The 116,604-nt window shown below is 39.0% G+C and overlaps 12 protein-coding genes and 1 pseudogene across 14 annotated transcripts in view; 7 read left to right on the top strand and 6 right to left on the bottom strand.

The window, feature by feature from the left end:
* Positions 1 to 755: 755 nt before the first annotated feature.
* Positions 756 to 6,935, bottom strand: LOC145485660 (uncharacterized). Its single transcript, XM_081464297.1, has 8 exons — positions 6,848 to 6,935; positions 4,234 to 4,341; positions 3,166 to 3,278; positions 2,454 to 2,676; positions 2,225 to 2,287; positions 2,009 to 2,112; positions 1,312 to 1,376; positions 756 to 1,123 (listed from the first exon to the last, which is right to left on the bottom strand). Exons 1-8 carry the CDS (start codon positions 6,933 to 6,935, stop codon positions 973 to 975), a joined length of 915 nt encoding a protein of 304 aa, XP_081320423.1. The 3' UTR covers positions 756 to 972.
* Positions 6,936 to 15,219: 8,284 nt separating this feature from the next.
* Positions 15,220 to 19,536, top strand: LOC145485225 (fibroblast growth factor 2-like). The gene is made up of 5 exons (XM_081463927.1): positions 15,220 to 15,593; positions 15,706 to 15,748; positions 16,574 to 16,739; positions 17,260 to 17,366; positions 18,798 to 19,536. Exons 1-5 carry the CDS (start codon positions 15,541 to 15,543, stop codon positions 18,984 to 18,986), a joined length of 558 nt encoding a protein of 185 aa, XP_081320053.1. The 5' UTR covers positions 15,220 to 15,540; the 3' UTR covers positions 18,987 to 19,536.
* On the bottom strand, positions 18,768 to 54,234 carry LOC145485239 (uncharacterized). Of its 3 annotated transcripts, none has more exons than XM_081463943.1 (5): positions 54,063 to 54,234; positions 53,789 to 53,926; positions 36,633 to 36,690; positions 35,012 to 35,166; positions 18,768 to 18,899 (listed from the first exon to the last, which is right to left on the bottom strand). In XM_081463943.1, exons 1-3 carry the CDS (start codon positions 54,232 to 54,234, stop codon positions 36,674 to 36,676), a joined length of 327 nt encoding a protein of 108 aa, XP_081320069.1. In that variant the 3' UTR covers positions 18,768 to 18,899; positions 35,012 to 35,166; positions 36,633 to 36,673. The 3 variants fall into 3 exon arrangements, with proteins under 3 accessions (XP_081320069.1, XP_081320070.1, XP_081320068.1); XM_081463944.1 differs by lacking the exon at positions 18,768 to 18,899 and adding an exon at positions 20,792 to 20,820; XM_081463942.1 differs by lacking the exons at positions 18,768 to 18,899; positions 35,012 to 35,166; positions 36,633 to 36,690 and having other exon boundaries at positions 53,108 to 53,926.
* Positions 32,013 to 38,156, top strand: LOC145485136 (uncharacterized). Its single transcript, XM_081463823.1, has 2 exons — positions 32,013 to 33,808; positions 37,304 to 38,156. Exons 1-2 carry the CDS (start codon positions 33,076 to 33,078, stop codon positions 38,143 to 38,145), a joined length of 1,575 nt encoding a protein of 524 aa, XP_081319949.1. The 5' UTR covers positions 32,013 to 33,075; the 3' UTR covers positions 38,146 to 38,156.
* LOC145485178 (membrane progestin receptor gamma-B-like) lies at positions 39,333 to 41,558 on the top strand. The gene has a single exon (XM_081463877.1). The coding sequence runs from the start codon at positions 39,333 to 39,335 to the stop codon at positions 40,341 to 40,343; it is 1,011 nt and encodes a 336-aa protein (XP_081320003.1). The 3' UTR covers positions 40,344 to 41,558.
* LOC145485117 (anoctamin-10-like) lies at positions 42,178 to 52,238 on the top strand. Its single transcript, XM_081463794.1, has 13 exons — positions 42,178 to 42,625; positions 42,765 to 42,809; positions 43,895 to 44,020; positions 44,368 to 44,557; positions 44,808 to 44,986; positions 45,660 to 45,959; positions 47,049 to 47,182; positions 47,707 to 47,849; positions 48,241 to 48,374; positions 48,515 to 48,586; positions 49,558 to 49,682; positions 50,258 to 50,425; positions 51,141 to 52,238. Exons 1-13 carry the CDS (start codon positions 42,455 to 42,457, stop codon positions 51,304 to 51,306), a joined length of 1,953 nt encoding a protein of 650 aa, XP_081319920.1. The 5' UTR covers positions 42,178 to 42,454; the 3' UTR covers positions 51,307 to 52,238.
* Positions 54,235 to 55,594: 1,360 nt separating the features above from the next.
* LOC145485253 (uncharacterized) lies at positions 55,595 to 66,986 on the top strand. The gene is made up of 9 exons (XM_081463955.1): positions 55,595 to 55,827; positions 56,476 to 56,610; positions 56,849 to 56,939; positions 57,863 to 58,185; positions 59,197 to 59,279; positions 63,993 to 64,073; positions 65,145 to 65,222; positions 65,569 to 65,634; positions 66,626 to 66,986. The coding sequence occupies exons 1-9, from the start codon at positions 55,611 to 55,613 to the stop codon at positions 66,833 to 66,835; spliced, it is 1,284 nt and encodes a 427-aa protein (XP_081320081.1). The 5' UTR covers positions 55,595 to 55,610; the 3' UTR covers positions 66,836 to 66,986.
* On the bottom strand, positions 60,412 to 62,819 carry LOC145485204 (uncharacterized; annotated as a pseudogene).
* A 62-nt stretch (positions 66,987 to 67,048) lies between the features above and the next one.
* Positions 67,049 to 75,475, bottom strand: LOC145485155 (splicing regulator SDE2-like). Its single transcript, XM_081463849.1, has 6 exons — positions 75,347 to 75,475; positions 72,013 to 72,248; positions 71,248 to 71,417; positions 71,046 to 71,169; positions 69,963 to 70,428; positions 67,049 to 69,581 (listed from the first exon to the last, which is right to left on the bottom strand). The coding sequence occupies exons 1-6, from the start codon at positions 75,455 to 75,457 to the stop codon at positions 69,360 to 69,362; spliced, it is 1,329 nt and encodes a 442-aa protein (XP_081319975.1). The 5' UTR covers positions 75,458 to 75,475; the 3' UTR covers positions 67,049 to 69,359.
* A 13,003-nt stretch (positions 75,476 to 88,478) lies between these two features.
* On the top strand, positions 88,479 to 90,147 carry LOC145485189 (uncharacterized). The gene has a single exon (XM_081463892.1). It carries the CDS (start codon positions 89,246 to 89,248, stop codon positions 90,140 to 90,142), a length of 897 nt encoding a protein of 298 aa, XP_081320018.1. The 5' UTR covers positions 88,479 to 89,245; the 3' UTR covers positions 90,143 to 90,147.
* A 2,511-nt stretch (positions 90,148 to 92,658) lies between these two features.
* Positions 92,659 to 95,189, bottom strand: LOC145485227 (uncharacterized). Its single transcript, XM_081463929.1, has one exon. The coding sequence runs from the start codon at positions 94,443 to 94,445 to the stop codon at positions 93,894 to 93,896; it is 552 nt and encodes a 183-aa protein (XP_081320055.1). The 5' UTR covers positions 94,446 to 95,189; the 3' UTR covers positions 92,659 to 93,893.
* Positions 95,190 to 96,477: 1,288 nt separating this feature from the next.
* LOC145485224 (uncharacterized) lies at positions 96,478 to 115,351 on the bottom strand. The gene is made up of 2 exons (XM_081463925.1): positions 112,992 to 115,351; positions 96,478 to 99,464 (listed from the first exon to the last, which is right to left on the bottom strand). The coding sequence occupies exon 1, from the start codon at positions 113,575 to 113,577 to the stop codon at positions 113,020 to 113,022; it is 558 nt and encodes a 185-aa protein (XP_081320051.1). The 5' UTR covers positions 113,578 to 115,351; the 3' UTR covers positions 96,478 to 99,464; positions 112,992 to 113,019.
* A 300-nt stretch (positions 115,352 to 115,651) lies between these two features.
* LOC145485111 (uncharacterized) overlaps positions 115,652 to 116,604 on the top strand; it is a 6,273-nt gene continuing 5,320 nt past the window's right edge. The window contains exon 1 of the mRNA XM_081463788.1: positions 115,652 to 116,604. This exon is cut by the window's right edge and continues 1,512 nt beyond it. Within this exon, the coding sequence (XP_081319914.1) occupies positions 116,006 to 116,604 (599 nt within the window). The 5' untranslated portion in view covers positions 115,652 to 116,005.

Below are 116,604 nucleotides of genomic sequence, written 5' to 3'. Positions count from 1 at the left end.
ACAATACTAATGGACCATGAGTTGTCATTAGAATCTGCCAGGAAAAATTGTCAATAGTTTAGAGATTATAATGGTCCTTACCAAAGTTTTCTCTAAGATAACGCTTTATTGTTTACGAACCAGTTGGAAAGGTCTGTCTATGCCTCACGTTTGGAACAGTACAGAGGGAGAAAAAGAAACCAGGTACACTCGACACTCAGTAGTTTTATAACCTTTAATAATTTTAAAATTGAGAAATGCTTTTACAAAAGTAAGCAGACCTTACTCAATAATCTATTTATTAGAGGCGGGCTCTCTTCGAAGCAAAGCAAATCTTGATACTAGTTTATAAGCGAAATTATTCATGATATAACTGAAGAAAGAAGTGACTGATTTATTGTAAGCGTTTTCTTCAAAATGTAAGGAAAGATATCTCTTTTAAAGCTTAGCTAGTGTTGGACTTGAACGAAACTAATTGATGTGACAAATGTATTTCTGAGAAATATTTCAAGCCCATTACGGTTGATGGCTAAGTTAATGTTTCCCTGAGGACTTGAACGGGATTAATCATTATTTAGTTGAATGGCCCCAAAAGCTCTTTTCAAATATATACAAAAACGATTTGTTTTCAGTTTCGTTCATTTGCATTCTCCGTTTTATCTGCTTCTTCTTTGAGTTAGCTTGTTGCTTATGTTGATAGCATTTTGCCAGATTTAGTTAGGTCAGAGCCCTGCCCAAAACATGAAAACAGAATGCCTGATCGCAAGTTACCCTTCTTTCCATCAGACCGTCATGCGCAGGCTAATTGTTCCTTTAATGTGCTGATTGTTCCTAAATGTGCTTTTGAAATTTGTCATCTGTCGAGCAGCTTTACAGCTCTTAAATGTTCTCTTACTATTTCGTTCTCTTTTCTTATCCTTGCTCTGAGATATCTTACAGATTTATCCATCGTCAGTAGTGTCCTCAGCTTTTTTTTCACCGTTGTTTAATTCACTAGCGACACGCGCACGACTCTATAACCGACACCGTCTTTCCGCCCACAGTCTGCTCACTGGTGGATTCTGGGTAACATTGCTTCGGCCTAGTCTTAGTGCGGACTGCGCAATGCCTTGTTCTCGACCCAGACCCATCTCTGTTGTTTATCCTGTGGAAATAAAACAGTTTATGAGAAAGATAACCGATCAATAGCGATAACTTTTTTCATCTCTGGTCTCCACACTTTTCTGTATGGAAATAGTCTCCGTACCTTTCTCCTAAAGTATCGTGCGCGTAAAACAAATTGATATTGATGTGATCGTTCTTAAGAATGTAATAGAAAATAAGTATATTTACCAGTAAAGACATTCTCCTTTGGTGTGACCAGAACATCTTCCAACGCAGCGACCGACATCGATGATCTGAAACAACCAAGGCAAAATTATCTTCAGCACTTTAAATTTGTATTAGCGTCCTCAGTAAACAAATGAAAGAGGAACCTGTTTCAATTATGTGTGTTTCTAAGGGAAGTAAAGTGATTCAACTTTGGTAATACGTTCAGTTTTATTTTGGCCAAAAGGGTGTTGTCTCATAGGCAGATAAAATTTATACTGCATGACTTCAAAACTACCAAGGAGCAACTCGATTTAACAAATTGACGTCAGTTTTTCATGCGTCTGTCCTGTTATTGATCATGAATTTCGTCATAACATTGACGAAATTCATTGTCTATAACAGGACAGACGCATCAAAAACTGACGTCAATTTGTATTTTACAATAACCAATTGTCAAATTGTCTGCCCTCGCTCACTGACACATCGCATAAATTAGAAATTCATGAATCTGTCCGCTTATTAACAGTGAAAATTAGCCAATGAGCGCGCGAGAATTTCTGCGGTTATTGTAAAGAAGGTTATCATATGTTAAATTAATATTTCGGTGAAAGATGTCTAATTTTCTCGTCTAATGCCGTTTACGACTGGACTTTGACAGTAAGTATCCGCTCGCTATAGTGGATTTATTAGCAATAGCATTGAATTAGGTTCTGCTCACCTTTGTCAATGTGGAGTTGTTGTGTTGGAATGCCTCGTTATGAGAGATTCTGTAACACTTTCTTTCACATGCACATGACCGGATTACTTCAACACACTTGGCACCTGAATCACAAAATGTAGAAGTACAACGTGAATTTGCTGCACTGTGGTTTAATTTAGTACACTGAGTAGCACGGGTTTCACTATGTGGGGCAATGTCTTATTAGTTACTCACCATTTGGTCCTATTACTGTGACAGTCTTTAAAGAGGTTGGCTTGCATTCTATTTCACGAGAACCTGCAAACACACGAAACAATTATAAGTTGAGTTTTTAAAGACAGCGAACATGCATGGTCGATCGCAGTGTGTGATTTGTTAAGGGCTGTGCGCGATACAATGAAACTCCACAACACCGCAGTAAAACAGTTGTACTCATAAGATCTAAACCCGCATTACCACTTACCATGTAAGCGACACTTTCCAATGCACTGACCGACATCGACTCTCGTTTCAAACTTGGTTTCATTGAAAAAGACTTGCTGGCTGGAAATTCGCTGACAGTCCCTTTCACGTGGAACGCATGTGCAGCTGACAGCACTTGTGACGTCACGAACACCAGTCAATGTCCTGATCGTGGTAACCTCTGATAGCGAGGCTATGCAAAGGTCGGTACCAGGACAAACTTCCTGACAAGATTAAAGAGAAGGTGATTGGATATCTTAAGTTTATCTGACGAGGACTAAAAGCAAGAGACTATCATAGTCTCTTGCTGAAAGCAATACAAAGACAAATTGCCATAGAAACGGTTAAGTCCGGGGCAGGGGGACAGGGGGAACTTCTGTGTACAAATGACGGGCTCTTCGTCGGGTTAAAACCTGTGTTTTCGTACCTCGTAAGGTGTTTAAATCTAAAGTTGCTTGCCTTAGAGCAATCCCAGTTCCTTTTTAGTGTATGAATCCTGAACTTATAAGACGGAAATTAGTTTGAAGGAAGAACTAGTACCTTCTAGGGTGAAAATGAATTCAAGCCAACCCCACAAAGTGACAATTTTGTACGCTTTCAGGGATTCCTTTCTTAATTTCTGATAACCACCTCTGTCAGGTTCATATAGGAGCCCCCTGGGGGAGGGGGAAACGCTACAGTCCTTTATCGGATTCAAGAGCTTATAAACGTACTTGATCTCCGCGCGAGTGCTCCTCTTCTCTTGTGGCATCAACAAGACTTGTTTTACAATAAGCCACTTGGAATGTTTGTCCAGTTCCTGGAACAGAGTACGTGTATGAACATTCTAATTATGAAAGGAAATACTTGCTAAGACGTTACCGTCAGCAAAACATCTGTGTACTTATGATCATCAAGTGTTTTGATTCCTGAGAGCTCCGGATGCATTTATATATATTGCTTACCAGAAATTACGTTGAAGTTCTATACTGTGAGAGACATGCATACAGCCATTATGATTTCCTTTCTTACAGTTGTCAATCTCGTTATTGCATCTATAAGCCTATCTAATGAGTAATTAGCTGTCATTCTTATGAGATCTAATAAACATCGTCACCCGGACATCAATATCGATCAAGATCGAAGACACAACAACAATAAGTTTTTCCAAACCGCGAGCGTCGTGTCGGGGCACTTAAATTGTTTTTGAAGTCCTTAAGTGAGACCGTTATCAATTTTATTATTCTAAACGCATATCTGTATATTTCGTAAGATCTCTATAGATTTATTTGATAAAGTCATAAATTTGGTGGCAAGTGTTAATTTCATTAAACTAACGTTCAATGCTATCGGCCGAAAATTACCTGTGTTTTCCAAGATAAGATTAAGCCGTTGTTGTTTCTCGTTCAGCCTTGATATTGGTGTTCGACAATGTGGCCTCTTAGTTGTCCCAGTGAAAGGGGAAATGGGTGTATGTTTACCTCTCACAGGGTAAGCGTCAACAAATAACTCTAGCAATATTGAACATCAATTGAAACCCTAGGAATGACGAAAACACTCGGTCACAAGTACAATGTTCCGTTGAGGACAGCATGCCGTATCTTCATTCAGTTAAATGGCCTTTTTTCCTTCAACCGTCTTTCACGTATTCCAATCAACCGAAATAAAACATTCCTCGGGCAATTTAACTCCGTAGCAGTTGCATAAGGATTCCAGGCCTTATCTAGAATATCGTACTACTTGTGTGTCAGGCAGACGTTTAACCGGCTTTGACTGATAAAGAAAACAGTATTTATTTTCACCTGTGTGTACTTTTTCCTTGGTGTCCCTGTGGCATACTCTTTTCACCATTTTTTGTTGCTGAAGCCAAAGACCGATAGCGCTGTCGGGAAGTGCATACTGTTGGCTTTCTGAATATGAAAGAAGGATAACAACGAATCATTGCTTGTTGTAAAGTGCCTTCGTGCTTCTATAATAGGTAAAGGTCGCAGATGGCTAATGCTCTTAATGAGTACAGTCAAACTTCTAACGAAACTTTGCAGAGCTCTTTTCTGGACACCAGCTGACGTTCAATTAGGGGACGTCACCACAACGACCGGCTGCATTACGTGACCAGAAATGCATTGATCGCGCTTTTAAATTTTGGAGCCTAGATCTAGGTAACAGCAACACGCAGTGATTGAGTTTCCTTACCAAAGCATTCCATTAAATAAGTTATTCCTTCGTTATTAAAATCCGCACGCATTGGTGCCTTTAAAAGAACTATAGTGTATATGTCACGATTATTTTCAGTTCCAAAGGAACCTTAAAGGAAACTAAGGCCCCGATCAAACGTCGAACTTCACATGAGACGAACTAAATTGCAATTTGAGTCGATCCAAACAGGCAAAGTTTGACCGTTGGGTCAAACGTCAAACTTAATTCGAATATTTAGATCGACTGCCTCAGACGGATAGAACGTGCTAGATGATCTTAATCATGGTTGCCATAGACATCACTTTTCAAAATTCCCTGACCAAATAAATACAAAATGTCAGGTCTAATAGCAGCTTCTAGCCTTCCCTTACAGCCGTCCTTTCCACTCGTTCCTAAAGACTAATAAGTTTTCAACAAATCTCTCTTCTTCATTCAGGAAAAATACCGTTGAGATCACAGTGACCCCGAATGTTTCCTACAGTCCTCAATGGTATGAAAAATTTCCCTGACTTTCTTCAAAATGTCAATTTTCTCTCAGGACTCGAAATAAAATTCCCTGACTTTTCCCTGGCCTTAAAGAGAATTTTTTTTCTCCTGACCATTTCCTGACCTGTGGCAACCTTGTTTATTCAGCGGGACGAACTCAGTTGAGTCAAACGTCGTACTTATCACGAACTTAATTTGCTCAGTTTAGTTCGTCTCATGTGAAGTTCGACGTTTGACCTGGGCCCAAAGGAAACCACAAAACAGAAGAAGGACTGAGAAATAACCAAAAATAAAATAAACAAGTCTGATAACAACTGAGGTACATTAAGGCAGATTTTGAGCCAAAAATGTGGGAAATTGGTTACTTTTTCCAATGCCCTTTCTCGTAGCAGCTTCTTTAATACGTTCATCCATGCGGTTGAAATTGAAAATCAATAGACGTAGATATTTCGGAATTGCCAGACTGCGACATAAGATCGTGGAATAGTCGATAAAAGTTGCAAATGAAGGAGGTCGTTTGTTGCTTCCAGAGATTAGATTCGTGGTCGTGATTTTCCAATACAACATGTAACACGTAAAATGTTGAGCTCCTACCTATCATAATAGATTGTTTCATATACAGTAAAAAACGCGTGCAAGAGTCTAGTGGTTCAAGAACCTGCTGGCGGAAATTTGACGTTTTGAGTGCCCAAGGTATAAGAATCTGTTTAGCCAAGCAAGATTCAAACAAGTTCTTATATGTGAATTACAGCTAAATTATGATAAACATTTTAACCAAGGAGTGTGGCTTTGAGACTACAAATTTCCGTTACAAGAAACATGCATAATACCGGTCAGTTGAGAATGAATACTGTAACAACCACTGAACACAAGTGTATTTATTTTTCTGGTAATCAACAACTATATCTCCTTCATAGAAATTAAGGAGCTAATTAACAACCTACTTAGACTAAATTGCCAGTAACTACCCCCAAAATAGAAGAACCTATTTTGCCAGACTTCAAAAAATGTAGGTCAGTCTTACACGCGGATTTTTACTGAATAGTGAAGAGCACAGCTGACACAACGTACGCGTGATTTTACGCGAGAACTCGACCACCAAGATGTATAATCTTGTGACTCTATGTTTGAGATATCCTGAAAGGATGTAATAAGGTTACCCGCTTATCTTATCTTACCAGCGAGCCAGTCATTTCTGATCGTATTACCAGGATGACTTTAAATGATAGTGAGATTTTTTTAAGCCGAAAACTGGCTGTGATACGTACTAGGTGGTGGTACTAACGAGGTTGTCGGAGTATAATAAGGGATTGACTGTGTGAGAGGTTATGTACAATGGCTACGTTGTACAAGGGGGTCTTTCGCTTTCAGTATTTTCGTCAAATCTCATTTACTTATTGTGATAACCTAGAAAAGACTAAACCGCTAACACTAATAGTCCCCTACTGCTTCAGACTGGTGGTCTTTACCTCTAGTGTGTGACACTAGCTGGGGTCAAACCTATCTACAAACACGATTATCAATTAAGACATGCTTCTGCGGCCTGAAAAACAGTAGCGGCACTTATTTGATCTGACCAGTATGGTGGTGATGTGAAATCACGGCCTTGTAGTGTACATGCAAAGCCGAAATTGAACCCACAGAGTGGTTCAACGAAAATAGTGAAAAGCTGAAACAAACTACAGCTGTTCCCGATTTGTAAAACAAGAACTGTATGAAATAAAACTAACGAACCTTGTTCAAGTTTGATCGGCTGTTCTTCTGGTTCTCCAAGAACGTTCATGGACGCAAGACACACAAAGACAAAAACTAGAGGAGACATTGTTAGAACCCGGTTGTCTTCTGACATAAATGGAATGTGACGGTTAATGTTTCAATGGTTATATATCTTTGATTTTTGCTACCACGACTGCAGGCTATTGTAATTTTAACGCCAATTTTATGATTCACATTGCATGTCGTTACAATACTGTCTAGTCTGAAAATGAAACAATTCTTGCTAATTTTCCGCCTGTTATATACAAGTTGTGTTTTGTTTTTACGACATTGATGGTAACTTTTAACGCCATTTTTATTATTCAAGTCGCGTGTTTTGACAATACTGTCTAGATTGGAGTGTATAAGACTGTCTAAGATTGGAAAAATGCTTATTTACTATTTTGTAAGCATACAATAGACTTTGCTTAGTTAATTTCCCTTGTACGTTATAATTATAGCCTATTCCAGTCTCCTTCTCAGCATGATATCGCAGGGTGTCCAGATGACAAAGTTAAACAGTTTGTGTGATAAGTAAATAATACAATTTTGCTAATTTTGATATAAATGCTTGGTATTTGCTGGTCCCCAGTTTCTGTAAATGCCGGTTAGTTCAACACTCTATCTCTCTTCAGAATTTATTATCCATTCTTGTTTCGACTCATAACAATGCAAATAACTTTGGGCGACAAGTAAAAAACTAAAAAAACTCAAACTAAAATGTTGTTAATCAGACGTTCGCTCAAAGGAAATATACAACTGATGTTCCCCTTCTCTCGCAAACCGGCATTGTGTTTCAATAATGTTTTACATAGGGTTAACTAAAACTGCTGTAAAACATCGATATTTTAATGCATAAGTAGTCGAACATTTTCAGGCCAGTGTAACTGTTAGCGACTGACTTAATATTTCAGATCTTCGTGGGACTGTTACATGCTTTTTGTTTCCTTTGTTGCCTTTTTACCGTAGTTTTATTCCCTGATTAACGCGTTTCTAGTGTATATGCGTGTAGACAACAAAGAAGGTTTTACACGTGGCTGGCTTTGTGAGTTTAATAATCTAAAATAGGAAATGTCGGCAAGCCATGTGTCAAAGATCTTGCTTTGTTTTGTTATGGATCCACCGCACACTGAAGAGCGGTACTTGAACAGTCAAAAAAACCTCTTTATGAAATTCACAAAAAGCCGGCTGATTTTATATCGCTTACTGTTTTTGATCACCGCAGGAATTAGAGACGGAATTATGCAATCTTCTCACCTGCTTAGACAAACCGAAATTTCGGCTTAACCACAAAAGAACACCTTTGCGAAAGTCCGGCGGAAAAAACCGGGGCACTGAAAGACTTCTAACGTAAAGACTTAAAGGACGTCAAAAGATGCACGACAAAAGAAAGTCAACAAAACGTTACCGACATAATTAGAGTGAACATGAGGGAATAATCAAGAATATTTCTTTCACTTGGTAGAACAATTAATATCGAATTTGTCTGGTGTAAGATATAGAGATGTGGGGGCAATATTTTGCTCGAGTCAGTTTTCAACTCGGAATAATCCACGTGGCAAGCTATTCACTTTAGAGAAGATTAAAAAACCAGCGGGTTGTGACTGTTAGGTCAGCCTTTTTTCAATTTACTCTCTTACTTGCAGTTTCTCGTGATTTTCTATCTAACCCAATCCATGTAAATCGTCAATTCAGCATGCGATGACTTCCTATTTCAGTTATTTTCATGCCCGCGCCAATTCAATCTCTGTATTGCTGATTTGACCGATGAAAGGACTGTGTTATGCGGTCCAATATTGTGCGATGTTCTTGTATAATATCTGTGGTTAACTTAAGAATGCTCTTAAGCACTTCTTTTTAGATATTTGAGTTTCGGTATATCTAAAGAAAAAAAACCCGCGCGCGCAATTATGTCACTGTACTGGCGATAAAATTCCTCATGTATTAAGTATGACTCAAACGCTATATAACTAGAAAACTTTTCAATTAGATTTTTCACCTTATTTGGTAAGGGTTGGCGACAGAAAATCAAATGATGTGTTATTTGGGTTTATTTATAAAATAGTAAAGATAGCATTGTGCGAAAACATGGAACTATTGCGTCAAACAATTCGGCCGAGAAGTAGTTCCTATGAGAAAACCGAGACACACCTTGTGCAGTGCACAAGATGTACATTTTTTTTTAAACCGGATCTTCTCTTCAAAAGTCTTGCCTCTTTCCCGTATAAGGAGCAATTGGAACATTAATTATCATAAATCATACCGCTGTCTGATATTGACCGGAGGCTCACGAGAATTTTACTTTGGATTCCTTTATTCAATTTATTGCACTGACACTTGCCTGTTCGACCTTGAACACCATTATTCGTGTTAAAAACGATTAATTGGACACGATTACTCGTTAATTTGGACACAAATTACTCGTTAATTTGGAGACTGATTACTTTTCAATTTGGACATAGATTGCTCGTTATTTTGGACACAAACTACTCGTTACTTTAGACACTGATTACTTATCAATTTGGACATTAATCACTCGTTGTTTTGAACACGACAGTTACTCCTTAATTTGGGCAAATAAAGACTAAGTTAGACAGTTAATATGTCATCCTGAGAACGTTTGTATGAGAAGACATGATCAGTGTCTGAACAGGTTGGGAATCGATTTGAGCCCATGGCTTTCTTTAAATCGGGCATTTCAGTGATCCACCATGCAGACAAAAAAACATATCCAATGTCACGTTTACTTTAAGTATCATTCAGGTAATCACGCTGTATCACTCATCAGTTTGTTGCTGTAATAACTTTTCAGCAATGTTACCTTTCCGCCTAAACATATAAATACTAAGTAAACCGGTATTGCGTTTTAATGAAGAAGAAACTCGATAGAATAACTCTGGAGTTTTGTTGTGATACCAACTTGGTGTAATCTCGAGTAAACTGTCAGATTCATTTAGGCCGCGTTAGCTAATATGTTTTTTGACTTTCCGATTGGAAAAAAACTGTGAAACGTTTATTGACAATAGTAAATAAGATTAAAAGCAAATGGGGAAGTACGTAAATGTACAAAAACAACAATACGCAATAAACTGAGGGGTTCGCTGATGTAAAAATATTTTGCATCAGATATTGTTTTCCTGGTTGCCTTCCTTCCAACCTTTTACAAGGACTAACAATAGTCTGTTTTTCTTTACAATGTAAACTCTGATTACCAGGGCTTGAAACGGAAAAATGTCCAAAACTTGAAATCCGATAAATAGGTTGTCAAGCCAACTTAATTAATTCTTTCCGGACGAGCACAATAAACTTGCACTTGGTAAAACATTGCTTCAAATGTGTACGTTTCTCATGTTTTCTTGTTTTATAGCAATCAAGGTCTGCTCTCAAAGTCCATTCAATTGTAATGGTCTTACATTATTCTCAACGATTTCACGTTTGTAATGAATATCTATCATATTCCACATTCTGATCTAACGGTATACAAGTATTGTTACTAGATCTTACTAAGCCAGGTCGGAATTCATCACAAGCTAGCTAGACTCCTGGCCGCCTCATAACCGCAAGTTTTGTTTCTCAGGGCAATTTTTTTTCCGCGTTTTCTTTGGCAACCACAATCATGTACAGTAGACAAACATCCTGGCATATGACATCTTCGCTGTCATCGCTAATAGAAAGATTTAATGAACGTAACATCTAAGGTAAACTGGTAAGTGCATAATCCACGAGAGATCAAGAGAGGAACATTCGACAATTTTGGGTTTGACAATTTTGGCTTGTCATCTTTTTAAAAAAGTGTAATCTAACTTTGGCTTGACTTTATAAAGCCACTTTATTATATTGCGAAGGCTTATTACGTACAATCGTAAACAAAACAAAGTCAGTTTTACGTCATACAAGAAATCCCTGACGTATAATTGTTTTTTTTCCTGCAAAGACTGTGAGCAATAAACAACTAGATTTCGTCATTTTGTTCTTTTTCTGGCCAGTTGCTACCTGCTCATTTCTTCAGCTCTTATTTTCTGAACGGAAATTAAGTGAAATCACGCAGTGGTTGGGATGGTGGAAGTTGAAAATCGTGGTGTAATTTAGTATGACCAAAATGTGCAATTATATATTTACTTTGTCATTTTTTAAACAACTTACTAAAATTCAAATTAATATAATTAACGACTAATTAGCAGTTTCGTGCGCGCAATAATTTTCACATAGTGTTCTATATCCTGATCGAATTTGTAAATAACTGAATTACAAGAAAATCCCTATGACCACTACTTAGTTTATCTTTCTCATGTTGTATTATTATCCAGTTATTTCCGAATTAGTCAGCATGCTGTCTTGTTATACATACAAAGCTGATAGCAAAACATGTCGTAATTTAGCGAGCAAGCACGTATACACACCACACAGACGTTTAAAAGAAGGAAAAGGGCGTTAACTATATCTTAAAATAATGTGGGCGTTTGTTAAAAGGTCCATCCCATTACACCAGGGGGTCATGGCTAAAATTGAAGTTTTTTTAAAATGTGCTTTGACGCTCTGAATTTCCAAGGTGATCAGAGAAAGGTAAGCGCTGTCAAGTGGAAAGAATTTCTCATCTGAATCGGATCAAACTCCTTCGATGTTCTCTTCACACGCGCCTTGAGAGAGTGTCCCGTAGGACTGAAGAGGGAAGAGAATTTCCTTTCAGTAGAAAAATACTTGAACAATAATTTACTAGTTGCTTTACACTAAGAGGTTTTTAGTTACCATTTCCGTGCAAGATACACGGCTAGTGAGTTTCGAATATATATATTTATATAGCGTTAAACACCAATTGTTTGATAAAATGCCCTATCCGCATAAATAGCTTAGATTTCTTCTGCTGGTTGTTAATTAAATGAGAAACATACAGAGAAACTTTCCCTTATAACTTGCGGATAACTATAAAATTAAGCGTGTTTGAGTGAGTTCAACTGACCACGTTGCTGATTATGTGTCACTATAACGCTAATTAGTTCTGCGGGAATTTGAATTTTACAAGCCTACACTTGCACATCCCAGACAGTAACACATATCAGGCTCATTTAAGCAGTATTGTGAGTGCGATCCTTAAGAAACTCTTTTCGAGCGAACATTTTTTATTTTGTCTCTTGCACTCTCCTCTCAGTTCAGTTTGCCAGTTTCTTTAGCTCTGAAATGATGCTCCGCCTTTGAGGAAACGGGGCAGTATTACAAAAGGACTGATCACCCTGAGCTAAGGATGAGAGAAATATCTTCCACTTGCAAGTCGTGTATGGATTAACGTAATATTAGTCCACAGATAAAAAACACAGAATTGAAAATTCTTATCATAGCTTTTAGTGATATTGGTACAGAGAGCACAAAATGACTTGAATTATAACACGTGTAACGAGCAAAACTGACAGATGGCAAATTGCATTATTGATGGATACGCACGACTAATTACTAAAACACTCGTTATAAAAGATTTCGACGTAACAGGTTATCGAGAAGGACTTCACTTCGGTTTTATGAAAAGTAAGCCTGATTTATTTATTCAGTTTGTTACCGGCATCAGCTCAACAGTTTTCTCCTTTCTATGTTCGTTTGTATCAGTTTGTCGTTGTTTTGTCAGTTAATGTGGGAGCGTCGCTATCGATTGCTATTCAAAACAGGCTAAGGACTTAATCGGATAACTCAAGGAAAATAAAACAGTATTCAAAGAGAAGATGAATGGTTAATACTCATCAAAAAAACACGATTATCAGTTTGAAGATGTGTGCCAATAATAAAAACATTTAACCCAAGATTTCCCGTTGGTTCTAGGTTTCTAAACCTAGATGAAAACACGTGATGCATGCATCTAAATTAACGCTTTGTTTCAGTGAAAAATCGTACTAAATGTGAAAGAAAATTAAAGCAAAAGTTAACGCTGTAAGCTGTCTATTTTCAATTGATAGCAAGCTTTATTCAGAAACCGTGACGTTGTCAGTTACAAGAATATGTTTACGGCTTTCGCACGTGTGTTTCAGCACCCGCACAAATTGGATTCAGCTTTGAGCCATGTTTGATTCGTTGCCCGCATTGTTCAAAGACGAAAGACCATTTAGAGCGTGTGAACTTAAACAAACCACAGTTATGTTGAATATTTCCTCTGACACGAACCTCCGATTTGTGTATAAATCGTTTTGAGTAAGGCTTATCCGGCCCCATTCAACAAATGACTCGAACAATGGGTGTTAACACAAGTGCCTTGTTTTCTCAGCCACATCGTCTCCACTGAAAAACAGGACTCGGCTCCAATTTGGCGAAGATTGAAAAATCGTACGTAGGATTTTAAGTTTGTTTTGATCTTCAAGCTGAGTTGTTTGTTTTCCCTTACTTCAAGGAAAAAAAACAATACCTAAAAGAATTTGAAGGAAAGAGGTTTTACGGCACCTCCCTATTCTTTGTTTTTTTTTTTATGCGACAGGCCTAACATCATTGTAAGCGATTTTTGTCTCCGGAATTTCCACAAACTCCGAAACAAAATTATGTATCGAAGCATAATCTAAATATAATTATTCATGACTTATCATAGGGCAAATTTCCGGAAGTTTAACTCAAAACCAATATAGTTTTTAAAAAAAAAAAAAAGAAAAAGAACACTGTAATGTGCCTAATAATTACTCGGTTATCTTTGGGATGTGTAGCTACTCAAAAGGTACTCGCTTAAAATAAATTATTGATTTATTGCATACGTACATGTTATAAATAAAGTTAGTACTGTTGCAATTTTTGACGCAACATACTTACAAAGAAACAAACTCATCAACTGCCGACTTATGTTACCTAATAACGTCATAAGATTGAGTCATACACCTATTTCGCGGTCACGAAATATCACTTTCAGGCTGCACGAGCGGACACCAGACGAAATATCTCTCAGTCTAGATATCGACAAAAAACGATCTAAATTTGAATCACTTTTAAATGCGGCACTTGAAATAATTCCGGCCTGAGTTATTTTAAAAAGCTGAAATAGCCATTATCAAAACGGCAATTCGGCTGTAGATACAGGAACCACATTTGGCGACATGACATGTCAAAAATATAGGGACAAAGTATTTGTGTCGTGATGTAATGTACTTATTTATATAATAGCAATTTGTATTCCACAGTCTGTGCCGTTATGTGGTTAATTAGGCTAGGCAAAAAAAAATTGCATTGCTGGTCATGCAATACAAAATACTGAAATCCGCCATACTTTGTTAAGAAACAATTAAAAAGAGTTCCTTTGTCTTTTTTTATCCCTTGGATACAGTGGATTTATACCATCCCCAAGAAACGTTCTACGAGCTGAAGCCAATCATTTTCATCCGACATAAGCAAATATACAAGCACAGCTGAAATACCTCAAACAGAACGGTTATAGACACATTTAAAACTGTGTCGCATTTCTCTGACTAATGCCATTAGTTTTCCTACAGCCACCACGACCTTCGGCCTCCATCAGATACAATGTCTTTGAAAACAGTGTCAACAATTTGGAGAAGAAGAAAAAAAGGATAACGAATTATAATTATTCATCCTTTCGTATTTTTATTCTATTTTGCGAGTGATGATATCAGACCAACACAATCGATATGACTCGGGGAAAAACCCTCCCACGCCTTGTCATTGACTTTTATTTAAAGAAACATTGATTTTAATTACGTTACGATGCAGTTATGCTGATAGACATGCTATAGTTCCTCTTTTTTTTTGTTGTTCAGCTTTTAATCCTTACAATTGTTCACGCGACAGTTCTAGAAATTACAAGAGCAAGTTGTTTGTGTTGGCTGAAGTCTTGCATAATATGTTACGCTCAGATGAACTCAAAAGATTCTAGCGTTGCTTAGTAAGTTAGTGTTTGTCTGACCGGGAAGACGTACTGGCATGGCTTAAATAACCTTTCGCTTCCGAGAAGGAAAGAAAATAAATCTAGAGAACCTTTCTAAATCCTTAAAAGGTCAGTCATAAATTTGGAAGGATATTTATGTGACAACTCTGATTTCAGCCCAGAACCGGTTAGTCAGCACATTCACAAACATTAGTTTGGACTGTTGAAATGGCGACGGTGATGCTTCCTGATAAAAAAAAAATACCCATTGAATAACCGTACATGAATTTGTTCCTTTTGCGTCAGAGCTCTCGCAATCAGTGTGCTCGACTAACCGGAACCAGAAAAGAATATAAGAGCCTTTGATGGATCAGTATTTTACAACCATCTAAATTGCAAACTCTTGTAGAGTGATTGGTGTGGTTGGAAAAAAATAGCCACAGTACTCCTACGCTACCCTCGCTTTCCGCGAACACGACGAGAAAAACTCCACTGGAACGCACCAATTCCGGTAGCACTATTGTTTGTGTTATTACGTGATTCTGTGCCAACTTCGGGGTGGGGTCGGCTTCTTGTTCGCTATTTGTATAAAGAGAAACATCCTTCGGAGAGAAAACTCGGAATGCTCGGCATGCCGACCACTCGACGACGGCTGTCACTAAAATCAGCAGATTCGTGTGTCCGGCGGTAAACAGCGGTATAAAAGCTGGATAACAGAGTGAGACGACTTAATCGTTACACGCACCGGTAAGGTCAACAGCAGCTGAATTCCTCAATTCAAAGAAGTCACAAAGCAGGTAGCCCTGACATCCCGTACAAAATTATCATCAACATGGCGTGGGAACAACTTCGGTCTTGGATTATCTCTGTTTTATGCCTGTCATCGTAAGTAAGCCATTTTATTACAGATTGTAGAAACGGAGTTCTCCTTTGATTTCAAGTTGGAGAGTGACTTTAATCTTCCACGATTTTAAGCGTGTTCTGTTTTTATTCCCAGATGTCTTGCAATGCCCACGAGAAAACCGTCTTCGCATTCTGCAGTAAGTACTTCGATATTTTTTGTACTTTGCTTTCTGAATCACTCGTTCGCTTGTATATTGAAAAGGCTCTTAAAGTCTAAGTTAACAACTAAACATCGTTTGAGCAAAATGTCCCACATGGAAAAAATGTTTCAAATTTGGTTTTATAAAACGTTAAGTATACCACGTTCATTGAACGGTTCTTTAAAAAAAGTTGTTAAACTTTTTTTAAAATTTTTAATTCAAGGCAAAATATTCAGCTAAAAAGTCGTAGATGCGGATTTTTCTCCAAGAATTTGCGTCATTCGACCAATATCAAGAAGATTCGTATCGCTCAGAGCACTGTTATTGCTTCTCAACACTTGGAAGCTGGTCCACAAAAAATATTAGTCTGCCCGTGAGAGAGAAACGACAGCAATTTGCCCGCGAGGAATTTTGCCGGTTAAATCGCAGCTGAGAGATAATCAAATCCTTATGTCAGAGGTCAATAATCATCTTAAATACAATGGTTCTTGTATGTATCGTCCAGCTGTCCTGATATTTGAGACTGTTATTTTTCTTGGCAATTCGCGGTAACTTTGTCAAGCTTGTCAAACGCGACAATCGATCCTGCGCTCGTTGGCGGAAAAACAACTTGAACTCCCACGCAATTTCGCTTAACGCCGCGCGCGAAGCCCACGGAATGTTTATCCTGCGCGGCTTTCGTCTGCAAAGGCGGCGAGCGTTACTGACAGACTAGCAAACAAGCTAAGATCCAGGACAATTTCACCGAAACCACAGCACAAAGCGTTCGATCGCCTTGGTAGGTCCGCACTATAATTGAATGTTGTTTACTTTGCTTTTTAGGACACCCAAGCTCTAGAGAACAGTGGAATTAACCCGCTGGATGTGATGAATAACAACGTCGTTACAATCCACAAGTACAAAAGGTTGTACTCCAAGAACAGCGCCAAGTTTGTGCGAATCCACAACGGTAAAGTGGACGGCTTCGGTGACAAACACGAATTAAGTGGTGAGTGATGTGAACTGGGATTTGTCCTTCCGCCGATCTTTTTGATTTTAATTAATGATCGTAAAGTAACAAAGAAATCTTTCATTCTATTTAATGGCCGCTGAATAGGTGAATAAGGATTACTTTTGCACAAACTTCAAGCGAGATTTTATGAAAAGCGACCGCGAATCACGTCCTATAAAAACTACTGGCGAATTTGGGACGATTTAAAATCTATTTAACACTAATTTAATCATGTTTAATACCTGAGTTACACTGAAATCACCGACATAGTTTACAAGGGCTCTCTTGTAAGAACCTGCTAAAGCACTTTGATCACTTCGCATATAGAGGGAAACATTAAACTTGCGCAAAAACTCTTTTCTCTCGCAGCACGCTTGGTCACGTTTTTGTTTAGAGTGTGCGCGATTGTTATATCGTGTCACAGACAGCGTAATAATTTCCACAAGAGCGTGACAGTCTCATACATTTATTGGATTCGCTATGCTTTGTTGTAACGATATTATGTTTTGTTTTGCAGTTAAGATCAAGCTGGAATCAGTTGGATCTGGGGGTCAAATTATATTGAAGTCATACGATGGAAGTCTCTGCTTATGTCTCGACAAGCATGGGTCAGTCGTTGCAAAAGTAAGTTTTCTACGGTTTATCGCTATGAGGTAGAATTACACCAGCCCTCCGTATATTCCATGTTCTTGACACAAGCAAGAGTTTGTACATGATGTCTTGGGACAGGGTTATAGTGATCGGGGTTGTGCTGTATTGCAAGCCCTCATAGACCCAGTGACGCGCGAACCATGCCTGGGGGTATGCAGAAAACTTGGCACCGGTTTATATGGTGGTTTGGCTCAGTTTTAAAAAGGTTTCGTGCGAGGCAATACAATTGGAAACAGAGTAGAACTATTCCAGTGCATGGCGAAGTATCTGAACCACTTTCTGACCCCAGGGGCGCGGATTTCTCACGGAAATTGCGCGCCTCGGAGTTACCCTATACGGCTTTACGGTACACAGGTACGAGGACATTTTTCTTAGCCGGATAAGATTCGATAACCACGCCATTTCCATCGGATGTACGCCAAAGAAGAATATTCCGTAAGTTCGTGGTTTCTTTAGCAAAACTGTCTACTTTTCATAACTTTTACGCACTGAAGCATGTGTTGAACTACGGAGGAAAAACGTCTTGACCGCAGACGGGTTGTTCAGTTACCTCCCATAAAGCGGATAGATCTGACGAGCCGATATGATATACACACAGACATTCCATTAATTGGTCTTATATGCACTATGCAAACAGGTGGCATGTCACACAGAGTCAAAACCAGACCAGGTGTGACTTGAAACGTTGGAACAACCTGGATGACTTTCTAGATTAAGACATTGGGTGGGTTGGGATATCGAGGGATACCAAGGTGATGGGAAAGGAAGAGGGATCAGAGAAAGATTGATTCACGTACAGATAGAATACTTGATTCGGGGGAGGCATGGGTGCAAACCCAGTCATATCCTCCAGGCTGGCAGATGAGAGGTGTAAGTGAACTTATCAGTGAACCCGGTCTAGTGATTAGTAATTGTGCCGAGACAAAATCACTTAATGCCTTATCGTCTGCCAGGCTACTTAGTTGATAATAAAAACGATACGACATCCATGTTCTAAGAGAGTAGTCATAATGAGATGGCCAGACGGATCATATCGTCTAGTCGAGTACTTAGACAGCAAATGAACAGGGCAGAAGTATCGAGATAACTCCACATAAAATTTTAAACCAATTTATTCAAACCAATCTCAAACTTACAACAATACTGAGCGTTTTCTACAGTCCAAAAGCGATTTCAAGTCGAAGGAGGTGGAGTTATTTTCATAAAATTTTCCCAGCGAAACCAAGACCAAACTAGCATTTTAATATCTTTATTTGTCACGCTTCGAGCTAGGGTCACTGATACTGTAACTGAGGTTCTTTTCCCATGACCAATCTACCCAATACCTCATCCCCCAAACAGGCAACATGCAAGATAATACAGGGCTAAAGAACTGACATGAATAACTCTTGTATTGATCCGCAGTTGTCGACGCAAGGCAAGACAAACCAAGGTTGCGTGTTTTTCCAAGATCTTTCATCCAAGGGATACACGAGATTTCGCTCAAAGCTTAACGCCCAGTGGTACCTGGCGATAACAAGAGATGGCAGAACAAAATCGGCGAGAAAAACACACCCATATCAGAGATCTGTCCAATTTATAGAAATGAACTGACACGATTATTCTCTAGGTTATATCTATATCAAATTCATGAGATTATTTAAATTATTTATTCAAGAATTTATATTTATTGTTTACAAAAAGGACATAATATTGTCAAGACTACATATAGTCAATATTACATTGCTACGATCCGAATGATCGTTATACTAGTTTCATGCGGTGTCACGTGTCATAACGATTTTTTCATCGCCGCGACTTGAGTCTCAGAGAACCTGCAAGGCCAGGGGCCTATAAAGAGAGCCAGAGAAAATTAGGTATAATATAAAATATCTACTTAGCTATCTGATTGAAATTTACAATATAATTTATTTTAGTATGTTGAATTATACAGCGTATTCGATATTCGAAAAATGAAGTTACTTTGATCGAAAGAGAAACTACCAGATATTGTTCCAGACTATTTACTAAACAAGTTAATCACTTTTTTCTCAAAGATGTAAAAGATAAGGAACAAGTTATTAACTCTCCAAAGAAGTTGTAGCCTTTGCCTTTTTATCTGCATCATTTATTTATGAAGAATATGTTCGTCTGTACAACTCGTTATTCAAATCGTTAGTTATATTTATTAGATAATTTTTTGTCCTTGTAATATTTATATTATTTACATACTTATTTTTTAAATTAACTTCCATGGCCAAAGGCCTCTAAATTATAGTTATTTATTATTTATTTATGAAAAGAATGAAAAAGATCATATTTATTAATTTCCGAAGAGTATTTCTATAATAAAATTATTTATTTTTAGCAAGAAGTATTTTGACATTCCAAAGAACAATTCCAACATTTTTCTGGGTGATTTTGTGATAAAACGATTTTCTTGTGAACCAAACTAATCCAGCTTATCTCGCCAATTACATTAAGAGTAAATGTTGCAATGAGCCAATCAGAATGCAACCGGTATCGAGCGCGGGAAGATGTCGTGCAACTACTGCAAAACGGGAAAACGAGTACCTCGTGACACGTTGAGCGCGGGAAAACATGCAATCAGTGCTAAGGGCGGGAAAATATGCAACTTTTGGAAACCGCGGCATGGCTGGTTTTAACTTTACTCCTGACTGTTAAAAAAAACTTGCTTATTGGGAGCATTGCGCGACTTATCCTAAGTCAATCAGGGCTTAGAAAACGCCAACCAATCCAAATACTGTTTTCTTTCGACGGTCACAAAAAGTCGCTTTTAACGCTACTTTTTATTCCAGCAAGTTAGTCCGGCTGAAATGCATTGCTCTTCCTATCACACGCTCGAAATATTGACCCCTTTAGTTAGTTGTGCATTTCTTGCCATACGCTCTGAGAATTAAGTAGCAGATGTAAAAAGAAGTCAAGCTAAACAAATGTTAGAATTTCAAAAAGAGAGTCACAGCTAAAAAGCAGTGCCCTAAAGAAGTCGAATAAATTCGTCCAAAGTATTCCTCTCATTGATTCGATATTCAAGGCACAAGAAATCAAACTAGTAGTCCTCCTACAAGGACTGATAAGCGCACTCATGGAGGCACAAAGTGGTGGAAGTTTTACTGAAGAATAAGTCAACTATCGGTATTAGCCAAGGATCATTACTCACGATGTATAAAGAAGTATGAGAAATCTAACGAGAATGATAAGTTGAAATTTTCAATCTGCCTCTTGAATTTTTCTACATTGGTCTCCCAAGACTCAAAAGCCTACTTAGGGATCAGAAATTTATCTCAATTACAGCACTTGGTAATTAACAAGATCCATAATTCTGCTGCACAGCACTTTACCTCCCGGCCTCCCGGACTTGTCGACCTGGTTCTTTCTGAGTCGACTTCAATATTCTTGCAGCTTACCTGCAACCATCAGTTCACCTCTAGAGAGAAAAAGTGGAATGTCAGGGGAGGGGAGTAAACTTGGCGACGTAGAACCGACTGAAGTAAAGGAAGGAGACTTTTATTTTTTTGTATGTGGACTGGTGGAAACCGATAGGGACTGACCGTCTTTTTCTGTCCAAAGAAAAGATCGTGACTCAAGTGGGTTAGCTCTTTGCTCGTTGCTCTTTCTTTATAAGCGAACCACGAGAAAAACGTATACTTATCTTTTAAATTATTTTGAGTTCAAATATGCACGTTTTTAGTTGTCGCTCGCGACAGCTAGATCGTTTGACTGAGTAATCCTAAGATAATGGCGGATTCCTATAAAATAAACACGAACGGTAGCGCTCGCAAGCTTTTAGCTCAAAAGCGAGACTGAAACACAAACAGCCGGTATGGACTACTTATGATTGATTAACATGTTGACTGGTCAACCAGAAATTCCCTCGCGCTCTCCTTTCTCACGGTTTTAGCATCTATGTGTTCTTACGCTTCCTATACAAGCCAAAACTCTCTTCTCGTCTTCTCTTCTGTTCCTTAACCACCCATGCTTCCCACCGACAAAGATTTTACTCGTTTTAAACTCCTCGCTTTGGCAAAAGTGCTGCCGGCAAAGATTGGACATCTTCTCAGTTCTCTCTCAGGAAACGACGTTTAAACTATTTTGCTTATGACCTGGCTGGGCTCCTGCCCTCCGAACCTCGGTTGTTAAGTAAGTTCTATATGCCTGAGCTTTATGAAGACTTTTTACATATTGTCATCAAGGGATAAAGAGCTATTGTATTTCTTCCGGCTGTCCTCGTAGACTTGCACATAATCTGCTCAGCCGACCGTTCTTTAGCATGGATGCAGGCAACTTGTCGTTTTTCGCCGTTTGTATAGAGGGATTGACTTTGATCTGAGCTGCGCTCATATTTGGAGTTTTTTTTAAACTTTAATTATCACTGAGAACCTTGCACAAGTTTGTATTTGGCTGCCAAAAAATGACTACATCTGCGACACGCTCACTTGGCCCACTTAAAACTGGGTATTGAGGGCCTGTGCTTATTATTCAATTTTGAGCGGAAAACGGAAATTCGCGTTAAATTCCTTCTGGTTGGACATGCTAACATTATAACCGACAGCATGGCCTGTAGGTTATGTGGGTATTACCAGGCCTATGACGGGGTCGCGACAAGCCGCCGTCAAGTCCCGGGAGTTCTTACCTCCATGTAGGTCGGAATCAGCGAGTAACCAATTTAATTTTCTTTTTAACTTGTCCACGAAAGCGAAACAGTATAAAAATTAAGTCAGCTGTGGAATCCCACGAAGCAGGGGAACTTTCCGTGAGTGGCAGACATGCTTGTGTAAATAATATCAAATTGAACTGTTTACATTTGATCGCAGCCCATTTGATCACATCCGTAATCTTCCAAGGAAGCCGGGAAATCTTAATCGATCCAATTAATTTTCCGATCGGCACGAAAAGATACTGCAGGCACGCGACACACGCAGGACTGTCATGCGAGACAGTCGCGCGCGAAAGATCGAGATCATCCCACCCACGCGTAAAGGCTCAGCTAGCCTTTTGACCTGTATACAGTTTTTCTGCCCACGTGTTTATTTTTAACGTTATTTCAACCGATGGCTTAACAAATAAAGTTTAATTCCTGAACAAACAGACCAATTTAGCACTACTATCATCTATCATTCTTGTTTTATTCCTTTGCGGCATAGAATATATATATATGTTATTAATCTAGACAGCCAATTAGCTATGCGAACAATCGATGGCGTTCGATATATTCCATTAATTACACGAGCGACTGTCTTGCAGAGTAAGGGAAGTTAAAACTCTCTAGTTTGACCTGGTTTTTGCGGTAGTTTTGTGTTCTCGTCGGGCGGAGATATAACAAAGGGGACGAAAATGTGCGTGGATGGTGTATTTGGGATGCTCTCGAAAAATCTCTAGAAACACATTCATTTAAATGGAGATCTGTCTAATTTCACCTTTCGACGAATAGAAATTACCTCCTCGGAGGTCCTGTAGGTGTAATGGCCTGGTCTGTGCACAGCATCGGTTCATCCTCCACAACATTATACATGGAAAAAATAAACTCTATAAAAAGATTGCGTAATATGGGAACTCCCATTTTGCGGCCCCGCACGGAAATTTTGGCAAAGTTTCCGTCATCCAGTTACCAGGTTTGCCAGCTGCAAAACTGTGTTATTGTTTTAGTTTTAAAAATAAACCTGTTTACAGGTTTAGATAAAAACATACTAAGTTGCGTTCTGGAGTCAGCCAGCCGCTACAAAGCTAAGAGTCCGGAAGGCTTTCATTTAGCACGCAGCAAATACAATAGGATCCAATCTTATTCTCTAAAGTATTTAAAAATATTTGAGAGAGATTTAACAGTTTATAGTAAACTCCCACCCACCAATCCGAACCACACGGTTTCAAAGCCACTTACGGTCACATTTAGCTTTTACTTCTTCATGTTTGAATATGTGTGTTTGTTGGTCTAGTTGATTTTGCTGGCACTGTTAATACGTTTTTTTTTTTAATGTTATCTTGTAAATTTGAAATCTTATCTGGAGAGAATAAAATTTTAAGGAAAACGACGAGAATTTTGCCCACATTAAGTCAGCATTCTTTAAAAATTACTAAAGCGTGGCATACATAAATTGACTTTCGTGTGTCTAAATAAGTGCCAGAAGGTAGGGCGCCCTAAATCTCTTATGGTATCGAAGCGTGTATTTGTTTGTCTTTTATATTAAGAGTACAAACATTTATATTGTTGCAAACCTATCTCTTTATAACTTTTATCCTCGTAAAAAAATACTTTAATCCTCCTAAAACAAACTTTTATCTTCATGGAAAAAAAAAAAACTTTTGTCCTCGTGCCGCAGTCAGTCAATTGACATTCATCAAAAGATTGCAGAAACGATGCCATGAACCAGGGACACAGACTTGATTGACGTTTGGGATCACTCAGGTTAACTAATTTCCAGCCGCTTGGCGGCTAGTAGTACTCGTGAATCCTGATTCTTCGAAGGAAACGAGAATTGTTCGAGAAATTAGGAGTTCAAGATACCAGGCCCTAAATTATAAAGCAAAAAAAAACAAACAAACAAACAAACCAAAGGGAAACGACTATTGCTTGGCCGGAGTCATCAGACGGCTCGAGAAATCGAGTCGAAGGTGCGAGAAATTGGGATTTCACTTTAGTTGAAAACTCGACACTTGACGCGTTTCCGAGCTCTATGTGGGCTGACCGTGGGCGGCATCCACTTATAGCCCCATTAGTTTGCTGGATGGTGTTGAGGTTTCAGGTTGATCCTAGACCCGATGAATAGATTATGTGACTAAAAATTCTACCTTGTTGGCTTATAGTAAGCAGCCTAATAAACAATCATCGGATGACCAGTACATAACCAGAGCCATGAATTGCAATTTCGTTTTGATTCGCTCTGTAGCTCTACCCTGCGAGCCTCTACTGCTTTCGAGCTTAACTCCACAGTTTCCGGTTTATAATTAATTTAGACCCCTCAATTAATTTGACAATCCGTTTAGTCAAACAAAACTGTGGCTCACTCGAAAAGAAGACAAAAGCATCTACAACTAAAAGAAAAATCATCATGCTGTTTTTATGGAAAGTGAACGGGAAAGTTCGGGATCGTCTCTTGGCATTTTTTGGAGTACCCTCTATTCCAAGAGAGGTTACTCGCGGGTTAAATTCGAGACGGTAATTTGAGGTTAAAGTGACAGGAAGTGAGTGGGCGAGAGAAAGGTCTCCTAACCATCGTATATGAGTATTTGCGTAATAATAATTTGAGAAAATTGCATAGTCACTTAGTTTGTTGAAAGTGATTGCTTAGGGGCGGGTTTTGGCTCGACTTCCGCTGTTGTGTCGTCTCCGGTCTGAGTACGAGTGCTGATTGAGGTCAGGGAGGGCCCAGGAGGCGGTGCAGGAGTGGGCGGAGCTCTCTGTCAGTGGAGTCACGTAGCACCACAGGCCCTCGTGAGGAGTAGTCCAGGGACCTTGTCAGACAGGGCACTTTTCCTTACCCGCCCTTCCGGATTTGAAGGACAACGCGCCATTCCCGGAGTCCATTGGACCCCTTCCTGGAACGCAATGGTGCGAACGTTTCTTGCTTGGAAGCAAACACCGCAAGAATTGCAGTAAATGTATGGGAAAAATTAAACGTTCGATGCCCAATAAGTTGAGATTGATTGACTTTCTGAGTATTTTATGAGACACAAGGAAAAGATACCCAGCGGGTTTTTTTTTTGGTCAAATTTAAAGAGCATAGATTTGCTGTGAGGCGAAGAATTGTACTTTTAATTTTTCATACATATATGTCTCTAAATTTTCCCGCGAATAGGGACTCAGTTTTACAGGCAAATGTATTGAAAAAGGAAAACCTTAATTGTGGCTTTTCTAGCGAGGCTATTTCCCTCAAACGCGATCAATAAATTCTTTTGCCTGATATCTTTAGATTTTAATTCAGAAATACTTCAGAACTCGAATTTTACGTGAATTGTTAGACATTAGATCATCATATTACATTAGATTTTCTCGTACATTTATTGTAATTTCTGCCTTATTTGCCCCTCAAATAACATGGTGTCGAAAAGCTTGAAAAGGTCTATACCATTCGAGAAACGAAAATCATCAGAAAAACCAAATATGTCAGAGTAATAGCAAGCAAGTCCGTAGGACGTAGAAGTATCTCGAGAAGAAGAGAGTCAGGAGGGGAAGCAGGAGTTACTTTGAAAGAACAAATTCTGCGAAGACGTTTTACTCATATTTCTGAAGATCACAGGCTGTAAGGACTGGATCGCACAGCAAAAATGCCTGTTCTAACTTTTACCGAGTCTTGATTAGCTTGCGGTGCAGCAGGACGTGTCGCAAAATCCGGGCAAAATCCCCGGTATATTCCTGTACCGGCGGTTTAGACTGTCTGTGGCGCAGGCAAGCCTTGATAAAACCTGTCTAAGTGACTATGTTATGACACTGTTTGTCTAGGAACGTTCCTGTCCCATGGACCCATCACAAAGGGAATCCCTCCGGTTGCGCCTCAGCCCGATTCTCAGAAGGGAGAGAGAATGCGTGGCCGCGAGCGACCTGAACCATCTGAAAATCTGGCTAGCTGCACTAAGGGACGGACCGTTGAAAAGTGATGGGGGGCGGGGTGGAGAAAAAGCAAAACAAACACTAATGCAAGGGAGGGTGACTGAAAAAAAATCGTGCAAAGGAGAAGTGAAGAAAAAAAATTCCTGCAGAGTGAGTTGCAATCTCGGACTTACAAATTGTACTCGCCTGAAGGGCACTTTATAACGTAGTTTTAAGACCGAGTTTACCAGAGGACCAGGCAGGGATGATAAATGCCATCTCTCCTTTTTGGATGAAACTTTGCCAGATTGAAGGTACTACCCAACAACTCTAAAAGACAAAGTGGGCCGGCTTTGGGATTTTTCCCTTAGGAGTTAGACCACCCCCCCCCCCCCCCTGGTTTTTGGACCAAAATCCCAAAAATGTCACTATAATAAGCATCAAATTTAGACACAACTCCTGCTTACACTATCCATTGAATTTTATTGATATTTAACACGAATATAGATTAGACCTATCTTAGTTCATACCAGGAGTTTCAAGTCATTTGAAGTGACAGGTGCCAATCAAGGATTGTCATTTCCTACCCATGTCACGCAACATTTAGCTATAAGGCAAATTAGCTCAAATTCTGACTCAAATATTGCTTAAATCCAACTTTCTAAATCAAAACTAATTTTACCACAGTTTAGAGTCACCCTTGGCCTGATAAAATTAAGAATAGAATTTTTGGCATCTGTTATTTTTTGGTACCAAAGCCTGTTCAAACAACATGACAAGAGACTAGTTTTAACAAAGAGACAAGGGCGAAATCTAAAAATATTAGACATTATAAAATCAGTTTGTCAAAGTTATTTCTATGTTGATGTCATTAACAAAGTTAAATATTATTTAGGGCAGTGGAAGCTCAATGAATGCAAAACTCATTGCAATATTCCTTAACCCTCGGACGTACAAGGCGGGGGGGGGGTGGGGGCTGAATGCCAACCCCCAATACGGTTTTTTCAAAATTTTGAAAAGACGATTTACTCTAAGGGGCTGAAACTTTCAGTAGCTGTTCATTCATTCTTCACGAATATTTTGATATGTCAATTGTGTTTCCATCATTTTTGACGTTGTCATAGCAACCGCTAGTTTCATGCGGGCTTGGCCATAAATCAACTTTTTTTGACATAATTCTGTAGTGTTTTTTTTTTCCAGTTTTCTTCATCAAATTCCCGGCAGAAACTCACTAGTTTGTATATGTAAAAAGCATTCTGGCTTGATTTTGTATCAATTTCCGTTATTTGTTGACTTTTTAAGAAAAAAGTAAAATCCAAGATGGCGGTCAAATGACATCATTTTGCAACCAACATATATGGTATCATTTTGTAGACCAAGATCAGGGCTATCTAATCAATGTAAATTTTTTTCGCTGGCCCTAAAGAGAGAGAAATCTCAAGGGGTTCCATCCACTTCCCCCTTGTACCACGGTGGGGTTATGAGTTAGCTTGTACGTCCGCGGGTTAAATAACAGTGCAAAACACCTAAATTCTATTCGTAAAATCTAAATATGAGAATGAATGTCCATGATATTAAAATTCTAAAACATTGACTAGTTAGATGAGAGTTTCTCTGGGCATATCTTACTTTTTAGATTACTCTTGAAACCCTGCTCGATTTTCATGGACAGGTCACATGCTTGATATTGCAATTGATTATTGTCAACTATTACTTTACAGTCAGCATACAAACTCATCAATCCTGACAAGTATTATTCGCTGAAATTATTGTTTGCCCTCATATATCAACTCTTGAGCTCACCCAATGAATATCAATTTCATGCGAATCGAGTTAAAAAACATCTTTGACTTTTTTTTACCTTGCTGCATCAGCCGGCAAGTAAATCTTAATTGATATAAAAATAAACATTGTGAATATAACTTCGGCATGGGAACAAGAACCAAAGACCTTGGTCAGCAGTAAATAATATCACCAAGTGACAATTAATAGTTTGTTGGTATTATTATTATTATTATTATTATTATTATTATTATCATTATTAATTATTTTTATGTATATTTATTGCTGTTATTATTTATTATAAATAGTTTGCTTTTATTATTATTTATTAACTATTCTTTTATATAATTACTTGTAAAGCAAACATATTCATTGTTGTGAATATGTCCAGAGAAGTCAGAGAACCCTTTAATTGTAGGTCAGTGCATTTATAATTGCTTTACATAAATCTGTTTGATTGGGAATGAATGACACATGACCTAGTCATTTGATATAGCTTAGACCACTGCACAAGAGATTTTAATCTATATTTATAGATGTGCACACTCCAATGTTGAGAATGGCTTCGATGTTTTGCTCAAATGTAACTTTTTTGAAAGAAAAGCGTGACAATACGTACCGGATGTCACCTTTGTTCTCATTCCATCCTCTCACTTCCCAGCTAAGCTAAGTGTATATACACAAGAAACTTGACTTACCCACTTACTTACCAGCCGTACATAGTGCACAGGCATTAAGATCGTCAGATATGATTTCAGTGATCCACAGGTTGGAAAGGATGTCTGTGACAGATGAATTGCCACAGTGAAGAGCCATGTGCGTTACAGCATAAATAAAGGCGACGACATCAAAAGTGCTAGTGATATCCTACGGCGGGCCCTGGTAAACGTTTCACACCTGCTCAATGAGGAATGGATTTGAAAGACCTTAAGGGCCTACAGACTTATGCGTAGAGCAGCCCTTAAATGTACTGTGCACAAGAGAGACTGCTACTTTTAGATCCAGGAGTTTGACAAGTGTCAGCTCCAACAGCCTCAGTCTAGGCATAGTTAATAGAAGGGGACTATTATAAAACTCAACAAAGTTCTTTGTTGTATGTTTTTGTTCTCTTTTTTGGCCTTGAACTTGCACAAAACACAATTGTTGTATATACTACTGACCGAAGAACTAACCAATAGAAACGTTTTGGTTACGTAATTCATGCATCGTGTATGAGCACAGAAAAGATTGCCCATGGTCATGGACCTTCCAACACAAATCTAGGCATCTTTGTTTGCTCCTTTGATGTTTGCCGGGCTTCATAACCATTCCCCTCAATTAACTATGGTCTAGGACCTCGCAATCTATTGAAGAAGAGTCCCAAGTTATCAAAGCTACGAGAGTGTATTCCTCCTACCCTGAGGAGGGATTCACAAAAACATACCAATATTTTGCAGTCTGCAGAAACACATGGATCAGCGGGTAAACACCTAATGAGGTTAGAGAAAGAAACGGCATAGACAGCGTCAAAATAAACTGGGTTAAAATCCCAAATGTCCTTTAGTGATCATGATCTACATGAGAAATCTCAAAGGGATGGGTCTGACGAACCCGCTTTTCTGAGAAAGTGAAAAGAACATTCCTGGAAGGTGAGGAGACAGGACGAAAATGTAGTGGATGAGTGCAGTAAGATGAGAATCTGCAGGACAGCAGTGGCAGAAAAATGTCCAGCAAAGAAGATTAGCTTGCTGCAGACCAAATAGCCCAGTACTTCTGCTGGTTGTCTGTGATGTACAGAAGTGGCCAACTCACCATACACCAGGCTGATCTGAGTCCTTCTCAAGATTAAGCAGAAGAGATCTTGACCAGGCTTGCAGTAGGAAAACAGCACTACCTCTCAGCTTCTTTACCATCTACCATGTAGAATATGTAACACAGTCTTGTGAGCAGAAAAAAAACAAATTACTTATTTCACAGCGCTATGGAGCTACGGATGTACACTGGAGGTTGCTGAGCAGAAAAGAAAACGATAGCCGAGAGCCACTCAAGCTTCTTGAGTGTCTAGAAAAATTCAAAAAGTTCAACCACGGCCAAACCTTGCTAAACCCAAGGCACTGGTGCCGTGTATATTGTTATGTGTATCCGCTTGGACGATAGGTTTTTCAGATAATTTCAGCTACTAGATCTTCTCAAGGCGCAATTTTTTCTCAGAATTGCAATTTTTTTCACATCCTCTTACTCGCAGATATGCGATTATTTATAATATTTTGTGCTAACATCTTTGAGGTATAAAATTTATCTTCGGTTAATTCAGTATAGGAACTTTCAGAAGAAAAACGCTAGCTGAAGCTCAGTCTTACTTGCATGCCTGATGCAGCAAAATCAACATCTCAAGGGTTTTTTGAACTCAGAATGGGGGCAAACAATAGTTTCAGCGAATAACACTTCTTAGGATTGATGAGTTTGTATGCCGAATGTAAAGTAAGAGTTGACGATAATCAATTGCAAGATCAAGTATTAACGACCTGTAATGATTGAGCAGGGTATCAAGAGTAATCTAAAAAGCAAGATAGGCCGAGAAAAGCTCTCATCTAACTAGTCAATGTTTTAGAATTTAAACATCACGGCCGTTCATTCCCATATTTAGATTGTACGAACAGAATTTAGGTGTTTTGTACTGTTATTTAACCTGCAGACGTACAAGCTAACTCTTACCCCCACCGTGGTACAAGGGGAAAGTGAATGGAATCCCTTGGGTTTTCGTTCTGTTAAGGCACAGCGAAACAAATTTACATTGATTAGATAGCCCTGATCTTGGTCTACAAAATGATACCGTAATCATTGGTTGTGACATCATATGATGTCAAATGACGTCATTTGACCCGCCACCTTGGATCCGCCATCTTGGATTTTACTTTTTTCTTAAAAAGTCAAGAAGTAACAGAAATTAATACAAAATCCAGCCAAAATACTTATGAAATGTACAAATTGGTGAATTTCTGGAATTTTATGAGGAAAACTGGAAAAAACACTACAGAATTATGTCAAAGAAAGTTGATTTTTGGCCAATTACCCACATCAAACTAGCGGTTGCCATGGAAACGTCAAAAATGATGATAGACACACAATTGACATATTAAAATATCCGCCAACGATGAGTGAACAGCTAGTGAAAGTTTCAGTCCCTTAGAATAAATCGTCTTTTCAAAATTTTGAAAAAACCTTATTGGGGGATGGCATTCACCCTCCCTCCCCCCACCTTGTACGTGCGAGGGTTAAGGGATATTGCAAAGAGTTTTGCTTTCATTGAGCTTCCACTGCCCTAAATAATATTTAAAGACTTTGTTAATGACATTAACATAAAAATGACTTTGAAAAACTGATTCTATAATATCTAATATTTTTTAGATTTCGCCCTTGTCTCTTTGTTAAAACTAGTCTTTTGTCACGTTGTTTAAACAGCTTCTGTTACCAAAAAATAACAGATGCCAAAAATTTTATTCTTGATTTCATTAGGCCAAGGGTGACTCTAAACTGTGGTAGAATTAGTTTTGATTTAGAAAGTTGGATTTAAGCAATATTTGAGTCAGAATTTGAGCTAATTTGCCTTATAGCTAAATGTTGCGTGACATGGGTAGGAAATGACAATCCTTGATTGACACCTGTCACTTCAAATGACTTGAAACTCCTGGTATGAACTAAGATAGGTCCTATCTATATTCGTGTTAAATATCAATAAATTCAATGCATTGTGTAAGCAGGAGTTGTGTCTAAATTTGATGCTTATTTTAATGACATTTTTGGGATTTTGGTCCAAAAACCAGGGGGGTGGTCTAACTCCTAAGGGAAAAATCCCAAAGCCGGCCCACTTTGTCTTTTAGAGTTGTTGGGTAGTACCTTCAATCTGGCAAAGTTTCATCCAAAAAGGAGAGATGGCATGTATCACCCCTGCCTGGTCCTCTGGTAAACTCGGTCTTAATTTCTTGGTCCTGGTGTAATCCCCATTGACCTGGTTTTCTCTACAATTAGGAAAACACACATTTTTTTCCTTTCAAGGCTGATACATTTTGATCGTAGCAAACTCATCATGGACACTGCTAACCAAACATCCTTGCAGAAAAACCCTCACGGATAACCATGGCTTAAAAGAGATTAAAAAAATGTGCTATAAACACTTAACAGCCATTCTGTGTGATTCCTTTGCAATTAAGGAAGCACATACCATGTTTTAAAAGCCTTGACACATATCATAGGAGTGATTTATAAATGATGATTGTGGACACAGATGTGCACACCCATGGCAAACCGTAACACTTCCCCTAAGATGGCCACTAAGATCAACGTTGGACAAACGTCGTAAAAGACAATCATGGAGGTGTTAACACAACTGCTACATTTAGTATGCAGGGCTGTTCCAATCTATTTTAGGTTTTTGACAAAGTAAACGACGCATTATCATTGAAGTCCAATCGATACATTAAATTTATGGGCTGTAAATCGTGGAAAACGCACAAAAAACGCTTCAATTTTGCAAACTTTTCTAGGGGGGCATACCCCTAGACCCCCCTAGCAGAATAGTCCCTTAGGCCCCATATCATAGTTACTGGACGGCCACTCACAGAATCCTAGCTAAAACCTTGATTCACTGCATGCAAGAGAAAACGAGTGTCCTTCATTTTCTCTTGCTGCGTGCCAAGAATGAATTTTTTAAAAGCGAAAGGAATAAATAAAATAAAATTGTTATTTCCCTAGACATCAAACAAAAAATGCAACGCAACCCCATCAGTTGGACAATAGCCGCTTATAAACGTTTCTGATACTTGGTTATGTTTTCTCCTGAGTATAATTTTGACAGTACAGCAAAACGACTGTGTGAAAGATAAAAAAAGATATTTGTTTGAAGCCTGCCCAGGAAATCAGATTGTGGCGAGTGAAGATTAAGATTGCGACAGTAGAATATCCACTAGGCCAGGGAAAAGACCCTGGGAACGAGGTTGCTGAAAAAGAGCCACCAAACTGCCGTTATCCATGCAGACTATGCGTCGCCTGACTGTTCCACAGCAATCGTCGCGTGACCAGATGCTAACCAGAATGCACCGCGAATGTAATCTCGTGATACGAGATATACTACCCGAGTTGGAGCAGAATGCAGAAAAACATGAAAGAAGTCAGATTGAAAAAAGCTACCTAAGCCGATGCTGTATTTGTATTGAGAAAACTATTCTTAATGAACGTTGACGTTTAATTTTACCTTCCAAATGAACCGCGCTAGCGCGCTATTTTTAGTGGAAAACATCTTCTCCCGGAAGAACATTCCTCAACATGGCGTACGTTGACTTAGCTGAGGAAGGCTGGTGGAAGGTTTTATCGAGATAACTTCACTTTTGACATTACAAAATGAGTCACGGTGAAGCTGAGGAAGAGTCTCTCGAGTCTCATGTAAAAGGCCTTGAGTTTGAGAGAGAAATTGGGAAAGGTTCTTATGGAAAAGTCTACAAGGCCGTCTGGAATGGGAGCGAGGTTGCAGCCAAAAGGTTCCACTGCGCCTTCTTTGAAAACGGTTTAAGTCAAGTGGCAGATCAATTCATGGAGGAAATTCAGCGAGAATGCGATGTTCTAAAGATGCTGAACCATGCCAACGTTGTTAAGCTGCATGCTGTTTTGTTTCCCAAGGGACTCTCGCCCATAATCATTACAGAACTTTTACACTGTGATTTAGAAAAGTACATTAAAGAATCCACCTCCTCACCGAAAATTCCAAACATGAACCTGGTTTGTATAGCTTTGGATGTGATTCAAGGGCTACAGTACATGCATAGTTTGTCCCCACCTGTGGTCCATCGTGACCTAGCAACCAAGAATATTTTACTTACAACAAATGGCACTGCCAAGATTGCTGATTTGGGCGTTGCTAAAGTGTTTGCCGCAGGTTGCGAAATGTATGCTACTCGTGTGCCAGGTACACCGGCTTATGCAGCTCCAGAAACCTATCCTGTTATGAAGAATTTTAAAGTGGTAGGCAATGCAAAGTATGGTCCCAAAGTTGACATCTTTTCATTTGGTGCTGTTTTACTGGCTATGATCGTTGGTCATGAGCCTGTGATTTGGCCGATAACTCCAATCAGCAAAGGTATTTGCCAGTCATTTGTTTGTGTAATTTATCTGACAGCCAATCTGATATTGTTTCTTTTATTACAGTCAGTAAAAATAAGTAAATGGGCCTTTTGTGGCAACATTTTAATGAGGTCATGCAGGAAAAGCAATTGTCTCCCAAACTAAGGAACTTGCTCACCTTTGTCACAAAGTACTTTTGGTTGGATTTAGCCCAGAAAGAGGCTAGGGGGATGGGCACTGCTGAATCTGACTGCATAAAATGATATGTTGTTTCATGTCATGGGATTTCGAAGCACCTGATGAGAGCATGTGCTCTTGAGGAAAAACCCAGCTACTGGTATATAACATCAAAATATCAAATATTTCTTCATCGTCTACACTATGCTTGACCAGACTATTGAATTCCTTAAGATAATAAGAACATCTTTTAACACAAGATATTAGTAAGGCAGAAGTACTTAAGGCATTAGTAAGGTGCAAATTAAAGCTGCCTCCTTTTACCTATTTTGGAGATCAAAGCAATGCTTGCTCAGGATTAATTGCAGAAGAGGTAAAATATGTCTCAGATGTGTAAATAATTTACACATCTGAGATTTATAATGATTATACATCTCAGACATACAGTTTGTGTCTCAGACATTATTATTATTTACAGGTCAAGATAAATACTGACAGATAATATCGAACTTATTAAGTAATTTAAAGATACATAGGACTATTTTTTGGTATTTAGTTTGTGTATAATTACTTCTCAGATCTATTATACAATCATGTAATACTGACAGTGTTATTGGTCTCCAGAGAGAAATGCAGCCAGGCTTAAGTACTCAGGCATTAGTAAGGTGCAAATTAAAGCTGTATCCTTTAACCTATTTTTGGAAATCAAAGCAATGCCTGCTCAGGAGTAATCATAGAAGAGGTCCAATATTTCTCAGATGTGTAAATAATTTACACATCTGAGATTTAAAATGATTATAGTTCTCAGACATACAGTATGTGTCTCAGACATGTTATTATTATTTACAGATCAAAATAAACACTTATCTGACAGAAAATATCAGACTTATAAGATACATTGAACTATTTTGTGGTAAATAGTTTGTTTATAATTACCTCTTAGATGTATTATACAATCATGTAAAACTGACAGTATTAGTCTCCTGCAAGAAATACAGCTAGAAACTTACTGATGGATCAGTATAATAAGGGAACCACATACCTTAGCTTGTGAAACTGCATGCCCTTTGGTAACATTGAAGCAAAGTGCTGGTGAACAGGACAAAGTATTTGAAATATTTACAATGAATGGTGTGTGCATATTTCGCCAGTCTTCAATGTGAAATTTATTAGCTTAAGCTAGTTGTGTCTGGTGACCTGCAGGGACCAAAAAACAAGAACTACGTTATTTTATGAATGATTAATGTCCTGTCACCCTAATAGATGATGTAGGGGATATCTGGATCTGCTACTAACAGGTCACTGTAAAACTCTAACATAATCTGTCTTGTTTCTTTACTAATCTGTGCAAATTCTAAAGCGATCCTTGTCATTCATTGTCATTTCATTTCATTCACCTTGCTGTTTCAACAGTTTTCAATGGCCATGTCCTGTGTTAGGCCTGAAACTTTCTTAAGCTGAGTTGTTCAGTATCCAAAATGAGACTTAAAATGTTTGCTAATTGGATTTTTTGTCTGGCGTTCTGCAAAAAACCGGTCAGGAATTTGCAGACAATTCATAGACGTACAGATTGTCACCCACAGCATTTTTGTGCTGTTCTTGTCATTAAGGATTAATTTGATTGTAAAATAATTTCAGGGATCAGTCAAGTTCAGGAATTTAAGCTATTTTTTGGCTTGCTTTCTATTTTCTCCTATGTATCTCAAGAAATTAGTATTTTTCATGCTTCTTTTAGGCTTGTACTTGCTGTATGAAAACATTTTGAAATATTTGAGATAAATTCAACAAAATTGATAAATTATACAAACTGAACCTTTTTTGTCAAAAAGACCAGTTTGATTAATCATGTTCTTCTGAAACTTCTGTCCAGACTTATAAATCTCAGTGCTATTGGTGGCATGTAGGGGATCCTGTAATCTTGATCCTGCACTGACCCTCTCCTCATTAGAGGCTCAAAGGTGTTTTGGGGTAGGGAGAATTTCCTGAATGAAGCAAGTGCAGGCATAGGGGAGTCATGAAGGATGGCAATCATTCCAATCAACTGTACTCACCTTGCACAGCAGATCTCTGTTAGTACCGGTAATAGTAATTGGACTGAGTGGAGTACAATTCAGGGAGTAATTGCACAAGTAGTTTCAAAATCAGACCAGCGCAAAGCGCAAGGCCAATTTGAAATTACAAGTACGATTACTCCCTGAATTGTGCAAAATGAGGTTCAGTTGCTAATTAATCGTATCTATAACAAATTTCGGAATTAAAAATGTCTTTTGAGAACTTCTTTTGAGTGAAAACGTCTGTTATGCTTTCAAAAGTTTTGAAAACTGCAGAAAATAATGCAAAGGAAGCCATTAAAGTGCACGTAATTGGACACCCACATGGTCGCGCATTAATTATGTGACAAATAGGCGTGCAGAGAACCAATCACGATCAAGAATTTTGTTATAGATACTATTATGAACATAAAACTTTCATCAACTGTAATATAGTGTAGCCCAAATTTTGCTTGGCAAGGCCAACACTAAACCAAGACCAAGCAATGCAAAGTTTAGAGAACATAGGAGAAATCCCTGAGAGTAAGAAGGCCTACACCTCTCAGCGATAAAGTGAGAAGACGCCTTACAATTCAGACTGACAAACAGCATAAACTGCTGGAAAATACAAACCTGTCATAAACAGCATGTGCTGCCCCCAAAAAGAGCAAAGCTCAAGTTAGCCAATCTGCTAAATGAGCAAGAAAATAATTAATATTAATATTTATTGAAATATTAATAGATATAAAAGGAATATTATTAAGCATTTTCTCCTGTTGTGGTTTGAGAATTCCAGTTTTTTCTCCCATTTTTGACCTCTTTCTTTCTGTTTTTCATTTTTATTTTCCTATTTTCCTCGTGTCATTTGTCACTTAACATCCTGTAATTTAAAATTATGTTTTGGTGACAATCATGCTTTCTACATGAGAGGTACCAAATACTGCACTTAAGATACAGGAGCTTGAGCATTTGTACAGTGTTACTTTTGTCATGTGTTTCCAGAAAGAAAGAGTTTAATATCAGTGTGCAGATTTGTAAACTAACTATCAGTGTCTTGGTAAAAGTAGGATCCATATACAACACTTGAATAAGCTATTACTAACGTAATTTAGTTGGTTGGTTATTGTAAATCTGAGAAATATGGAGGGGGAAATGTAGGCTACCTACAAGTTAGATAATTTAACCTCCTGTCTGGAGAGAGAAGCTCTTCTCCTTCATGGAAACTATAGCTGAGTTAAGCTACTAGGCTTTTTGAACGAGATGTGTTAATAGTCCTGCTTTTTCTTGTTTGTGTCACATTACAGATGGTGAGATGATTAGTGAACATGATCGTCGCAAAACTGACATCCTAGAAATGGGGGATCATTTTCTACAAGGGCTGGTGTTAAGTTGTTTGGAGAATGATAGCAATTACCGTAAATCAGCAAAGGACATTATAACAGAGCTAGAGAAGCAGAAATGGAACCTAGTTCGACACTCTGGGTCTTGTGGAGTGGAGGAAGAGCTAGTGATTGAGAAGGTTGGACGCCAACCATCATATGATTACAAATTCAAGATCCTCTTTATTGGAGATAGGGGAGTCGGAAAGTCTTGTTTGTTTCAACGCTTTCAGAACCCCTTTTATAACATTCTCATGAGCACAATGACAATAGGCTTAGAAATCGACACCGAGTCATTCAAGTGTGGCTCCAAGTTTGTACATTTAGAGGTAATTGACACTGCTGGGCAGGAGCAATTCTTTGCAGTGCAAGCTATGTATTTTCGTGGCGTCCATGGTATTTTTCTTGTGTGTGATGTGACAAATCGTGAAACTTTTCACAACGTTCCCAGGTGGTTGGACCTAGCTCGGCTTTATTGCACCGAAAGCAATGCTCTGATTATTCTGATTGGTAACAAGATAGATCAAGTCAGCAACCGTAAAGTTTCTTATGAGGAAGGCCAGGCACTTGCCAAATGTCATGGCCTGAGCTACATGGAAGCCAGTGCTTTGAATGTGGAAAGAATTGAGGAAATGTACAAGACTATGATTCAACTTTTGATGAGATCTGTTGATCTGGGTCAAATAAAAATCGAGCTTCGTAACACAGAGGAGAAAGTCAAGTTAAAGAAATTGCCAAAGAAATCAAAATGTAACATCTGCAAGTGAAGCAAATGAAGTAAACAAAGATCCACATAAAGGCTATGGAAAATGTCACTTCACTTTTCAATAACACACAGACACAGAAGTTTAAAACCTAACACTACGTTTTTTTCTGCTGTCAGTAATTAAGATGACAATCAGCAAACCTTGAAAAAGAGAAATAAGCAAAATGGATGGAAATCTACCAACCACAACCCACAAAAATAGTGTTTTAACCCACTGAAGTGAACATTTGTTTCTTGAGAGGTCTGCAATGATTGATGGCAGCAAAAAATGTAGTCTATGATTGAGTAGCTCTAATTTTGTATGTTATAAGAGGCCCACTAATACAAACTCCTTCCAGATAATTATGTAACAATCTCCTGTTTGGAGTGATGTGCTAAAAAAGAAGCATGTACATCATGCAGTTATAGTTCACATGCTATGGCTCTATGAAAATTGCTTGAGAAGAAATTGACAGTTGCCATGCATACTTCATGTCATATTTTCATTACTGTTTTGCATATAATGCCATTTATTAGATTTCCTTGTTATTACAATGGTTTTGACTGATTGGAAAAAGAGAGAATTGTGTTGTGTCCTTTAAAACTTTATGAAATTAATAGTAATATTAACAAGGGAAAGTTTTTCTTTTTATGTAAATGAAAACAGTCCTAAATTATATAAAAGCAGGATAATTTTAACTTGACACTTTACTAAAGATGATTAATACTGATTTCCATAGTTATGAAAGGTGAGAGTATTTACAAGGCTTGAAGAGATCAAACTCCCTCCTAAAGGAACCAAAGCAAAAGTGTCTTGAAGTTTAATAGCACTTACATATAAACATAGTGACTTTAAATATTACTTTTTCCACCTCATGGAAATATTAATTATATATTGGTTCTTTTCTTAGCTTTTCTTCTTAACTTGTTGTTTAATTAAGGGAAAATCTTACAAAAAAATGACAGTTCCCAACAAAAGAGTGTGTTTTTGTGTTCTTCGATCCACAAATTCCTTAAGTCCAGTCCAATCACAACCAGCGGAAAATCGTTCGCGGAAACCCGCACGAATTCCACCAATGACAGTGCAGTGCTCGAACAATAACCGTGTCGGCAACGTGTCAGCTGTTGTCGCAAGCTTGCTTCTTTCTTCGCACGAGTTAAAACTTTTAGTGTTCGAAGACTGTGGAGTCTGTCTCCAGTTCAGTTTAAATGGAACAGAAACGCGATGATGAGAAAGGCGGAAGTTATCGGTTTGGCTTGCGTTCCGAAGAAGTTCCCGCGCAGTTCCGCGAAATGTTTATTTGCTCGGGCTATCGCAAACCTTACGGCTCTGCGTTGGATTGTGTGAAGAGTGTGTTCCTGCCTTTCAACGAAACTGTGAATGTTTGGACTCACTTTGTTCCGTTTTTACTTTTCTTGGTTCGTTTTGCGTCCGTGTTCTGGAAATATCGGTTGACGGAAGTATATGTGTACCCTCTCTTATCATTTGCGCTGGGAATCTGTGGCTTCCTCTTGATGAGTTCGGGCGCTCACCTCTTCAACTGTATGTCTCCAAGGGTGCGACACATTTGCTTCTTCTTCGATTACGCGGCAATAAGCGTCTACAGTTTGGGTGCAGGCCAGGCATTTTATTTCTACACTCGTTCATGGAAGAGCGATAGCTTTCTCTTCAGTTCCCCCGGCCCTTTCTTGACGATTTCTTGTTTAATTTCCGTCGTGTCGACGTACACCTGTTGTGCTTCTCGCCACAGATGGCCCAAGATGAAGTACGTTATTCGAACGTTCTGTTTTGTGGTCGCGTTTTTCTTCAACAGCTTTCCATATGTACATCGATGTTTCGTAGATCCAACACCGCTTGTCCAAACTCAACAAGAGCTTCTTGCGTGGTCCTACTTCAAGCGACACTCGTATTTCTATCTGATTTCCGCCTTGGCGAATATGTCTCGAATGCCTGAGCGCTTAATACCGGGTGTTTTTGACATCATAGGTCACAGTCATCATTATCTACACGTTTTTACAGCGCTTGGTGCAGCAGACCAGTTTACTGCGATTCATATCCAAATGGAATCGAGACGAAGCGACTTGGAGAACTTTCCAGTAGCAACCTTTGGAAACAGTTTCGGGCTTATGGTGTTAATTTGTCTAATTAACATCGGGATTGTGTCCTGGTTTGGCAAGAATCTTCGATCGGACAAGGAAGAGGAACATAAATCACTTTGAAAGCTGAAACACTAATTTTTTTTGGTAACGATAGAAAAGTTTTGCTTCTGTATGGGGTTGGTTGCTATTAAGTACAGGTGCAAGTAAGATAAATTAACGCGCTCGCCGAAAGTGAAAGATTTTGGTGAGTGGATGGTGGTTTTCTCCAAAACAAGTCATTATTAAAAGTGAAGGAAAACTTCTCAAGGATTGCAGCATCGCCTCACTTTTATTGCTTAGTGGTGTAAAACTCAGGTGTAAGTGAAAATAAAGATTTAGTATCTTAAATTTCATGAGCAATGAAATATTTATCTCGGTAGAGGGATTGAAATTAGATTCTGAATTTCAGTTGTCAGACAGACATTGATCAGAATTTTTCTAGAGAAAGAGAAAATTAAAAGTTTTCTGGTAGAAATGTTGAAGATGGAAGGGTTCATTTGAAGGTTATTACCGTCAAAATTTTAACCTATTCATTTTATTGTAGGAAATTAAAAAAATGTCAGTTTGTTTACAATATTGTTATAGGACAGTTTAGGTCATTTAATCAAGTTACCAGTCTTCCATTGGCTACTGACATTTGCTAACAGTCAAATTTATAACAGATATCAAATAGACCACCTGTTTCTCTAAATTTATAACAACTACAATAACATTATGAATATAAAATGTTCTTGGTGAAGATTTGTTTAGTGTTTTTTTAAATATTTTGTGATAATTTGCTGATACTTTGGTGAGCTTGGTACCCTTAAACATGAAAAAAAAAACTGCTGTTTGTTTTTCTTTCCTTAAGAAATGTTATACTTTTCCCAATATTTATAGAATGATAAGTAGTTAATACAAATAAACCAAATATGTAGGATACGACAGGACAGATACGAAACAAGGTCTCTCTTTCTGCAGTAAAGCACCTCTCCCTTTGAGCTTTTGTTTAGGATGAAATAAATGAAGCCAAGTCTAATTAGCGAATAAGAAAAACATTAGGAAACTAAACAATTAATGGGCACAGCATTTAGGATCACAATGGAGTGCAAAGCTTGGCACTTACTTAGCTCTTATCAACTGAGGAGGAGGTCAAGATTCTCCCATGCAGACCGACTTAGTTCAGTTAATAAGATGTTTATTATATGGCAAAGAAGAAAACTTTAATTTGTTTAATGTAACTGGTTTGTACTAGGTGACATTTTGCTTGTGAGCGGCGATGAGCTTAACTTAAACCCGCCGAAATTTGTTCGTCTCCTCTACTTTTTTTTTGTCATCAGGCTTTTTGGCACTTCCATAAATGATTGAGAAGAAAACAAAAGAAAATGGTGAATATTTTTGTATTTTGGTTTGCCACTTTTTCAACACAAAATGAAACCGGTCTAGATGCCAGTCTAGATGGGAAAATCTAGACTGTGGTCAATATCGATTTCAGCCAATCAAATTCGTGAATTCGGTAGTTCCCAGTCCTCGTGAGACACAGCCATAGAGTAAATGTTTATATAGCTCGATAGTTAAGCATAACACTGCTTTTTTAACAAACCCAGGTCCAGAGCTCCAAGAAAATATGCAAATTCTGTCTTACTTTTCAAAGTTGTAGTGAAAATCCTTGTAAAAATCTTTGGGAAAAAACAACTTTGAGAGGAGTGAATGCTGGTGAAATTAATCTCTCCCGATAGTATTCAACTTAAGACTTAACCCACCCACCCCTCTCCTCCCGCCCCTGTTACCCTCCCTCAGGTGGTATTCTCATTGCAAGGTCTTCCCTGTTTTCGGGCCGTTACTAAATAGAAGCAACATGAGCAGTGTCGTCTATGATTTGCTCATCAAATCTTCTCACAGTCTATCTCTCCCGATAGTATTCAAATTAAGACTTAACCCACCCACCCCTCTCCCCCCGCCCCCAACCCGCGCGATCTCTCCTGCTTCACCTCTACTGCTAGATGGAGGAAACTCGAGGACCACCAAGTCAACAGTGAGGGAGAAGATTTGATGAGCAAATCATAGACGACACTGCTCATGTTGCTTCTATTTAGTAACGGCCCGAAAACAGGGAAGACCTTGCAATGAGAATACCACCTGAGGGAGGGTAACAGGGGACCTTTTGACACGAGAAAGCGTGACATTGCTCTCTCCCAAATAGCGCAAACAAAATGGCTGGTGGAGAGTATCTTGTTTGCTTCTCGGAGAAATGTGAAAAGGAAGACATAAAACAGCACATCATTGATTGCTTAACCCTTGCTAAGTTTAGCGTATCACGAGAAGAATTTGAAGGAAAAACGTTGCTAACCGTCGGTGCTCCTTTCGAAATTCTAGCTCAAAAGGTGAGGTTTCATTTATTAACTACCAGCTCCCCGGGATTCAAACAATTTGCTTGCGGATAGGCTTAAATTTCTTCCTTGTTTTGTTTTGTTTTGCTAAATAATTTGAAACAATAATTATTAATCATAAACGATATTTTAGGCGGACGAAGTTGGTTTGGAGAAAACCACGACGACTGAAAACAAAGTAAGTTCTGGCTGCGCATAAACTAATTAAATATTTATGACTAATAAATATGCACGCCACGTCCACTATTAAAGGATTTTTTGTTTCCACTGTATTGGTTTATTCATGCATAACTTGTAGTTACCAGATCAGGTACCATAAATCCTCTATTTAGACCTCAGGGTCAAGAGTGTAAGTACTAATTACATTTCACTGGTACTGTAAGTGAACTTCTGCACTGCAGGTACCATTTGGCATTAACTGCTTTGGTAAAAGGAGAGGGGTGGGGCAATAAAACAGAGGAGAGATTCAAAAAATGCCTTGCTCTGAAAAGGGGAGGCTTATTTGAGAAGGGGGCTTACAGAGGCTTATGGTGTGTTTATGCCAATGTCACTCAATCTCTACAGTTTTCATACTTTTTATTTTAGCCAAAAACCATCTCCATAGATTAATTTATAATGCCAAAGTTCATAAAGAATCCATCACAGACACATGAAAAAATGGGACCCTGAACTTGCCAATTTTTTTACAAATAAATGTCTGCCAGGAGGCAACATTTGCACACTGACAATGACAGATGTATGGTCAAAACATGTCCGAAAGTTAAAAAGGAGTTTTGTTTTTTAAGGATTTCAACAATATTGCTGTTGTCTCAACCAGAAGGGATTTAAAGGTGTCACATAGACATGGCACTCATGAGAAGAACAAGAGTCTAGCTGGTTTCTCGTCTCACCCTAACCCCTTCTTGTTCATACTGCCCTTTTGCATTCACATTTGCAGTTTAATACTTGTCAGACCATGAGAGAAGACAAGGCTGCTGCCAACTCTCTCTATTGAGCTAAGTCATGACCATCAATTCGTTTTGATAGCCAACATGGGGTCCATTTCTTTCCATGTTGGTGAGGACACTTTAACAATATCTCAACCAATCCTAATTGAGGCCTTGTCTAATTTTTCCAGTTTTAGGGATATTGGATGGTTAATTAATACACGCAGGTTTTATACAATATAATTAATTACCATTCCAGCCACTTTTTATGTGCTTTGTCTGCCTGAAGAGGTACAATTTTATGGAAATTGTGACATCACATTTATTGTTTTCTTAGATCCGAGAATTTGTCATTGGTAGACTTGATGAATATGTTGGAAGTGAAGATGAAGCCACATTTTTTACATCAGCTGAAAGAGCTCATTTACTTGAGATTTGCCTGGAATCTGTACAGTATAATAAAGTAAGTGCATGCTGTATATTTTGGCCACAAAATAAAAATGTATTTGCAGAAGTTTTCTCTCGTGTCAATTCTGTGTAGGTGTGGCTTTAACTTTATAACCTTTACAGGTCTATGGGAGGGGCTCAGAGGCATCCCTCCCCCTTTTTGTTAAAAACAGTTAAGCCAAAGGACTATAAAAACTTTCTCCTCCCCCTCTCCTTCCCCCGTTCTTAAGTAAAAGACAACCCATATTAACTCTAAAGCCTGCCCCCCCCCCCCCCCACCCCCACCCCTTCCTTTTGAAGCAAGGAGAACCCATTTTCATGTTTGGCATTAACAAAAGTACTCTCTTGTTTCTTTGTGACTAGGAGCATTTAATGTCCTTTGGTGTTAAATTCAGAGGAGACGGCTCATTCATCACAGACTGTATGCATTCTAAGCCACCTATCCTAGAGTCAGCTTTTCCTCTTCATCAAGCCCAGGAACAAGAGAAAATATGGAAAAGAATGAAGCAAAATGTGATTGTTTGTCCATTGCAGGAGATCAGGGATTACTATGGTAAGTAAAATAGTGCTAGTTTATTAAAAAAGATTATTTTGTTATCTTCAATTGAAAATAAGCCTAAAAACAACCTTGAACTCTCCATGCAACTTCTAGGGACAGATAGGTTGCCATAAAAAACAAAAAACTGTTGAGTATGGTTGCCATTGTTGAGATAACTGTTATTAGTGACAGCTATGGTAGCTGCAACATGAACTTCAAACTTTCATGACAGTGTCACCTGACTATTTGATTGTTTTTTCCTTAGGAGAAGGTGTTGCATTTTATTTTGGCTGGATGACATGTTTTACCTGGACATTAGTACCAATAGCATTTGTAGGAATCCTGCTGTACTTTTTCAAGCCTCGAGGTGTCACTGTTGACGACAACCCTCTGTTACCTTTGTATGAGGTTCTAATGGCTTTCTGGGCAATCAGCTTTCTTACTGTAAGTGTGATCCCACATTGGGGACTAGATATTATTGCCAGTAGCCAGTATCTGGCTTGTGTACAGTAAGTTTGTAAGTGTAAGGCCCTCTTCATTGTGTATAAAGATGCATCAAGTTTGTGGCAGGAGACCATGGTATCTGTAGCTTGTGGTGACTACAAGTATTGTTACTTTCCCAAGATGTAAGTCTACTGCAGGTAGCCCTAAGCACTTTGTAAGGTTGCGTGGAGGGAGCGCAGCCAAATGGCTAGGGTGGTGCGCTTATAATCCAGAGTTCCCAAGTTCCCTACCAGCTACATGTTTTTGTGTTCAGTAGTCCCAAATTCAACTCCTCCACACTTTGTAAATGGCCAACTGACTAGTCTCCACCAGTTTAGGAAGTTTTATAAGTTTCTGTCCTATTTACAACTTATGCTTGATTATTTAGTGTCCCAATTTGCTCATTAGAGCAAAGTACCATGACACTTATATTAAATATAATTAAATAAATAGATTTTTTTTTTTGCCCTGGCTAAATGTGTGAAAGTATCCTTTTTGTCAGTTCTAATGCTAGAAGTCTGACAGGCACTGTATGACCCTAACAGGGAGCTTTAACCTGAAAATGCTCCTCTCAAAGTCCAGGGTGGTCCCATCCCTCTTGCTGTTAGTAAATGTTATTTATTGTTTACCATAGGTATGGAAAAGAAAAGAATCAGAATACTCATTCTTGTGGCGAACATACAGTCTGGAAAACTCAGAACTGCTGCGTCCTGAGTTCTCTGGTGAAATACGTCCTAGCCTTATCACTGGAAAACCAGAGAAGTATTTTCCCAGATGGAAAAGATGGCTGCGTCATGGCTTAAGTTTTTTGTTAACTTTGCCTGTGCTCATGTTGGCTGTTGGTGCAATGCTGTGTTCACTCAACTTCAATGGTTACATCAAAGATAAAGAGAGCCCTGTCTATATTGCAGCTTTTGCTTACTTTGCAGAACCGGTAATTTAAATTTTATGATGGACTTACTTGCATTCATCCTCAGCTGAAAATGGATACAAAAACTGAATATTAATTAGATAATAAGCACTTAATGACTGGCCCCTCAGGAAACAATGAGTTTTGATTCCCTGAGACCTAAATGTTCCCCAAGGTGAAGCCGAGGGGAACATTGAGGGTCAAGGGGAAACAAAACTCACTATTTCCTGAGAGGCCAGTCATTAAGTGTTTTGTTATACCTCCTGACTCAAAAATAGGAAAGACTATGAAAAAGTGATTTGCTTGACGCCTGCAGGGGCTGTGGTTATTGTACGAGCGGCAGTCAAACCAAGCTGCCCTACTGAAACGACATGATAACAGTCTTTTTCTTTGCAGCTAAGAAAAATAAAGAGAACGCTTAAGTTGCTTTGCCTTCTTCTAGTGCTTAACTTGAGAATTCTGGGTTTGATTTGACGAGGAACAGCATATTTTGTTGTAAATGAAACAACTATATTCCTACCTGGCGAGTGGCGACAGCAATTGAAGAGCAAGTTGCCGAACACGGGCAACCCATTTTTGGCACTAAATTAAAAGCTGGAAGACACAAACTGTTCAAATTTTCCCCTTTGGTAATCTGATATGTTTTTGTGGAATAATGAATGCCTTCTCTAGTGAGAAATGTTGCCCGCCGACTGGCACACAAATTTGCCGCTGTTATAAGGTGCACTACCTGATCACGTGCGAGTTGAAGGGTCAAGTTGTTGTTTCCCCAGGGAGTTAGTGAGTTTTGTTAGCCCTTGGGAGTTAGTGAGTTTTGACCCATGGCATGTGACACATTCTCCTCCGATCGGAAAATGTATTTGAGTTGCGAGGTATAACAATTTCATTTATCAGTTAATATTGGGTTTAGAAACAACAGGATAAATTAAATTAGTCAACAAAAATTTGTACAGAGCAAAAACTGGGCCACCGCAGCATTGCCATTTATAACAGTTTCCCCAGGTATTATATGTATGCTGTATATTAATGCCATTTTGCAATCTCCACTGATTTAATCATAATATTATTATTTCAGGTTTTTCGATCTATTCTTTTTTTTGGTCATTTCTACAGGGCCACATTTTTGCAGCTGACAACCAGTACTATGGGTATCTAATTCCTACTATTGGTCATTCAGTGGTCATCAATATATTGAACAAATTGTACCGTTCTGTGGCAAACTTTTGTACTGACTTGGAAAATCATAGGTAAAAATTTTGCCAAACCTTTTTATCAAAATAAATAAAAAGTGTAAATCAAATTGTTTATCATAATAAAGTGGGAATCAAAGTGTTAATTAAAATTATTTGACATTTACTGTTAACCCCAGACATGGCTTACCTAGAAACAATTACTAGAGACCAAGACTTAGTGTACTAATTACTAATTACCCCAGAAATCAGTTAAAGTGGCACTTTTTCAAACACACTTGGTGCAAAACCTCAAGGAATCAACTTAGCTATTGTGAACTGTGTTTTTTCCACATTTTCTAATTTACACATTCAGTTTATTGTTATTATTATTTTGTTTACATTGATAAATATTTAAAAGATGCAAAATGTCTGGGATCAATATCAGTACCTGTAGGAGTGTAATAATTGTAGTCACTTCATGCTGCAGTAACCAAAGATAATCACTGGCACCAAGAAGGCATCTAGCTCCTCTAATCCCTAGCATTAAAACACACTTCAATCTTTTCAGTATTTAACTCAAGATTGACATTTTTTGACAGGACAGAGAGGGACTGGGACAACTCGCTTATCATAAAACGCGTGTTTTTCGAGATCTTTGACTGCTTTTTACCGCTGTTCTACATTGCGTTTTATCAGCTTAATGTTGTCGCCCTGCGAAGAGAACTGGTTGGCCTGTTTTGGGGTATGTATATGTTAGTGTTTTGAGGGAGATGTTCATTATGTGCCAAGTTAGTGTCTACAACTATTTTTCTGTTATCAACGCTAAATGGAAGAAAACAAAATTCATTTTTCCTGTTTCAATGAATCAGATTCAGATTCAAATCTCAGTTCTTAAAAAAGTTTGAAAAATGAATGATAAACTACTGAAGATTTAATCTGTGGTCATCTTCCATCAGTGGCTATTGTGAAAGAGAAAAAATAAGATATATAGTAAAATCAGATTTTGCTAACAGGCAAGTCTCATTTTCCCCTTGTCTCTGGTCAAAGGATGCAGACATGTACACGTCAGACACGTATATGAATGCAAGAAACACAGGTATTGCTAATTTAATTCAATTTGTTTTTGACTCAAGGTGATGAGATACGCCGCCTCATAACAGAATCACTTCTTCCATATTTGACAGAAAAAGGCCATGTGTGGAAAGTAAAGAGAGAGTATGCTAAGAGTAAAAAAGATGCAGATGAAAAAGGTTTCATTCCTTCTCAGGTAAGGAATGTTAATCTGTTATTCCATACTGTAAAAACTTGCTAAAGTAGAAGTAGTGTAAAAGTACTAGCAAAAATATTAAAGAAATTAATAACTGTTATCAGGTTTTAAGTCTGATTTTGTACACCATACCATGGCAGGCTCAACAGGATATTGTTTTAGAGGAATATGAACAGTTTGATGACTATTTGGAAATGGTTGTGCAGTTTGGGGTGAGTGTTTATTTCACTAAATGTCACATTAAAAAGGATAGCATTAGGATAGCATTCATAAGTAACAAAGTTTCACATTGTATACAGATTTGCTTTGAATTGATTCTCTAATTTAGAATACCACAGTATCCTGCATCCATTTCAAACAAATACTCAACTAAGATTTAAACAATTACCTCCTGTACAATGTGGTAGTCACCCTTGTGGTAGTTTATTATTACCTTTATAACACCATCACTATTTAAAAAACACTACAGTAACTGTCATCTGCAAACTAAGAAACAAACTGTTCTGCAACTTCTGGTGTGGTTGAGAAACAGGCAAACATCCAAATAGCTCATCGACTGCAATTGCATAACATTATTTTGATATGCATCATAACAACATTTTCAATCCAATGAAGATTATGGTTGAATGATTGTAGTGCTCACAACTTTGAGGTTTTAGACTATTTTGAAACAAAGAATTGAAACTTGTCTTCAACAAATAAAGAAGCCTGAGGGGTGTATTACACTGTGATAAAACACTGCAGGCATTTGAGAACATGAGGGAAATGTAGAGAACATGAGGGAAATGTAGAAAACACGAGCCACAGGCGAGTGTTTTCTACATTTCCCTCATGTTCGCAAATGCCCGGAGTGTTTTATCACAGTGTAATACATGGTTTAGACTTCTTCATTTGCTTTTATTATGATATAGATTTTACACACGCAAAAAAATAAAACACGCTTTTTCTATGTTTTATACTCTGATAAAACATGGGTTTTCAACCAGTCAGAGCACACGCAGGGTCCTATCTATATTACAATGGTTAATATAAGTCAATTGTTCTGTGGTTTTGGACAATGTTGACTACATTGTAAATAGCAATTATTACATTATTTTCTTTGGCCTCATAACATGTATGATAGATCTCTCTGACCAAAATGGACTGCTCTAATTTCATGCTTGTTTATTCTCTTCGTTATCAGTATGTGACCCTGTTTGCATCTGCTTTTCCACTTGCTGCGGCTGTGAGCATTGTGTTCTTGTTCATTGAGGGAAGGGCTGACTTATTTAAACTACTTTATGTGTATCAGCGTCCAAGAGTTAGGAGGTATGTCTTTTAAGTGACTGCTAAAATTCCATCAAAGTTAACATTTAATCAATTTACATAGTGTTCGTTGTTTATGCATACAAAACGTATGGATCTTTCAAGGGGGGGGGGGCACGAAAAATCATAGAAATTCTAGAGGGAGAGGGGAAGTACTGTGAAGCCCCATGGAACAGAAAATCTAGGGGGTGGGTGGTGAAACTGGATAAGTGGGGCTTATGGATTTTTCCTTGAAAAACATTTCCATTCTTGGAGAAAACTCATCTCTGGAGAAACCTTATCTGGGCAGTTTTTCTATTGGTGACTGCTTCAAAACTCCTAGCCCATGTGCTGATACTCTTTGAAAGAGTTAACTTTTCATGGCAAGTAAAGTACTGTTGCCAGGAGGACAATCATGCTCTTAGAGACTTCCTTTAATATAGTTTTTACTTAAATGAATCCTTTGGTTTCTCAAAACTTTCTTCTTAATTTCATTTCCTGTAGGTAATTTTTCTATTGCTACTCTACTTGAAAAGAAAAACCCACTTTTGATCTTCAAAATGTTAATGGCGTTACTAATATTTTGGGTTTTCTCACAGGATGTCCAATATTGGTGCATGGTACAATGTTCTGTATACCATGATGGTTCTCTCTATGCTCACAAACAGCTTAATTGTTGGATTCTCTTCTGAACAACTTGCTGTATGGTGTCCTTGGATGTATGAGACTATTGACAATGATCAGTTCATTATTTCTGGATATGGAAGGTACCATAAATTATAACATTTTAGTCTGTCCATAGACATTAATTTTTTGCTACAAATTATTTCGTTCAAGTGCAGCAGGGAGCGCAAAGCACACAAGAGAACAGCTGGGCTTTGTTTTTCAAAAGCTAATTAACTAATTAATACAGGAGTAAGGTGATTGAGATTAAATTTTTTCTTTTATCAAAGTTTTTTTGATAATATCATTGGATTTTAAGATCAGTAGACATCAAAGCGGGAGTACAACAAATTATAAAGGAAAATGTTCTCTGCAAAGTCTCCGCTGAAAAGTTATATGACTTTAATCACTCCAATTCTTGATTAGCTTAACATGTTTTGGACAACCAGGTCATACTAGATTTTTTTATCAGAAGATTAAAATTTAATATGTTATGATTGGTTTTATTAATGAATAGTACTGTAGGAATGTTGTTTTCAAGGCTGGTTCAGCAATTATTGCTGGCTGACCAAAATCCATGTGTTGAATTTGTACTAGACAAAACACCAGTTGTAATCTAAAACAAATTCAAAACAAGTTTTAATTATTTCCTTTCTACATAGATGTGGCAGCATGAAATGTTTCACAACTTCAGTGTTGCTTGTAGACTTTAGTATTCTGTATTCAGAATTCAAAGAAATCTACCATGAAATTTTAAACTTCATGATGTCTTTCCTTAATGCTCTCATCAATTTTTTGGACTTTGTGTCATTTTTGTAGGTATGTTGTAGCCATTGTGTTTTGTATCGAGCATTTCCTTATCCTGTGTGCTGTATTTGCAAGATGCCTGGTGTGTGAAAAACCTAAATGGGTGCGCATTGCAGTGGCTAAAGAGAACTACGAGAGAGTGCAAGAAGCAAAAGAGGAGAAAGAGAAAACCAAGTAGCCAACATCATCAAAGAACTTTTGTGGATAGCCTTTCTTTTTGTTCCTGAAAGAGGTGAAGAATCGGCTAGAATTGCACTCTACAAAGAAGATCACTTTCCAGACACTTGAAAAGATCTCCAATTAGAATTCTGCCTATGAAATTACTGCTTAGAGTTGAGACCTTGAACGCATTTATTTTTTCTCAGTAATTTGGTGCTTCTCTGACTTCTATCATTGTGTACTTTTGTGTTTCACTTTGCACTAATGAAGCCTTGCATTTACTAGGGTAATCTGTAGGAGCAGCTGCATAAACTTTGAGTGAAAACCAGCAAAATCAATCTATCAATTTAAATATTTGGCTACATACTGTTAAATAATATTATTATGGAATAACTTATTGCTGCACACTTTGTCATAAAAATGAATTATTTATAGCTGGTAATTAAATTATTATTGGACAGAGAGACTGAAAAGAATAGTTTATACTTCATATTGCACTTAATTACTTGCAAAGATATGTAAAGCAAAATATATTACAGCTGTGGTGTTAAATTGAGTGTGTAGTGAGACTAGTTTGGAATAAATTATGTGGTGTTGTAGAATAATGTTGTTGTCATTATTTTCTCAATAACCTTATTTTGCTTTCATTTTTTCAATCATTCCAGTTGAATTTATAAGAGGTACACTAAGCTGCCTTGAGCACTTTGGAGTCTTAGCTGCTTTTTATCCAATGGTGTATTGCTAAAAGCAACTTATGCTTTGTGATGGAATCCAGATTTCACCATTCTAATAGCAGGTGTACATAATGTTTGTTTTGCAAAACTAAAAGAGCTTTACAACCTATCTTCCCTTAACTCTGTTCGGTTCTTCACTTGTTGGTATTTGCTTTTAACAAATAGGGCAGAAAATTATTTCTTTTTACTATTTGAGTAGAATATAGATTTTGAAACTGCAGTGAAGTAAACCATTTTGGAATCATAATAATTTATTGTGTTGAATTTATGCAAATATTTCATCTCCTGAAAACAAGCTTATTTCTGGTACTGTCTCCTGCCTTGGTGAGGTATTCAGTCGTCTCCCTTTCCTATTCATTGGATTTTTTGCTTGCACAGGTGAGAAATGTGGCACAACTTGTTCTGCAGAACAACAAGTTTAAATCTTTCATTGTCATGACTAACAGTTATGTCCCTCTCTTCTCCTAGGCTCAATTACCAGCTGCTGTTTGGGCAAGGAGCCTGCGCTCCTGCCATGAAGGCAGGAGTGTACTCCAGACTCAAATCAGCAGTGGAAATCAAGCTTACCCTTCTCCTTAATGATAGCAACTGTCTGTTAAATTAAACTTCTAAAGACCTTAACAAACAAACTGAACAAGGAACCAAATTCTCTAGATATAGCAGCAACCATTTTAGCCCCCCCCCCCCCCCCCCCCGCTTAATGGTTAGGCAGACATTTTGGGGGACTTAGAGAGAAGATATGCCAGATATGTACAAAGAAGATATGTTTACGAGGCTACAACGACAATCCTCACACCCAAAATTAATTTTATAAAATAATGCATGGGGTAATCCAAACCATGTTACAAAATTTAGATTCGAGGGAAACAAAACTTACTGGTTTCCCTGGGAATCAGCCATTAAGTGATTTGCTATGTAGCACAACAAAGACATTAGAGGTAGTCATGGGTCAATATTTGCAGGTAACAGTGCACTGTTATCCTCTAATGTCACAGCTTTGGAAACAGTTTCATTTAATAAGAAATAGAAAACATACCATGTTTCTATCAAGTTTAAGTATAAATCTACTAGCATTCTATGATGAATGCGATTCTCTGATTGGCTATGCTTCTCACTATCTATTCTGTGATAGACAGCGAGTAACATAGCTGTGTGCCCTTATTAACAAAATGACAGCCACTTCTTGGCATTTTTGAAGAGTCTGTGAGGAGTAGATTTATACCAAAACAATAGGATTATTTGCACTTGATTGCTATTTTGTGATAGTTGACTCGGGCTGTACCCTCATCAACTATCAAGCAATAGAAATCTCGAACTCATAATCTAATCGTTTAATAGAAACACAAGTGGAAGTTGAGAGAACAAGAAATGCTGTAGGATCTCAAGCTGACAGGTAAGTATTACCACAGCTTTTTTGAGTTCTCCCAAATTTCACGAGCATTTCTATAACTCAATAGAAACACGGAGGAATATTCCGTGACAACATAAAAAGAAAACTTTTTACTTTGATCATCAAAATGTAAATTCTTTTTCTTTGCACTGTCATTATGTCAACAGCTCATGCTAGCTCTGTGTTTCTATTGAGTTGTAGAAACATGATTGTAAACCAATCAGCATGCGAGTTTTATCTGGGCTATTTTCTAATATTAGATGTCTTGTGACCTTGAAGAACCCAGTGAGAGAACATGCTGTTGGGGAAAAAATTCCAGCTAAATTACAATATTGTTTGTAACAATCTTTCGCAGTGTTGAGTGAAATTCACTGTACCTTTCTGTGGAGTTCCAGAAACAGTGCTGGGAGTTGCTTGTTGTGGTGTTGCTGGGGCTGAAATAGATGGAACCACGGGTGTAGGTGACAGAAGACTATGGTTAATTGAATATTGTGGCCTTGTACTTGTATCTCTTCCTGCAAGGGAAAACAAGATAAATATCTTGTATGCAGGACAAATTTGTACCAAGTAACCAAAAACAATGAATAGGAAATTTGTAAGTAAGTACACAGACTTGCAAACAGAACATTCTGAGGGATTTGTTATTCTTACCATTATGGAGTAGACCACTTGTTGAGTGTCTGTTGTCTCTTAGGTTATCAATGTCAGGCACACCTGGGACTGGTGATTGGGTAACCTGTGGCCTTTTTGGCATCAGATACGGTGAATTTGGCACGTGATGATATAGGAATGGCGAATGAGTAAAGCCTATTGGTGCGGTCATCTCAGCTTGTACACAAGCTGCTTATCTGTTGGAGCAGAAGAAAGCACATAACATTAAATAGCTTTGTATTAAAATTAAGCTTAAACTTAAGTAAGCTCAGAGTAAATAAATTTTTGGGGCCCGTATGTGAGATCATGACTTGTGACTGTGCTAGAAGGGCTTAGAAAGCTAAAGACATTTTACTGGAAAAAATTGTAAGCCTTAGGGAAACCTTTCCATTTAAAAAATCACAATTTAACTTTTAGACAGGAAAGAAGGCTCAGCTTTCAGTAAGTGAGAACACTGGATATGGTTTGTTCAAACACCAGAAAATGTAGATTAAAACGTAGAGCAATCGGAACAAAGGTTACCTGTTTAAAGCACTAACAGCTAAAGACCGAGTTAAATTAAAATTCGTGAGATTTGCCCCAAAACTTCGCAGCAACGACACAATAACAACTAGATTCCTTGGACTCTGCGCTTTGCGGGAAATTTGGTTGCCCGCTCTATTTTCCCGCCCTTTGTGGTCGGTAAAGACCGAACGCGACCGAGAATAACATCGGAAAATGTTAACCAATTGCTATATTAGTTGTGATCGTAATAATTCTCGGAAACATTCGGGATTTCGCGGTCAGCTCAAACTCAGATGGCGGATTGTAAGAAGCGAATTATGACTGTTGAGAGTGATCCTGATTTTAATTTTATAAGTGGTGTTCGGTCGTAGAGGGTCCCATCAAAGCAGGTAAAATTGTTCTAGGATATGATCGATGAACTAGTTAAAAGATGTGCGGTCTTTTTCCAGGGGCAATGAGTCAAGGTGAAGGAAATATACAAGATTTAAGCTTATGTCATAGTTCGATAGTTAGCAAATACGGGCTCATTCAAACATGAGGAAACATGCCTGACCTCTGGTAAATGCCCCGCTAACGCTCAGGGGAATTATGGTTACTGCAGAGTTAATGAAGCAGTAAGTGAGTGACACTGAGCAGAATTCTACCATCTTGGTTTCCTTTCTTCAAAATACCTTTGCTAGGTCTTTCTACTTTTGACATTAAAATCACCAATCACCAGAGGCGTATGTTTAACATTTGGCCGTGCAATTCTCAAAATGTCAGGTTTTACTGTTGGAGGATACATTGTGTTCTTATAAAATGTAAACATTTCTCTTACTCCCTCCCCAACAAAAGATTATTCTTGTTTGAACCCCCTAACCTCCAGAAATTCCAGGTTAGCTTCATACTTTCTCTTAAAAGTTTTGGCTTTTGAGACCCTGGTGCCCTCTAACTGGTGTTTTACAGCAATCTGAAATAATAGCCAATATCTTCCTTTTATCTCCAGGTGATAAAATATATAATACACAGCTTAAAAACTTTTGCACACCACACAAGCTACTCACAATGAGCTTCAAGACTTATAAAGCAGTTACATATAAAGCTTCAGAAAGTAAAGATGGTACACTGTTTGGAACAACAAGAAAGAATGCCATTACAACTTACTCAAAGAATCGTCCAGTACAGATTGCTAAGAAGCACCACTTCCTTACACCAGATACACCTGAAGAGTGGATGCCATCTTCCAAAGAAACAAGCTCAAAGCAAGGTACAGACAAGAAAGGTACAGTCCAGTGAGTCACCAATTTAAAAGCCATGTCTGAACAAAAATCTTGAGCAGGCTTAGCAGTTCTCTCCTTTTAACAGCGCGGGAGGTAAGCAAAACCAGGGGCAATAGGCCACATTCGATGCATTAATGTTCTAACATGGCTCCATGGCTTTCAGGTCAAAATTGTAAATTCTTTTGTCTCTCAGTTCCCAAAAGAGACTTGGATACAAAGAAAACTACGCCAAATATAGAAGTTTGTCCTGAAAGCCTCAGAGCCATGTTAGAATATTGATATATCAAATGTGGCCTATTGAGATGTACGCCACTTCACAGGCTAAAGAATCCCCACACTAAACAATATCCCAGGGCTGGATTCTTCAAAGCCTGCTTAAGCTAACCCAGGATTAGTAAGCACTTTGATTTCAGTTTTGAAACTTTTGGGTCAGGCTTTCTGTTTACATTGTTTGTCCTTCAGTGTTGAATATTTGGAACAATCTCAAACTACACAAAATGTAAGCAGTGAAAACCATTTTTACACAGGAAACATTAACACTAATTTGTTTAACTTTTAATCCTGGGTTAGCATTAACCGGCTTTCAAACAACCCAGCCCATGTATTGCTGTCTATACCTTTGTTTATACTCATATATGTGGAATTAGCAGGTCCCACAACCTGGATGACCCCTTCTGGGGTGCCACGTGGCACTACTCTTGCTCTCAGGAACATCAGTAATATACCTCTGGAGAAAACTCTGCGCAGAACACCATGTGCACCCAACCATCAGTCAAGGCATTCACGTAAGAGTTGACGTCATATACTTTTATTCTTTGCTGTGGGGCATGGTGATTAACTTTTACAACCTTGCTCACCATGAGTCTCCCATAGACTAGTAGTAGTGTCCACCCAGTGTCTGGAAGGTCATGAGTTTGACTTCGATTTGGGGCTTGCAAAATTGTTTTTCAAGTACTTCCTCATGTATTTCACACAAATTGATAAGGTTTTTAATGTATATCCCACTGTGTATTTTTATTTCAGGCAGGAGGTTAACTCCAAGCAGCTCTCAACTTATGAAAGTAGGCTCCAGTGACAGTAAAGAATGCAAACTATACCGAGCAGAATTGGAGAGGTATTTAACTCAATATTATAGTGTTTACGATCGCGCGAATACTGAGGAAGTAATCTGCATGTGCTCAAAGGAAAACGGCAGTGTTTTTCGATATTTTACTAAGTCAACATGAGCACAAAAAGCAAAACTGACAGTGAATTTTCTCACGTTTCCTTCGGTGAAATTCTGTAAAATTTGGCAGATTGGTAGCAAATATTTTACTTTAGTCAGAGCTCATTTTTCAGGGAAATCTATAAGACCAGATTTTTTGCAGCAGTAAAAGACACAAATTTGAAAATATCGAAAAAAACTGCCTTTACAAACCCTACTTTTTTCGTGTTTAAAATTCGTATCCCGCTGGAAGCGATGTGATGTAAAATTTGGAACATTTCACCGAAGGAAATTCATGAAAATCACAAATAAAGCCATAAAAAGAGTAAAAAACATTTTTGTTTGGGCATTTATAATTTAAGACTAAATCCCAAAATTTTAACAGAGATGATAGCAAAACACTATGTAATCATTGCTTATTACATGTAATAAGTTTGAGACGACTAGGCGTGAAAGCAAATGCAAAAACAGCATTCAAAACATAACACTTGCGTACGCAATGCCATAAATGATTACCCTATGGAGCCACCTTAATGTTTAGGTGTTTGTTGTTACAGTGTTTTAGTGTTTTGTTCGTTTCCCTCTGAAGCCTAATAATAGAGCACTAGATTTCAGTACGAGTAGCACTTTTCAAATCTAGTTTGAAGCCTCCCCATTATCATGTTACACACCCAACTCATCCCATGAGCTATATGTACCCTCCCTACCTAAAACCAACATGAAGAGAGAGGCCTTAGGAAACGTCACTGGTTTGAAATTCGAAAATCATACTTGTAATTGAAGTCCAATCTAAAGGTCCCCAATTAGTGACATGTACATAATTTCTCTTTCAGGAGTAACAGTTCCAAGAAAAAAACATTAGCAAAGAAATCAAAGGTTCTAGTTTCTACAACTACATATTCTTCCAAGTCAATGTCATGTTGCTCAGTATGTGGTGGCAATGCATGCAGTAGTGATCATGCACTTTCTACCATCAAATCCATGTCATTATGCTGCTCTTTAACTGGTGAAGACATTTTAGATGACTTGAGTCTGGATGATTTGGGTAAGAATGACAAGTCACAAGTTTCTGAGCCTCACAATTCAACCCTTATTGAGGAGGACTGCCATTTGGAGCTTAAAGACATAATTCCTCAAGATCTCTCGGCCATAATGGGTAGGCATTTATTGAAAGGGAAAGTATATTTAAGGTACTGTAGTAGTATGAAGCAATCTGGGGTACTGCTTTTCCTTCTGGATCAGGCATGGTAGTTGGTTGTAAGTTAACCTTCTCCCTGACTGATGTCAGGTTTCTCTTGTAATTCTATCACTTCTGCCCCTAGCCTGTAAATCTAGGAGCCTGTTGTTTGTTTTGACATGTTTGTACACATCTTCAGGGTGCAAAGAAAACCAATATTTGGGCTTGCCCTTCAGACAAACTGTAGTTATGTTATACTAGCTTGAAGGTCATTCTCCTTACCCCCCAAAAATTATGTCAGTCTCTTACAGTACTTCCATAATTTACATTTCTTCACACATTTTCCCAAGAAACATCACTTACTCATCGGGCTAGGGATTAACAGACATCACTAGTGCAATCTGCAAAATCCACTAGGTGTGGCTATCAGACACAACTTTCTTTGCAAATCATAATTATCCAGATTACACAACAGTCAACTGTAACAATCACTGAAGGTGCAACTCCCTGCACACACAGCAAGGGATTGTAGCTCCATGTAATATGTAAGTGATTTTTTACAACATTATCAAACATGTCAACACCAACAATCCCAGATCGTCTCAGTCTAATGATGCCGAATCCGGATGTTCTGAAAATCTTTCAAATCTTTATTTCGACCTAATTTCTTAAGTTTCCCAGAGATTGTCGGGGCACTTTGTGAAGGTAGCAGCTAATTACCTGAGAACAAGTCTGAGATTTTTTGTTGAAACATTTTTGTTAAAAAATGTCTTGTGAACATGGCATGAAAGTCATACAAAAGCTTTTAACTGGACAACAACCACTTCAGGCAGTCATAGTTACTACAATGGCAAGACAAGATTTATAATAATAATAATAATAATAATAATAATAATAATAATAATAATAATAATAATAATAGTATGCATGTAGTGTCATGACTCATATTTGAATTGTAATGAGCACAACTTGGACATCTTATTTCTTTAGAAGAGCCAGAGCATGATGAACATACTGAACTTCCCAAGAACAGCAAAATGGACACAGAAATGTACAAGTTGCACGACGGAGAGGTACAGAGAAGTATACAATTGTTATAAAACTGTGTCTCTGAGAAGGCTCATAGGTATAGGTCTGCATTCAAGCAAAGTGGCCCATCATGCTCGCAGTTATCTCCTGTTTCAGTAGCATGAAGTGACTAGGAGTATTTCTATGCTTGTCCATCACAAGGTTACCCACAGCATTAAATTTGCAGACACCCATTTATACCCCTAGGTGGGAGAGGTACTGTGAGATTGAAGTGTCTTGTCCAAGAACACAGCGCATTGGCCCTGGCTAGGGCTCAAACTAGAACCACTCAATCCAGAGACAAGTGCACTACCACCCCTCTATAAGAAGGCTCACATTTCCAGCTTAATTTTCTGGTGTACTTAATTTTCTGGTGCATTGTCCTTCCTAGTTACATTTTTGCACAAATTTTCAATTGCTCGTTTCAAATTTATGCTACTCTCCTTTTTTTATCACTCTCAGTCCTTCTCTAGATAAACTGCCAGTACCTGCAGTCACTTTGTCACTCATAAATTTGATTTCAGACTTTCAGACACATATGAAATAATCTTGCTATCTTGGAGAGTTTCCTACTCTCTCGTAGGTAATTGTGCAATTGTGGTATAATTAGAAAATAATTTTATGTTGTCGAGGAAAAGGCTGTTGTTATTCATTGTGGTAGATGCAATAATAAAGTGTATTATCGTTTGTCTCACGATGTAGTCACTTGAGATGTAGATCGCAACGTTTCGACTGCTTACTGCTAGTCTTTTTCAGGCGATAAGGTCGACTGATTGCCTGGTATCATTTATATCACAGAGGTCGGCTGTGAGTGGTGCATTTCGATCCTCCTTTTGTTCCATTGTTCCGGCGAGTAGCTGTTCCCTCAGTGGTCTGCTGTTGTTGTGTATTTTGATTGTGGGCATCCATGCTTCAGGAATTTCAATTCCACTATCCCTGTTCAGTGCTGGAAATAATTTTTCTTCTTTAACAGGACATGTGTCCTTTCAAATCTTCATTTTGGTCGGACATCTTATCAATTTGACCAGACATTAATTTGCATAATTGATTAGCATAATTAATTAGCATTAGAAAATTTATTAGCATACTGTAAAGATTTTCAATACAAATAATTCAAAACTGCATTTAAATTTGATTTATCTATCATTTATGATTAACTAGTCGACTTAATCTACTAGACGACTGCACCGATCTCTCCTGGTTATCTCCTGGTTATGTGTTCATCAAGCAAACCTAGTTTTCTACTGAAGACCATCACTAGGAGTGTGCAATTACCCCAATTATTCCTGTCCTGGTGTTTTTACAGACCCATCTATTTTTAGTTTGAATTTACCGCAAATTCAGATCCCCGCAGGAACCTCAGTGACTAATCACAAGCACAGACTTTATAATTTCACTGGAAGATTAGGTCGACATGTCCACCTAAGGCTGCCATTTTTTCCTTACCGATGCACATTCATGTGGACCGGAAAAGACCTTTTTCGTGGGAAAAGAAGCCTAAAAATAGAATGGTCTGTAAAAATAACGTGACATAAGCTTACTATGGGAGTTGCAGGCTCCTGACCAAAGTTGACTCTAGGGTACATACATGAAGTGCTAACAGCATATTGCAATACATGTAATGTATAATAGGGTGATTTCTGAAGAGTACTTTATTTGGCAAATACAGGAAAGATGAACGCTTCTGCTTTATGATATGGCAGGAGTCCATAATGGGCTCCAGGATATGGCTCAAACTGTCAGAGTCAAGGGCCCAAAATTAAAAAAATTCTTGAGTGGCCATTTGGCAACTGTGATAAAAATCAAGTAGGAATTTTATTCAGAAAAGAAATCAATGCATAAAATCTGTTAAGAAAAAATTTCCAAGACTTTTATGGCCACTAATTTTGTGTACGTAGCTAATGTAATGTCTGTGAAGGATTCGTGAAGTACAAGAGACACAATCGGTAGGCATACCTGACATACTCAATGCTCAAGGGTTTGCCATGTATTATAGGGCGATTTCAAACACGATTGGCCATTTGCAAGTTTTCCGATATGAGGGAATTCTTTACAGCAAAGCAAAAGGATAGATTGCTTTCTTTTCTTATGTTGAATGTTATAGAAGCAAAGATCTTTAACTATGTATTTCTGGAAGGACATAATGTCTGAGAAAATAACCGTTATTGATCGTCAACACAGAGAAACAAAGTCGCCATTATGGTAGCCTGTGAGCGCAGACGTATTTTCGGCTGTTGACTAAACTAGCATATTTGGTCGCCAAAGGTGAAATTTTAGTCGCATTGGCGACCGTACCGGTCACAATTTCGAGCCTTTTAACAATGTATCTAACTAAATTTTATGGATGGACAACAACTTGGTGTTGGTGAAATGTTCAGACATCATGTCCGACCATAACATGAAATTAGCTGGACATATTCAAAATTTGGTCAGACAATATCCGATGACCGACTGTTATTTCCAGCCCTGCCTGATGATGTTATTAGGGTGAAGTCTTATGTGAATAGCTTCCTTGACCCTATGTGTGTACCAGTGAGGATCTCGATCAATAAACTTGACCTCATTTCAGATAGGATAGTGGCCGGTCTCGTGGGTGTGTTCAGAAACGGCAGAGGTCTGAGCACGGGTGAGTCATATATCCCTGTCGTGTTCTTTGACCCTCTCCTGCATAGATCTCCCTGTTTCCCCAATGTAGACTGCCGCACTTACAGGGAATCCTGTAGACAACACCATCTTGTTTAGCTGGGATGACGGTGTCCTTTGGTCGCACTAAGTGTGACCAAAGTGTCGTGTCGGACTTAAAGAGGGTGCGAATGCCTTGTTGTTCTAGGCAGTGACGGAGAGACTTTGAAACTCCTTGGACATAAGGTAAAATAGCGGTGGATTTAAATTCCGTGACGGGCTCTCTTCTTGGGGTTGTCTGTGCCTTTGTGATCTGTACAAAAGAGGAGGGATATCCGTTAGAAACAAGTACAGATGACAAATGTTTCTTCTCTCCAGCGATTACTAATGGTTTGGTCACGAGACATTTAGCCTGGTCGTACAGACACTTCACAATACCGCGCTTTACTGACTGAGGGTGGTGTGAATCATGCGCTAGGTACTGATCAGTATGTGTTGGTTTCAGGTAGACACTGGTGGTAAGGCGGACATCAGGTTCTCTATAAACTGACCTGTCAAGAAAGGCAATCTTGCTGTTATTCATGATCTCCGTGGTGAAATGGATTGATGGTTGTTGACTGTTTAGGTGTTGCAGGAAGATGTCAACTCTATCCTGATCCAGGATGGTGAAAGTATCATCTACGTAGCGTTTCCAGATCTTAGGCTTGCAAGGTGCGGACTCTATTGCTTGTTCTTCAAATATCTCCCTGCAGAGATTAGCAATAACCGCAGATACAGGGCTCCCCATGGCTGTGCTGTCTCGTTGTTTGTAAATTGATCTGTTGTACTGGAAGTACATAGATCTTAATACGAAATCTAAGAGGTCCGCAATTTGAACTGGTGTAAGTGTTGTGCGGTCAGCCAGGCCTGCGTCGTTCTCCATTTTTTGTAGCGCAGCTTGTATGGCACCCTCGATCGGTACGTTGGTAAACAGTGACTATGTCGAAAGATCTTGTGGTCCTGGATCTCTTCACTGGCAATGGTGGAGGTGAAGTCAGTTGAGTTTTTCACTGTGAAGTTCGAGTTACCTGCAAGAGGAGATAATACGTTAGCTAAGAAAGCAGACAGGTCATATGCTAAGGAGCTGACACACTACACAATTGACCTAAGCGGTGTGTCGGCCTTGTGGATCTTCCGCAAACAATAGATCCTAGGTGGTTGTTTGTGTCGGGGTCTGATCTTATTATAAACCGCCCCTGATATGTGTCCATTCCGTTTCAGGATTAGCAGCTTCTCAGATAGCTTCCAGGTCAAACGGTCTGTTGGATTGTTGTTGAGCAGCTGGTACGGTCCGGAATCAATTAGCGCTGACATTTTTGCATGGTATGTGTCAGCGTCCAGGATTACGCTGGCATGACCTTTATCAGCCGGAAGGACCATGATGGAGTTGTCCTCTTTTAGGCTTTTAAGAGCCTCCTGCTGTTCCTTCGTGATGCTGGGTGTGGGTAGTTGTGCCTGTTGAAGGATGGTGTTGACAGATCTCCTGACTGTGTCTGCTCGCTCCGCATCCAGTGGCCTGACTGCTGACTCAATCTTGGCGATGATCTTGGTGGCTGGGACGCTTGTAGGAGTCACGGCGAAATTCAGACCTTTCCTCAATAAGGACTCAGACCTCCGCCGTTTCTGAACACACCCACGAGACCGTCCACTATCCTATCTGGAATGAGGTCAAGTTTATTGATCGAGATCCTCACTGGTACACACATAGGGTCAAGGAAGCTATTCACAGAAGACTACACCCTAATAACATCAACAGGGATAGTGGAATTGAAATTCCTGAAGCATGGATGCCCATGATCAAAATACACAACAACAGGAGAACAGTGCAACAGCGGACCGCTGAGGGAACAGCTACTCACTGGAACAATGAAACGATAGGAGGATCGAAATGCACCAATCATAGCCGACCTTTGGGATATAAATGATACCATGCAATCAGTCGACCTTATCGCCTGAAGAAGACTAGCAGTAAGCAGTCGAAACGTTGCAATCTACATCTCAAGTGACTACATCATGAGACAAACAATAATACACTTTATTAATTGTATGTTTTTCAGGAGGCATCCCACAAAACATGTGGTCCCAGGTGCAGTACCCCTACCGATCCAGAAAAAATTCAACTCTTGGATTCTGCAACAGTAAGTAACCAGTGCAATAGGTTCCAACCTCTGTAAGTTACAATATCTGGCAATTTCAAATTTTCTCCATAATATAGTCCAGTTTTAGCATTCTCTTCAACTTTACTTCCCTGATATCACCCAATAAGAATCTCTAGCTCATAATTTATTATTGTTTATGTAATAGGTCAAATTATTCTTGCATTTCGATTGCTTCTTACTTTAAATGGTCTATGATTGGAGGACAGACACATAGATGACATCATAAATTCTTTGTTATACAAAACAAGTAGTAAAAACAGCAAAGTAACAGCGATTTTCAAAAAGGAAGCAACATTTTGCATTTTACAAAACATGTCTTGACATTCCTATGTCATCTTCAGTTTCAAATGTTCGTCGCTTGTACATTTGAATGTTCACTGTATACAAAATTATGTTGTAGAATTACGCCATAAATTTTACGTGAGCAATTTGAACATTGGAATACACTGGAAACAAAGAATAGCAACTGCAGTTGGAACAGAATCAAAAACACTAAATATATAAAAGTATATATACCAGTAGATTCCATGTTGCTGTGCATCTGTTCAATAATAGATCACAGAAGACATCAAAATGTGGTAAGAACATCAGGGACACATTCTGCTATCGCCTCATGTGCCACTTTTTTGTTCTTACTGCATTTTGTTGTTATCTGTGATCAATTACTGAACAGATGCATGGCAGCATGGAATCTATTTGTTAAATAGAAATTATTTTTAACCAATCAGCATGCATATTTTCTTTGGGCTATTTTCTGAAAAGCTGTACAGTGCACAACAAGCAAGCCAAAGCACAATGCATCCTGGTGTATAGTAGATGTATGACGGACAAGACTGATCTGTTTACATTATTTTGTTCGTCTTGCTTTGTGGTTGTTTGCATTTGCTATGTATGCAAAGTGATGTAAAATGAATTTCTTGGTCATGGGTTGAAAGGATAGATAAGATGTCAACCACTCTCTAAAGGTTGGCACATAGGTGGAAACATACCAACCTTAACAACCTTGTGTCTTGTTGTTATATAACATTGTGATGTTTGTTTTATCAACAGCTCAATGTCTCTCCAATAACAGCCAATAAGAAACTTTGTGTTATTCCTACTACGAAAAACTCCACAGACCTAAAAAGGGTTAGTATTATAATGGCATTGGAATGTTATAACTCTTATTACAAAGGTCTGGAGCTTGGTATCCTGTAGTGGTTTGCAACTGACCTTGTTTTCTTGGGCAAAGTGGATAGAGCAAAACTGTGGAAATGCTGGGGCGGTAACCTGCAGTGGACTAGCATCCCATCCAGGGGCTAGTAATTAATGTTACTGCTAGCTGTGTTGTGCTACCAGTTTCAGAGTTAAGCACCTTACCTTAAAGTTACTAGGTTGGTGTATTCACTAATGCCCATTTGAGAGTGTTTTCATTCTGTTGAAAGTGTGCAGCCACTTGACACTCTAACCTCATGTTTCTCTGTTGTTATTGTAGAGTGTTTGCCAAGGATTGGGTTCAAATGAAACACCTGACATAACTCCTGATACCATCCCTAAGAAAGTATGTATATCGGTTTTCTTACTTTTTAATATTCTCTGTTGTAGTAAAATAGTGACCAGTCATTTTTTTTAGTTCACTCTTATGTAGATAACATTAGGTAAAACTGAATAAGGGTACATGCTAGGGTGCATTTAGATAGACATTTGTTGCTACAGCTCGTAGTTACACTCCCTGTATATTAAGTTTTTGCTCTTTATGTACCAGTGTTGTTTTTATTCTTGGTTTTTGTCTATAGTGGGTAACAAGAATCCTGTGAACTCAATTCATCCTATGCAAGAGCCTGAAAAAAGATCAGAAATAGTGACATAGTTAAACAGAGATGGATGTATGATATCTTGGATTAGTTACTGAAGCAAAAATTGAAATCTAATCACATGATGCAGGTCTCTGTAGCATGAAATTTTCAGCCAACTCAAAAGTGTCTCAATTAAGGGAAGAATCGGAACACCAAAATAGACATCTGTTTACTTGCTCAACTGCTTGGTAAGTGCACTGAATGGAGAACAATGGCCAACCCCCTCTATGAGAACAATGGCTGCCAATTCCCTCCATGAGATGCACCTGCAGGGAATCATGGTAGCTGTATTCATCAAAACAAATATCCAGTCCAAGATAATGAATACAACTACCATGATTCCCTGCAGGCACATCTCTTATAAGCAACTGGACATTCAGCAAGTGATTGGGCAAGGAATTTTCAGAACACAATAACAAGGACGATTTCAAATTTCAATTAATTGGACACCTTCAAAGACACCTTCACCTTTCCAAAGTTAATCTTGTTTGTTTGTCTGTCATCCCTAACAAAAAAATACCCTGGAGACATATCTGTTTGTAATGAAGCTATGGTTTTGTCATTGAGATCCATAGAAGTAATTTCTTCATCAACATTAAGTTTCAAAGCGAGTGTTTAGCAAAACTTCATAAAATATAGACTAAACTCAGCTCTGACACAGTCCCTTTAATAGTGCTTTCTCTTTTTCTGTTAAAGGATTTCACTACTGGAACAGCTGAACCCAAACAAAAGAGGAAGTTGGCATACTCTGTGGATATCGTTAAAGGACCAGACTGCATTCTGCTGGATATAATAAATAACAAAAAGCAACCAGCTAAACTTCTTTTTAAACACGATAAAAATTCTTGGTGTCACAGTAAGCCTTGGTCAAGTTTACCAGTTGATATACTTATTCATCTTTCATGATTTAATTTTAACTCTTCAGCTTGTGGATTTTTTCATAAGCATGAATTCAAAGGACAAAATAACTTGAAAGAATTATTCAAAATGAGCAGAAAATTACTTGTTGTTTGCAAAATATTTATAATATATTGAAATAAAACTGAATATCGTTTCAGGGTTGCTTGAGCTATTGTAGCCACCTCTTGATCAGAGCTGGCACTTCTTTTCCAACCAGAATTTTTCAACCTTTGTTTTTCTTGTGAACAACATTTTTTCCCCACCACTGTTGCAGTGCAGGCATTCTTGGGCGGGGAGAGGGAATTGCACCACCACCCTGCCCCGACCCTGCCCCCCACCCCACCTCCCAAAAAATATAAATAAAATTGTACAAGGTCAAATCTTGAAATGATTTTCATCATTATGAGAGAGGACACCACATCCATCACTGGAAACGAAACAAAATAAAATTGTCCATCCCTGAAACACAAGATCAGATGATTGAGATCGTTATAAGAACAACACACCACTGTTTTTTAGTCTGGTCATTGTCTTGGGTTCATTTAAGTTCATAGTGATTTTCCTTCAGTTGATTATTTTCATTTTCTCCTACATGAATCTTAGTTGAGAACCCTTCTTACTGTAAACCACTTACACCACCAAATAGCAAAATAAATAAATTGTTCATCCCTGAGATCTAAGGCCAAATAATTGTAATCATTATGAGCTCAAGAAAAGTTTACATAATTTACATTTTTATTACTTAATGCACCAAAACAGCAGACTACATTGCAGTCCTTTTCTTTGACACCAAGAAAAAGCAAAGTTTTAAATCAACCAAAATAACACCCAAAAAAATGAGTTATTTACAGTTTACTTAAATAAACTGGATTAAACTGGATTTCTTGAGAAAATTGGTAGCTGGTCACAGTTAACCACAATTCCTTGAGGAATGTCAGATTTCAATCAAACATTTTGATACCAAAAGACTGCTGTACTCTGTCAGTATACAATTTTCTACATTTTATCTAACAATTTACTTGAAAGTGAAGGAAACAAATATTATCTAAGTTGGGATGAATAATGTTTAAAATGTTTGCAAATTAGATCACTGGCAGGGGTAAGAGAGAATAAGTATGCAACAGAACCATAGTATGAGGCAAACCAAGGCGCTTGCCTTAGTCATTGTTTTTATTTCTGTTGTTTCTTTTTTGAAGGGGAAAGTAGACCACTGCTAAATAACTAAGAAGAGAATTTAACCATGGACCATGCCTCAGCCATATTTTTTTTTTCTGTCCATGGCCCTGTGTAACAAGGACTCTTGAAAATGCCAAATTGAAGCCTCCACTCAACAATGGACCCGTCTGTTAACAGACACTCCAATTCATTGATATCCTTCAAGGTTATCCTTATGAGGTGCTGAACAGTAAAATTTATAGTTATGTTAAGTAACGATTTTCTGTCTAAAGTGTCTAGTAGCAACAAAAAATTCAAGCCAGCATACATTACTTGCAAAAAAAGTATGGACGATTTTTATTTTTGGACAGAAAAAGTGTTTGAAATAAAACCGCCCAGATCTTTGATTGGCAAACATATGAAACAACATGGAGTTGACAAACCAATCATCACGGACAATTTTTCGGTCCTCAATAAAGTGCCAGAATAAACTAGACTGCATTATTTACAAAATGTTTAATATACAAGATCTCAAACCATCATTGAATGTGCAGTCTGACTCAATTTGCATATGAATGAATGCCAGCTGATGACATTCATAATTCAACTCTTTTAACAACTTTGACATTCAATGATTTTTATTCTTGATAATGATGTTAAATACATCGAAATGTCGAATTACATTACTCCTTAGATTTCTCAAAATTTTTAAGCATTAGAAATATTTACAGTACAGTATAAAACTTTTAAGTAGCTCCAAAGCTCTTAGTTTCCTTTATGAAGCGCACTCTAGGTGAGACACTGCTTGATATAGATAATGGCTTTATACCATTTGTGTTATTTTCTTGTCAGTGTGTCTGTTCAACCTTGAGGCTGCAGTAAAACTACCATTTTCACAGATATTGTTTCAGTCTAATTCGTGTTTTGTAAGTGTAAACTTACTTAAGCTATGTTTCAGCAAAGTGTCCAAAATTTTCTGTCCCAAATTTGTCCAAAAATTAAACACCCGAAATGTTAACATCCACATTTTTTTGCAAGTCATGTAGTTTAATTGGTTAGCTTTTCAAAAGACCCAGAAAATAAAACCAGCTGCACTGTCAAATAGAATGAATGCTGCACAGGCACAAAGCAACTACATGCATGTGTATGGTATGTTTTGGGGGCCTATGGATAGCCAGCAGAGATGCTCAAGACCCAAATTGTCGGTTTTTACAAAATATTTAATATGCATAAGAAAATGCCATGCTGTATTCATAATCAGTTTGTTGCCATCAATGTTTATAGGTTGGCAGCATTGCATCGCAGCTACATCCCACATATATGTATAAACATGAGCTTATCATATTCGATGGCTGTCGAGTTTCAACAAAGTCTCTCACTTCTTAACATTAGATTTCTTGCTGCCTGTTGGCTTGGCAAAGAATGTGGGATCCAGTTGATCTAAGGGGACCCCTTTGGTGGCAAACAACCTCTGAGCCCTCTGCTGTAATGTTCCTCCGCACTTTAGCCCTCTTGTGTTTAGCTCAACCTTTAAACGATCCAATCCCAGAGATTCAAGTTCCTCAGCAGAAGTGTAGTTGTCAAGGTGAAACTCAACCTAAAATGAAAATTATCAAAGGTGAGGTATGGCTCATTTTATGAAACGCATGTTTTCAGCACAGCAGCCCATCAGGAGGGTGAGCATTTAGCTTCAGTTTCAGTTCAACTGAGCAGCTAAGAGTATTTCTATTCCCCCTTCAGCCTAATTTTACATTTGTCTAATACCAGTGCTGCACAGCTCAACACAGCATTACACTTAGAACAGTTGTAGGAGGGCAGTGATCTTTTTAAAAACCATCAAACTGCCATAAAATCTCGTACAAAAATTCTGATCAAATTTGCATTCAGTATAATCCCAGCCATATTCTATGATTCACGAGATCATGTGCATGTTCAAATGCATTGTGCCAAATTAATTAAATTATGATCACATTCTAACCTTTTCCAGGCTCTGTTCCTCAGTTACTTGGCTGTCAGCAAGGCTTGTGTTTCCAGTGTCTTCTACTCCTTGCTTAGTTGTTTTTAACGATGTACCATTTTCTTGAGTGTCTTCTGCAGCCCTATCTCTTTGGTGATCACTGTTGTCCACATCTGTTTCCAAGGCCTGCATACTTGTCACTGCCTGCATTTCCGTGTCTGTTTCTAATGTCTGCGTAGCTGTCTTTTCCTGCACCTCTGTTTCTGCATCTGATGTCGGCATGGCTGTTTTGATTGTCTCTGTCTCCATGTCCATATGTCTGTCCTCAGGAGCCTGAGGTGACCTGGGTGGCTCAACTCGAGTGCTGGAAAATGATGCATCGGTTGACGTACTGGTACAACTACTTGGTGCAGCCTTGCTGTCACTTTCTGAAGGAGAAAATTCATCGTCCTCTTCATCACTGTCTGGCAGCTCATCCATTCCTAACCTGAACTCAAAAGGTAAGTTTATTTTATTACGAGAAGGTTCTTTAGTTCTTTGAGGGGTTTTTAGATCACATTGTGTTTATAAACTGAGGATCTACTATCAATTTCAGACAACCAGCTCGCTTTAAGCACTATCAATTTTTGAAGTTTCAAATAACTGCTCATCTAATAGTATTATTGTTACTGACTCGACAATAAAGCTGAAGTTATAATAAACAAAAATTTTCATTCACAATCATGACTTGTTGCAATGTCACCGACTACCAGAAGACATAATGTTCTTCAAAAAAAAGTTCTTCCAGGTGGAAAACAAATTTAAGCCTGTACTAGGTACTAACATTGCTCTGAGTCATGGCAACAGGTAAACATCCTTTTCATTTGGTTCAACTGGTGCCCATGTGGCCAACAAAAATAGCACTACATGATGACAATCATTTTTGAAATCAGAGACTGAAACTAACAGTGCATGAACTCTAATTCTTGATAATGGTCCACTGGGATTGATCATAGGGCAGTTTATCCACATTATTCAGGCTACAGACTGATAGTGGTTAGGTGCCCATTCATTTGTTGCATAATTCTGAACTCCTCCGACGTCTTAAAAATACCAGCAACTTACCACAATCGACTTTTTTTCCCTCCTCTTGAAGTTGAGGGTTCATCAGTATGAACTCTCTTGTTTGCTGTTTTCTCTACTGAAGTTGAGCTTGAAGTTAATGTTGAACTCCCAGCTGCTTTCAGTCCTGTACCAATAACAAATGAGAAAAATTTGAACAGTGAAGGAGCAAAGCCACGCTTAGTAGGTTAGGTTAGTATTTTACCTTGGTGCAGTGCATCCTCTATTCGTTCAGAGTTTTGCTGAATGTGTTGTGTGTAAGATTGATCATCAAATGTGTGCTTGGGCATTGCTCTTCTCCTTGCCAACCTTTCCTGTTTCTGTTTTTCTTTTTCACACTCCCTCTCGGCTTGGTTGGAAACCCACTCAGCAATCCTAAACAAATGGAAGAAAATTTTTTTCTCAAAATATTAATACAAATCCACTTTAGAGCAGTTCTGGCTCGAGTGTTGAAAAGTAATTAGTTTTGCATTACCAGGCTATGTGATTGGCTCAAGACTTTCTTACCCCTTTTTCAGCCAACCAAAACCAATCTTGTGACTTTTTAAATGAATCAAAACAAAAACAAACTCCTGAGAGTGCACGGTATGGACTGGAAATCAACTTCTATAGCCCAATGATGGCTGTATTAACAGCATGTATTTGTAATTTGAGCAAGGGTAGATTTAGGGGTGGGTGGTGGATTAAGTGTCAAGCCACCCCCCTTTTGGAGGAGCAAAATGAAAAGACTGTAAATTTATAGTATAGCACAAATGACAGCAACTGCTCTGGACAGGTACACTGTACCTCATTGTAATTTCTACTTTGTAGCATTACTAGTATTTCTGATGTGACAGCTTTCAAGTAGGTTCCAATTACCAAATTGCAGCATTTTGGGGACATGCTCCAATGATTCTGCAACCTCAAGGTACCAGACAGCCCCCTTGAAAAATCCTGGATCCAGCCCTGTCTAGCTATGACAGATCCTTACTTTTTCTCATCATTGATGTCCCTCATTCGCCTTCCACTCAAGTCTCTGCAGGCTTCTCTGTTTGTTGTTTTCTCTATCTGGGCACCAAGCGCTCGCAGCATGGAACCAAATCCTCCCTTTCCACCTTGGAGAAGCAGAGTTGCGTAGCACACATCTCCAGCTTGAAGGTGTAGCTTACTGTCTTCAGTGACCAGGCGGCCATTATGGATGACAGACAGTTCTTCCACAGGGACACCCTACCATTAAATAAAATAACAAGAGCCTTAAAAAATGAACTCACTTTGAATTTGACCCAAGAGAGACATCTTACAAAGGGTTTACTGCAATGCATAATAAATGAGTACTACTTGTAAATCCTTAATTGTATTCATATGACTACCTATACTAATATTGGTCAATACAGGGCCCATTCATCACTGGTTACAAGATATCACCAAATGCAAGTAAAGAATACAGTTTTAAGCCTTATGCACATGTCAGAAGTAGAGATGGAGATACAGAAAGTATTGAAAATGCTCTAATTCTTAGAGAGTCAGGTTTTTATTTTCTTTCTTTCAGCAGGGTAAATATCCAACACAATTTTTGCAAAGAAGCATAAGGAGCATCATCTCTCATTACACATTCAATTTGACATCTTTGAGAAGGCCGTCAGAGATTCAGAGATACTAGGGGTGCTTTCCATGCCATCAGAAATTCCCAGTTTCAATTTCTGGAAATTTCGAAACTGTATCACAGCTGCCCTCTCCAAATGAAAAAAAAGGGAGAGAGCATCTGTGTGTTGCCATTGATAATCGTGTTCCTTGCATAAATTATCCACACATAAAATACATTTCAATATCACAGCAGCTGACGTGACACGCAGAGACAACAAAGGAACTTGCTCTCTGCACATGATCTTTGCACAAGACATTAAACCGCAAACAATCCATCAACTAATCAGGTCATCAGGGGTTTCAGCCAGTTTTGAAGTAGGAGGTTTCTTACAGTTGAGTAAGCAGGCACCCCTATAACCTGGAGGCCCAAGCCTCTAAGGGGATCTGGGGGCATGGTCCCCTGGAAAATTTTCAAAATTAGACTCTCGGAAATGCATTTTCCAGCATTCTGAGGTGGAAATTTATAAGTGTACATCCTCATTTTGAAAACAAAAATTGTGAATAATTTACAGAGCTTTTACCCATACTAGCACAAAAGTGACTTCTTGAAAAAGAATATTGCAACTGTTCACAGCCTTAGAGAATTTACTAAATTGACAAGCACAAAGTGACTTCATGAAAAACAATAATGTAACCGGCTTGTTTGTTAAAGTAATGTTCATAGGACAACATCCGCAGGCTCTTACACAGTGTTTGTTGTTTCCTAGGTAATTTAATTGACCATCTTGTTATATGACTGTTAGTAATGTCCAATAACCATACAATTCAGCAGGTTTGAAAGTTCTCAGAGTTCTCGCAATAGCCAATTTTGATTGTTTGTATTCAAAGGTCGTGGCAGTTCAATGACTCTTTTGACCTGCAAAACGCCCACTCTATTTATATCCGCCAGTGCAAGTTCATTATGTTGAAAAGATAACTTGTAATGTATTAATAACTCACCTTTTGACTTTTTGGGAACTATGACAAAGAAATTATCAAGGATGCCTTGGGCGTGAGATTTTTTATTCTTGTTTATATTCGTCGTCATTTTAAACCGTGTGCTTTCGGTCATGTGAAATGTCACGTGCAAATGTTATGTAACAGCATGAGAGAGGGTCCTGATAACTACTTTGATAACGTACACAATGCGTTTCGCAAAGATAAGCGATGCGCTCAAACTTCGAAATTTATTACTTTGCTTGAGAAATCCTTCAGTAATCCAGACACAAAAATATCAGTTTTCATGGAAAAAGAACTGTAATTCGGAGAAAAAATTCCTGGTTAGACTCGGCTAGCAAAGCAGAAGAGCAGTGAAAAGAAGTTTCAGTTAGTCTGGCTTTTGATTTTGTATTTCAGTCTACTTGAGACCTCATTTGAGCGAAGGCGGGTACTGTACTCAGAGTAGACGGGTACTGGTACCCGGGTCCCGGCTTCTAATAAAACCCCTGGGTAATATTTCACACAGTCCTGGAAAAGTTGCGTACTTTGAACACCATAATTATTAACAACAGGATCACACATAATAATTATTATGCGTCTTGTCGATTTTTCTTTCAGGGAGGGTAGCTGTGACACAGGCTAAGAAATTTCCAGTGGGGAATAGAACAGCATTAACTGTAATTTCTGGAATAGAGGACAACCTCTCAAGTGGGGGTGGGAGGGAGGCAGGGGGATGGGAGGCAGGAGAAGAAAGGGTGGGAAGCCAGAGTTCTAAGAGGGAGGGAAGAAGGAGGGAAATGCAAAATGCTAATTTTTGTTATTCATTAAGCGTTCAAAATACTTTCAAGAAACAAGAACTCAAAATGTTATTTGACTTAATACATTTGGCGTCTTTTGAGACTTCTGGGGTGGTGATTTATCAAAATTTGCTCTTGGGCTAGCAAACTGAGGCTTAAGGTGAGATTAACGTCACATGTATGCTGTGCCTGATCTTTAGATCAAAATTTTTCATTCATTACTTCTGGTGAAATTGGAGCCCTTTGACAGTGGTTACATCATAGGTCATGAAAGGTTGTCACTTAAACTGTCAAAAGACCCAAGTAAGAGGAGCAAGACTGAAAATGAAGGAAAAAAGGAAAAGAAACACCTAAGGATTGCGCAGCTAAATGACTAGGATGTGTTTTGAGTCTCCTAATTTACAGGGGACAGGAGCAGGATGGGCAGGGCGGTAGTCAGGAGATAAAGGTACGGAAAGCAGGAGAGCAGGGTAGGGGAAGCAGAAGGTTCAGACTCCCCTGTCCCCCTCGTCCTCCCCTCCCTTCCCCCTCCTGGCAAGGCCATATACGCGAATGTTCCAAAATATTTACCAGGAAATTTCCTGTTCCATTTGATTTTTCCTCACGGCACTTTCCCAGGAAATTTCCATACGATTTGCTCCCTTCTCGATGGTTTGGAATTTCTGGGTAAGTAGAAAGCGCCCAAGAATACCTACTCAAAGAGACTCGATCCGGTTTGGTAGAATGATGCAATCTATGATAAATGTTTCTAAGTTTAAATTCTTTTGAACAAAAACTCCTGCTAAGGCCATAAGACCTAATTCACAGAAACTGTTAATTTCTATCGGCAGGCAAGTGAAACACTTGGTTATCTATCAACTTGCGCCTGGTCGATATCGAAGACCGCCAAACGGGCATGATCACATCCCATCTAGGTTTACATTGAAAATGATGTATCTCTGACCCTAAACTATCTTTAAAACCTACCCCACAGCAATCCGATGCGATCTTCTTCAATTGCCTTCCACTTTCAACCAAACAGTCGTCCAAATTTAAGCAATAAAGCCCTCGATGAAAAGAATACAAGAAGGCAGACATTTTGAAAATTTTAAGTAACGCGTGGCGTTGTGGGTAGTTACATTCTAACCGCGTGCGATCTGAGAACCATTGGTCTCATCTCCGCTGAGGGCGGGAGATGACGTCTGGCATTTCAGTCTAGTCTTTTCACTTTAAATTTAAATTTATTTGTAAGTTAAATGGTTACTTCTGAGTATGTACGTCAAAGCATTGAAACAAAGACTACGAGTAATAGTCCCTCTTTCGCTTAGCCCGTCGAGCGAGACGCGAACGAAAACCGCGAGAAAAATCCTGGGCCGGCGCCGGGGCCGGCGCCACGTCGGGAGTGAGAAGCGCGCGAAAGGATCTTAGGCGGCCATTTTTTCTCGTGGTTTTCTTTCGCGTCTCGCTCGACGGACTAAGCAAAAGAGGAACTACACGTAGTCTAATTGAAACATTGATTACGACACGCGTTTGTCAAGTTTTTCACCGCCGTGTGCCTTTTATTTTCAAACTTAGGTCTTTCGGTAGTTTCTGATAGGGCTCTCAACAAGTTGTTCGGCAACTTTTTGGCAACTTTTTGCATTTCGAGTGACTTTTTTCGTTTCGAGCAACTTTTTGCATTCTGAGCAATTTCTAGTTTTCTATCAACTCGGAGCAGCTTTTAGTGCTTAAAGCGGCCTTGCTTCCATATTTCACAATCTTTTAGTAGACAATTTATTAACCTGTGAAAAAGGGCAGATCCCCCTCCCCGATGGGGCAGATCATGGGTGCAAGAAGCGTACTTTCGGGCTGCTAGGTCAGCGTGTTTTTTTTTTTTTTCACACTCGACTGACTCGAGTGTCTCATGATCAGGTGAAGAATTTTTACAAAATTAATATTAATATATATTGATGCGTAATCTTTACTCATACATTTTTTGGGTTTTATTGAGGACAAAATTATTTAGCAACGCTGATTAGTGGTTACGCCGCAAAATTGCACGAAGTGCTTAGAAATCTTACTTTTGTTGCCTTTTGCATCAGACGAAATAAAGGGAGACAGCAACAATTTTTTTAGCTTTGGAGCAACTTCTGAGCAACTTTCGTAACAAAACGCAACTTTTGACTTTTTTTGAGCAACTTTTGAGCAACTGTTTGAGAAACTGCGAGCAACTTTTTGGGAAATCTCGAACAACTTGTGGAAAGCCGCAGTTTCTGAAACTTGTCTTCTAGTTTTAGTTTTTGAGATTTGAAGAGACACTTAATCCCTGACCCTAATATATAGCCTAACCGTCAAGCTTGCTAAGCGATATTATTCCTCCAATTTCAATATCTTAGGGCCTGTCTACAAGGAGGGAGGGTTACCCTAGCAAGCGGGTTAACCCTAGCTGGAGGCCAAAAGATAGCCCGGGTTTACAAGCAAAATTTCACAGGTAGGCTAACCCTACAACTCGGGATAACTTAATGCATGGTTACACTCAAAGGCTCTGGAAACAATTAGAAAGTTAACCCGGGTAGGCGGATTAACCCTACCTGGAGTGTTTACAAGAAAAAAAGTTAACCCGCCTGCCAGGGTAACCCTAGCATGCAGATAGGGTAACCTGCCTAGCCGGGTGTAACCCTGGCTGTCTTGTAAACATGACAAAGTAAAAATGAGGAAATATGTGAGTGCTAGGGTAACCCGCTTGCTAGGGTAACCCTCTCTTCTTGTAAACAGGCCCTTAATCTCCCCAAGTCATATTAAGCCATATCAGCACTCCTCAGTTTGTGGAGTGCTAATCCCTGCCAGTGTAGTGGTAAAAGAGGACAGTCGATTTACTCTTTTTTACTGTTGTTGTTTTTAATTTTTCTATTTTTTTTTCTTTCTTCAGACTTAATATTCTCGTCCCCAGAGCCGCCTGTCCCCGTTAGCCGGCGGGGCCTTGGCACGAGGAAAGGGTGGCGCTGGAGATACTCTCTAATTCAACTGCTGGTTTCATTCTTGAAAATATCCATTGGTCTCTAACTAAATAATTAAATCTGTTCACCTTTCGAGCCAGATTATATTTCGAGAGAGCAACAGACTGCAGTCAGAATTTTTTTTGGGAAGCGAACACAGACGGCGTGAAACCGAAAAGCTGGCAATCACTCTGTTTTCCCGGGCTAAACCTGGTGGTATGCTAATCAAACCGTTTCTGTGGTCAGCTTACCGACAGATTACGTATTTGAAACGTGGTTACTGCGCGACCAAGATCACACAAAAGGAATTGTTTGCCCCTTTTGTTGGCATTTGATAACCCAGAAATACTTTACTAGGATTTCCACAATACACCAATTCTTGGATTCAAAGTTCAAAACATTTCTGTAGAGAACAGCACGGTCTTTTAAGTTTTAAGAGTGCTTGTGCAGCTGCGAGTGTGCTTATACTCCTGAAAATACTTTGCCGTTGATAAGTAGCTTGAAAGGGCTTGTGTTGATTTTGTGTGCGGCAGAGAGACTTTCGCCTACTGAACCAAAGAAACGCCCATCTCTGAAGTAATTAGGACTTAACTTGTTTATATGGCTCATGTTCTTTTGGAGACGCGATCCACACTGTTTTTAACCAAATATGATAAAGTAATATCATAGGATGAGCAAAAGCACGCTCAAAAACAGGTTTTTCAGTTAAAGATTGAAAATTTAGCAAAACACTGCGAAGATTGAAGCGGATTTCTCTACGTACTCGACGCGTAACTTTGATTTCAGGTTGAGGTGAACTCTTTTCAAAGTAAGGAAACTAGTGTCCAGGTCAGCGCGGTCCCAAAGCTGACTGTGTCCCTTTAAAGAGAAAGAAGAATTGCTACCCGGCCGGCCACAATCAAGATTTGAATGTCAAATCGCTTTAAAGACCTTTACAAAAAAACTACAGGCTTAAAAATTTTGAAAAGTTCGGCTGATCGGCAAGGTACTCAGTGAAATATTCTACATGCGAAGGGTGACAATCCCCTAGGGGTTCAGTTTTTGTATTTGTACTAATCTACCAGTTTTATATTATTCGAATGGCAAAGGTTTTAATGGAAATGGCTTACTGTAATTTACCGCGCTAACTCCGTTGTTCTTCTTCGCAAAAAGCACTAATTCCGAAAATGATTTATTTGACATTACTTCGTGTTCTGTGAGAAAGCGTCCGTCTACGGCAGTCCTTAAGGGTGGCAGGCTGGAGTGAACAAGACTTGAACTCAGTGCACGTTTGAGGTTACCGTAAAAATTCCGTTATTCGGTAAGTTTGAGTGAACCCTTTCAGTAACTAAGATATTGTTTAGTCTGGGGGTAGCAAAAATCTTGCCCTGATCTACCGAAGTTGAAGTTTGTACAAGCTGAGTTTATTTCTTTTTTGTCAAGCCAGCGTTTTCACTTTGTGTCGATATCTCCACTTTTGTGTTCCCCAGGAAATGCAAGAAACACTGTACGCTTTAAGTGATGAATCTAGTCGAGTACATACAAGTTACGTGTTTCGCGTCCTAGGCGCTTTCGAGAACGAAATACAGTGGAATCCCAGTGGAATTTTTGATTTTTTGAACTTCCCGATAACTCGAACCAAATGTCGTTTTTCTCCCCTCAGTCGAACTCTGTAATTTCTCGAACTATTCGATTTTTTAAACCAATTTTCTTTTCGCTAAGGGGTTTGTTTTGCACTTTGCATTAGTTTTGAGCTTTCCAGTCTGGCCAGTCTTACGACTGCTTAGATGAAAAAATAAACTTAATTTAACTTAATTAAGCTGTTTTAGATTTTTTTTTTCCCATTTTTTTCTTTTATCAGGTGGTCTGCATAGTATAGGGACTTTGTCTCTTTTGCTGACCATCCTTATGGCCATTTTATTCTTTTATTGCTTGTATTTTACATGTTATCTTCGCCGTTAAATTGTAATAAATAAAATAAATAAACCAGTCACTGTGTTGTGACAACTTCTGAAGTCACCCGAAGTAGTCACGAGCAGCAGTCAAAACTGAGCTGTCCTACCGAAACGACACCATAATAGCCTTTTTTCTTGGCAGCTTACAAAAATAAAGACCATGCTAGCGTTGCTTTGGTCTCTTCTAATGGTTAACTTGATAATTCAAGGTTTAATTTGACGAGGAACGGCATATTTTGTTCAAAGTAAGACAAATATTATCCCATAGAGGGGAATGGTTATGAAGCCCGGCAAACATCAGAGGAACAAACAAAGATGCCAAGATGTCCACGACCGTATACAATCTTTTGTTTTGCGTTCATACACTATGCTAGAATTACGTAATTAAACATTTCTATTGGTTAGTTCCTCGGTCAGGAGTAGACAACTATTTTGTGCACGGTCAAGGCCAAAAAAGAGAACAAAAACATACAACAAAGAACTTTTTCGAGTTTCATATTAAACCATTCCCCTCTATTAACTATGACTATCCTACCTGACGACACTCGACGAACTGCGAGCCGGATCGATGCCGGCGAGTGCGGCGACCCATTTTTGGCGCCAAATTAAAAGCTTGGAGATACAAAATGTTTCATATTTTTCACTTTTTAGAATCTGATATGGTTTTGAGAATATTTAATGCCATCTCCAGTGAGAAACGTTGCCTGATTTCAATGCCTTTCCTGTTAACGTACATTGTCAGGACTCGTCAGGACAGTAAAGTTTTTCCGCCTGCTTAATCCTGATTGGTCAAATTTCAGGCGCGCCAGCCGTATGCAAGGCTAAATTATGCCCGACAATGGCTTAGTCCGAATCAAATCAAGAATACATAAAAAAGGCGGGATTATGAAAAAATGCCGATCTGTTGGTGTTAAAACAGCTGTGTTTGGTTTCTGTGAAAAAGAGAATTTGAAGACTGACTTTTTATTACAACTGAAAGGGAGTTGAAAATCCACCGCTAACATCTTATTGTCACATCACAGTGACTGGTTTGTTTCCCCGTCCCCAGAAAATATAATTTGTGATAATAAGTATTGACATTAATTAATATTTTGCCGACCAGGAACAGAGAACTGGGTGCGAGCGTAGAGCGCGAAGGCTGACCAACGCGCCCATACCTCATAACCTTTGCGTGTGTTCGGTTATGCAGGGAAGGCAACTTTTTTTAATTTTTCAACGTAATCAAACGTGTCATTTTTCTTATTTCGGCCTCCGTCCCAGTTTAAAAGTCAAAATGTCTCGGGCTTGCAAAGAAAAACACTAGTCACGCCTTCTTGACAACTCTCTAACTGACTGCTAAAATGTTTGTTTGTTTCAGCACAATATCGAGACCATTGAATTAGTTGAACAAGAAAATGAAGTTTATAACCTCAAAGAAAGTTTTCTTGGTTGTTATTGGTATCATCATCTGTGTTGCCCAAGCTCAGAGCGAGATACCGGAGGTACATTACTAAATGTCATTGAGAGAAGCTCCGTACTGAGTCGTTACTATCTTAAAAAGTAAAGTCTGCATACGAGCCAAGTGGCCTATCAGGCCGGAGCTCATCCCGGTTTCTGTAGCATGAAGCGACTAGGAGTATTTCTACTCCCCCCTGGATGGGATGCTAGTCCATCGCAGGGTTACCCCCAGGATTAAGTTCGCCGGTACCCATTTATACACCTGGGTGGAGAGAGACACTGTGAGAGTAAAGTGTCTTGCCCAAGAACACAACACAATGTCCCCGGCCAGGGCTCGAACCCGGACCGCTCGATCCGGAGACGAACGCACTAACCATGAAGCCACCGCGCCTCCCCAACTATATATATGCCAGAAAAAAACTTTCGAGCAGTTTTCAATTGAGTTCTGTGTCGTAAACCAAAACCAAAGCAATCACTCTGGCCACAACCTCGGTCTTTTCCCTTGCTTGGGGGTGGGGCGGGAAAAGACTCTGGGAACGAGGCTGCTCTGGCCAATCACAAAAGACACAGACAATCCAATGAGCCGATCAAAACTCGAAGTAAATACATGTAGCTGACGTGAAGCGCGGGAAAACGAGTGCAAGCGAGTCACGATTGGTTTTTGTTTTACTTCTGATTGGATGAGAAAGTGGGGCGAATTTTTAAGCCAATCGTGTAGCGTAGTGATGTAAAACCAATAACTTGTCCCACAGGTGACGAAGAGGATTAAGTAAGTAAGTAATAACTTGTCGACACTCAAGTGAAAATCGCTCCAAGCATCCGACTATTCAAAAATGTGAATCATTGTACGATATTGCATCGCCTGTGACACTGACAACATTGTCCGAACGACAAGGGAGGCAGAGGGGAGAGAGCGTGGGAACGAGGTTACATTGTCTTTTTCCGTCTCTTTCTCGCAAAAGAGACAACAAATGCGGTGTAACTTAAACAAGGTGTCGATCATATAGCTATTCCAAAAAAGTACCAGGCAATCAAATGATTTTGAGTCTTTTTTTTTATCTTAGTTCAAAATGATATTTTTCTAAGGTAGAAATGCATCAATGAGGTACTTATAAACTGGATGCAAAAAAGAATGAAGACAAACAATAGACTGCAAGGCTGATACTACGTGAAAAACGTTTCGAGACACCAACATGACAAGAACCGATGAAGGAGGATCGCAACAGTGGACAGCTGTTTCGCCCTTCTTGGGGCTCGTCAGCACTGTGTAGCGAAGATATGTAACGCCAGCCCAACAGCCAACGCACATAAATTGCAAAATGACCCGTTCACTATATCAAGTTCCGTACTTTGAACTCACTTGCGTTCCGAAACACGCGTTGCAACATCATGTGTTTCGGGGCGCATGGAGACAAAGTGTCAAGATTGGTGTCTCGAAAAGCAAAAGAATAAATGTGGCTGGACAAGGCCAGCCTAAACATTTAAACATTCAACCGCATGGCCAGTACCATGCTTTAAAAACGCAGCGTATCGGATCTGAAAAGACTTACGGTCCAAAAATACATAAATGAGAAACCAGAAACTGCAAGGGACCGCATACGATAGTCTATTGTTTGTCTATTGCAGTCTACTGTTTGTCTTCATACTTTTTTTGGTTGATCAGATCTCATGTAGATCCTACGTTGGCAGCGTTTATCGTATGCGGTCCCTTGCAGTTTCTGGTTTCTCAAAAAAGAATGGTCTGGATTGAGCAACTGGACTTGGAATGACCAACTGAAAAATTTGACCACTTTTGCGCTTTAAGACTAATAAATAAGAAGTCTCTATAAGAAGGGCATTCTGGGGACCACTTCTACAGTGACCCGGCCTCCTAAGAAATGTAAAGATAAACAAGTAAAATTCAGCCAGGACTGTTCAGCTGTATCCCCTATATCCATGGTCCAGTCTACTTTTAGCCGCCTACGAGGCTCGTCGTGACGAGCCCAAACAGCGCTTCCGCAGGAGGCTAGTCTGCCTTGAGATTGTCGTAGAAATCCAAGATTAGAAAAACATTCGCCTGTAACTCAAAAAGCCGACCAGTCGAAAAAAGTCTGCCTCCATGTTAATGGTGGCTTGTGTTCATTTCTCTCTTTTTCCCGTGCAGTTTACAATTAAACACTTTTCGCAGTGGGCGTCGACTGATAGGCTGTGCGAGGACGCTGCGAGGGCCTTGGGATCAGGATGGGCTAGGAATGAGCACCTGGTATTTGACATCAACCTCCAGTGTCCTGACACCTGGAGCCCATATTATGATAAATTGGTAGCTCAGGTCAGCTGCGAAGACGTCGCGGTTGAAAGAAAGTCAAAGCCCGATAACCCTTGAGCCCGAGGTTACTATTTTAAGTGCCGCTATACTCATTAAGTGCTCCAAGAAAATAGTTTCTTGAGAAACTGTTGGGCTGTGACGACGAACCGCAGTGTTTAATCTAAGAACTAGAAGCTTAAGGAAAAAAACCGTGTGGTGAAACTGAAAGTGCATTTATGCTCCGAAGAAGTTTATTGTTTAAGAAATAGAAAACATGTGCCTTGTTTCTATCTAGTTATAGAAACACGAGTGGAAGTTTTGGAGAACGAGAAATGCTGTGGGAACAGGAACCGCAGGCCAGTGTTTCCACAGCTTTTTCGAGTTCTCCCAAACTTTGACGAGTGTTTCTATTAAACAATTAGATTATGAGCTCGAGATTTCTATCACGTATAAATATAGAGAACGAATAATCTAATTGTTTTAGTATAAATCTACTAGTTGTTCAAAAATTTAATCTAAATACTCTTCACAGACACTTCGAAAACACAAAGAAGCGGCCCCTAGCGCACGCTGCTCCGCTACTCACTATCACAGATTAGCATCACCCAACTAGTGGACTAATGCAAATCCTACATTTTAATTGGCTACGCTACTAGAGGACTAGTAGTAATAGTCCTCGAGTAGCGAAATTGGCGCAATCGAGCGTGACGCTCTCTTTCGTTTTATTCCAAATAAATATTTCTTCAATTTGCATTTGCTAACTTTATTGCCTTTTCTGTCCGACTAGTTGGTTGACCCTTCGCCCTCAAGGGCCACGGGTCAATAGCCCACTCGGCTTCACCTCATAGGCTATTGACCCGTAGCTCTTGCGGGCTACGGGTCTAATTGTTAAATAGATAGTGAGTAGCGTAGCCAATCAGAGAACGCCATTCGTGATAGAACGCTAGTCGATTTATACTAAAACTCAATAGAAACACGGAGAACATGTTTTCTATTTCTTTTAGAAAACACCGCGACGAAAAAAAGGAAAACAACTTGTTAACTTTGATTATCAAAATGTAAATTCTCTTTACGTCAACAGCTCGTGCTAGTTCTGTGTTTCTATCGAGTTATATAAACACGATTTTTAACCAATCAGCTTATTGTATTTTCTTAGGACTGTTTTCTAAGTTGAGATGGAGTGTACGAGTGCGGTGTTGTTGTTTTATTGTGACTTTTTAAGTCTTCAGTTACAAATAAAAAAAATAAAAAAGAGTGCAAAAGAATAGGCTTTGTCAATAATTTAACTATAAAACAATACGATAAGACAAAAGTTAAAACCATCACGGTTAAAAACTCTAAAAACTGTAAAAAACTCTAAAAAGCGACGACGTTTCGACGTTGACTCAACGTCATTTTCAAGTCAAAATGAATAAGAAAACGTTATTTGAATATAAATGTACAAAACAAATCCTTAGAGACTTAAATAAAACACTATTTAATGCGAGAAATATTTGCACGCAGTGTCACGTAAACAGTTTAGAAAAAAAGAGTGATTGAAAATTGATAGTTTCTAAGATTTGTATGGATAGAGAATTTGGTAATAATTGTTTTTGATCTACGACTGTGTTGTCAAACCTCCCAACTCAGCTCAAATACGTTGGCAGATTGGAGAACTTGTCACGTCTCAAGTGTCACGCGTCATGGGTCAAAACTCTCACTCAGAGAAACATTGTGGGTTGCAAGAAAACAAAAACTCACTGTTTCCCTTGGGGCCAGTCATTAAGCGCTTATTAAGAAATGTAAGAGAAGCTGAGGCCCGCAAACAAAAGCAGAAACTTATCCACTTGACCATGTGCACTACATTGGAAAAACGGGGGCAGTTTTGTTAAAAATACAACGAGGAAGGCAATATTGTTACTTTTCGCGCTTGCTATACGCTAGCGTAGTAACCTGGCCTACGTGACAATACTTTGCAAAACTTTGTCTAACATAAACTGATACAAACATTTTAACACTTGAATAAATTGAATTCCCTCAGGGGGTGTGTGCAACCCCTGCATTCTTCCCCCTAGATCCGCCCCAGGGCAAAAGAGCTCTAATCCCGAGCCAATACATTTTTTGTAAAATGTTGAGTTTTTTAATTAACCTGCATCACACAAAATTAAAATAAATTTATCGAGCTGATGATATTGCAGCTCCATTATAAATTTAGAACGAGGTAAATATATAGTTACATAAATTGTACACAGGTATATCCCCTATAGTTAGGGCCCCGTGGGGTACTCTACAAAGATTTCTGTTGAGAGGGCCCTGCCCCATGGTCCAACCCCTTAACCTTTAGTGTACAATTTTGACAGAAAAGGTACTCCTTTTCCATACCTTTTATCCTGTTTATTGAAAAAAAGGAACCCCTTTTACATACCTAGTTAAGAAAACAGCATCTCTTTTCTGAACAATATTAAGGGAGAAAATTGTCATTTTCATGAAGTGCTTAATAAATTAAATGATGCAGCCATAAGATGCATCTGTTCAAAATATTTTTATCAAAGGCCCTTTTAAATACTTAAATGACAGATTTCCCAGTACCCTTTCATATACCTCAACTTGTGAAATCCCTACCTCTGAAAAAGGTACCCCTTTAGGGAGGAGCTTGAACAGCGGCTGGTAATTGAGCCTATCCTGTTTTCAGTGGTATCTTTTAGGGGTCAAATAAAGCCAGAGCCACGCCCAGATTGGTCTCCTGTAGGGGTTAATAATTCAAATTTTCCAACAACCATCCCTAACCTTTTCATATTGGAGTCCCCCACCCCAGGGCCCCACCCTACTGGAAATTTTAAGCTTCATACATTCCTTTAACTTTTTTGGGTCTTACAGAACCTACCCCATCCCCAGGAAATTCCAAACCCTTCTGTGGGTGGATTATGGATACTCTCTGAAACTGTACAAATTATATAATTTTAGTGTTTTAGGAAATGCAATTTCTTGTGCAGGTGAAAGTAAGTCACGATTTTGACTTTGACCAAGAATGTAGCAAAATTACTGTGATATAAATTGCCGCTTAATATTGCAATTATCACCAAAACCTAAATAGCCCCTATAGCAAAAAGTTATTCAGATTTTGTCGACATAAGGCACCAACATGAGCAGATCTATATAAGTGAGATCTACAAGAGGGATGCCTAAGGTGGCTTGATCAGATTTTTGAGTAACAATACTACTTAACTTTGAGTGACTAGAGCACCACCCTAATCAATCTGACAGAAATTCAAACATTACTGGTGTACTAGAGATGATTAAGTTTCAAATGACATGTTTTACCAAGATCTGAGTTACCATGCCAACATTACGACATTTAAACCCAATAAGTAATTAAATAACTTACCATTAAGGGATAATTTGGGATATACGACACCTGCAGGACCTATGACCTGACATACAGATTGTTGTCAAAATGATGGCCAAATTGAAAAAAAAAAAAGAAAAAAAAATAGAGAAAATTTGTGGGTGAGGGTTCATGATATCAAAATACAACAAAAAAGCAGTTTTAAAATGTTATCCTATGGTCATAAGACTTGACTAAAAAGTATTTTGGTCTTAAATGAATGTTATAATTTACAAACAGTTTTCCAGACCGTTGGAAAGTAGCAAAAGTTACACCATTGCACAAGGGTGGCGCACGAAACGATATCAACAATTACCGCCCGATATCAGTTTTACCTGTCTTTTCGAAGATTATCGAAAAACACGTAGCCAGCTGTCGTCTTAAGTTTTTACATGACAACAACATGTTATATGAGTATCAATCAGCCTTCAGGTCAGGTCACTCTACAGAAACAGCTCTAATCAGACTTACAGATCACATCCTGAAAAACATGGACAATGACGAAGTGACCGGTCTGGTATTTATAGATTTTCGTAAAGCTTTTGATGTTATAAATCACGAACTTCTTCTAAAAAAGTTGTCTATTTACGGTGCAAGCCCTCCGTCTGTTGCCTGGTTTCAATCGTACCTGTCTCAGAGAAAGCAATTTATTACATTAGGGAAAACCACATCTGAACAGCTGACTATCAGACAGGGCGTTCCCCAAGGATCAATATTGGGACCGGTGCTTTTCCTCCTGTTTGTCAATGACATGCCTCTAAACGTTCACAAGTCAACTATGGATATCTATGCAGACGATACCATCTTGTCTTTAAGCTCAGACTGGAAAGCTATTCCTGCACTAAACAAATCATTAACAAAGGACTTGACAGAAGTTGAGAAATGGGCTAGTGAAAACAAAATGTTTATAAATACCAAGAAAACCAAAGCGTTGTTTGCTACGGGAAAGCGTCTGCGCAGACGTATAACCCATGACGCAGGAAAATTTGAAGCTAGGATGCAAAATGCAGAAATTGAACAAGTTGGTAGCCATAAACTTCTTGGAGTGATAATCGACGAGAACCTAACTTACGAAGCACATGTTGACGAACTATGTAACAAACTTTCAAAACGAATTGGTCTTCTACGCCATATAAGCTGCTACTTGAAAAAGAATCAAAAATTGATCTACTATAACGCAGTAATCAAACCACTCTTCATGTATGCAAGCACAGTATGGACATCGTGTAACAAAGAGGCACTCGAGAGAGTTCTCCGTATGCAAAAACGGGCTGCGCGTATCATTCTTGCAGCACAACGTACTAGTCGAACTGTCACTTTATTTAATAAGCTAAACTGGATCCCCTTTTACAAAGAAGCTTATATAAATCGATGTGCACTGGCCTACAAAAGGATAAACAGAACTTTACCTGAATACATGAACACATCTTTAAGGAAAAACTCTGACGTCCATTCGAGAAGTACTAGAAATTGTAATTTAAATTTATTATGCCCCTCTCACAGAAACGTCTCTGAGGGAGGACGCACTTTCGCCGTCAGAACTATTAAAGATTGGAACAGTTTACCCCGGTCTTTAAAAACAGAGAAGTCCGTTAAATCGTTTAAGGCTAAATTATGTAATACTATTCTTAACTCTCAGAAAACTAATGGAATTTTTTAACTGTTATTATTCGTAGTATGTTTGAAATTGTAAGTCCAGTTTATTATTTGTAACCATTTTTAATAGTAACTTAATTAAGTATTTTATTGTAAATAATATCGTATTTTAGCATTTTATTGTAAATAATATATTTTTAGCATTCTAATTATTTTAAGCTGAGGGCCCCAAGTTTATCAGTAACTTAAGTTACTGTCACAGGTCACCCTCATTAAATAAAGTCTTTCACTTCACTTCACTATAATATATTAAATAAATATATCCCAAAGAAATTGCTCTATTTGATGTTCAGAAACAATTATTAAAATGGATGGGAGTAAACAAACACTTCATAATTTTCAGGGGCTTAGCCAGGATTTCTCAAAGGGGGAGGGGTCACACTGTGTCAAAATGAGCGTACTCACCAGATTGTCATGCCGTTTTTGCCACCTGTTGTAGGTTGTTTGGTTAACTTACAAGATGGGGGGGGGGGGGGGACCGCTAATGTCTACCCTCAAGTCAGGAAAATGTTGCTCTGACTTTCACTGAAGTTGTTTGTTGTCTTTATTATAATTTTCTTTAGTATCGAATCACCATACTATTGTACATTTCTGAATATCACGAATTCAGAAAATGCGTGATTACTTTTTGACGGTTCTCTGAGCATCACAATAATAATAAAATATACAGTACACCTTCACTCATCTCATGCAAACACAAAATGCTGGGGGTAAGTGGTAAGCGGAACTGTAAAATCACTATGCTGGATGCTTTATGTTTAGCCTGCAAGCAGGCTCACCTTTGAGTCACGCGTGTGAGCGGCAAAGAGCAAAGCGATCCGGCAGGAAGCAGTCTGGTGAAGAGGCGGCAAGAAAGTGAGCCTGCCTTGATCATCAAGGCTTAATTCTATCACATGACTACCAGAGCGGGAGATCCCATGAGATAGCACAGCACATGCGCAAGGTCATTGCATAGCTTGCATCGCACAGCAAGGTCACGACGGAAGATTATTGTTGGAATTTCGCTTGAAAATATTGCTTGGTCTTACGAAGTAAGGCTCAAATAAACATACAGTGAGTCAACGTAGTTGACCCTATCCCAATCTAACTGTTCACGAGTTGTTACTACTCGCACTTCAACGTAGTTGAAGTTAGACGATTTCCCGCTCAAACTTGAGCATGGCGGACGCGGATGGCCCAAGTGAAGAATAGCTATTGAGAGAAGAAAGTACACCGGGCCCCACATATACAGGATCAATGTTCGCCGCTCTTCTCCAGGAGATGAGAAAGATGAATGAGAACATCTTGGTCATAACTGAGCCCACTGAACCTAGCGAAGAATCCCCTGAGAGGGAAAACAATGACTCGGAGTCACTCGACGAACGAGTAGCAAAGTTAACAGCTAGTGGGTCAACAGAACCAAATGTTCTGGCTGATATCGCTCGCGATCTAGATGCTAGCGAGAAAACTGGGCCGGCTGTCAGCGAGGGTCTGGCGGGTATTGTAAATTCTCTTTTGAAAGAGAAGTTGCCGGACGAGAAGATCCAATCGAAGATTGATCTCTACCCTAAACCACAAAACGTAACCGGCCTCAGAACGCCACGTGTAAATCACCTAATATGGAACCAAATATCCCCTACGTCGAGGACAAACGACTCCAGAACCCAAAAATCGCAGAATGCACTAGTGGCAGGCGTTGTCGCCATGATAAAAGCAACAGACCTAGTCCTTGACTCTGAACTGAAGGACAACAAAGATTTGGTCAAGTTCATGACTGACGCCATCGCGCTCACACTTCAAGGTCATCACGATTTGAACACCGCTCGACGCCGAGCGATGAAAAATGACCTTAATAAAGACTACGCTGCATTATGCAGCAGCTCACCGGTCGACCAGACTTACGAGTATCTGTTTGGAGACCTCTCCAAGCTGGCAAAAGACATCACAGATGCAAACCGACTCACTAAAAAAGTGCGTCCCTCAGCCCCACAGGCTAGTCACAGCCGGGATAGAAGAAATCGTCTTGGCGGTAGAAAAATCTACGGACACCACAACAACAACCGCTATGCTCCCTATTGGGGAAGAAACGATTTTTTATCCAAGGGCCACCCTCCTCGGGGCAGGAAAAAAGAGGGAACCACAAACAAACAGTAAACATTGAGGTAAGCTCAAATGATGTTGTTGAGTTTTTACCCGACCTTACGACCTTTCGTGCGGGCAACCTGAGAGAGTTTGTGCCCAGTTGGCGTAAGATTACAAGTGACATAAACATGTTAGACTATGTATCTGGTGTAAAAATTTCCTTTGAAGAAGGCCTTATGCCTTGTCAAGCACTTTACAGGCCGAGTGTCTTTAATGCTCAAGAAGAGCTTATAGTTCAACAAGAAATTAAAACCCTTTTAGCAAAAGGAGTAATTCAACAATCACATCATGAACCTGGCGAATTTATATCTACAATTTTTCTTAGACCCAAACCTGATGGGTCATTTCGAATGATTCTTAACCTTAAAGAATTTAATAAATCAGTGGGGCACCATCATTTTAAAATGGATACCCTGGACACAGTAACAAAAATGATTAAGCCAGGTTGTTATATGGCATCCGTGGATTTGAAGGATGCTTACTATACTGTGCCTATACACAAAGACCACCAAAAATTTTTGAAATTTAAATTTAAGGGTTGCCTTTACAAATATACTTGCCTTCCTAATGGCCTCTCGAGTGCTCCACGCATTTTTACAAAGTTGCTTAAGCCAGTGTATTCAACACTGCACAATCAAGGTCATATAAGCATGGGTTATATTGATGACTCCTATTTGCAAGGTGATACCAAGGGTGAATGCAGACTTAACATTATTAGCACTGCAAGATTATTCACCGAACTAGGTTTTTACACTCACCCCACCAAATTGGTATTCCTGCCTACTCAAACTCTGACATTCCTTGGCTTTATTCTTGACTCTGTGAAAATGACAATCTCACCAACACCAGAAAAGATAGGAAAGACTGTCAAAGCTTGTCACCAGATGGTAAAAAAGGCCGCACCCCTTATTTTAGAGGTGGCCAGGTTAATCGGCCTTATCATCTCATTGTTTTCAGGGGCAGAATATGGACCTCTCCACTACAGGGTTCTTGAACACGATAAAACAAATGCACTTGCAGCTAATGCAGGGAATTTCAATATGCCAATGAAATTGTCAGAGGCATCAATTCAGGAGCTGCTTTGGTGGATTACGTATGCACCGCAGGCCAAGAAGTACATCTCCTACCCTACACCCTCAATGATTATCCAGACAGATGCTTCCAAAAAGGGATGGGGAGCAGTATTTAAAGGAAGGAAGATTGGGGGGAGGTGGACCACATCCGAGGCTCTAAAGCATATTAACCTGCTAGAACTGCAGGCAGCATTTTTTGGCCTTAAATCCTTTGCAGAGCATATTAGAGGAATACATATTCAGCTGCAGCTAGACAACACAACAGCAGTTGCTTACGTTAATAACATGGGGGGTTCTAAATCCCTTGAGTTAGACCAACTAGCTAAAGACCTGTGGGAATGGTCAATTTCTCGGGAGATCTGGGTCTCTGCGGTTCATATCCCTGGAATATCAAATGTAGATGCAGATGAACAGTCACGGCATTTCAATGACAAGCATGAGTGGGCTCTGAACACGGGAGCCTTCCAGGAAATCACAGCAGAGTACCCTGAGCTCACTATAGACCTATTTGCTACAAGGCTTAATCATAAGTTTGAGGCCTACTGTTCCTGGAAACCAGACCCTGGGTGCTCTTTTGTAGATGCTTTTTCAATAAATTGGCATACTTTTAATTTTTATGCTTTTCCACCCTTCAGCCTGATCCCACGATGCCTCCAGAAAATCAGCAAGGACAAGGCAACAGGAATTCTCATTGTCCCGTTATGGCCCAGCCAACCATGGTTCCCCTTTCTTCTCCAGCATCTTTACAAACCCCCATGGATCCTGAACCCAGACAAGCACCTCCCTCAACACCCAGAACATCAGAAACCACACCCTCTGTGGAGAAAACTGAAGTTGATGGTATGTCCTGTCTCAGGAATTCTTTCGCAAAATACAACATTTCTGGAAACATTGCCGACATCCTCATGGCATCGTGGCGATCCGGCACCCAAAAACAGTACAAGATCTACATTGAACAGTGGCTCAAGTTTTGTGGTGAAAGGAAAATTAATTGTTATTCACCACAAATCAGTCAAGTATTAAATTTTCTGGCAGGCTTATATGACAAACAACTTAGCTACTCCACTCTGAACACTGCTCGATCAGCTCTCTCGTCAATTTTACACGTGGATACCTGTAGAAACTTTGGTTCACATCCACTTACAGTACGATTTATGAAAGGGGTTTTTGAAAAAAGACCACCTCACCCTAGGTACAACAAAATATGGGATGTTTCATTGGTCCTAAATACTTCACCAGTTTGGACCCAGTAGAAACGTTGACATTGAAAGACCTGACACTCAAGCTACTAATGTTACTCCTACTGGTCACAGGACAAAGAGGACAATCAATACACTTGCTTAATATTGTAACTATGCATCTTAGCGATACTTCCTGTGTTTTCAACCTGACTAGTCACATCAAAACAAGTAAGCCAGGAAAACCAGCATCAGCTATCACTGTCCAGGAGTTCAAACAGGACTGCCGCATGTGTCCCATAAAAACACTGAAGGAATACTTGAAACGTACAGACACTATCAGAGGTGATGAACAACAGTTGTTTATTAGTTTTGTTAAGCCGCATAAATCAGTAACAAGAGATACAATCTCTAGATGGGCTAAAATAGTACTGCAAAGATCTGGAATTGACACAGACCTGTTTACAAGCCACAGAACAAGAGCAGCCAGTGCTTCCAAAGCCAAGCAGAAGGATGTACCTCTGGATGAAATTTTATCCCAGGCTGGCTGGAGCACTGCTGATACATTCAGAAAATTCTATGATAAGCCCATTGTGTCAAGTAATGATCACATGGCCTCTGCTATATTGAGAAATTAGACATTGAAACGTTTCTTGTTATCTCATTTAATATTCAAAATAGGTTGTGTTACAATTCATAATAATTTTTCTTTTGCTACTGTTTCATTGTGATGCTACATGTAGAACCACATGTATGACAAGAACTTGGTATAGTAAATGTTTACATATGAATATACACCTACAGTCTTTTCATTTGCATGTGGGTGTTCGCAGGCTTTAAAGTCTCATGGGATCTCCCGCTCTGGTAGTCATGTGATAGAATTGGGAGGTTAAATGAGACTATCACATGACGGACAGAGCGAGGGGATCACATGCCCACCCTCTCTATTCTCCCTCCCTGTTGGAGTTATACACAAATATTTTGTTTATGGGAACATAATTGCTGATCCTTAGTGGACTGAGTTGGGGTTTCTTCCCTTCTCACACCCACACCTTTGAAGAATAACCTTGCGCATGCGCTGTGCTATCTCATGTGATCCCCTCGCTCTGGAATGAATTCTCTGATAACTGATCTTGCCATCTCTTACAATGCACGATCAGGACGAAAATAATCAATTCATGACAACATCTTCGACAAACAAATGAATATAAGCTTAGATCTCTCACACAGTTTTCTGCTACGATGAAAGTTTACGAACACACAATGCGGCCATGCGTTTTACGAAAAGTCGAGCTACCAAGTGTTGCAATTGTACGAATACCAATTGTACAATACATATTTACCCAATGTCGTTTCCTTTGTATTCTTTACAGCTTTGTACCCGATACCGTCAATCCCCGTCTTGTGCAGTTTCCTCGGACATGCAACATCGCTTGACAAAGTTGGTGCAGAAATTGTTTACAAAAAAACTACAGCTTCATAAATTGTTGTTAGATTCGCTACAAGAAACATTCATACAACCCCACTTGGCGGAGGCTCTATGTACTCTGGCTGCTTAGTCTCCCCTGAAGATTGATGGCGCGCCTCCTGTTGCATCCCTCTGTATTCCTGAAACTGTAGGATGGCCTCGACTGCGAACAGAGCGAGGCAAACGAAACCGAAAAAAGAAGCAGCTCCCGCAGTGCTTTTGCTGGTGACACACATTTCTTTGGCACACGAAGCTGCAAGCGACGAGCCGATCAAGAAACCCACCACTGCTAGAACACACAGTATTGCATGAATCGCAGGATGGCGGAAAATCCACAGCAGTCTCTCCCACAAGCCAAGCAGATGGATGATCATGTCAATCAGAGCGTTGATAAAGGCGGTCCAAGCAACGAAGTCGAAGAAACCAAATTTGGAGGCGCAGTTGCAGCCGTAGCCGTTACCATACGAGATGACTGATGAGCCACAAGCCCCGGCAAGAAGCGTGAATACTAATTGTGCACATTTTACCTTCCCTATCAGGGTCTTTGTGATGAAGTCTGGCGTGAACTTTATGAAATCGTCGCCTTGTTGGGCCATATTTTCGAACGGTTCACGTTATGTATAAAATCCGTTCGGATAAGGACACTCTGGGATGCGGAAGAATGGGCAGGGGGTTGGATTGCGTGTCAACCTCGTTTTCAAGTGATAACCCCCAGCACTTTTCTGATGTCATCTATTTGTTTAGATATCACCCTCTTGGGGTCCCTCTTGGGCAAATTTGCTCTATTTACCTCTACTCCTGGGGGAGGAGACTCCCATATAATAACGACAGGGGTGCTCAACGTACCTTTTAGGGGTTCAAAACGCGGTTTTGGTACCTCTTAGGCTATAGCTGGTTTTCCCATAACGTCACTAAAATTCGAACTACAAATCTATTGATCTTCCTGAGATTTTACTTAAATGATGTATGAGAGCAGCTGAAAACTAATATTCATACAAATTTTCGCTCCGAATGGGTTCTTGGTTTTGTGATAAACTACGCTTGAATTTCTAAGCTTTTGCGTGACACGGTATTTACATGACGGCCTAGAGAGCTGTCATGATGGTTAAAAGAGTGACTTATTTCAGAGAACTTGGCTATCTGAACAGTTCATGTCTTAGAAAAAGTATTATTTTAATGTTTTAGAGTTCTCGAGGGATAAATTCACGCTTTTGTAGCAAAACTCAGTGACAGATGTTTCTGTTAGTTTCCGGCCGCCATGTTGGTGCCCATACGGATGGGCACCAGCATGGCGTCTCCATACAAATCTCTATAAATTTGGGTAAAAAATTCCTCCGCATATCTCGCATATGCATATGCATATGAACATAAAGATTTTGCCACCTAAGGAACGTTTCAAGGCTATCTCCGATTTTTTTTCTTAGGTTATTTTTTTTAGAACATTTTCAATTCTATATCCAATTTTTATGAGAACGCTATTACCTTTTTAAGCTTTTAAATTTTTTAAACATTTCAGCGTATCTTTTAAAGTAGTTAGTTTTTTTTTTATAGATATATATTATTTATACATGCTCTTTTTATTTTACGTTATACAGGGCCCCCGTTGATACCAGTCCTGCGACTGAAGGGGTCACCCTGTTTAAATATTGATTATTATTATTATAAGAAAAATTGCTGTGACCAGAATTTTGGCGAAAGTCTTTGCATACTTACCTTCTTTCATTTCCCAGATTCTGGACTTTATCTATTGACCACTTTTGATCTTTATTTTGATCTATTTTGAATTGCGTGACGCTGAAAACCAGCAATAGGGTGTTCAGCCTCAAAGGGTCCACTGTGGAAGCTTTTGCTGTACCTTTTAGGGTAAATATGACAGGAGATAATACTTTGTTTTAGAATTGGTACCTGTTGGGGGTGAAAAAAAAATTTCAAGCCACACCCACAAGGTCTTGGTACCTCTTAGGGGTTCTTTTCAAAATTTCTGACAAACACTCCCTTCCTTTTTATATGGGAGTTCCCCCGGCCCTCTTCTATGTGGCAGAGATGCATCCACCATTATAATCTACAAGTTCCCAGAACACTGAACAACAAGACCTAAACCTCTTTGAATAGTCAGTCACCTTATTATTTGTTTCATGTTAAAGTGACTATTCTCATATTTGTAATTGAGAGAAGACTGAAGATCTTAAAAGTATTTGTCTACATAACCAGACTGAAAGACTAGTGAAAAGATAGTAGACACTTATTTAGTGTGGGTGTGCGGTATACTTAAGTGGACTATTATTTTAAAGGGGATGTTTTGTATTATGACATGCATGCATAGACTATATTGGTGCCCTGCCCACAGTCTGCCAATCAACCCAAAAGAAATACAGTGGAACCTCCAGTTGCAACCACCTCTCCTCACCGACCAGTTTTCCAAAATACCAAAAGTTCCAAAGTCAAATCACTATATTTGGAACCTCTTGTAAGTGACCACATCTTGTAAACAACCGCGACCACTTTTAGAGCTAAAAGTTTGAAATTTCCTTTAATTTTTTAACCTCCTGGAGATGACCATTTGACAGATAATAGGGCGAAAATTGGATAAGGTGTTGTAAATTGCATTCCTGGGAAGTACAGGATTTTTTTTCCACGAAATTGACTTTTCACATGAATAAAAATGTAAACATTCAAAGAAAAAAATGCACATACACTGTTCTGTATCAGTCTTATAAAAACAACCTTAAATGACTTTAAATTGCCATATGCTAATGAGGCAAACTTTTGACCCAATATGGTCTAAGCTCTCGTAAGCAACCACCACCCATAATTGACCACTCAGGCTTGACATTTCAGGTGGTCACTTATGGGACATTCAACTGTAGCCAGTCTCCTTAGTGGTGTATGGGTTGGGTTTGGGGGGGGGGGGGGGGGGAAGGTGGAGATCAGAAAGCTAAGCAAGCTGAACTGGTTTGAGGAGGAAGATCTTGCTTGCTCTTTCTCTGTTTTCCCATTTATTTTGGCCCTATATAGACTATGAGTAGTCCCTCTTTCGCTTAGTCTGTCGTGCGTGACGCAAAAGAAATTCACAAGAAAAAAATGGCCGCGCGAAATCCTGGGGGCTAGGAGCGTGCGGATTTCGTGTGGCCATTTTTTTCTCGCGGTTTTCTTTCGTGTCACGCACAACGGATGAAGCGCGAGAGGGAGGTTTTTATGGAGATTTTTTATGGCAGGTCCACACCAGCCCTCTGGGTTGCCAGACGCAGACCTGCCTCATCAAAAATGTATGTATGTATGTATGTATGTATGTATGTATGTGGGACTACTTGCAGTCTAGGCCCTATAACCAATTATGGAACCTGTCCAGACCTATGCACTTTCCACAACGGATATTTGGTTCAAACTCCACCCATCCAGTTCAGCTTACTTTTCTTTTAAGGTTTCAGCTTTTGTGAACCATCACGCCCCAGAAATAATTTTCCAATGACCCTCCATGGGACAGGTATATTTCTAGAAGCACACATTGTCCATAATAAAAAGTGTGCATGAATCCAGTGAGTGTCTTCTTAAGTGTCCACAATGTGAGGTTAGGTTATTTCCAAGGTAACAGCAACGTGAATAATAATAATAATAATATTGTACGGTACAGACAGCTCTGTCTTATTTGGTCCCAACGAAAATGTATTTCTCTTGAGTGTTCAATTAGATTGCATTGTATATTTTCCAACTGGGATAATCAGACCTTTAAAAGGCACTTCTTGTAAATATCACACCACTTGACACCGACCAGTTTACATCAGGCTATTTTTCCTTGTTATAACTATTATTGTATAAAATAGGATCTAACACCATTCACTTATATCCTCTGGCTTGTAACCTGTACTCAGCGAGTGTTAGTTTCTTGTGAATAAACACGATTATTGCTGGCAGTGCCCTCCACTATTTGTTGTACTATTTGTCTCATTTACTTTTAATGGAAATGTTCTCTATTCAGCTAAGCAAGGCAGAAGAGAATATAGCCACAGTTCTTATAATTTCTAAGATATAGACACCCAGATGTTGCCATTTGTTGTCTGTATGCAGAAGTTTGATTGAATATGGTTAGTTAAAAGGTTTTTCGTAACTATCATGTGAGAGCCAGAACACTTCAACCCAATCACTTTATACAAATCACTTTTCTTCAGGGAAGCAGCATGTGTTTTTTCTGTGAAGGAATACTGCATTAAAATATTTATCAATATATAAACCCTGAGGGACAAAATAGCTTAAGAAAAGTGAGACAAACTAAACCTTTAGTTTATTGTCCTTTAAAACTAGCAAAAGGTTTTTAGGATAAGCTTAAGGTGATTCCTTAGTACTGCATTGCCCATCCCTACTGCGCATAATTTTCGCGCCATTAGCATGTGCACATGAGCGTGTGCGCATACAAAACGTAAGAGATTTCCCACAAAATAAGCTTGATAGCGAAAGAAATGCTCCTTTTCTCTTAAAACAAGCATGGCGACCCCCTCTTTTTACTACGTTTGTAATATCTCCTTGTCCTGTAACAACAGCATACCAAGTTTCATCAGAAATCTATGGTGGGCTCTTTTACTAGGGAATCACCTTAAATCCCAGAGCAAGAACATGTCTTGATTGGCTAAAGGCCATGCTCCCATTCAACAGAAAAATAGCTGTGAATTCAAGGTTCCTGTTAAAACGAATCCTTGGAGAGGACAAAGCCCCAAGTCAACTCCAACAGTCCTTAAAAACTGACAAACAGCAATCTAAAATTACTTTAACATAATACAGTGGCAAATCTGTAAGGAATATAATAATAATAAAACTGATCTAAAGACAGTTTTAATACTCTTCGTACAATGTCTTTTTAATCATGAAAAAGTCCTTTAGCCATAAACAGCAATGTTGCAAAATGGACTTGCTAAAAATTATACATAGTACAAAGTCCTTGCCATGCTTTCTGGTTCACCCAAATGGTACACAAGTAACTACTAGTCATATAATGTCCACATTGAAGACAGTTTAAAAAAAGAAATCTGGGACTGTTTATCATGTCAAGAAAAATAGATGTCCCCACTCACGATCACATAATAATATTGGTTGTCACGTTTTCTTGACTGCAACACCAAAAGCATCAACAGAGGTGTCTGTTTATTGTGGGTAGAGTTTACCATGTTCTACACTACTAAAATATTGAATTTCTAGGTTTCTGACAACTGTCTCTTAAAATAGCTTAACTGGTAAAGGTCTGACAAAGTCTACAATCTAACCCATTATACACAGACACTTTTGGACCACGAGTATCCACTTTCAAACCTTACCATTAATTGGTTCAAATAGTTTGTTCTTCAACTTGGTCCAGTAAATAAAAAAATGCTACAACTGGGTAAATATATCCTTTGAATGTTTTACATTTTGATGCTTTAAGGAACTCTTTAAAAAACAGCAACATAATAACATCGCATTACATAATTAGCAATAATATTTATTGCCAGTACCAAGTTGAAGACAATATTTTATTCCTTGCTTACAGGGACTTAAAATAAGTGTCTTCTCCTTCTTGTTCACTCTCGACAGTCTATTTCCATTATCCCACCAGTAGGCTCTTCATTACCTGGACAGTACATCATTTCCTAACAAAAGATAAAGATACTGGAGTTAGCAACTCTCAAAGTACTTAAAGTGTATGTGACAGATATTTTTTAATTATTTAGCTTGGTGGAATCAACATGAGACTGAGACATGGAAATCGAAAAAACCATTGGATATGTTTTTTTTCACTGTGTTTAAAGTGCTTATGACATGACAAATAATTTCTGCTTACTAGAGAGGCCTTTCAAAATACAGAAAAATGGTGCTTTTCTTTTTGAAATATCCTTTTTGTTTTAGAAATACTGAAGTTTTTCTATTATGCAAATTAGAGCAGTGATGACGTCATATTGTTTGCAACTAAAAAATGGTAAAAAAATAGTGAATAAACAATATCTCTAGAAATATTGAAGCAGTGTTCTTGAGACTTGGTACCACAAATGTGCATCACAAAAGAAACAAAATGACACCCTTAATGCTATTGCCTTAGCAACTCTTTCGGTTCCAGTCTCTTTCTGTCAAAAAAACAAATATCCCCATTTGCAACCTCTAAAGTAAGACAAAGAGTCCTGCTTGGAACAGACATAGCTCCCATATTGTCTTAACTCCCATCATTAAATTGGGTGGGGTAGATGGTTCTTGGTTCAAGACAAAACTGGTAATTTCAGTTTTTATTACGACAGCACCAGAAGCAAAACTGTTGTCATGGCAACAGGACTAAGGGTGTCATTTTGTTTCTTTTGTCATGCACATTGGTGGTGCCAAGTTTCAAGAACACTGCTTCAATATTTCCAGAGAGATCGTTTATTCAGTATTTTACCACTTTTTAGTTGCAAACCTTATGATGTCATCACCGATCTAATTTGCATAATAGAAAAACGTCAATATCTCTAAAACAAAAAACCATATTTTAAAAAGAAAAACGCCATTCTTCTGTATTTTGAAAGGCCTTTCAAACAAGCAGAAATTATTTTCATGTCGTATACACCTTAAGCCATCTGAAAACGTGAAATTTCACTTCCATTGGCCAAGCAACCGTAGGGGGTAAGGACCTTGGACTAGTCAGGCTATGACATCAAAACAAGAACAAAGGTCTACATATCTTTCATAAATGTTTATAATTTTAAACCAAAATTGGAATTTTGCCTGATTGCCTAATTCCTAGAATATTTTGCTTAATTTTTTTTTTTTTTATTTGTTTGGTTCGAAAAATTAGCATTGATGTAGATGGTGGCAGGTGTATCCCACATATAAAAATAATAATATTCTGTGGCACACAGATGACATTTAAAACTGGAGACAATGGGTTGTTGGCTAGGCCCTTCCCGATTATGCTAGCATTTTTTTTTTGGCATTATTTGATTAAACAAGTATTTTTTCACACTTTTTCTATAAAAAAAATTACTAGCATTATTTAGCATTTTGCATAACTTTGATCTAGTTTTCAGCACTCAAAAGATTTAAAATGATAAATTTTAGAATTAACTAGTGAGACAATCTCAGATAGTGCAGAGCGCAATTGATAGCTCTGATACAGTAGTCCCATAAGTACTCAGCCCTGCTCGGTTCACTTCCGGTTTGTGTCTACCTTGGTAGTCTGCTACGGCTTTTCCCCTTTGCAGTGTGTATGTTTCAAGGTTGTATTTTCATTCAAGGTCCAAACATTACGCACAAATTAATTACTACTGGTGCTTTAAGTTGATTTTCGTTCATTTTAAATTCAACAATACGCTGAAGCAGCAAACGTGACAATTTAGCTCTTCACGCCAACTTTGTAACTTGATACTTTTGTTTTCCTCGCAAAGCCATGTAATATGAAACCCCTGTTTTCTCCAAAACATACGGAAGATGTCCTTGTTTTTTGGAGATAAATGAAAGAAAGTTGAATATCTGATGTAGTGATGAAGAAACGGAACAGAGACGATGTTTTACTAAAAATGCAAATTTTTACCGATGAACAAGACCTAATTTAATTATCAGATAGTCACGAAATACCACTTTTTTTCTGTTGCCACCTTTGTTGTTAACAATAAAACAATTCAAAATTAACACACAACGATATTGATGGCTGAGAAGCTTTTCAACGAAAAGTATTGAAGATAAACAGCGCTACTTGGCCAATATGAATGAGTCTCCTCAAAGACTGATTAAATTAATTTGAACTTTCATTAGGTGTCAAGGCGTCTGCAGCAATATTTGAGCATTTTCCTGGTTTCTTTTGTTACAAATTTACAATTTGCGGAGTATTAAAGCCACTAACTTGAGAACTTTTTGGTCTCTCTTACAGACACAATTAAGGCAAGAAATAAACAAGTCGCTAAGGAGAAGCAATATATTTGAACCCTGACAAGCACACTATTGTAGATTGAAAACAGCAGATAATATTTGTTGAACCGACCTGTTTGTAATTCTAAAAGCTACGCAGCCACAGTAACGTTTCACTTTTGCAATAAAAAGGGACAATTGGCACTACCTGAAAAATAACTGCCGTCCTTGGTCACATGACACGATGTATAAAATACTGCCTGTAAAGATAGTGTATAACACTAACAATGCTAGAACGCATACGTCTTACATGTTGAGCTCTACCATAAGGAAAACCACTCAACATTTGTGCGTGATTCCGTATGCAATGTATCCTTCACCTAATATAGAAGCCACGAACCCTAACTAATCTACGCATGCGTTTAGGGCAAATTAGTTTTGTTCTAAGGAGAATGGTACCACAAGGAGAGTAAGGGGTTACCTGAAACAAATATATAGCTTTGCGATGTTCAAAGTTAAGCGATGGTGATGGAATGTGTTTTACGTAGAGTACACATGTACCTTTCCCACCCTACTCCCACTACTTCCTTGCCTCTAGACTAATTAATTAATTGAATTAATTAATTAAACAAACATTAAAGTTTACACCTTAGCGCCGTAGGGCCATAGTGCCATAGCGCCTTAGTTCCTTAGCGGCAGGCAACCCCCATAACCATCCCAATAGTGCACTCTGCACTAAAAAGCATGTGATGATTTGCTAACTTTCAGCCGTTCACGTGCTTGTACAAACAAGATGGCGTTGGCCAGTGCCACGCCATCTTCTCGAGACTTGCAGCTCATAGAAGGAAATTCAGACGGAGAACATAGACCAGTCCCTTCGCCGATAGCTCGAGATTGATCCTTAGAATCAACCAGTGCAAATTACAAGCAGCGAGGAAACAGCGATACAACGAAAGTCCCGTTACATGAGTGAGTTAAGCAGTTCCCTGGTGAGAATTTGATTGTCAGTTATTTAGCAGTGGATGTAGAGAAATTATTTCCTCCAAGAAAAGTGTTCTGAAAATCCATATTTCGTCAAAGAAGCATCAAAACAGAAAGAAAAGTTGAAAAGTCGAAATTGAAAGACCAGACCATAATCGACGCATTCAGAAGAGAAGGAAGTTCAAAAGCTAGCACTTTGCCCATGGAAATAATAAAATAAAACAAAGCATTTTCTGGAACCAAAGTAGCATTATTTTGAGAATTGAACATAATTTGAGCATTTTTTTTGGCCCAAAACGGAATTTCTAGGAGCATAAAATGCCAGTTTTACTAGCATAATCGGGAAAAGCCTGTTGTTGGCTCACCAAGGATGGCTTTACCTAACAAAGTTTGATCATGCTGCTAATCTTTGGACTGGTGTACACGAGTAGAATGCTGATCCTGATTTAAATTTGACTTTTGAGTGGGGTATGAGTGATTTCGAAAAAAAAAACAAATTCTTGCAAGCATACTTGTACCAAAAAAGTATTCCTATGCAAATGATCATTGCTGAAATAACAAAAAAAAATGCATGTTCAGAGAGCCAAAAAAGCAAGATACACACACTAAGACATTCTGATTTCTCTTGGTTTTCACCTGACAAATCATGTGACTTTTCTTGCACTGTTACAAATTTTGTGCAAGGATTCACTTTCAAAAGACCTTTCGCAGTCTACTGAATCAATTTTTGTGGGTACATTTTATCTGACTAGTTTGGCACATGCTAAAAAAATTATATTCCTCTCAGCATCGTTGAGGGGACATGGGTGCTCGTCATACCTTTTAGGGGTTAAAAAGTGATTTTGGTACATCTTAGGGTGTTTAGCCTAAAAAGGCCCACAGCGGGAGCTTCTGTGGCACCTTTTAGGGTATTGCGGCTGAAAAAAACAAAAAACAGCGGTTCTGAACGGAAATTGTGAAGTAAGCAAACTTCACGTAATGGAAACAATAAGGCTAATATCTATAATGCTGCATACTAATAAATAGGTGAATGACATAAAGATCGTGTTCATGAAAAATAGTGACTTGGATATAAGCCTTCTCCAAAAGTATATTTGTGCTATCCAAATAATTTATTGTTGTTGTTGTTGTTGATCTATCGAGAATGCAAAAGTCAGCTAAAATGTTTATATTGCTTATTCCTTACCATTTTAATCTCTTTAAAGGTGAGTTTTGGTTCAAAGTACAGAATTTTGTGGTCTAGAAGAAAACCACGACACATGAGGCCATCTTTGTTTTTGATGTTGCGATCAAAAAGCAAAACTTTTCCATAACCCCTCGAATATGCAAAGGACCAAAACATAATAGGCACCAAAGAAATATCTGGGGAGTGGGCAAAAGGTAATTTCTTAGTATTTTCAAAGGGCCATTTGCCTTGTCTACCCTGCAAAGGAGTTCAAATATGCCCTCCCACTACCCCTACATGACGTTAACCGAATTAACAATGAAAAGTTTAACAGACTATATATAATACTTGAATCAAACTAATGACAGGAGAAATGTGTTGTTTTAGAGTTGGTACCTCTTAGGGGTGTAAACAATTTCAAGCCACGCCAGCAAAAGAGGATCTTGGTACCTCTTAGGGGTTCTTTTCAAAATTTCTGATGAGCAGCCCAGTTCTTTGTAAGGGAGTCCCCCGAGGCAAGTAGTAGCTATTTACTTCAAAGCGGTGGTTCAGGAATTAGGAGCTTAAGCAAACCATGACGACAACGGCAACGAGAACATCACCAAACAAAAGGTTTAATGAGCAGAACAATAGCTGTATGTGTCCATTATAAATCTTTGCACATGTCTTTGCTGTCCTTTGCGAAACAAGTATGTGAAATGACTAGGTTCTGCGTAGTCTGAGGAATGCGAATGACAATGGCAAATTTTTCATATTTCTATTTGGAGTTGAACACCGTCATCACATCTTTAACCTGAGCATGTTTTTAGAGCCACTGGAATATTGAACAGATCTAGATGGTTGCGAATTTCGCTGGTAAAATATAGATTCATTTTTTACTAGGAGTTGTCCTCAGTGTCGCCATCATCGTTGCTTAAGCTTTCTAATATCTACCCCTAGCCACCTCCACTTCAGGGAATAAATTGCCAATTAAGCCCCAGAGAAAAACCTTATTTTTCTAAAATGATAACAGTAGATCGAAAGACCACAAGTAATATACCAGTTGAAAGGTTTTGTTTGGGATATGTCCTAAATCACCACAACAGACATACAAGAATTCACAAATTGAATTGAGGAGTCTGCAAAGGAAAAATATGAAAATGTTCAAAAATACCTTATGCCTTGCATATATTGGGTATACCCCAAAACAGTAGCTTAATTTGCAGCTCTGGGTGTGCAGATTTTTGTCATATAAATATTCACTTCACTGTAAAATTGTAAAGTGCAAAAGTTTAAAAAACTTTCGGGGTGGTTAATCAAGTCTGATTCAGGAGGGGGTATGATTTTATGCTTCTAATGCGAAGATCTCTCAAAGATCCTTTTAGTGTCCAAATTTGAAATGAACTGGCCAAATAGTAAGCTTATTATAACATTTTGTGCCATATCGCACTATAGGGGCGTAAAGGATTAAGGTGACTCCTCAGTATTGCATTGCGCATCCCTACTATGCACGATTTTTGCGTAATTAGCACGCGCATATGAGCGCGTGCACATACAAAACATAAGAGATTTCCCTCAAACTAAGCTTGATAGCGAAATAAATACTTCTTTTCTCTTAAACAAACAAGGTGACCCCCACTTTTTATTTCATAATTTCAATAAGAACAATATCCTCAATAACTGAGAAAAAAATTAGCAGAAATTTGTGGCTACTTTTTTGGCAAATGAAATAAATACTACAGAGGGAGACATAACGAGGCCAACAGCGCATGTCCAAATTATGTCTTCTTTAAGTAATGGTAATAGGACTGAGTGGAGTCCAATTCGGTCTGTTATCATAAGAGTGATAACAAAATCGGACAATCGTGCAGCGGGAGTCTGATTTGTTTATCACGAGTATGATTACAGACCCAATTTGACAGCACGAAGTCTTATTTCCAATTAATCATAAAAATTACAATTTCCGAGAAAAGAAGAATAGCCCAGTTATGAAAGAAAGGGAAAATTTGCATTAAAATACCTACAAAGGAGATGTGAACATTCTAAGGCCACCGCACCTCCTACTGGCAATTAGGTGCCAAAAACACAAAAGCAAGCGTGCGCACGCATGCACACATGTAACTAGCCTGCGTAGCAGTCTTTTTCGTTTCCTCTAAGCGGGAGAAACTGAGAACCAGGGGGAAGTTGCGTGAACGCATGGGGTGGGAGCAAAAAGTTAGGAACAGAGGGGAAGGGGTGAGGAGGAAAGGAAAAGCCTGCTGCTGAGCCCATACATTTTACCGAATGCCGTTCGTCCACGAACGGGAGGCAATTAGGCATAACGATTGGTCAATCGAGTGTCAATCAAAACGATCAATGTCAACACCTTGCCAAAAGATCCAGCACAATAGATCGATCATGACAATTGCAGAGCTCAGATCAGATCAAATATGGCCGTAGTCGAAGAAAATTCTTTCGAATTTGCTCTTCAGGAAACTGCTAAAGTTTTCTTGCAGAACGGGAAATCAATTAATCTAAAACCAGAGCAAGTGGCTGCTGTTAAGAACCTCTTCAACGGAAAAGATGTTTTGGCGGTTTTACCAACTGGTTTTGGCAAAAGTGCCATATTTCAATTCTTCACTCGTGTCAAAGAGTATATGTCAAAAGACTCGGCCTGTATTTTAGCTATCTGTCCTCTTCGAAGCTTAATGGAAGACCAGATAGCAGAAGCAAGATTAATTGGTTTGACAGCGAATTCTGAACAGAAGTCGGCTTTACAACAAACCGTTTAAGTGCGGAAGAAAATTCTGCCTTTTGTAACAACATACCACCCAGCATTTTCTAACCTCAAAAACATCTTGATGACCAAATGGCATTTAATTCAAAGCCAACCATTGCTTAGAGAAATATTCAAAGAACCTCCACTTATCTCGTACGAAAAAGGAAAATCTTTAAGAGATATACTCGTGAGAGCAAAACTATAATGAGAGGTCACTATAACTAGAGGTCACTCTTCATGGCACGAGCTTATGAGTCGTGTCTGGCCTGTCAACACTTTACTCAGCTTTACTTCAAGACGACGCAATTTTCCCTGCAGATTTCACGCATTGGACTTTCCCACTCGGAGATTTGTTTCTTTCATAGGGAGTACGCTCTCCAAACAGTCTTTTAGTGGACTGTTTCTGTTTCTCTGGAGTTTTCTGTGATATTCCTTCCTTCAAAGTATAAAGACTGCCCAGATTGTGGATTTTCCTTATGCAGGGATTGCAAATGCGATCTGAAAAATTTTTGTCACGTTCGATGGAAATGCCAGTCATTTTCAAAACTTCAGCTAACACGACTCCACGACAATCTTTTCTGTTGGAAGGCTTGAACAGATTTTCGCTAGATAAATATCCTTCCTTTTGAGAGAAACTTCCAAACTTCGTTTCAGCACTAACAAACACGGCAATTATTGGATGCCATACCTCTACATTTTTCAAGCCACGAAAAATTACCCTGCTGACTTAAGCGCTAAAATTTTTGCGGTTTTTATTTCACCGGAAGTTGATATGATTGGGTCTCATGTGACAGTTGACATGACAGTTGACGCCCCTCTGGAGCGAAAGTAATTAGGGGCATTCGGTAAAATGTCTGGGCTCAGCAGCAGGCTTTCCCTTTCCTTCCCTGCCCCTCCCCCCTGCCACTAATTTTTTGGTTACCTCTGTTCCCGTGCCCTTGCGCAACTCCCGCTTGCCTGAAAGGAAACGGAAAAGACTGCTACGCAGGCTAGCATGTAACTACAACTTTGAATGTGATTGGTTGATTTAAACTACAACTTTGAATGTCATTGGCTTATTGAACTGTCCGATAACAAACTGTCCAATAACAAACTGCCCCATAACAAACTGTCCGATAACAACTTGGCAAGTGAATTAGTGGAAAATAGGAGTCTTTTAAACCAATCACAATTGAGGAAATTGTAATTTTTATGATTAAGAATAAAATAATGCAGGGTATTTGAAGACAGTTTTTCTGGGACGTAGATGAATAAACAATCAAAGAAAGTCAAACTCTGTGTGATATAACACGGCATTGAAAAATAATCGAACTTATTTGTTGTGCACAGAGATTACCTGCATCATTCAATGTTACTGCCTCAGCGATACTAATTTGTGGGGACGTTCATCCGCATCCTGGACCCGCGTTGGATACGTCTTCGAGCAATCTAAAACCAAACAGCGGATTGCGCACGGTGATGTGAAGGTGTGGTCATGGAAAGACGCGTCTTCCTAGTCTCCGAAGTTAATTTCGTTTTATTGCTTCTTTTGGCTCTGAATATTGAAATTTCTACCTACAAGTCAGACCTAAAGGTGAATTCAATCGAAAGTAATCGGTGTTTCATCGAAACTCCTATCAAATGGAGTCGAAATTCGCCGACATGAACCATGAAGAAATGCAAATGGCTTAAGAGTCGCCCACTCTACTATCACAACTCTACCGCATCATTCAATGTTACTGCCTCAGCGATACTTATTTGTGGGGACGTTCATCTGCATCCTGGACCCATGTTGGATACGTCTTCGAGCAACCTAAAACCAAACAGCGGATTTACTGCCAAATGCCCAAAGTGCTCAAAGCCAGTTCAGCGAAACCATAAACATCTTCAGTGCGATAAGTGTTATGATTTAATTCATGTTCGCTGTGTAAACAGCAACGCCAGTTTCCATAAAACCATCAAAGTTAACCAGCCTGGCATTTGGACATGTAGTACTTGTACATTATCTGAGCTTCCCTTCTTTAAAGTAAAAGATCTAGTCGCTCTGGACATGACAGATGCTGCTGCTAGTGATTTGCGTTGGAATTCCGACCGCCACTTCGATGCTCTCATTGCGAGACAAAAACAACTTTCTTTTATGCACATCAACATGCAGTGTATGACATCAACATTCGACGAGCTACTCCTTGTCATTCAAAGATATGGTTTTGACATGGTCATGCTTAGCGAAACATGGCTCAAAGACAACCCACAACTACTTAGCCATGTAACTATTCCTGGCTATGCTAATGAGTTTAGGAACAGAGATAAAATCAAAGGTGGAGGCGTTGGTGCATACATTAAAGAAAGTGTGAAGTACAAAAGGCGTAAGGATATTGAATCAAGATACCCTGAATTAGAACACTTGTGGCTTGAAATTCAAGGACGCAATAAACATAGTCACTTAAAAATTGGTAAAAAGGAATTAAATGGTTGTCACTGGCTAAAAATATGGTTATCGGACGTTTCGGCCACTACTGTTGCCTTCTTCAGCAAAAGATGGAAAATGCAAATTTAAACAGCGTCCTGCTAGAATATGTAAAAGATGTGTGATGAAACTAAATGAGCAATAGTCTCTAGAGTATTCTTAATGAGTGTAAAAATTCTTAATGCCATTGTACACATTCGGTAGCGCTATGTGTTCGTTTATAGCGTTCCTGTCTCGCACGGAATGCCAAGCTTCAAGAATTAGTCTTTGTTTCCATACTGATGATCTGTCGACAATTTCAATGTTCTCCAAATCTATTTGGTGTTTGGCCAATAAAGAGTTTTTGTCCAACGTTGCTATAGCCTTTGCGTGTTCTTTCATACGTGTTTTTAACGCGCGTGATGACTGACCAACATAAACACAGTCACAATCTTTACATTTGACCTTGTAAACAATGCCTCTGGAAGCCTCTTTCTCGATCTTGTCTTTAGGTTTTTTGAGTATGTTCGAGATGGTACGAATAGGTTTATGGGCGACCTTGATATTGAAACCTCGAAGAACATTTGCGACTCTTTCGGAAAAACTTTTGGCGTAGGGGAGGATGACAAAACCACGATGGTCGGTATCATTCATTTCTTGTTGTCTACTCCGTTGGCAGCCATTGTGAATGAAATTTGCAGGGTAGTTATTGGTGGCAAGGGCTTTTGTTACTCGTTTAGTTTCCAGTGAAACTTCCTCCTCCGTCCGATAACCATATTTTTAGCCAGTGACAACCATTTAATTCCTTTTTACCAATTTTTAACATGCCTGGCTACACACCGAACATTTTTAAACATAGTCACTTATTAATGGGAACCATATACAGATCCACAAGAATACTAGATACCCAACAGTGGATGTCCCAAATGGAGAGCATGTTGGCGGATCTGTCAACTTTGTGGGACGGTTTATTGCTTGTTACTGGGGATTTAAATATTGACGTGCTGAAGCCAAATGCGCTGTTGACAAAACAGTATACAGATTTATTGAACATGTTTAACCTAACACAGCATGTGCAAAAGCCAACAAGAGTTACACCTCACAGTGAGACCTTGATTGATCACATAATCTCAAATGATCCTAAGCGTGTTACACATGTTGATGTTCTTCCATGCTCAAATGTGAGCGACCATGATGCACCTTACGCGTGCCTCAACATTCGTGCTGAGCGCTTTGTTCCAAGGTTTAAAATGATTCGAAAAGAGCGTGGGTTCAAGGAAGAGGAGTTTGTTCGTGACTTTACATCCCTTCCATTTAGTGTCATTCAGGCAACAGATGATCCTGAAGAAAAGCTAGAGATGTTTACTACACTCATCTCTGACTGTATTGAGCGACACGCTCCACTGACATGCACAAAGGTCACACGGCCACCAGCTACCTGGTTACATGATGAGGAAATTGTAGGTCTTCAAAATCAGAGAAATGTACTAAGACACAAGGCACACTCATTAAAAACACCCGATGCCTGGCAAGCTTTTCGCGACGTCCGTAATTGTCTGAAAACAACGATCAAAGAGGCGAAACGATCGTTCATCGATACGGCATTATCATCAACGAAACCGAAAGAGGTCTGGCGTATTATACACCATATTTTGAACCCATGTCCACAGCCTTTATGTCTGGATGTCAATGAGCTTAACAAGCATTTTGCAGAAGTTGCCCAACGCACCACCAGAAATGCAGGTGTTAGCGCAAAAGAAGACCTACTGAACTTTGTTGATAGCTTGCAGCCATGCCTGATGGGGGAAAGATCGTTCACTTTGCGCCACGTTAAATATGAAGAGGTCCTCAAGGAAATCAAATTAATTCGTTCCGATACATCGACAGGACCTGACCAAATACCAGCTAAGCTCCTAAAGCTTGTAGCCGACCTGATTGCAGGACCTTTGACAGACGTGATAAATTCCTGTATTGACACATCAACATTTCCCAACGCTTGGAAAGTTGCGAGGATAACCCCAATCCCTAAGACCAGTGGCCCTACCTTCAGTGTATCAGACAAGAGACCGATATCAATACTTCCGGTCCTTTCAAAAGTTTTTGAAAGACTCGTACACCACCAAGTCATCGATTACATTGATTCTCACTTCCTGTTAAAAGAGAATATCTCAGGCTTCAGGAAAGGACACTCAACGACTACTGTTCTATTAGGGATCAGAGATGACATTATTCGCGCCATGAAGCGAGGAGAAGTTACCCTCATGGTACTAGCCGATTTCTCTAAGGCGTTTGATACCATCAAGTACAAGACTGTTCTTGAAAAGCTTAGCCTGTTGGGCTTTTCCAAGGAATATCTTAAATGGACAATCCAATATCTTACAGGAAGGAAACACTTTGTGCAAGTCGACGACAAAACGTCAGAGCTTTGTATGGTGAGTTTTGGCGTACCTCAAGGTTCTATCATGGGGCCACTCATTTTCAATCTCTACGTGGCTGACCTTCAGTCATATGTACGCGGAGTTAAATGTCATCAATATGCTGATGATATCACATTGTACACACACTGCAAACCAGCAGATCTTCAATCAACTCTAACTGAACTTTCTGCAAGTATAGGCAAATTGGAAGTGTGGTCACGTGAAGCAAACTTGGTCATTAATCCTTCCAAGACTAAGCTGATGTTATTATCTACTCCGCAGTTATCAAAGGTCCATCATTTAAACACTGAAAAGTTCGACATCACAATCAACAGCATCCCCTTGGAACGAGTGACCACTACTAAATTATTGGGGTCTCACATCCATGAGCATCTGAATTGGGAAAGAAATGTCAGACAAGTAGCAGCGTCCTGCTATGCTACTCTAACAACCCTAAGGAAGTTAAAGAACATCCTGCCTTTCCATATCAAAAAGAATTTGACACAGGCACTGGTTCTAAGCAAGCTATATTATAATGACATAGTATACCACTCACTCCCGGATTATTTAATGAAACGTCTCCAGAGAGTACAAAAGGCTGCAGCTAGTTTTGTGCTTGGTAGATTTGTGTCATCCGAAGACATCCTTACGAAACTCAAATGGCTTCCCGTAAAGGAACAACGCAAATGGAACCTACTCAAGGCAACTCACAAAGCCCTTCACAACCCATATTGGCGAAGTTATCTGAAACTTAATGTATTTCAACATGAAAGATGCTTAAGATCTAGTAACAGCATTCGGTTAGAGAGATCTTTAATTAATAATACTCTACAGGACCAGACTGCAAGTTTATTTAACACGTTGCCCAGCAACGTGAGGTGCTGCCAAGACTATATTAAATTTTGTAAAGACACCAAAAACATTATTTTTAAGAGAGCTTTAGAACACCTGGCATAATTTTAATTATTTATTTATTCATTTATTTATTTTAGCATATCTTAAAACACAATTTATTCTCGTTTACATATAGATATAAATTCTTAGATATCTTTTAACCTTTTTACAATTGTAAATTTAGTTAGCATCGGGCAGGCGAAGAGCCACCCTGTGGATATACTGCCCGAAATGCCATTATTATTATTATTATTATTATTACCTAAAGTCACCCAAATAATCGTATTTGTCAGCATTGCGGCGTGAAAACAAGCATGGTGAGCCCCTCTTTTTATTACGTTTTTAATATCTCCTTGTCCTGTAACAACAGCATACCAAGTTTCATCAGAAATCTATGATGGGCTCTTTTACTAGGGAATCACCTTAAATCCCAGAGGAAGAACATGTCTCGATTGGCTAAAGGCCATGCTCCCATTCAACAGAAAAATAGCTGTGAACTCAAGGTTCCTGTTAAAACTGATCCTTGGAGAGGACAAAGCCCCAAGCCAACTCCAACAGTCCTTAAAACTGACAAACAACAATCTAAAATTACTTTAACATAATTCAGTGGCAAATCTGTAAGGAATATATGGTGGGTTCTTTTACCAAGGAATCACGTTAAGTCAATTAAACACTTTAAAAGCTTACCCATGCAATATCTCGGTTTAAAGCCACCTCAATACGCTGGTTTGGAAGGTAGCACGAAATCATCGGCCTGACCTTCTTTCGTCACTTTTTCCTCTGCACGACGCTTTGGTAATCGACGATAGAGGAAGACATAATATAGACCTTCACAAAAGAACAAAACTGTAGATATGAAACCACAGATCCCAGAAGCTTCTAACTTTTTGACGTTGTAATCTTTCCCGTGGTCAAAGACTATAGCAGAACCGATGAGCAGGGCCAGGGCGGCCAGAAAACACCCAACAATACCAATTATTGGATGCCTGAGAACTGCTGGAAGCTTCTCGAACAGGTGAACCATGCGGAGAATAATGTGTAAGACCACAAAGATGAACGCTGCAGTGGCCACGAAGATCAAGAACTCGTATTCCGGTTTGAAGCTGCCAGGAAAACTCGACAAAATAACGAAGGTAAGGAAGGTCATGATTGCCTCAACAAGCTTAAGCCATCCCTCTTTTGTAGTCACGATCCACAGAACATCACAGCAACTGCAACTGCACTTGCGCTGCGACTCTGCTGATATTGTCGTGGTCGCTTCTCCGTCAGCCATGTTTGCCAAGGCACTTGCGAGAATGGGCGGGGCCTTGAAAGTGAATTCCCTATTTACTTCCGGTGCAGGCCAACTTCAACATTTGTCGAAGTGATGCGGAGTCTAGTCTACAGAAAAGCTGAAATGCTTGAGATAAAGAATAAAGTAGTAATCAGCCTTCCATTATTATTGTTCTATTTCTAAGAATTGTTGGCTGGTCAGATCTTTTCACAGATCTAGCAGCATTTTCGTTTGCATACCCTTGCCACATTTTAAAATATTTAGTTTTGCTTAGGCCGTAGATCATCTTAGATCCGATGTGCTGTTCATTAAACCAGAGATTGCGCAAGCAATCTAAGGGTTTACCTTGTTTTTTTTTTTTTCAACATGTTCTGGCCATGTATTTTCTGAGGGACTCTCTTTTGTCTGTCTGCAATCTCCTTATCATGATGTGGACATGATTGTTCACAGTCACACGTTTTGCATGTGACGTTGACCGCTCAACAAACATTTGAGTCTGAGTTTCATCTTAAGTCATTGCCATGTGTATTTAGCAGACAATTGGCCTTCAGGCTGGTTGCTCTAGTTTTTGCTGCTACTGACCGTGTTCAAGAGAATATGATCATCATTTTCTCTTGCTGTGTTGAGGGAGAGGTTTTTGGGTTTGCGGTCACGTGTTAGATCGGTTTTCGGTTTTTACACTAAAATTGTCCAGTTTTCGGATTTGGTACCAGTTGCGGTTTTTGGTTTATTCCCTTTTCAGCATTTGATCTTTCGGGTTTTGACTGTTTTCAGGTAAAACAAATTTGGTCCAGAATCAAATAATATTTCGGATCTGTCTACATGTATACCTCGAATTGAAGTAGAAAGGACTTTTAGTTTGCATGTTCAAATGTAGTCTTTTCTGGGAAAAAGGCATTTTTTTACATTTAATGGCCGTTTTTTGGAAAAAAATCTACCAGTCGCGGGGCCAATAGTAAGGTAAAAAGGTACCGCGCGCAATGATTGTTAATGAAACCCTCAAAAAAGAAAATATACGCGTCTTTCGCTGCCGTGTTCTTCAAGCTAGACGGATTTAAGTTTGTGAATTTGCATGTTAATCATTTTGCTCAGTGGTTTTCGGTTTTGAGCGTTTTTCTATAGCTGCTTTTCGGTTTTTAAGGAAAATTTGAGTGATTTTCCGGTTCCTGTTAGGCCCCAACTCCCCCCTTCCTCCTGTCCGTGCTAACGAGACTTAACTAGGTCAAAACAGCATTCCACGCGGTTGTAATTCGTGGCTTTCAGTTTGGACTCTATCACGTCGTCGTCACGTTAACATTTCTACGTAGTATCAGCCTACAACAGCATTTTCGTTTGCCGGTCCCTTGCCACAATTTTACTGAGATAAAGGAACACCTTCGGCCATAACATAACTTGAAGTCAAATGGGTGTTAACGTCTAAATGTTTTTCATTAGACAGAAAAGAAAAACGAACACTGCACAGTCAAGCCTGCCACACTGGATTGAGAAAAGATCTGGTGCAATGAAAAGGAAAAACGAGACTAATTCAATTAAACTGAACTGATTGAAATTGACAGGATGTTCCATCAGGACAAAAATCAACCTTCTATCTCATTAGATATATCTGAAAATCGAGGTAACAAATAATAATAACATCAAAGCAAAATTCACAATCGGCCTGGACGTTTGTAAGTAAAGGTAATTGTATGAATTCAAGTACACTACGAGTGGTGTTTGAAAACTTTTCTAAACAGTGCACTTTATAACCCATTTATCAGATGTGACCGAGTAAAAGGAACGCCTGTATTCATTTTCATCTCATTTCAAGACCCATATGTGATAACCCTCTGATAACCTGAGGTGATGGGAGGAGAGCAATGAAAGCCAACCTCGTTATCAGGGTTTTCTCAAGAGAGAGGACTCTGGGAACGAGGTTGGAATGAACAGTCGTTTGTGTCTGTCCCATAATCTGTCTTTAATCTGAGATATGATAAAAAGGTGCGCGTTGAATGACGTCGGTTAGACAGCGTGATCCTATGAACATCCATTCTTGGAACCTCAGTGGACTTTGGTCCTCATATATGCTATCGCACGATTATTTTTCTACAGTCAAAACTATGCTATCTAACATATTATTTGCCGGTGAAGTCCATGTTTGACATTGGTTAAGATTATAGTAAAATTTATCGCTCAGTGTTTTACAACGGCAGCTCGTAAAACCCCGTAAAGGCCGGTCCGTGAAGCCGGTGGAGAGAAAATCAGACCTTGCCGAATCTTCAGATTTATTGCCATGCCAGCGGTAAGCTCTACTTCACGCATGCGGGGGAATTTAAATAATGGCGCACGCGCTCAAACTTCCAAGCTTTGCATAGCGTGCACCATTCAATAATATCAAACTTTTTTATTTGTGTCCGCTTTCTTTGTAAAGCGAGATTTCCGCTCATGTTGTATGGTAGACATGCGAATAGATGATTCAACGGTTAGTCCCACTAGGGACGAGGACAGGGGCATGATTTTGACGTCGAGTTCGGAGACAACATTGAACAAATCAAGCGTTCAAACTGTGGGTTGTGGAGACAATTGCTTGAATGGCATTAAAAGGCCGCCCGAACATCGCACAAAGACTACGGGTAAAGGAGGTAAAGGAGAGTTTATTTTCAACGGCCTAACGCATAATCCCTCCTTAGTTACTCACGGTGGAAGAACGCTTAAAAAGCCCGCTCGTTACATGGAGTCAGACTCTGAAGACGAGCGAAGTTCACGGAGGAAGTTTCATTCGGTGAAGAGGAAGCGTCTGTTGTCAGATTCTTCGCGTCCTAAATGTAAGAATGGCCGAACAAAGTCTATAGAAAGAGACTCTTCTCTTTTATTGTCGAATCATGAAATGGAAGGAAGACTGATGTCTCCTAAACGGCAAAACGGTGAGAGCACAAATTTGGAGTACGGTATAGCTGGCCTTGTCTCGCCTTCTGGCATAGTTAGTTCTTTGTCATCAACATGTAAGCTTAATAATTCTCGTAGTCAATCATCTGAAACTGTTTGCCTGAA

This window comes from Orbicella franksi, chromosome 4 (genome assembly GCF_964199315.1).
Source record: "Orbicella franksi chromosome 4, jaOrbFran1.1, whole genome shotgun sequence".
In the NCBI taxonomy this organism is placed as follows: domain Eukaryota; kingdom Metazoa; phylum Cnidaria; class Anthozoa; order Scleractinia; family Merulinidae; genus Orbicella; species Orbicella franksi.
The sequence above is the reverse complement of the archived record's forward strand: the minus strand, read 5'-3'. Positions and strand labels throughout refer to the sequence as shown.

Excerpts from the sequence above, each read along its gene's own strand:
- LOC145485136 (XM_081463823.1), top strand. The coding sequence starts at position 33,076 with ATGAGTCACGGTGAAGCTGAGGAAGAGTCTCTCGAGTCTCATGTAAAA. Across the intron at positions 33,809-37,303 it reads GATAACTCCAATCAGCAAAG|ATGGTGAGATGATTAGTGAA; the intron begins GTATTTGCCAGT and ends GTCACATTACAG.
- LOC145485660 (XM_081464297.1), bottom strand. The coding sequence starts at position 6,935 with ATGTCTCCTCTAGTTTTTGTCTTTGTGTGTCTTGCGTCCATGAACGTT. Across the intron at positions 3,279-4,233 it reads CAAGGAAAAAGTACACACAG|AATGTTCATACACGTACTCT; the intron begins GTGAAAATAAAT and ends TTTCATAATTAG. Across the intron at positions 1,377-2,008 it reads ACAACTCCACATTGACAAAG|ATCATCGATGTCGGTCGCTG; the intron begins GTGAGCAGAACC and ends TGGTTGTTTCAG.
- LOC145485253 (XM_081463955.1), top strand. The coding sequence starts at position 55,611 with ATGAGCTTCAAGACTTATAAAGCAGTTACATATAAAGCTTCAGAAAGT. Across the intron at positions 64,074-65,144 it reads AACTCTTGGATTCTGCAACA|CTCAATGTCTCTCCAATAAC; the intron begins GTAAGTAACCAG and ends TTTTATCAACAG. Across the intron at positions 65,635-66,625 it reads CTGATACCATCCCTAAGAAA|GATTTCACTACTGGAACAGC; the intron begins GTATGTATATCG and ends TTTCTGTTAAAG.
- LOC145485189 (XM_081463892.1), top strand. The coding sequence starts at position 89,246 with ATGTTCGCCGCTCTTCTCCAGGAGATGAGAAAGATGAATGAGAACATC.
- LOC145485178 (XM_081463877.1), top strand. The coding sequence starts at position 39,333 with ATGGAACAGAAACGCGATGATGAGAAAGGCGGAAGTTATCGGTTTGGC.
- LOC145485225 (XM_081463927.1), top strand. The coding sequence starts at position 15,541 with ATGGCGTGGGAACAACTTCGGTCTTGGATTATCTCTGTTTTATGCCTG. Across the intron at positions 15,749-16,573 it reads AACCGTCTTCGCATTCTGCA|GACACCCAAGCTCTAGAGAA; the intron begins GTAAGTACTTCG and ends TTTGCTTTTTAG. Across the intron at positions 16,740-17,259 it reads TGACAAACACGAATTAAGTG|TTAAGATCAAGCTGGAATCA; the intron begins GTGAGTGATGTG and ends TTTGTTTTGCAG.
- LOC145485224 (XM_081463925.1), bottom strand. The coding sequence starts at position 113,577 with ATGGCTGACGGAGAAGCGACCACGACAATATCAGCAGAGTCGCAGCGC.
- LOC145485117 (XM_081463794.1), top strand. The coding sequence starts at position 42,455 with ATGGCTGGTGGAGAGTATCTTGTTTGCTTCTCGGAGAAATGTGAAAAG. Across the intron at positions 44,558-44,807 it reads GGAGATCAGGGATTACTATG|GAGAAGGTGTTGCATTTTAT; the intron begins GTAAGTAAAATA and ends TTTTTTCCTTAG. Across the intron at positions 45,960-47,048 it reads TTGCTTACTTTGCAGAACCG|GGCCACATTTTTGCAGCTGA; the intron begins GTAATTTAAATT and ends TCATTTCTACAG.
- LOC145485155 (XM_081463849.1), bottom strand. The coding sequence starts at position 75,457 with ATGTCTGCCTTCTTGTATTCTTTTCATCGAGGGCTTTATTGCTTAAAT. Across the intron at positions 71,418-72,012 it reads GACATCAATGATGAGAAAAA|GATTGCTGAGTGGGTTTCCA; the intron begins GTAAGGATCTGT and ends CCATTTGTTTAG. Across the intron at positions 70,429-71,045 it reads GGGAAAAAAAGTCGATTGTG|GTTAGGAATGGATGAGCTGC; the intron begins GTAAGTTGCTGG and ends TTTTGAGTTCAG.
- LOC145485227 (XM_081463929.1), bottom strand. The coding sequence starts at position 94,445 with ATGGCCCAACAAGGCGACGATTTCATAAAGTTCACGCCAGACTTCATC.
- LOC145485239 (XM_081463942.1), bottom strand. The coding sequence starts at position 54,234 with ATGACCGCACCAATAGGCTTTACTCATTCGCCATTCCTATATCATCAC. Across the intron at positions 53,927-54,062 it reads AAGTGGTCTACTCCATAATG|GAAGAGATACAAGTACAAGG; the intron begins GTAAGAATAACA and ends TTTCCCTTGCAG.